At 35.0% G+C, this 144,179-nt stretch overlaps 1 protein-coding gene, 2 long non-coding RNA genes, 3 other non-coding genes and 1 pseudogene across 9 annotated transcripts; 5 read left to right on the top strand and 2 right to left on the bottom strand.

Moving 5' to 3' along the window:
- Window positions 1-21,395: 21,395 nt before the first annotated feature.
- On the bottom strand, window positions 21,396-22,476 carry LOC140181638 (uncharacterized). The gene is made up of 3 exons (XR_011876624.1): window positions 22,420-22,476; window positions 22,207-22,334; window positions 21,396-22,038 (listed from the first exon to the last, which is right to left on the bottom strand). It is a non-coding gene; the product is annotated as an uncharacterized lncRNA (long non-coding RNA).
- A 14,680-nt stretch (window positions 22,477-37,156) lies between these two features.
- On the top strand, window positions 37,157-37,881 carry LOC112772832 (uncharacterized). Its single transcript, XR_003187705.3, has 4 exons — window positions 37,157-37,309; window positions 37,392-37,513; window positions 37,594-37,661; window positions 37,741-37,881. It is a non-coding gene; the product is annotated as an uncharacterized lncRNA (long non-coding RNA).
- A 4,879-nt stretch (window positions 37,882-42,760) lies between these two features.
- On the top strand, window positions 42,761-46,496 carry LOC112771665 (ATG8-interacting protein 1). 4 transcript variants are annotated; one of them, XR_011876233.1, is made up of 6 exons: window positions 42,817-42,995; window positions 43,113-43,161; window positions 43,590-43,647; window positions 44,745-45,506; window positions 45,946-46,238; window positions 46,336-46,496. XR_011876233.1 is itself a non-coding variant. In XM_025816466.3 (5 exons), exons 4-5 carry the CDS (start codon window positions 44,745-44,747, stop codon window positions 46,048-46,050), a joined length of 867 nt encoding a protein of 288 aa, XP_025672251.1. In that variant the 5' UTR covers window positions 42,812-42,995; window positions 43,113-43,161; window positions 43,590-43,647; the 3' UTR covers window positions 46,051-46,496. The 4 variants fall into 4 exon arrangements, 2 of the variants coding, with proteins under 2 accessions (XP_025672250.1, XP_025672251.1); XR_003187168.2 differs by lacking the exon at window positions 43,113-43,161 and having other exon boundaries at window positions 42,761-42,995; XM_025816466.3 differs by having other exon boundaries at window positions 42,812-42,995; window positions 45,946-46,496.
- Window positions 46,497-48,713: 2,217 nt separating this feature from the next.
- On the top strand, window positions 48,714-50,730 carry LOC112772467 (uncharacterized). The gene is made up of 3 exons (XR_011876232.1): window positions 48,714-48,988; window positions 49,353-49,497; window positions 50,522-50,730. It is a non-coding gene; the product is annotated as an uncharacterized protein (transcript).
- A 10,010-nt stretch (window positions 50,731-60,740) lies between these two features.
- On the top strand, window positions 60,741-139,393 carry LOC112770061 (phosphoinositide phosphatase SAC2-like; annotated as a pseudogene).
- LOC112774928 (small nucleolar RNA R71) lies at window positions 71,444-71,551 on the top strand. Its single transcript, XR_003189381.1, has one exon. It is a non-coding gene; the product is annotated as a small nucleolar RNA R71 (small nucleolar RNA).
- Window positions 115,683-115,790, bottom strand: LOC112774655 (small nucleolar RNA R71). Its single transcript, XR_003189129.1, has one exon. It is a non-coding gene; the product is annotated as a small nucleolar RNA R71 (small nucleolar RNA).
- Window positions 139,394-144,179: the final 4,786 nt, after the last annotated feature.

The raw sequence follows: 144,179 nt of genomic DNA, 5'->3' as shown, positions 1-144,179 counted from the left end.
CTCTCACTCATACTTCCCCCTTTTAATGTTTTCAGGCTGAATTATTTCAAACCACTTCATTACATAAATAGCACAATCATAGCTGAAAAACAAAAAATAAATTAGCAAATTACATATAGGAAAGATTAATTTTCAGAGTGAAAGATTAATACCTTGTTTTGTGGCCTGAGATGTTAATGTATGGTGGTTCAATTTCCTGATCCTTTTTCTTGATAGGTGCCCCTCCAGCATATACCCTCATTCTTGAAATTACATATCCCTTAAAACACAAAACAAATCAAAATATATTAATAAATTAAATAAAAAAATACACCCAAGAAATCACAAACTATCCCTTATGTTGAATAGAAATACACCCAAATATTAAAATACAAAACACAGAAACAACTTACAACGAATTTGTTTAGCTTCATTCTGGCTTGAGAGGGACATGTCTTGTGATACGGGTCAAATATATAAAATTTTCTCTTTCTTACATCAGCTACCCATAGCCACCAATGCTCTGAATAGCAAACAGGTGCAAAAATCTGAAACATGTCCACATTGAACAGTGTTTTAGTTTAATTGACACATAAGTAAAGAGTTGTGATAAGAAGTTTTAGAAACGAAAAACTTACATATGGATGTGATGCTAATTTTTTGAGGTCCAAAAAGGGTATAAACATTGGGTAGTCTTCAACCCTAAATGACTTTTTGGTTTTAGGCTATAAGAATTCGCCATCTGGAAGATTTCCAATGGCCATGTTCTGCAACATTTGTGAAACACCAAATGAAATAATTAATACACCTAAATGAATACAGAAAATACACCCAAGGTTGAATTGAAGTACACCTTACCACAATATCTGAGGGGAGACAGTATATTTCTTTTTGAAATCTTTTAATGTTTTCTTGGTTTAGGATCAGGCACATGGCAGTAACAATCTAGAAAAAAAAACCAAATCAATTTACATGAATTGCAGTTACATTTCATGATAAAATCATTAATGTTATTCTAATATTACCTCAGCTTCTATATATGTATCAACTTTCAGAGATGCAAAGTAAATTTTTGACAAAATGAATCGATCTTGGGCTTTGAGGGTGCAGACCGGGTACTCATTAGTGTTTCCATCTTCGTATGTCTTCACACGTGTGGCCCAGACGTAACATTTCTCTTTCATTTCAGCCAAGATCTCATTGCTCTTCAGAGGAGTTTCAAACTTTTCAAAACTTTCTTCGCCACTCTGCTTTTGAATCTGTAGACTTTTACCTTCTGTTTTCACCCTACTATTTGCAATTTTTCCACCAGTTCCTCTAATTGTTCAATTAGTTTTGGTGTTTCAGGAGTTTCTGCCCTCTGCCCCTCTTGCGTTGTTGGTTCTTCTTGACTTGAACCATTCAAGGCAAAGCTGAATGATGGCATCGAACCTTCTTTAGGAATGTAGGATGCTATCAGTGCCATCATCATCAGTGCAACAGCCTCTTCTGGAGCTGGATTACTGCGTGATAACATATAACGTATTATAAGAATAAGAATAGACAAATGATATTGAAAACCAAATTTTACTCTACTGAACTTACATTTTGGATGGAGCTGGTGGAACCGTGGGTGTGTTTTTGTAATACTTTAAAATTTTAAAAATTAAATAATTAATTATTTATGAGTTATTATATTTATTGAGATTTCTTTTAAAAAAATTATTTATAACAAAAATAATTAAATAGAATTTATAATTACTGAAATTTAATTTAATTATGACTTATTTTATTAAGTTTAAATTATTTATTAAAAAAATATATTTTTATAGACAAAAAATTATTATTATTATTATTATTACTTAATTTTATTCTATTATTATCATTATTATATTATATTATATTATTTATTTATTTATTTTCTTTTTGGCCGAAGCCTTACAGGAACTAAAAAGAAAGAAAACCAAAGCATGACTTATATATATATATATATATGAAATTGAAACTGAAACGTGGTTATATATACATGAAACGTGGCATGTATGCATGTATATGTATATAATACAAATGACACCTAATGACGCTTTGATAACCACAAAGCTTCAATTAATATTATCAATCCATACTCATCTTCCTTTTTTCTTCACTAATCACCAATTGAACTAAAAAGAAAAAGAGAGAATAAGCCGTGAGTGAGAAGAATGAAAAATCTTGTAACCTCAATTCTTTTGTGTTTGATTTTGAGATCTGTAACTCCAATAAAAAATCTAATCTGATAAAAATGTTTGTATTTTTTTTCTACACATTGGCGTTATTTTTGTTTAGTGAAAGTTGACGGTGACGTGGCTCCCATTCCCATTAAATTCGGCTAATTCTCATCGATTAAATTTGTGTTATGAATAGTTATTGTGATTATTGACGTTGTCACCGTTATCCTAACTACTAGAGTTGTTGCATGTCGCAATTAGAGTTGCGATTATTGCTGCGGATAATGGATAAAACTATGGTTGCGGCTGCCGCTGGGTGCGAGCCAAGAGAAAAGGGTTTCTTTACGGCGTTAGTTTATGGGTTCAACAATCGAGGTATGGGATTTGTTTTTAAAATTAAATGTTTTAATTTAAGAATGCCTAGAAAGTTTATTGAATAATTGCAAATAATTCGTAAGTGTGTTGTATTACTAATTGATGAGGATTGGTTGATTTATGGTTATGAATGGTGTTTAATTGGTATTGTTTGTCAAACTGAAACATAAATTGAGTTTGGATTGAGATTGTGTTTGTTGTCGAAATTTTTATAAAATTTGAGATTTTGTTTGAAATTCTATTTTAAAAGATTTGGTTTTTGAAAAATTAAATTATTTGATATTTATTTAGTTGAGAAAAGATTTATTCTATTTTGAATTCGATTTATTAAGGAAAAGTATAATGTTTTAAATTCTATCTTTTGAGGAGGGATTTTGCTTTAAGTTATGTTTTGAGTTCAGTTGATAAGAAAGAAAAGAAGAAGAACAAAAAGTAAAGGAAAGAGAGATAATTAAAGGGGTCTCTACCACAGTAGAGTAGAGAGTAAAGATTGAAAAGAAATTGAATGCTGTTTGGGCCTTAGTGCCAAGTGTCTAGTGGGGACGGCAATACGTAGCGCTCACTTGACACTATAAGGATGGTTCAGTGAGGACGGCAATACGCAGCGCTCACTGGAGACCGAAAGGAAGGTTACGGCTCAGTAAGGACGGCGATACGTAACGCTCACTGGAGACCGAAAGGTAGTTTTCTCCATGAGGACGGCGATGCGTAACACTCATGGAAGGGACGATGGCTGAGATAAGGACGGCGGTACGAATGCTTATATCAGGACCAGTGTCGGAAATCGGACAACAAAGTGAAACATGAGCTCATGGCCTGTTTAGGACAGACATGCATCATGACGTTTGCGCATATGCATTTAGTTGTGTTTGATTGCATTACTTCTTTGTGATTGTGCTGTTTGTCTTATTGCGACTTGTTTGTGTGTTGAATTAAAACCTTTACTTGTGCTATTTATTTGTGAATGTATTGAGGTGATTAATAACTATTGTGGTGACTAAGAATTAGTTAGGTGGCTAAGAGATAGTTGGTATGACAAGTTTGTGACTGAAATCTGTTTTGAGTTTAGAAATTTAAAGAAAAGTAATTAATTATATAAAGTAATAGTAAAAATTATTTTCAAAAGGTTTGGTAAAAATATAGTTTTATTGAGTAAAGTTAATTATTTGCAATTTATTTCATTACTCTTACGGCATTTTCATTCCCTACTGAGAACGCGTGGTTTGTTCTCACCCCAAAATCTTCCACCATTTCAGTGACAGGTTCGAAGACTCAGTTTGGAGCTGCGGGCAATTATTAGTCTTATTTGTGTTAAGTTTATGTGTTGAGTCGCTTTCCTAGAATTTCCTCGCCTTTGTTAGTTAAGATTTTATTTTATACAGAGGGATAGGAGTTGTATCTGAGTTTCATTTGAATTCTTTTGTAGGATATTTATTATTCTTACTAACTATGTGACTAGTATTGCTTGGACATCTTTGATATATGATTTTAATTAATAGAAACAAAACTTTTCGGCTTTTTCTTAAAAATTGAAATGCAAAATCGAACTAAAGGCTCAGTATTAAATAGTAAATACAGAAAACAGGTCAGTAATGCCTCACTTTTGGTACGATCATGACGTGCTGAAAGTTAGGGTGTTACAGCTTTCATCAGGTTTCGGGGGTTCTGGAGTGCTGCAGGGTTAGATAAAATGAATCATATTATAAAAAAAATAATTACAGATCTTATGTGAAGATATACACCCAAGTAAGTAAAATATACACCCCAACAAGGACAATGTACACCCAAACAATAAACAAATACACCCCAATATTATTCTTTACCTTTTTGTTCTTTCTTCATTAATTTTCTCACTTGGAGACTTTGCAGGGGATGGTTCAATTTCTAGCACAGGGGTTGTCTGGGACAAAGGTACATAAACTTGAATCGAAACTCTAAACAAGACAAAATAAAAAGTTAAGAAAGCCCATGAAAATTCATGATTATAAGGTTGAAATTTACTTGTAAAACTCACATTGAAAGTGCTTTAGTTTGTGACTGTCTCTACCCACACAACCATCATGTTTTGTTCAACTGAGTCATTGGCTGATTCTTCTACCAGACTCAACCTGAAATACACCCAAAAAAATATGAAACACAGGCATTGTTTTCTGAGAACTTACGTAGTTGCAGTTTTTGTTTTTTTTTTCCTGCCTTTTTTTTTCTTGAATAAAACATTAAAGGGCTTTTTTTATAAAAAAAAAATATATATATATACAAAATTAGAAGCAGAAGGTAATAAAAGATAAAAGCAACCGATATTATAAAGGGAAATTACATGCTATCCGCCGGTTTGTTTATGCTGCTTTGATTTGTTTGTCCTTGAGACAAAGGATCATTCTCACTTCCTAAGTTCACCTCCGGTATTCTAGGCATAGAATAAATATCATTCAGTAAAAATACCATACGGTTAAATCAGGATAACAAGATTTTATCAAATAAAGGTTCTTACATTTCGGACGAGTCATAGTGACCTTCTGTCAATGGCAGCGGAGCTCCCTTCTTCCTGAGAAACCAAAAACAATTATCAGCAACCAAAAACACCTTAAAATGCATACTATACACCCAAATATAACAATACCCTGTGCAACAGCTTTTTCATTGGTTTTCTTCTTTTTTGATTCCGTTAAGAATTCTTCTAATACTTCAGTTTTAAGTTCAGATCTGGCAGTACATGCATAAAAGAACATGTTCACAAAAATAATTTTGATGATAAATGGTAATATAGCTTTACAAAGTATCTTACCCATCATAAGATTGAGTTTGTTCAGGAGATGAATCCTCAACAATGAGCTTTCTCTTTTTGGATTGTGTCCTGGAAAAAAAATAGTGAATCAGAAAAATAAAATAAAATTGATCATAAAATACTATCCAAAGCAGTGCTTACTTTTTGGCTGTAGTCTGAATTTTTTTCTTTGTTTCTTATTTTTTTAATTGTGATGATTCTTCACTTCTGAAAGTTAATGAGAAACAGTGTGTTAATACATCAAATTTTGAAAATAAACGAAAAAGAAAGTAATGACTTGTTGTAAACTTCAAGTCTTTAGTTTGCTGTAAACAAAGCAAAATTAGAGTCATTAGAATAAGATATATTTGTATTAGGAGAAATTGACTTGTTCTAAGACATATATTTGTGCTTACATTGTATTTTATTTTTCCACCTTGATTTTTGCTTGCCATTTTTACTGCAATTAAAAAGAGATGCTGTCAATAGATAAAAAATACACCCAAAAATCAGAGACATACACCCATATATCAGTCAGATACACCCAAATATCAGCTACATACACCCAAACCCAGTCCCATAAACATTTTATTTTTTCAATTAAACGAAATTAAATCAGTTCAAAATCATATTCAATTCACTCAAACATGCATAAAATGACACTACAAGGTCAAGCACAATTAGAACAGTACCAGTTAGACTTCAAAACTCCTAATATATATATATATCAGTCCCATACACCTCTACAGTTTTGGATTATATGATATTATATGAGTTCAGAAATATATTTAAGTTCAAAATGCCACTAGAAACAACAGTCGCATGCCAAGTCCGAGATATACACCCAACAATCGGCCATATACACCAAAAAATTATTTAGTGGAGGAAGAGTCTTTCATGTAAGCATGCACAAATCTACTTAAAAAACATGTAGACATCCACAAAACATGTACCAAAATAGATCAAAACACACATTAAAACATTCACTAGAAGTACGTGAAATAGCGTAAACAAAGAACAGTGTCATCAGAACAGTAATATGAGATGTAAACCAAGAACAGTGAAACAGAGAGAGAAATACTGACGATATAGTGCTTCGATTTCATATAATAAAAATGTGAAAAACTTAGAAGAACACTAAAACAGTACCTTGAATAATGTTTCTTCCTTCTTTTTGGTGATTTTTTATAGAGATTTGTATCTTTTCTTCTTGATTTCTTCTACTCTTCGCGAGGAGTTGGAACGTTTCTTCAGAATCGTAGTTTGTTTCGAATGTGGCTTGAATCTTGACGGTTTGGATTTTGATTGAGGAACAAGAGGAAGAGTCTGTCATAATGAGCGTGTTTTTGGAAAAACACAACGGGTGATTAATGCGCATGCGTTTTATGCTCGATTGTAAAGAAGTGGTGCGCGTGATTTTTTCTTGGGCTTGGGCCAACTTGTATAGCTTGTAAGCAAAAAAGGTTTGTATGTGTAGCAGGCCTGTTAATTAAATTACAATACACGGTTTACATATTTCTCTTATGTCTATTATTTATATTAAAAAAATTACATATAGAAGAGTACTACTTAATCAAATCTATACCAATATATAATGGGCTATACTAATGTACAATGGGATAGAAAAGTTTGGTATCCAATTCCCTTTCCCTATTTTACCCTTATTTCTTTTTTATTTTTGTTAAACATTGGATTCAATATAACAAACTGTTTCTACGTCCTCAATTTTTTTATTTAAAAAAAAATTATCCCACGAATATCAAATAGATTCATTTTCAACCCCACGACATATTTTGAAAACTGGTTTATTTCCAATAAACAAATTGCAACCACTACGTACTCAATTTAAAAACTGACCCACTTTCAATAAAAAAACTGATCCACCTTCAGTCGTACTTAACCACAAGAGAATTAAATTACTTTTTCACTTTTAATTTTGGTCTCGCAAACATTTTTCTTCTCTGCGTCTTGCTATCTTTCTGACAAATAGAAATTAAAACTTCACGAAATCAACAATCACGTCAACGTCAACTCACTTGGACAGAATATGGTAGGCGAAGAAGACAACATGACCTAAGAACAAAGACAGCAACACCTAGCTAGAAGATGTGCAACTTATCGGGAGATGATTTGACAAGAAAAATAAGTTGCCATATCAACTGACACAACTCCAATTCCAACTCTAATGCCAAACACAAGTGGAGGTACCCGATTAACTACAAACACAGGAGTAGCCCGATTGACTACAATTAGACAAATGGCCAAAGCTATCACCCATTATCAATTTGATACAGGTAACACGATAACTAGTTTTCTTTGTTATAAATTCAATTAGTTCTTAATAATTATATTTTACTTTTGAAACATACAGGAATGGAAGCGCATGACAATAGAACAGGCACAAGTAACAGAAATTTATAACAATATATAATGTCGATACGGAGTTTTCGTATCCAAATTTACTTTCCAATATTGCCCTTAATGATAGAGATTCTCTCGTACATGCGTCAGTTACTTTAAATAAAAGAACTTCCACCGTTAACAGTAACACATGTTCTTCTATCTCATTTTCATTATGTATTTCACTGATAGTTGTAGGAACTGTAACCACTTCTTCAATTTTTTATTCCAATAATTTATCCATTTAATTAATTTTATCCATTTTCAATTTTTATTACTTCTCTTTCCAATTCTGAATGTGCTTCTCTGTATGTAACAATTATTTGAACGAGTTTTTGTGATTTTCTGTACTAGATAATGACTATACCAAATGTTAATTTTGGAATGTATGAAAGGAGAAAAAAAATAATTAGGAATGATAAATAAATTTTATGGATCCTATTATTTTATTTTGGATATATTCTTTACGTTAGTACTTTATACCAACAGTTTGATCTTATTATTCTATTATAAAACTTTTTATCTCATTATTCAATTTTTAGTGCTTCTCCTCTCACCATTTCTGTATTATTATCGTTGTCATCATTCTCCTTTCTTCAACATCGTGATTGTATCGCCTCCATCTTTTCCTCACTTCCATTCACTACAATTGCAAATTTTATACCATTTTACTGCGGATATTAATTTCACGTATAACTTTCACCTTCATTTTCCTTTCTCTTCAGTTTACTTACCAAACTGTATTCATTCTTATAATCTGTCTTTCATATACAAAGTTTTCTCTCGTCAATTTAATTTAAAAAAATTATTTTTTTATCTGATATTTGTGTTTTATTTTTTTGACATGTATATACTTATCAATAATGAACTAAAGAACTCTCATAAATTATTTTGTTAACTCTTTTTTATTTTTTAAATAATTTTGTACAAGATAAAATTATTTTTTTAATTTTTAAAATTATTGATTATGTAGAATATTTTTTTTAAATTTGAGTGCATCAATATTTACCTTTTAGTTAAATCTTGTTTTTTTTAAACTGCTTTGTATTTAATGATATAATTTTTTTTATTTTCTAAATGATTGATTATGTAAAGTATTGTAATTAAAATTTGAGTATATAAATATTTATTTTAAATTAAATTAAATAAATTATACAAAAAAAATTTAGTAATTTTGTTTTCCACAATATTATTTGTTTGGCATATAGCCCTGACTATTTGATGAGTTTAATTTTGATGGCGTTGCATAATTAGATGCATGTGTAAAACTATTTTACACTAATAGGACATCAAAATTAAATTATTATTATTTGATTGACATAAAAATACGTAAAAAAAATTTGCAACTACCATTGATTTGTTAAAATATTGATATGTTTATTTTCTAAACTATTAACGATGTAAAATTCTAACATTTAAGTACATGCAAATTTGCTTATAATTAAATTAAAATAAAAAGTCACCAAAAAAAATTAAAATAAATAATTTATATTGAAAAAAATTTAATTAATTTAATATTATTTGTTTGGCATATAGTATTGATGATTTGATTGGCATATAAAAGATGCAAAAAAATCTATACCTATCAATAGTAAAATGAAAAAACTCTCATAGATATTTTGCTAATTATTTTTTGAATTTTTAATCAGTTCTATGTTGGTTAATATTATTTTTTTATTGAATATTAGATTGACATATAACATTAAAGATGTGGTAGGATAATAACATCTATGAATTAGTTTTTTTAAATAACTTGATAACACAATAAATATCTAAATTTTCTGTTATATATTTTTTAACAGTTTCAACTTTCACAATATTATACAGACTAATTTAGATAGCCAAAATAAAGTAAAATAAGTAACAACATGAAGATATAGAATTCTACTTTCTGTTATATGGTACAAAAATAATATATTAATATAATAAACTGTAATAAAAATAAAGTAAAATAAGTAACAAGAAGAAGATATAGAATTTTACTTTTTATTCTATAGTACAAAGATAATATAATAATCTAATAAATTGTAATATTCTAGTACAAAAGAACATAAAATTTAATCAAAAATACTATTTGTATACTAAAATCAGCCACCAATGTATTTGTGTATAAATATATGTGTAGTTTAATTTATTTTCAATGTGTATTTATATTCTAGCATGTATTTTATACTGGTAGCTGACTTTGGTGGCTGATTTTAATGTACACGCACCACGCCAGATGCGGGGGCTTGTGGCAGTAAAATAGGAGCGATTAAAAAAGACAGCCGCTAAACGGAAGGTTGTGGCGGTTGCGTATCTGGATGGTGGTGTGCAACAAAATTACTAAAATTCGCGGTTAAACAAAATGTAAAACCCGGTTAATTAATGACTAATGAACCCATAAATTAAAATATATTATAGGAAATGAGAAATGAGATTTTTATGGTTTAACGTGATAGAGAAATTTAACACGAGAATTTTGACACCAATTTTAAAGAGATCGGTGATAAACCACTATTTTATGGTTTATCTTGTGCTAAATTGAGTGGTTTTTCTCAAATCTTTGCACACTTATTCATACAATTTGCATGATTTTACAATTCCTTCCTAATTCTGTTCTATGATTGCAAAATTGCTTCCTGCGCCTTTAAATTGTGTATTTTTAATCTCCTTTTATACCATTCGATGCCGTGATCTGTGTGTTAAGTGTTTTCAGGCTTTATAGGGCATGAATGGCTTAGAGGATGGAAAGGAAGCATGCAAAAGTGGAAGAAACAAGAAACTAAGGAGCTGACCAGTGAGGAACGACGCGCTCACGTACCTGACGCGTGCGCGTGACTTGGCGCATTCCATAGCGACGCGTGCGTGTACCTGACACGTACGCGTGACACGCAAAGAAGACCATCGATGCGTGCGCGTGATTGACGCGTACGCGTGACGTGCACCACGTGCAGAAAGTGCAGAAGACGCTGGGGTGATTTTGGGCTGAGTTTGGACCCAGTTTTTAGCCCAGAAACACAGACTAGAGCCAGGGGACAAGCAAAGACTCAAGAGACATTCACTTTTACACAGTTTTTAGTTTTTAGTTTTTGAATCCCAGAGAGAAAATACTAGTTCCTCTAGGGTTCTTCACATTCATAGTTTTAGAGTTTTATGCTTTTGATTTGGATAATGCCATAGAGTTACTACCTCCATTGAAGTCTCTATCATTCTAGTTTGTTTCCTTATCTCCTTACTCTTTTAATCACCCATTTACCCTGTTCAGAGTTACATATGGATATCTATGATTTTGGAATTTATTAATGCAAAGAATTATTTTTTACCTTCAATTAATTTTTTGTTATTATTTTATTTGAATTTCTATGTCTTCTCTTCATTCCCTTTTATCGTTTATGAAAATGGCATTCACATCAATGGAGTAGACTCCCAACTTGACTTGGGAGTTGATTAAAAGGAGACCCTTGAGTTGGAATACTCAAGTGTTAAATGAAAATTGGAAGTTGTTGGCTGGCTCTCTAGTTACTAACGCTAATCCTTCCATAGGAGAGGACTAGGACTTGTGAATTGGAGCTGGTTCAGTTACTTGACTTTCCTTTATTCGGTAAAGGATAACTAAGTAGAAATAACAACCTCTTACCAGTACACTTGGGAAAATTCAACAAGGATAGAACTTCCAATTAATCTTCTCTCAGTCAAGGTTTTTTATTTCAGATATATAAAACCTCTTGTTAATTTTCATTGCTTTAATTAATAATTGTTTTAATTTCCCGTTCTCCAACTCTAAAAATTCTCAGAAAATTCTTGACCAATAACTTGCACTATTTTGTCAACTCGTTGAGAGACGACCTGGGAATTCTACTCCCTGTAATTTATTCTTAATTTGTGACAACTCTTTTTAAATTGATAAGCGGAATTTTCATCGGTTAAGAACTGTACTTGCAACGCTATTTTCTTTATAAATTCTTAATCGACAATTTTTTGCCCGTCAATCAGCCCAAGATTTGGCCAAACCGGGCCAACCGGACCCAAGTTGGGCCCAAGGCCCAGCCAAACCTAATTAATATTGAGAGTTCAGCACTCTCTCTCCCTCCAAACACAAACACACATGCTGCGTTAGAAAGGGGAAGAAGGAGAAGTTCCCAAACCCTCATTCCAAGTTCAAGTTGCCATAACTTTTGATCCGAAGCTCCGATTGACAAGCCATTTGCGGCCACACGTCGGGCTCGTCGAGCTCTTCAATTCTATCCAAATAAAACTGTAAGTAAATCGCATTTTCCTAGCTCCATTTCTGTTGGTATATTAATTTCGGGTTTAAGGCTTGAGGAACTCAATTCCTTGATGGTTTTCATGTTTTAGGGGTTCACTAGACTTGATTCCTTGTGGGTATTGCTCAAGGATCAGTGGATAAAGATAAGGAAACTCTAAACCCTTGTGGCTGTCCAATTTCATGTGTCCTAGTGTTAAAATTGTTCAATTGTATGAACTAGTTGAGTTTATGTTGAATTAGAGTTGAAATTATCAAATTGGAGCTTGATTGAAGTCTTGGAAAGGCTTGGAGTGGACTTTTGGTGCTGGAAGATCCATTTGAAAGGTTTTGGATCCTTGAAGGTTTGAGGAAAGTGAATTGAAAGTGCTTCGGGTTGATCGGAGAATCGGCCAAAGTATGGTTTCGGTTTCCTGTATCTAATATGTAATGTGGTTGTGAAAACGTAAGCTAGTGGCCCTAGGATAAGATTTGGAAATATTGATGTGGTTTATGGATGATGATGTGAGTTGTGTTAATATGTATGTATCTTGGTGGATTGTGAAATGTTGATGTAATTGTTTGGATGATTTGGATTGAGTGGAATATATGAGTAATGGTGATAATGGTTGATAAAGCATGTGATGTTGTATGGGATATGAAATATTATGTTTAATTGATGGTAAGGTTGAGGCTTGTGTTGGTGAGTAGGATTGGATGTATGACATTGATATGTGTATGTTCATGATGATTGATAACTTGAATAAATGCTTGGAAAGTTGAATTATGGAGTGTTGATTGTAAATTGAGATTATTGATTTGAAAATTGGCTAAATATGAAAAAAATTGGTGGGTTGATGATTGGATGAGATGTTAGAGATGTTTGTGCTGGGATAGTTGACTTTGGTTGGTTTGTGATGAAATTGGAAGTGTAAGTTTTGAAAGTTTGAAATTATGAACTTTGGTAAAATTGAGATTTTGACGAATTTCCACGGATCATATCTTGAGCTATTGTTTTTGGAAATTGATGATTTTTATATCAAATGAAAGATAATTTCATAAGCTTTAAAATGGTTTAAATTTTGTTGAAATCTGAATTTTGTGGAAAGAGATATGATCGTTGGAAGTTTGGGCCAAAAATCTAAATTCTGCAAATTCTGCAGAATTTATGATTTCTGGGTTGTGTGCGCACGCACACCCCGTAGATTTTTGAAGCTGTGCGTACGAATAGACCTGTACGTACGCACACGTCAGGAATGTCAATCTATTAATCGCGCTAGCACACCTTGTGCGCGCACTCAACCCTGGAAATTTAACTTTCTGTGTGTACGCACAAGCCTGTGCGCGCGCACACTTTCTAAAAATGCTTGGCGTGCGCACGCACACTCCTGTGTGTACGCACGCAACCCTGTTCTTTTCTAAAGCTTCTGTTTTCAAGTCTTTCACATTCCCAACAAGCTTGTAACCTTCTGGGATGTTGTTTCATGCTTATCAACCCCCAATTTCATCCTTTAAATCTTAGATCGATATAGAATACCTAGTAATCGAGAGGAAGCTAGGGAAGGGGGTAACTTATGGGCGAAGAAAGGGGATATTATGATGAGTTATGATTAATGTTGAGAATTATTATAGTTGTTGAGAAAGGTTAGTATTTTTTATGGCTAATAATTGTTAATGAGAATGTTATTGGTGAAGGAATGAGGAGAATTATCTGTTAGAATGGACTATGTATATGCGTATGATTGAATGAGATAGAGGTGTCGAGTAAGAGGCGGTGGGAAATAACCACTCGCTCCGGGTATGGTTTGAGAATGAATGAATGAATGAACGAATGGTAATGATAATGAAAGTGTGTTTCTGTATGTGACTCCGGGTAAGACGCAGTGGTGTTATCCACTTGCTCCGGATGAGGCTGCAGGTAAGATGCAAGGGTTGTATTTTGTTGCCGCTTGCTCCAGGCCGAAAAAGTAACACTACCTGGGTAAGAGGCAGGGTGAAGTTGTCCCCTGCTCCGGGTACGCGAATAAGATGCAAGGGTTGCGGCGTTGTCCCACTTGCTCCGTGTTTGGTGTTCTATCCAACGGTTAGTTACCAGGACATGTCAGGTTAGCTTTACAACCGACAGATGAGACTCATTAGCCACTAGGACAGGCATGCATCATATGCATCTATATGTCTTGTTTGGATTGCCTAAATGATTGCATAACTAAATGCTACTTGACTAATTGCTATATTTGAATCCTATTTGTGATTTCTCTGTTTGTAATAATTGTGTGTGTTGCACTTGGTTCCGTTGGTGGTTGGAAAGTTTGGAGGAGTTGGAAAGGAAACTTTTAGATAGCTCTGAAGACCCTAAGCTAGTTGCCTGTTTTCTCTTTATGGTTTAGTTATGTTTTAAGCTTTATTTATCTGTTGGAAGTTTTAGGATTGCCTCCGGCTTTTCCAAGATATTATATGTTAGATATGTGGGCACTGTTACCATGCTGAGAACCTCTAGTTCTCACCCATGTGGGTTTTATGGTTTTCAGATGTAGGGCAGGTGGTACCTCGCTGAAGCATGCTGGAAGCTTCTGATGATGTGAAGATCTTTACCTTTTGAGTTTATTTTGGTTATATGTATTTGTCTAGATACTTAATATCTCCACCTGTTATCTATTTTTGGGTTTTCATTTGGGTTTTCCTATATATATCTATATATGTATAACTATATGCTCGGACCGGTTTATCTTCGCCAGCCGAGTCTTGAGTTTTGTTACATGTGTTTTAGAACTCTTAGTATATAAATTCGTTAGCTTGCTCTATCCTGCTTACGTTACAGTATGCGGAGTGTTGCGCTTTTCAATTTAACGGTTTTTGCTTTATCCTTTTCTTCAAAGGCTCCTACTTATAAACCTTTTTCACTATATTGTATATATTGTAATTTTTATTTTAGAGGTCGTAGCGCCTCGCCACCTCTATTTTACATCCTAGGTGTCAGGCTCTGTGTGGTAGGGTGTTACACAAAACACATTTATCAATTGAAACCCATTCCTAGTGTTTTCTCTGAATTGAAAACCTATTGGCGCGACTCTCTTTTCTGATTCCCTCTTACACTGCAAGCTCATCCGCCGCAGCCTCATTGTGCCCTTCTTGATCCTCTATCACCCTTATTCCTCCCACCCACCACGCCCCTACCATCGTGTCCTAGTTTATCTCTGCCTCTCCATTTTTTTGCAATCGGTGCCTCTTTCCCTTCTTCCCTATTGTGAGCTGTGAGCTCTTCATCCCCCTGTACCCTCTGCCCTCCTTTCCTCTCTCTTGCCCTTTCTTGCCGACATTGATCCATTGTTGTCTTGTGTGCTGAAGATCTTACTTCGCGTAGTCATGGTCTTCCCCATAGTCACAGTCGCAATCGCCCTCCACGCAGTTTGTAGCTGCCATCATCCTCTGCGCAGTTCCCACTTGCTCACGGTACCATATCCTTGACTCTGTTTTCTGTTCCCAGAATCTTAGATATAGCATAAACTTGTTATCTTGTGAATTTTGTTGTTTTTATGGAATATGCACACAAATTATTTGCTAGTTTTCCTTAGTGAAAAGCAGAGGAGCTCAACCTTTTATTTTCATGGATTTAATAAGCAGTTGTGTGATTCTTTCTCTTTCGAGGTTTTAGTTTGATTGTTCTATTTATTTGATTGATTATGCTTGGTTTATTTATTATTATGCTTAATGCAATATTTTTTTCCTAACTCTGTTAATGTTGAAGTGATGCATTCTAGTGTTACTGGTTACTTTTGTGTTTTTGTAATAGTTTGTTCTTTTTCATAGGTGTTGTAATGGATATAAGGTGAAACCCTGCTGAAATTAGCATGAATACTATTTATTGTAACTTTCCTATTTATTGAACTATGTCATATAGTTCCTAGTTGATATTTTAGAATTTTGCATCATCTATTATAGTTGTAGTTTCATTTATAAGTATTCTAGATTTCTCATCATGTTTTCTATAACATGTGCCCCATGTAATCTTCTATCGTTGGAATTGTTGGAGGCTCTAGATCAGATGTATAATGTTGTTGCTGCATATAATGAGAAATATTAGTATACTAGTACCTTTTTTTGTTTGTATTTCTTGCCTTTCTTGTACTTTGTTCATCAGAGAAAGAAGTCATTTTTGATTCATAAAGGTGAGAACTATTTGTGTACGCAATTAGTGCAATTAACATAATTATGTTTGGTTATTTGTCCCTGATTCTATTTGGTTAGTAAATTCAATTCAATGGTTGATTGACAATTTCTTATCAATTGTTGTTTGCATTCTTTCTTTATCTTCAAAACAACTTTCTTGAATGATCAATGAGTATTAAAGTCAATGAGTATTAAGGTAAATGAGCTATTGAAGTCTTGAATTTTAGATACTTTTTGTGATTTTAATTCATTGTAAGAAGAAAGGTGAATCAAACTAAGAATGAGAGTGCAGGTTTATAGATCCATTGAGAAGAGAAGATTATCCAGTTATCATAAAGTCTCTAGTGGAAAGTAGATTATCAAAATTCTCTTCACATGAATCAAGGCTTGTAAGAGGATTATTTGATTTCATTGGTTCGAATTACTACACTTCCAACAATACTATAACTATGTTGCAAATTGACACTAGCCAATATTTTAACCCTTTCTTTTTTTTCCCTGTGACATTGTAGAATGATCATATGAAATTGTTAAGAGGCTGCAAGAGAGAAAGCATATATGTGAAATGATAGGTGATGGTGTCAATGACCCCCATGCATTAAAGAGAGCAGAAATTGGAGTTGTTGTTGCTGATGCTACATACGCTGTTAGAAGTGCTTCTAATATTGTCCTCACTGAACCTGGTCTTAGTGTCATTATTAGTGCAGTGCTCACTAGCAGGGCAATTTTCCAAAGGATGAAGGACTATATTGTTAGTTTCCTTGCATACAGAATTTAATCGCATCACTCTTACTTTTATTTTTTGATATTTTAGTATTCTAACATTGCAAAATAGCAAAATGTGTTAAAGGTCTGGTTGCACAGGTTCACATGCTGCAAAAAGAATTCAAGGAGATTGGACTATTGAAAAATGGAGGAAGTAGTTCCTACCACAAGTTGAACCCAACTTCTATAGGTATCTTTCTTAAAGCACCCTTTAATCTTTTCACTGTCAAATTATGAAAGATATTGACTTCATAATAACCATATGTTACTCTAGAGATTCATAGCTAGTTTAGATTTTTGAACTAATTTATACGATGATAGTTAATAGAGATTGGATGTCTTCAATCACGTCACATTTTGTTGGTCCAGGTCACTATCTAGGAATGGAATTCATGATTGTTCAATGGTCATCTTTGATGCTTCTCTGAAGCCAGGTGTTGTAAGTTATTTCCTTGACTATGCAATAGTTTTATCTACTACTTTGTATGCTTGCTTGATGACCAAACTTTTGAGTTCATATCAACTTATCCGCTTGATACTTACGAATATGGTTGCTTCATGATTGTCTAATATATATTCTTTTCAGCATTATCCCGCGTAAATGATTTTCTGATGTTACATTTATTTCTCTTTAAAATTTTTACATTTTTTAATTCTTTAAATAGTTATATCATTAACACAGGAGCAGGATCAGACATGGTTAGTCTCTGTTTTTTAGTTTGCAAATGTAATTTTCAAGGATCATATTTTCTGTATTCTTTTATTAAGGCATGAGGTTGAGTGTTTGATTTTCCTATATTTGGTCACTTTTTGTTTCTTTTAGGTGTTATGTATTTCTTTGCTTTCCTGATGGAGTGTTGTTATTTATTATCATTATTAATAACGGTACAAGATATCATGTAATATTACTTCTCTCTAAATTCTGATTTTTGAACTTCTACTTTATGGATGAACTGTGTAGAAAGTCTGCGGAAGCTTGAGGAACAACCTGAATGGTTGACAGGTGGAAAGCTCTGTGATTATCAGCTTGAGGGTCTGATTTTCTTGTTAACAGGTTGCAAGTTTGTAGGTTTACATAGGATATGCTTGTCCTTTTTGCATTCTGAATCTATCTATTCTATTTTGCAGTTGGAGAAATGATACAAATGTCATTTTAGCTGATGAAATGGGTCTTGGTAAAACTATTCAATCAGTTTCAATGCTTGGTTTTCTACAGGTAGAGTACCTTCTCTATTAGGCTACAAATGTGTAACACCCTACCATACTTAATCTTATGCTTAAGTCATAAGACTGAGATAGTAAGGTATTACGACCTCTAAAAATAAATATAAATATAAATATATATATATATATATATATATATATAATAATAATAATAATAATAGAGAAAGAGATACTTAACTAGGAGCCTTGAAAAATGGGTAAAACAAAATCGCAAAATTCAAAAGCGCAACCCTCAGAAAACATGGTTACTTGCGTGAGAAGAAAACTAAAGTTCAATAACATATATGTACAGATGATGTGAGTAGAGGGCCAAGAACACAGCATAACTAGCTCCTGACTCAGCCTGCGAAGCCAAGGCTGGCCGGAGAACATATACGTACATATATATACATAATAATAACCCAAAAGAACATGTTCAAAACCCTAGTTCTCCATAAAACCTCTAAGAGGTACATAAACAAAGTATTCTTACATACAAGAGGAGAAACTATACATATATATACATCAAAATAACAAAAGGAGACCCAAAGTAAACCACTTTTCCGCAGAACCTTCAGACGCCTACCGAGGAGCCACTCACCTACATCTGAAAACAACAACACAGTATGGGGTGAGAACCGGAGGTTTTCAGCATATTAAAGGTGCCACGCATGTAATATATAAGGTCTTGGGAATGCCAAAGGTAATCTTAGAACTCCAACATACAGTTATAAAACTTAATTTCTAAGCAGAAGCCATAAAAAAAGGTAGGTAATCTAAAACACTCCTAGATTACTCACTTTTAAACCTAACATCAACGCCAACCTATTTTACCCTTCCTCCGCTCCTCCGTCATCCATAAATCATGCAGAGACAAGCAACTAGACAAATTCACACACAAGAAGAAGCAGATAGAGCAAGTAGCAAGTATAGCAGGTAGCAGGATATATATTCAGTTAGGCAATCTCAGATAATACATAGCAATCAAAACAATCAAATGCGCATGATGCATGCCTGTCCTATGGCTGTTGATATCAACTGTCGGTTACGTAGCCATCCCGACATGTTCTCAAGCTCAAAATACACCATGGGAGTCTAATTAATATCATCAAGTCTCAACTCAACTCATTGATCATACATTTTTATTATTCTTGACTAATTAATATCATCAAGTCTCAATTTCTTACATTACTCTCTTCCTTCATCTTATCAAATCAAATACTATCTTCTCCAACTATTAGTTATCTTTCTTCATCTCTAAGTTACCACTGTTTAACTTTAAATGTGTCCTAGAGATAACTTACACACTTTTACTTACCTACGTTCATGCATACAGTCAAATTTGGACATACCCTTTGGATCTAAATCAAAGTTTTACCACCTTTGGATTAGAATTGAATTTTATAACAAATTCAATAAAAATCTGCTGCTGCACTTAAGAAGATTCAGAAAAATACAGCAGGCAGCACTGTTTTTGCAAAATCTATAACAAATTCAATTCTAATCTGTTACTCCTAGATTTTGGTGAGGGTACACTTTACACCCCTAAGTTTTAGGAAAAAAAATTTTCAGGTTCATAACACTTCGTTTGGTTAATTAAATGTCAATTGACATTGCTGCCCTGTTTCTAGTAATTGGTTCTGAATTTTCTGCGAGCATCCCAGCTTCCAAGAGACATAACTAACTCTACAAAGTAGCTATGGACATGAAATTGGTACTCAATTAAATTAGACTCACAGATATTCAAAATCCTTTTGGAAGCAACTCAAAATTTCATTTAAATCAAAAGTTATAGCGTCTGGAAATTGGTACTGCAGAACCAGAAAACCAGAAAATTTTGCAGCAACCACTAAACTTCAAAAATTCATATCTTCCAAACCACTTGACCAAATTCCATGAAATTTTTATGGGATAATATTGACTTATAGGAATTTGTTAGGTAAATGGGTTGGTTCAAAAATCATGCCCAGATTATTCCCAGTTTTCATTTTAAGTTGCTGTCCAAACAGTTTAGAAATTTCTGCAGCAAGACTTCTCAATTTCACTAACCAAATTTAGTCCTCTAGGTTTCCAACTTATACTAATCCACCATTCCTCTTATTCATCACCTTATCTACTTAAATTATATCACAACCCTACCCCAAAACCTCAGTTCCATGTACCTATCAGAAATCACCATGATTTAAATCATACAAGCTCACTTTAAAGCGTTAAAATTCTGCACTTCTTTTAACAATAATAAACCAACCAATCAACAGAATTTCAGCAACAACAACAATCTTATTAACTCATCACCACAACATTAATCAAAATAACCATACCAACAATTTCACATAAACACCACTCAATCTCAACCATATCATTAAATTGCCATAATCATCAATCCTTCATCCATCATCATTATACTAACATAGATTTAAATATTTGCATTCAACCCACATTATCAATTACTCAACACATGCCCACATCAACTTGTCCATCAATACCATATAGACTAATAATTTACCACAATTAATCATTTCAACTTATCCTATAGTGCTCTAGCCCAAGTTTTCACAAAACCTTACATATTAAACACGCGAAACTGGTGCACGAATTGTAAATCACACTTTTCACAACTCGTACCACTAACCAGCAAGTGCACTGGGTCGTCCAAGTAATACCTTACGTGAGTAAGGGTCGAATCCCACGGAGATTGTTGGCTTGAAGCAATCTATGGTTATCTTGTAATTCTTAGTCAGGATATCAATTATAATTATCAGTTTGGATTGCGAAAAATAAAAGAGCATGAATTAAATACTTGTTATGCAGTAATGGAGAATATGTTGGAGTTTTGGAGATGCTTTGTCTTCTGAATCTCTGCTTTCCCCCTGTCTTCTTCTTCACGCACGCAAGGTTCCTCCTATGGCAAGCTGTGTGTTGGTGGATCACCGTTGTCAATGGCTACCATCCATCCTCTCAGTGAAAATGGTCCAGGTGCGCTGTCACCGCACGGCTAATCATCTGTCGGTTCTCACTCATGCTGGAATAAGATCCATTGATCCTTTTGCGTCTGTCACTATGCCCAACCTTTGTGAGTTTGAAGCTCGTCACAGTTATTCAATCCTTGAATCCTACTCGGAATACCACAGACAAGGTTTAGACCTTCCGGATTCTCAAGAATGCTGCCAATGGATTCTAGCTTATACCACGAAGATTCTGATTAAGGAATCCAAGAGATACTCATTCAATCGAAGGTAGAACGGAGGTGTTTGTCAGGCACACGTTCATAGGTTGAGAATGGTGATGAGTGTCACGGATCATCACATCCATCATATTGAAGTGCAAATGAACATCTTAGATAGAAACAAGCGTGTTTGAATAGAAAACAGAAATAATTGCATTAATTCATCGAGACACAGCAGAGCTCCTCACCCCCAACAATGGAGTTTAGAGACTCATGCCGTCAAAGAGTACAAAGTTCAGATCTAAAAATGTCATGAGATACAAAATAAATCTCTAAAAGTTGTTTAAATACTAAACTAGTAACCTAGGTTTACAGAAAATGAGTAAACTAAGATAGATAGTGCAGAAATCCACTTCTGGGGCCCACTTGGTGTGTGCTGGGGCTGAGACTTGAGCTTTACACATGCCTAGGCTGTTTTTAGAGTTAAACGCCAGGTTGTAACCTGTTTCTGGCATTTAACTCCAACTTGTAGCCTGTTTCTGGCGTTTAACGCTAGAATGCAACATGGAACTGGCGTTGAACGCCAGTTTACGTCATTTATCCTTAAGCAAAGTATGGACTATTATATATTGCTGGAAATCTCTGGATGTCTACTTTCCAACGCAATTGAGAGCGCACCATTTGGACTTCTGTAGCTCCAGAAAATCTATTTCGAGTGCAGGGAGGTCAGAATCCAACAGCATCTGCAGTCCTTTTTCAGCCTGAATCAGATTTTTGCTCAGCTCCCTTAATTTCAGCCAGAAAATACCTGAAATCACAGAAAAACATACAAACTCATTGTAAAGTCCAGAAATATGAATTTTGCCTAGAAATTAATAAAAATATACTAAAAACTAACTAAAACATACTAAAAACTACATGAAATTACCCTCAAAAAGCGTATAAAATATCCGCTCATCAGAAATCTAAACCATACCTTGACCGATTACTATATTTAGTCCAAGGCAGCCCCCCAAGTCACCACACAGCCCCTCAAGCTTAGAGAAACCCACCAAAATCTTAGCTCCAATCACCACCAAGCCTCCAACATATACACTTATACACCTAATTTCACATATATCACCATACATACTCAAAATTCACATTTAACATACTAGAACTGAAATTGGCTAGGGTTTATGAACCTTACCTTGTATGTGTCTCAATCGAATCAAAGCCCACTCATTCCTCAACTCAATTTGATCCTATAACATCAATTTATTCAAAATCTTAACACCCAAAAATCTTACTATTCCCGAATTGAAGAAGAGATAATAGAAGCTGGGATTTTGATTTCCTCACCTTGAATGGTACTGGGCTTTGTAGAGCTTGTCACTGCAGTCGCATGGCCGCAAACGGTGCGGCGATTGGAGCTCTGGATCAAAAGTTATGTGGATTTGAATTTGTGGTGAGGGTTTGTGAGTTTGCATGTGTTCTTCCCCTTCCTTGGTGTTGCTTCAGCGTTTATGCTGAATGGAAGGAAGAAGAATGCTTCTTCTAAAGTGAATTTGGGCCGTTGGGTTAGGCTTGGGCCCATTCTGGGTCCGGTTTGACCGGTTCGGCCCATTCTGCCCAATCTTGGGCCAAATCCTTTAAAATTGGTGTCAAAATTCTCGTTTTAATTAGCTCTATACTATTTTACTATTAAATTTACATTTCTAATTTTCTTTTATTAAAATTAATTTATTGACTAATTATTCGCTAATTTAGCAGGGTTTACAAAATGCACTTGTAGAATGTTAATTAATCCACTTGTTTCTTTATTCAAAATGCCCAGCAAATCCATGGCCTTTTTCTTGTAGTTGTACCATTGTCTACTTTATCAAACTGGGCCAAAGAATTCAGGAAGTGGCTTCCTAATATGAATATCATTATATATGTTGGAACTCGTGTAAGTCGAGAGGTGAGGCATATATGTGTGAATTTTGGTTTATATGGGAATGAAGTATTATATTCTGTCAGATATGTTAGTATATTATAAGTAGATTTATCAAACTGGCTAAGTATGCTAACTGCCAAGTGAGTAATATTAAAAGGAATCTTGCACTAACTTAGTTATGAACATGAACATGTAGCTTATATTGTGAATTTTCTTAAATATGCATGCTTCTGTGTTTTCGTCCTAGTATTTCTTGTTATCTTGCTTGATGTTATAGAAGATAAGTAAGCTATCTTTTATGTTGTATTACGGTGTTATTTGTAATCAATTTTTATTTAGTGTGTGTTGTGACAGGTTTGTCAACAATATGAATTTTACAATGATAAAAAGCCTAGAAAACCTAATAAGTTTAATGTGCTGTTGACTACATATGAAGTAGTTGGTTAGTTTTTTTGTTTAAGCTTGTGTATGAATTTGTGGCGGTTCGAAACCGTCAGAATTTTTTTAAAAAACCCACATTCCGCAGATTTTTTTAAAATCCACTATCGAAATAGCGGCAGTTCTGCAACCGCCGCAAAATCCTCAACCTAATTTGCGGCGGTTGTGCCAACGGTTTATTAGAACCGCTACAAAATCATATTACAACCTCCTAATAAGCGACGCTTCTGGAATCGTTGGAATTTTGTTTTGCGGCGATTTTAAACCGCCGCAAATCCTTAAACAAACCGCCACAATTTCCCGTTTCTCTTGTAGTGACGTAGCATAACTCAAACTTAATATTATCCTTTTCAGTAGCTTTTTATCTTTTTATTTTAATTTTATTAAAAAATACTAATATCATTTACTTTTAACTTTTAACTTTTAAGATAAATATAAGGATTTGACATTTTATGTATTAGATAATTTAAAAAATTTATTATAGAAGAAGTTAAGAATATAAGAGAGAGGGAGAGTTTTTTAACCTATTAAATATGAGTTATATCAAGTGATGATTAAGAAACATATTAAAACTCTAAATTCAAAAGTTTTTTTTTACTCTCTTTATATATTTCACTTTAACTAACTATTTTTTATGGATAGTATTTAAGTGACAAATAAAATAGTAAGAAGGTTCGTATTAGATTATGAAAATTAATATCATCCTTATTGTAGGATCGCATTATTTCAAAACATGCAAAATAAAATAATAAAATATAGTTTAATTAATTTACACAATAAAACAAACGTACAACTTATATAATAGTAGTCAAATGTAAGAAGTAATGACAGTCTTTTATTCTAAGGGCTTATATTAAATTGCAACTTAACTTTATAAATATTTTTAAAAACTTACAATAATGTATTATTTTTATTATATTAGTTAAAATTATATATTTTGATATTATTTTTAAGGATTACTGACATTAAATATTGATAATTTGAGTAAAAATTTTAAATATTTTATGTCATATATTTTTTTAATAAAATAATAAGATAACTTAAAACCCACATCAAGAAAAAATTATCGTTTTTATACATTTAGATATTCAAAAGACACAAAAACCAATTCTTTTTCCAACACTTCAACGACTCATAAAAGTTAACATAATAAATTATTATAGATCAAATTAAAGTGATAGACAAGATTAAAAGTTGCGATAATGGTACTTGGTGATAATTAATTACGATCGGATGAAGAGAAGGTGCGAGGAGAAGAAGAAAATGAGAAAGGAGAATAAGGCAATAATAGTGTGCGATAGAAAATAATAGTAAGATAAAATAATAATGTGTAATACAATAAGAAGATATAATAAAAGTATACATTAATAATTAAAAAAGTATTAAAATTAAAGATAATTTAATAAATTAGATATAAAATTTAAAAAACAAAATATTTTTTTATATATTATAATTATAAATACTAGCGGCTCAACAGGCACTAACGTGCCTATTCAGCCGCTTTTCTTTTTTTTTTAAGATATTAATTTTATTTTTTTATTAATATATCATTCACTCTTCAAATTTATTATATAAGTATTTTTTATTTTAATATTAACGTGACTTTATTTATATCATATTTTGTTGAAATTAAAATTACTATAAAAAATCTTTAAAATGTTAAATTATAAAAGCACACCATAAATGAAGTATATATCTCTTTCCCATCATCATCACATTTCATCCAAATGGATTATTATTTTCTATTATGTCTCGCAAGTGCGGTATAATGATTCTATTGTCTCTTTATTAGCCATTGGTGTTTCATCCCAAATTATCACTGTTGTTTGCCTAATCAGTTTTGCGAGATCACATTGTTTACTTATGTTGCATATAGAAGATGGCTCTACATTAATTGGGATTTTAAATCTAGAATGAGTTGTTCGACCCTCGGACAGTAAAGTTGCAGCTATTCCCGATGACGCAGTTATCAAGACAATATGTGCTTTACTTCTTAAGTCTGCAATTATAGCTTTATAAAGAAATGTTTTGCATGCTCCCCCTAACCCATCAACGAAAAGTAATCCACTTTCTCTTTAATCAACTGTATTCATAATGCGCTTAAAAGCTACAGACTGGTCATAATTCAATCTTTTTATAGAGCACAAGTCTTCTTGAGGTACTTTGATAGACAACTCTTCTTGGATAATTCTAGGCATCAAGTTGCCATTTAGGGGTGCACATGACCCAGCCCGGCCCGGTCCCGAACACTTTAGGGGCTAATTTGGTGTAATTTCATCGGGTTTAGGGTCGGGAAGGGTCTCAAAAATAGACCCGGTCATTATTTCGGGTCGGGTCCAGGCCATATCTCGGGTCACCCGAAGTCGGCCTAGTGGCCCGGTCATCATGCACAATTAATATTTTGTGTTATTAGTGATGGATCATGACTATTCTTATGTGGAATTTAAGTATTGTAAACCTTAATATTTTGTGTTATTAGTCATTATAAGACTATAAGTTAATGTTTTATGTTTAGAATGCATAAGACTTTAGACTAATGTATAATATTGTGTTATTTGTATTGATTTAAATATTTGGTATAATTAGACAATATTAGTATTGATTGTGGTTATGCTTTAATTTTGAAGGGTTGGTTCTTGTTATATTTTTCTAAGTGAATTTTACCATGTTAAATAATGGTTAGAGTCTTGAAAATTTGGATATTTTTACATGCTAGCTTACAAGAAGGTATCAACATAATGTAATGTTAACGGCCCGATTTTCACCCGATTTTCACTCGGTATAATTGTGGCCCGAAAGTGTATTGGTTTTATCGGATCTAGGGCCGAGTTCGGGTCTAATAAATAGACCCGGTGTATATTTCGGGTCGGATCTGGGTCACATCAAACCCGGCTTCACCCGGCCCATGTGCACCCCTATTGCCATTGTCGTTGTCCGAAGTTAGAGCCGGTATAACGTATTGTGTAATATGTTTTCCATGTTGAAGGAATATGTCATTTAAATCCTTGAGCAGGCGATTTATCAACCCATGGCATGTTGTAGTGCTTGTTGATGGATAATCATCCACCGTATATGAAAAAAATTCATCCCACAACCTTCTTAAAGCACATGGCATTCTTAAAATAGATGCCTCAACCAAACACGCTCTTATGTTGTTGTCACTATCTAACAGTTCTCGTTGCTGAGCGGATTGCTTAAGGGACGAATATTGGACATCATTCACTGTTAGCTAGTCATCTCAACCAGTTATCCCTCTTACATTTGACAACAGAATACGCAAATATAATTTTTCTTCTTCTGTTGGTGAAACAGTATAGATCTGACCGATAGCTTTCTTTTGTGACCTGCGCCAATGCCATTCTTTTTCCTTAATGTGCCAAGTATAATATTTTGGAATTTTCCTATATAAAAGATGCCTAGATTGTTGGTCATTTGCCCAATTAAGTGCAAAGAATTTAGTGAGCATTGTTTTTGGAAAATAGTCATCATTAACTATTTCAGAAATAGTTTGGTGCTCATAAGACCTCACTTAATGTTGGTTTGGCAAATGAATTTGCAACCTTTCAACTTATGGGTATATTCGATAAAGGTTGAATTTAAATATTCTTTAGAATGCCTCTGAAGCGGCAATCCATCTTGCATCAATAAACTGTTTCACTTCATCATAATGTGAACTTCTGTGAACCTCCATTGCAACACGGTCTGGTCCCTTATAGCAATATTTATATAGATACTTTATACTCTTGATACTGCTACATATCTCTACATTGATATGGCAATCATACTTTAGTAGTAGCCAAGAATTGTACGAAACTATCTATTTGTTGTCAATTGTGACATTTTGGTTTATAGGGATTGAAGTATCAAATCGCCTCCTATATTGAGGATATGAGTCATCACCTCGTCGTGTATCTGCTACGAACTCTTTTGGGTAGTTGCATTTACATTTACCATTTTTCATGAATGGTGAAGATTGATTAAGTGTTCCGCAAGACCATGGATTATATGCCTTAGCACTGCCTCACATAAGTGTGGTTCTGCTTCTTTAGATGGTATTTCCGCTCGTACCAAACTATCATACTGGTCGGGATCACTCAACTTGTCATTATTTTCTAAGATTAGTAACATATGTACATGTGACAATCCTCTTTTCTGAAATTCAGTGACATAAATATAACTTTTCACCTTTTCTAATACATCCTTGGTAATAACTAAACCTTTAATTGTTCAAATTTAGCTCTGAAAATTGTAGTTGTTATATCTGGACGATCCTGTGGAGTTTGAATATGACTAAGTTCCTAAGTTATTTCTGACCATGATAGACTACATGTCATAGTGAGAAAAATATCCGGAATAATTACATACTTACATGTCTCAGGATTATTGATATAGTAGCATTTGTTTATAATTAGCATTCAAAATATTTATTCAATAAAATTGGTTTAATAACTCATATAAATACATAAAGCGTTATCTATGTTTTTAATTTTAGAATTTAAAAATTATTTATCCATTCACTACTTGTAACATTTAATATAGTATTTAGACTTTTTAAAAAATTGCGACACATTTTACCGTTATCAAATTTTGCCCTTTGTTAAATTTTTAATTGGACAGAGATTTTATAATAAGAATGATTAATTTTTATTTATGCCATGTATTTTTAAACATGAGATGAAATATCAATATCTTTGTACTCTTCTTCTAGCGTTGTGTTTGTATTTAAGTCAGATTTTTTTTATTTAATTTTAAAATTAAAAAAATATATATTATTAACAAAATTTTAAAATATGAAAATATAAGTTAAAATAAAAATAAAAAATTTAAATTAAATTATATTAAAAATCATTATGTTGCATTAATTTAACACAATATATAAATAACTATTTTGATAATAAAATTATTATGATAAACTTTAATATAAGAATACTATTTAATATCTTATCAAGTGTTGTGTGTGATGCTAGATTAACGAATTGAATTAGGAGTGTTTGAAAAATTTTTGTAATTATCTTATAAAATAGTATTTTTTTTTATATAAAATGAGTTCATTTATATTTTAATATAAAAATGCAAAGACATATTCTTTGATTTTTTATTTTTTATTCCAAACATCTACATTAATATGAAATATAAATACATTTTTTCGTAATATATTTATAATAAAAGTTTTAGTTAAAGAGTATTCAGTATTTCTTTTATAATATAGAGTAATAAATTTATTTTCATTTCATAGTTATTACTTTGTAAGATATATTTATTTACCCAGATTAAAAAATACACATGGCAAAAAAAAGAGATATATTTATATTTTTTCTCTTTATTCTATTTGTTATTATTAGTTTTATGAATACATTGTTTATTTTAATTTTTTTAATTATTTAATATTATATGATGATGATGAAATATTAAAAAAAAATTATTGTTTTGTCCATTAAATTTATTTTTTGAAATGGATGGTGTAAAGATACACAAAGTCTTAAAAAGTTAGACATTAAACTCTAGTAACTTTGTATATTGTTTCATTAAGAAGTATTCTGTTATATGTAAATTTTTTTTAAGTTAAACAATAAACATCAGAAATATATAAACCGTGTATATTAATTTTGTTATAGAATACCAACTAATTATGTTATTATAAAAATATATTGGTATAGATTACTATAACTATAAAAATATTACTATAAAAATATTACTCAAAATGCTTAATATTTTCTATTTTGTTCTTGTAATTTGCTTTATAAAATAGTTTATTATAAGGTTAATATAGTCCAAAAAAATTGGACACTAAAATCATAGTCAACCTTTTGTATTGGCTTTATATATTGTTATTGATAATTATTTTAAATATTTTAATTATCTTTAGAGTACTATTAATAAAATATTTTGGTAATAATTTTTATATTTATTATGTTTAATTTTTATATTATTAAAAGATAAGTATTTTAACCCTTTTTATTATTGAGAGTGAGCAGTTTGATTTGAATCCTTTTATGATTGAAAGTGGAGGAGTTACATAACTCTCTCATCGGTTAATGACAAAACATAATTGAGTAGGTAGTTTTAGTTTACAAAGATAGGGATAAAATAGGAAAATAGATTTGGATACTAAACTCTCCTATCCGCTTTATATATTGTTATAGATAAAATTAAAAATAAAATATTTTTTATCTATTAGAATCATGAATAGAGATAAAAAAAATTTTAAATATAAATTTTTATATTTATTTCAAATTAAATACGGTTTAAAAAATAAATAAATAATTACCCTATAAATATTTATCTTGATTTTATTACACATAATAATAACATAATAAATTTTTTAAAATATTATTTAATTTAAATTTATAATTTTTGAACTTCCTAAAAGTTAAATAACTTATAAAATTTTTATATTTATTTTTAAATATATTTTTTTATTTTTAAATCATTTTATCAAATCTATAATTAGTTAAATTAATTGAATTTATCCCTACTATATTAGGAAATCAATTTAATTGAATAATCTTGAAGTGTTTATATAGTTATTTTTATATTCAATAAATCTGACAGTTTTTCAAGACTCAAAAAATTATTAATAAAGATATGTATGATGAATTACGGAGATTTTTTTCAGGTACACAATTTTTATATTCTCCTATTTTGTTTATTAATTATTCTTATAGTTTGATATTTAAAAATAAAAAAAATAAATATTCTCATTTCTTCTGTTTTTTCATTATTTATAAGAAAATGAAGACCTCTTTAGATTTAGCTCCATATTTTGGCATACCACTTAAAGAATATGAAGACAAATATAACATTTAAGTAAAAATTATCTTTTGTAAATAACTAATATGTATTTTAGTTTATATATAATTTTTTTGAATCAGAATAATATTATTATCATTATCTTTTGAAATAATATTATTATCTTTTGTGTGTTTTTATAATTTAACATTTTAAAATTTTTTATAATAGTTTTAATTTTAACAAAATATGATATAAATAAGTCCATGCTAATGTTAAAATAATAAAAAAATATTTATCTAATAAATTTAAAAGATAAATAAGATATTAGCAAAAAATAAAATTAATCTTTGAAAAAATAATAGAAAAGCGGCTGTTATGAGTATTTTTTTTATTATTTAATTCACACAAAGTTATATATTTTTATTTATGATAAAAGTTAAAATTTAAAGTTAAATGATATTAGTATTTTTTTTGTTTAACAAAATTAAAATAAAATAAAAAAATAAAGATCAAAATTAAAAAAATAAATAGTTCTAAAAAAGGATAATGTCAAATTTTATGTCATTATGTATGAGAACGATGATTTATTTTATTATATTTATTTTTACACCAAATAACAAAAAAATTAAATTTTATGTTCGTTTTTTTGTTACTTATTTTACTTATCTATAGTTGTTTTAATTAGACTTTATACTTATTGAGTCATATTTTCTCCTAACAAAAAAATAGTTATGAAGTCATTTTTATGTTTTTATAGGAGGACATTCATTATATCATAATTTTAATAATTAACGTAAATTTTAAAAAATTGAATAAATTTATATTTATTTTGATTACATTCAAGAGTGAATGATATGTATCTTATAGTCGAGAAATAGTCTTAACTTCTTCTATAATAAGTAAGTTTTTCAATAATTTAATTTATAAAAAAAGTCTCATCTTTTTATTTATCCTACAAATTAAAAATTAAAATTAATATTCATAGTTTTGATTAACAGAATTAAAATAAAATAAACAAATAAACCTTGAATAAAAATAAAAATACAAAATTTTAAATCTCAAAATATAAAATAGTTTTTTTTCTCAAAGATAGATATTATTTTATTATTATAAAATAATAATATTTCCATAAGGAAGTACAAAGAAGTTGGGTATTCCCAATTATCACCAAATGTGATTGAAAGATAAATAGCTTAAGAAAGAGTAAAGTAAGAATAAAGAGAAATTATTAGCATTCATCAGGTATAGCTATTGAGTTCACGTACTAGACTGCTGGCTTCTTGCACTATCTCCGGCACTGGTCTTATTAGCTTCTCAAAGACACACCTATTCCTCGCTTTCCAAGTGGTCCAACACAACGCCGTGATGAAGAGGATCTTTTGTCTACCTTCGAGTTGAGCCGCTGCCCAAGATAAGACTCGTTGCCACCAATTGATGAAGGTCTCCTCTTCTCTCTGCCATAAGTCAGGGGTTATTAAGCTTAGACACCATATTATTGAAGATAGAGGGCATTGGAACAAGGCATGAGAAATTGATTCATCTTTCAGCATGCATCTTGGGCAAGTGGCGGGGGTGGATGCAAACCGGCTATAGATTTGTTGCAAAACCGGAAGCTTTTCATGAAGACTCTTCCATAAAAAAATCTTAATTTATGAGGTAATTTCAATTCCCAAATGTTATTCCATACTTTGTGGTTTTGTATGTTCTGAGGCATCAATGAAGTAGGAGAATGAAAGAACCCATAAGCAACTTTGTATCCTGACCCAACTCGTATATACCAGATTTTGTTCAGCACCAATTAACTTCATCCTCCTCCTCTGTTGGTTTGATGGAAAAAATTTTATTGCATATATCAACTGGAAAAATTGACTCAATCAGGTTTCTGTTCCAGCTTCTATCAAGATTTAGTAGCGCACTAACATAATACACTTGCAGATTCGGTGGGATTGTCAATACAGCTTGAGGGACATTAAAGGGCAATGGTGGTGGGAGCCAGGGATCATGGAAGATGCGGACATTAGCACCAGAGCCTATTTTCCATAACAAGCCTTTTTCAATCACCTTGCGGCCTTCAAGAACACTTCTCCAGCCCACGACGGTATGCTTCCTATCTCTGCATGTAAGAAATCTGTATATCTGAAATATTTAGCTTTGAACATTCTTGACAGTGTAGAATTAGGGTATTTCATTAGACGCCAACATTGCTTGCTCAATAAGGCCAAATTTTGTGCCCTTAGATCTTTGATCCCCAACCCTCCATCTTTCTTCGGTCTCGTCATTGTGTCCCATTTAATCCAAACCATTCTTCGTTCTGTGCCTTTTTGACCCCACCAAAATTGCGAGAGCATGCTATGAATCTCAGTTAACAGCGTGTCCAGGAGCTTGAAACAAGAGAGTGTGTAAATAGGAATCGCTTCCCCACCGCTCTCAATAGCGTGTGCCTGCCACCTGAGGACAATAAACTTCTTTTCCAACCCATAATCCTCTTCTGAACTTTATCCTTGATAGCTCCAAAGGTTGCTTTCTTTGATTTCTGAACTATGGAGGGCAGCCCCAAGTATTTGTCTTGGGCTCCGATATGTTCAATATTTAGTGTCTGCGCAATTACTAGTCTTGTGTTCTGAGGTATGTTGTGACTGAAAAAGATGGCCGACTTGTTCAAATTGACTTTTTGCCCACTGAAGCCCTCATAGATCTCTAGCAATTCCAAAATGCTTTGGCTTGTATTAGGTGAGCCCTTGCAAAAAAGGATTGAATCATCAGCAAACAAAACGTGATTAACTGTTTGGCATCTCCGGTTAACTTGAACTCCTTGAATTAATCTGTTTTGCTCTGCCTTGTGTAGCAAGAAGGAAAGCCCTTCCGCACAAAAAAGAAATAGATATGGAGATAGGGGGTCACCCTGTCGGATGCCCCTATTTGGCCTAAAGTATCCAAAAGGTTGCCCTTCCACAACAACAGAGTAAGAAACAGTCGTTACCAATTCTTTAGTCCAGTTAATCCATTTAGCATCAAAGCCCAGCTTTTCCATGATGTACCATAAGAAGTGCCATTCAACCCTATCATAAGCCTTGCTCATATCTAGTTTAATAGCCATCTCATGATCTGCTCGACTTCTCTTATTTTTCAAATAGTGCATACATTCGTGGGCAATTAGAATATTATCTGAAATGAGTCTACCTTTGAGAAAAGCACTCTGATTTGGGCTTATGATTTTATTCATAATACCTTGTAGTCGGTGCACCATAACTTTAGAAATAATTTTATACATAACTGAGGACAAACTAATCAGTCGTACTTGAGTCATGTCACTAGCATCTGGCACCTTTGGAATCAAACAAATTTGAGTATAGTTGAAGCTTTTTAGAATTCTGCCACTATGAAAGAAACTTCGCACTGCCTTAAAAATGTCACCTCCAATTATATCCCAGAAAAAGTGAAAAAACTTAGCTATAAACCCGTCATCACCAGGAGCACTCTGAGCATGAACACTGAACGTAGCTCTTTTGACCTCGTCCATAGTTACCGGCCTTTGGAGCCTACGGTTCATGGAAGCTGTAACCTTATGCTCCAAATCCTCCAAATATGGATTCGGATCAACCGAACAAGAAGAAGTAAAAATATCGCAGAAGTAGTCTTCAGCTACCTTTGCAATATCCTCCGGTTTCGATGCAATCTCATTGTTCCTCCCAACTAATCTCCAAATTCTGTTCCTTCGCACCCTTGATTGAAATTTCTAGTGAAAGAATCTGGTGTTCTGATCTCCTTCTTTTAACCATTTGACTCTAGATTTTTCTCTCCAATAGCTCTCTTCTTTCATATATGCTAGCTCTAACTTCTCTTCCAATCTAGTAATCTCCTCTCCCCCATTGATTCTAGCCACCCACAGCTCCTCTAGGCTAGCTTGAAGGTCCTCAATTTCTTTCCGAGAGTTTGCTTTGTGAGTTATCTACCATTGAACTAATCTATGTCTATATTCTTTCAACTTTTGGACCAAGGAGAACATAGCTGAGCCTACTACTTCCATTTTCCACACTTTGCTGACAATTCTTTTGATATCATCTTCTCCACACCAACGTTCCTGGTATTTAAAACGCCTTTTACTATGCCAGGATTGAGGTTCAGTTTCCATCAAGATAGGAGCATGATCCGAGCCTGATTCAGTGAGCCTGTGCACCACTGCATTCGGAAACTTCAGCTTCCATCCCATCCCTACTAAATAGCGGTCAAGCCTCTCCTTCACCAAATCCTCTCCTTGTCTTCGGTTTGTCCACGTGAAAGGCCGCCCCACCATTCCAATATCCACTAATTCATTGCTATCAATAAAATTAATGAATGTTGCAATGGTAGTTGCTGATTTTTGGCCTCCACCCTCCTTTTCCGCTTGACTTATTATAGCATTAAAATCTCCCACTATTACCACTTTTCCTTCCAGTTGTTGACTCATTGTTGTAAGCTCCTCAAATTGTAAGGCTCGAATTTGTTCTGAATAGTTCAAATGGACACCAATGAACATCCATACCCCGTTGTTTTCAAACTCCTTAACTTCAGCTGCTACAAAGAATTCCCCGCTGTTTATAATTTGAACATTGATGCTGTCCTTTCAAGCTAGCGCAAGTCCTCCTGCCATTCCTAACGGGTTAACAATATGCCAGTTTTCATAGCTACAATGCCCGGAGTTTTGCTTCCACCTGTCGAGATTGGTTTTCTGTTTCACTTATGAACACAATCTCGGGGGAGTGGGATTTACATATCCCTTTTAGGGTGTGAATTGTCAGGGGCCTCCCCAAATCCCGACAATTCCAAACTATAGTTCTCATGGCGCCTTGGGTGCCATTTGTAGGCTGGCACCCTCCACCCCCTGTTCAACTGCATTTTCATCCTCTGTTCTTGCTTTCTTTGTAGATCCTTCAACTATACCACTCATCAACCTTTTTTTGGATCCAGCTTTAGTCTCCAACCCTCCAGTACCTTGTCTTGCTAATTTTTTCTACTTCCTTCCTTCCTCTGTTGTGAGACATTGCCCAATAGTGAATTGCATAGGTTGTCCTTCATCCTCCTTAGCATTGGACTAACCAGCTATGATAACCTCCATGCATTCTGTTCTAGAGTTGGTTGATTGAGGTGACTCAGGTGCTACCTTATTGCCAGCGTTTTGTGGTTTCAAACTTTGTTCCTCCTCTTGTATTGACATCCCTGCAAATTCCTCCAATAAGCAGTTTAAGACCGGCTTTTTCTTACGTTGAGTAGCCTTATTCTGATTTTGGGCTGAGTTGTTGAATCTTCTTTCTCTTTCAGAGTTAATTCGTATTCCTACTTAGCTGTCTTGAACCCATTCGCCAATGTCATCCTCTTTTACCCTATCACTCTCTGTGTCCTTCAGCACATCATGGCAGTTTTTCACCTCGTGCCCCAATTTTGTGCAGTAGGTACAGAACTTTTCAAGTCTCTCATAGCGCAATGCCACCTCTACCTCCTTTTTATTAGGTCCTGCAACAATAACTGATCCCTCACTTTCTTGGTAGCTTCAATATTGATCTTGGCCTTTACAATCCTAGTTTCTCTACCTCTTATCTAAAATTTACCTACCTCCAACACTGTGCCCAGCCTCTCTCCCAATTTACGTCCAACTTTGAGGGTTTTAAACGATTCTGGCAAACCCCAAAATTGAACCCAAACTGGAAAATTGGAAACAATCTCTTCATCACGGTTCTGATCTTCCTTCCATCTCTTGACATGGAGCACGTAATCCTTAAATAGCCATGAAGAACCATGTAAAACCCAGAACTTTTGAAAAGTCTTATTATGATCAAGTCTCAAATCATATAATTATTTATAGCCTTAATTTCGGAAATCATTTTATTAAAGATAATTAAGGCAAGTTTTGATTTATTGAATTTGAGACGAGTTATGATTTTTATCCAATTTTATAATTATTGGGTTATTTTCTATATTCAGATTATGAATTTGGCAGTTATGAGATAAGAGGGGTTTTACATGATTTGGATTAAATAATTAATATTTTAAATATTAATACTGCTATTTTGGAAAATAGAGAAATTAATTATATTATTTCTAATTTTTAGATTTGGACCTTTTATTGAAAATAATTTGTGAAAATGATGAACAAATGGTATTTTCTATATATAATTAGTGTTGGATTTACATTGGGTTTCAATTACTATATTATTCCCAATTTTATGTGAAATTACCATAATGCCCTTAACCCTAATTTTTAAAATGAGGAAACCCTAACCCAGCGACCTGTTACCCGACCCGGTTCCATTTTTCCCCCCACACAAGCAGCAGCTGAAATCCCTTTCTTCCCCCCCAAAATAGCAGCAAACACACACAAACCCTTTCAACAAAAACTGAGCAGAGAGTGAGAGGTTGGGTTGTGGCTGAGGAAAAGAGGAGAGGAAGGAGATTTGTGCCGGCGTGCTGGGCTCCACCGCCGCCATCGCGTCATCGCCGTCGTGCCTCCTGCGATCAGCTTCGCCATCCGTTCTGCTTTCCGTCAAGCTCGTCCCGCTACTGAGGCCGCCGAACCAGGCTGAGGGAGAGAGAGATCGAAACGAGCCATGAGAGAGGGTGACGAGTGCGAGCCAGGATTGGGAAGGAGAAGGCACCGCCGCGCATCCTTGCCGCCATCGCTGGAGATCTGGGAGTCGCCGTCGATCGCCTTTGAGCCACGCCGGACCCAGAACTGCGAACATGATGGATGCGATGCAGGAGTCCGACGCGAGAAAGAGGGAGCGCGCGTGCGCGCGCAGGGAAGGGCGATGCCGCTGTCACCGCCGCTGCTGAGCTGCCGTCGCCGCCGCTGTGAAAGCTCCGCCACTGCCTTGTTGCTGCTGGGGAGAAGGAGACCGGGATGGGTAAGTAGGAGGGGTTTCTGCCACCGTTGAAGCTCAATTGCCGTTGTTGTCATGGCCGCCGCGCCTTTGGCTGCCGGGAGCAGTATCGTGGCCGCCAGAACCAGTCTTTCTTGGTAAGCATATTTGCTTCTGAAACCCCTTCAATTGAGTACTCTGTTATAATTCGTTAGAAATTCTGTGACGTTGGTTACACAGGGTTGAGTCCCGGTATTTGCGCGTCGGAATTAAAGCTGCTGTTGGGCCACCGGAACTTCTGGCCGCTCACGGATCTTTTGTCGGGGCAATTCGAAGTGGTAGCTGCTTCGCTTGTTAGTATAGTAAGTATTTCGCGTTTCGAAAACCCCTGCTTTAGCGTTCGGTTATATTTGGCTAAAGACATTGAGGCTTGGTAATGTAGGTTTGAGTTCCGGTGATTTTGTGTCGCATAAGTGTTGCGGAGGCTGCCGTGTCATTCCTTTTATTTCAGTAAGTGTTTTATCTCGAAAATCCTTGCCATTTGTTTTCAGTCATGAGTTTTAAGATTTCCGCGATATTGATGTGTTAGGAAGTAGTAGCTGAGCTTATACGTGGCGCTGAGGCTGTTTCTTATATTGAGAAAAAAAACACGCGGAGTCGGGATTTTGATTGTGATTTCGAGCTGAGGCGAAAAGGACTCTGAGAGACGTTTGGGTTATAGAATTACGTTTTGAGGTAGGGACGCTTTCCGAAAACTACAGTTTATTATCGAAATTATTACATATGGATACTGATGTGAGATATGGTGTAATTAGTGATTGTATCTGCCTTATGTATTATTTGATTGACTCGAACGATTATGGATGTTGGCTTGGCTGAATTGTTGTGTGGCTTGTGAAATGCAATGTTTGAAGTTGATTCTTTAAATATTTGAAATGAGTTTAATCCGTTGAGGATTGGTTTGAATTGAGTCAATTATTTTGATGATGTGAAAGATAGAATGCTCTTGAAATCCAGCCTGGGTTGCTTTAATTGCTCTGGTTTTGATAAATGATTTATTGCTGAACCGATTCTTTAAAGCTTTATAAATGAGTTAAATCGGTTGATATTGAGTCGATTTTGAAATGGTTTCCTTGAGGTATGCCATTGAGGCGACTGTTGGATTTAGCTTGCTTTTGAATTGATTTATGGTTTTGAGCTGTTGAAAAGGAATGAGAAACGGTTTAGTTGGGACCCGAACCGGGTGGCAAAAGTCCAAGTTTTAGGGGAGGTGCTGCCGAAATTTCTATAAAATCCGAGTCTTTATTGAAATGTTGTCTGGAAAATGATGAGTTAAAGACTTCTGCTATTTTATTTGAATTATCAAGAAAAGGATGATTCATGCTTTCGAAATGAGTTAGTAAAGAGGAAATTGTGATTTAGTCTTGCTTCTTAAGAAAGGCATTGTATCTCTTTCAAGAGAAAGTTATTTAGATGAAACTTGTGTTTTAAAGCTGTTTGAATGCGAAAAGGGTTTATGCCTTTGAATTTGACTTGGGGGTTTCAATTAAAGAAGTTTCAATGACTTTGAAAGAACCTGAATGTCTATTGACAAGTGTTATTTTGAAATGTTTTGAGAAAGGTTTTAAGTACTCTTTGAACTCTGAATTTTTGCAAGACTAAAACAATTTTGAACAGTTGAAACGCTTTAGAATTTATCATGGGGGTTGAGGCTGGTTTTGCCTAAGTAAAGGAAACGGCTTTGAAAGAAGTAAATGATTACGTGACTCGGTTTGGCTTAGATCATATTTTATTACTCAAGTCGGAAAGCCAATGTTTTAATAATTTTAAATGAATTTGGCGAAATGAGTTATGTTATTCTCCCCTAAAGACTTGGGACTCTGTCGAAAAACTTTTGTTATAAAATCCCATTGTTGGATGGGTGATTTTGAATATCTCAAAGAGGCTTTTAACTTGCCATGATTATGGAAGTTTTGGAAAGAGGATGCCGAGAGTGGCATTGTTTTGAAAGAATTTACCTTGAGTAAAAGTGGCTTATGAGACTGAGATGATTTGAGAAATGAGATCTTTAAAGCCAAGGCTGAAAAGAGTTGAAACTTGATTTCAAAGTGAAATGAGTTGAGAAAATGATTTATGGCTTAAATGCCGATTTCATGAATTTGATGATTTTGAATGTGGAAGTGCTGTTTTGTTGAGAGCCGGAATGGCTGTGTATGTTTATACATATTGATTGGTTCCGGATTGAACCGTGAGCCGGAATGGCTGTGTATGATATGAATATTGGCTGGTTCTGGAATGAACCGTGAGCCAGATGGCTGAGATGGATGTTAATCCATGGATGAGATTGATTGCATGTTTATGCTGAATCATTGATAAATGTGAATGTTGCACTTCCACTATCTGAGATACGAGTTTCCCTGGGTAGTAGCAGTGGCTAGCCACCACGTGCTCCAGGTTGAGACTTGATACTCTGTTGACCCTATGTCGTAAGTGTGGCCGAGCACTGTGAAAGTCCCGGATGAGCTCGCCCCTGTAAATATTCACCAATGAAGGTGATGGATATGGATCATGATTATGATCAAGTTTATGATGAGTATAACTCGAGTTGGGGATGCGCGACAGAGGGACAGTCCAATGGTTAGCTACCAGGACTTGTCGGGTTGGCTCTATAACCGACAGATGATATCATCAGCCACTAGGGACAGGCATTCATCATATGCATCTATGTGACATTGCTTGGGTGTGCATATTGTACTTGGCTTGCCTTTGTGATTAATTGCTAATTGTCCTACTTGCAATAACTGTTTGTTTGTGCCTGCATCTTCCTATTTGTGTTTGCATCTGGGACTCTGTTGGATTGTGGTGATTGGTTGTTGGTTGGATTGTTTGGGCCTAGGGCTGTGGTTGGAAAGAGATGAACTGATGGTTGATTTCGGTTTTGTGTTTCTGGTTTGGAATAAAATTATGAAAGGCTATTTTGGTTCCGCATAGATAAACCGTTTTGAAAGGCTTTTGAGTTTTTGAGAATTGAACCGTTCTTCTTTCCGAAAAGATTTCCGACTTTACTTTCATTGTAAACCGTTGTTTTTGAAAGGAGGCATAAGACGGTTATGAATCACTGGTGCGGTTATCTTCATGTATCCTATTACAGTAATTCCCAAAAACCCTCTACTGAGAACCCTTTCGAGGATGATGTTCTCACCCCCTACATTTTTCCCCTTTCAGGATATGGGCACAGAAGCTACGGAGAGCTTATCTAATTGTTGTTGTGATGCTCTGTATTGTTTTAGTTATGGCTTATTGTACCCTCGCCTTTATTTTGATATAATCTGTAAGAGGGATAGGAATTGTATTGGTTAATGCTTGTAAAGTTATTTATATATAATTATGTATATATATATATATATATATATATATATATATATATATATATATATATATATATATATATATATATATATATATATATATATATATATATGGATGTACTCTTTATGAATTGTTGTAAGTTGTATGGTATTTATGGATGTACGTTATCGCACGAAAGTATTTTTGGGAGCGGTATTGCGGTTTAAAGTTTTAAACAGGCTCATATTTTAGTATTAAATAATATAAGTGTCGTCGTAATGTCCGAACTATCAGAGTCGCGCAGCCGGAAGTGCGAGCTTTGGTAGTTAGGGTATTACAAACCACGTTCAACACGCAAGACATCCACCTCTTTATTAAAAAAGAATTGGAAGTAATTGTCCTCTTTGTCACTCACGCTAAATCCCTCCGAATTTTCCCATATAGCCTTTAAAGCATTCCCCATGGTTTCAACTGAGAAGATTTTGGAAGCAAAGAGTCTGCCATAGAGACTATTGGAGCAAGCGTTAATACCTTCTAATATGTCTGTCTCTTCTAGCAGAATCACATTCCTACCTCCTTTTCGGTTGTCTTCCTCGATCTTCATCTCTCTTGCCTCAACCATACAGATTACGTAGATTATCTTTGTCAAACTAGTAGTCAGAGATTTGTGTTGAAATTTAATTGACGTTGACAGTGTAGCCTTGATGGCAGCAAAGACTCTGTCTAACAGAGCATGAAATAGTTAAAAGATAAAAAAATTTCTTAAATATAATTTTTTTAGCCACTCCATGAATTTAGATGAATAAATATTACATGCAAAATGAATCATGATATATTAACACAAAAATTATTGTGTATAAATTTAAAAAAAAATAAAAACCTCTCATTAATAACAATATTGGAACTTAAATTTGAACACTAATTGATATTATATATTGTGTAGGTACTTATAGTATATTAGAAGAGTACGCTAATAATTTGAAGAGAAAAATTATTCTATGTAAATTTATTTTTAAGAAAGATTATCCTTGTTGAACTATTTTACTTTTATTCCTTAAAAGCATATCCTAATAAAATAAATCTGTAACAATAATTTACATCTAATAGGAATATCTTAATGAGGTTACTGTAAAAAAAATTGGTAGAAATTTTTTTATTTAACGTAATTAACGAAAGAATTTTTTAATAATAAATCTCTCTTTAAGAGTAATATTGGAACTTAAATTAAGACACCAATTATCATTATATATTGTATAAGTATCAAGAGTATATTAAACTAAAATAGTATGATAATAATTTAAAAAGAAAAACTATTCGTTCTACATTTAATAAAAAAAATTGCCTTATTTAAACTATTGTGTAATTGGAGCCATTTTCATAATTTTACCATTGAGGGTGAGCAATTTTTTTAAATTTCTTTGAAGGTGGAAAGTGAAGCAGTTACATAATTTAGAGAACGTTAAATTATAAAAACGAGGGTAGAATAGAAAAAAAAGAATTAGATACTAAACCTTCCGTATTTCCATTATATATTGTTATAGATTATTCGTTCTACATTTAATAAAAAAAATTACCTTATTTAAATTATTGTACAATTGGAGTCATTTTCATAATTTTACGATTGAGGGTGAGCAATTTTTTTAAATTTCTTTAAAGGTGGAAAGTGAAGTAATTACATAATTTAGAAAAAGTGAGTACGTGTTTGAGTCTGTAGTTTTAAATTATAAAAATGAGGGTAGAATAGAAAAAAAAAATTGGATACTAAACCTTTAGTATTCCCATTATATATTTTTATATTATAGATTATTCGTTCTACATTTAATAAAAAAAATTACCTTATTTAAATTATTGTACAATTGGAGCCATTTTCATAATTTTACTATTGAGGATGAACAATTTTTTTAAATTTTTTTTAAAGGTGGAAAGTGAAGCAGTTACATAATTTAGAGAAAGTGAGTACGTGTTTGAGTCTGTAGTTTTAAATTATAAAAACGAGGGTAGAATAGGAAAAAAGAATTGGATACCAGACCTTTCGTATTCCCATTATATATTTTTATAGATAATTTTACGATTGAGGGTGAGCAATTTTTTTAAATTTCTTTAAAGGTGGAAAGTGAAGCAGTTACATAATTTAGAGAATATGAGTACGTATTTGAGTATGTAGTTTTAAATTATAAAAACGAGAGTAAAATAGGAAAAAAGAATTGGATACTAGACCTTTCGTATTCCCATTATATATTTTTATAGATTTATAGATAGATAGAAAAACATGTTTACATTGTTGCAAATATAAAGGAAAAAAAAAAAGCATAAAAATGAGATTTATGAAGTTGGTAACTGGTAACACACACAACACAACACCAAACTCTCACAAGTCACACGTCTCTTCACTCCAAAACTTCTTCCCCACTTCACTTCCTTATTCTTCTTTCTTCTCTTCTCTTTGTCTTTTCTACCTTCGTTAGAGTTTCTGGGCACGCAAGCCATGCTTCTTTGGTACGCTCCTATACATAACATCTTAATTTATTTGTTTTTTGTTCTGTTATGTATCTTTGCTTTTGATTTAACTATAGAATGCTTAGGATTTTGAAGGTTGTAATTTGTGAATTTTAGATTATTCTGTTCCATTCAATATCAGCTAATAAGGGATCATTTTAACAAGGTAAGCAAAAATGTGTGTGTGTGTTTGTAGTGGTGCTAGCAGGTTGTAGCTTTTCTGTGATCATTAGTTCATATCTTGCTCAAGTGATTCTGGGGTTATATTCTAAAGGTTAGTTAATTCAGGGATAGAAAGAAAATTATACATGCTTGTCAATTCAAGTTTCATAAGGTAACTTAGGAGTAAAGATAATTATTGCAGGGTATAATTTGGTAAGAATGATTTTTAGGGTTTATTAGAGACGGCGAATTTGAATGGAAATTGAAAAATGACTAAGGTTTTGTAAGTATTTGGCTGCACCTATATTTTTGGGTATGAAGAGGAATAATTGTGTGTATATTTGAGTGACAAGTGTTATTTATGCATGCTTTGAGATAAGAAATGGAATGTTGTACATATGTTTATAAGTGATTTTGTGATATATGGTGCAGATCAACCAGTAGCCAAGTAATTCCGAAGAGCTAAGTGTTCTTCCACAAATCAAGAACTGTGAGTGACTAATCCTTTTATGATAGTGTTACAAAAAAAATTTCTTTTATGTACCTCATGACAAAACTGTGGGAATGGAAAGTGCTCTGTTACCATGTATGTTGCTTTGGAGTTTGATATGTGCTATGATTTTAGTGTATGATATCATGTAAGGGAGAGATTTAAAGAATGGTTTTTCAAAGGGAGTCTTCAAAGGAAATTAGATTATTTTAGGTCAAGAACTGATTGGGATAATATAAGTAACAATGATAACAATAAAGCCTTATCCTAATAGGTGGGTTTGGATACATGTATGTTACACTAGGTGGGATAATATAAATAAATGTAAATAATATTTGAATATTTTGCAAACACATATTTTTGTAATTTGAGCTATCAATGTGGTTACATAGCCTTGTGATTAAGTAGGTGCTCCTTAAGCACTATTTGTGTTTGTGAATAGATATGCTATTTTTTTTTTTTTTTTTAACTTTTTTATTTCAATAGGATTAATGGGTTGATGGAGGAATATGTGCTAGTTATTGAGTTGTGTTGAATTTTCACAACAAAAAGAGAAATAGTAATAATAACTGAAGGAATAGAATGAAATTTATGATTGGTGGTGATTCAAATCGATTGGAATGGATAAAGGAGAACGTAGAAAAAAAGAGTCTTGATTGCATCTTATGGTGTTTTTAACTTTGTTATGAAGGAAATGAAATTAAATATAAAATTGCAAGATGCATGGAATTGTTTGCAAGAAATTTCAGCTTGGTTTAGTTCTGTTCTTTCTATGCACTTGCATCTAGCTTTCTAAATTTGCTTCTTTGAAGAAATAAAGCTGATTAATAGTTTTGGTGATGATATGTGTGCCTGTTGCCTGTTGCCTGTTGGTTTTAAACAATCCTACATTAATAAAAAACTAATAAAACTTCAAAAGCTTCTTTCTTAATAGCTAATCTCTTATCAAACATTTAGCAACATGTAGTTTTCTGCTAGGTTTTCATATATGTCTGTCATGTATTCATGTATGCTTGCATTTGTGTTTAATTGTTTGTTGTCTATATTTACTGAGTAGAACCAGATTTCTGACATTATTTTTCTGATGGATACAAAAGATGACTGACAATGAGAATGTAGAGGAAAAGACTTCCCGTGGGGCTGATTGGGAGGTTGTATCTCTCATGGCATCAACATATGCAGCTGCTCCTGGTCCTGAGGAAGTTAAGTTGAAGGAGGATGTGTATACCCAGGATGAAGGAGAAACGTCACATGCATTGTTCATGTCTGGCCACTTTGTCTTTCCACCAAGTCAACATGAGAACTTGCTGGTGGAGCCTGACTATAGCGAGATTCTTGACGAATCTGGAAGCAAAGATGTTCCTGTTGGAAAGGATGAAGAAAACTTGACATTCACAGGATTGAATGCTTCAGAGGAGTTTGAGGGTATGCCATATTTTGATGAGACAATCAGCAGGTTGTCTGTTCATGGGAAACAATTTGAGGAAGGTGCAACTCTACACGGTTTTGGTTTGACTGGAGAAGAAGAAACTATGTATGACTCTGCAAAGTACACTTCTTTCCACAGTGGAACTGATATTGGTTGTGTAGTAGCATGCGGAGAAAGCATAATTGAGGCCAAAACACCTGAACTAGTAGAGCAAGGGTCAAATGTCTGTCCCGATTTATCGCTGTCAACGACGACACCTACCAAAGATGATAGATACAGCCCTTTAGATCTTCCATGTGGAGCTTGGTGGAAAAGAAGAGCATTTCGTTCTGTATGTGTTGCAGCTACGGTGATGGGCGTTGTGATGGTTGGACACCACTGGCAGCAAGAAAGATTTTTGCAACTCAAGTGGCTGAATGTAAATGGCGAGGTATTTCCATTTTCATTCAATTGGTACAAAGATTGTATTTTAGTTTATTCAGTAAAAGATTTAGTTTTCATCAATTATTCATGTAAAAGTATCTTTTACACAGTCGTCTAACAAGATATAACTGCTAGACCAATAGATGTGTTTGGTTTTTATCTTAACCATTTTATATGTCACATATAGAAGTTCATATTCTATGATAATTCAAAAACTTTTCTACACTGACTATGTATAAATAAATTCTTATTTGATAGATAGTGTGATGTTGAAAAGAATTTCTAGAAATGGAGAAGTTTATAGCATTGCATTTACATGTTATATAGAAGTATGCCTGATTTTGTCACACTTATTTCGGACTAGTATCTTCAACTGTAATTGTACATAGCATATTTATTTTTTATTTAGCATCGCAGTATATGCACTTATTTTGTTGTTTCCACAGCCAAGAAGCAGGGTACTTGTTACCATATATCGACTCAAAGATATGATTGTCGGCAGCCACCGTCCAGTTTCCTTGATCAGAGGAGGCTCCTCTGGTGAAAGTTAAGATAAAGGCTGCTGTGAAAAGCTAAAGATAATAACAAAAACTGCTTATACATGAAGCTGAGCGAGAAGTGCTACAGGTTTCCAAAATACTAGGATTGGCCGTTTGAAATTTATGAACGACGTTGCGCTGGCTTGGTATTAGGATTGGTTGAGCTTCCTATTTGTGATTGTTGTTGAAATATTTATCTGGTGAGTTCTTTATCTTTGCCTTGATTTGCATTGTATATAGCTCTGAAATGTTCTTTAAGTAAATTCGTATTTCATTCTATTTTTGTGGAATTCACAGTTTAGACACCAAAGATAAGATGTAAATGAAGTGGCTATTTCCCAATGAGTTGTAGCTCAAATGCATATGCCTCCCTCTCTGAATGGGAGGTTTCAGGTTCAAATCTTTCTTTAATGTAACCTGACCCAAAAAAAATGAAGTGACCATTTGAATTGTTGGTAGATTCTTCTATTACTTTTCATCTAACCACTATGGATTCTGGTCAAAACTATGATCATATATAAGACAGAAGGAATAATACTATTTGAAAATGCATTAGTAAAATGTGGTCTATTCTCCCTAATCAATGTATATTCTGAAATGGTACTGGAGAATGAGATATTTTCTCTATTAAATCTTTTTACTCTCTACTATCTCTACTAAGAAACGGTTTGGTTCCTTAAGCACAGAAGCAAACTGAACCAGCATCAATTCGTGTAATTCTGTTATGTTTTTTGGTCCTGTTTCAAAGATTTAATAATAACGTGCTCTAACAAAAAAAAAATATATATATATATTTAATAATGTGCAATTAACATGTGAGGACATTACATAACTATTTAAGGGTAAAGTGACAAATAAATTTATGAAAATTTACATCTCAGACAGATTCACAAATTAGTTCCAGAAAATAAGTATCAATAAAAATCTTTTAGAATAATAAATATGGACAAATTAGTTCAAAATTTCAAATTAAAAATTTTTACTTTAATTATAGGGCCTAATTTAAAGGTAATATGTCTACATCTACTATTCTAAAAGATTTTATTCATACTATTTTTTAGAGACTAATTTATCCAAAGTATAAATCATTAAGATTTATTTATCACTTTACTCACAATTTAATAACGAATGATTAACTAATAGTGACAAAACCAAAAAAAAGGTCAGGATGAGAAATATGTAGCAATCTTATCACAATCATGGAATGTATATAGACTTTTTAATGAGTATTGAGTCTGATTTATTGTCAAATTTGGTCGGACTTAAAACCTGTCAATAGGCATTTTTTTAATAAATAATTAAATTTAAGGTATAATTTAATTTTTAAAATTATAAAATATAATTTAATAAATAAAAATACATATATATAATTAAAGAAACAAATGACTTAGTAAAAAAAATATTTTAATATTATAAAAGACCTAAGTTTAAATCTTTTTATTGCATTTTTTTTAATATAATAAAATTTTATATATATTTTTGCAGGTCCAAACCAATACCTAACAGACTATTTCAAAAACCTAGGTTTAGCCTTTTAAAGAATTTAGGCTTTTTAAATAACTTGAATTTGGGTATATTTTCTATCAGATTAAGGCTAAATAGATGTCAAGTTGCAGGTGCTCGTAACTCGCGTGACTTCTTTCCACTCCTAAATATCAGGTCTAATTTTCTTTTTCTTTTTTATTTATATAATTTAGCTGTCATTAGCGCTAAAAATAAAAATTTAAGTTATCAATTAAGAACCTTCTTTATATTGGAAATGATACAAAGTTTACTTTTTAAAGTATATATTTATTATGTATTTATTAAGATGAAAGGTTTAAAAATTTGTTAGTACTTAGTAGGAATCTTAACATGTGTCCTATGCTAAACCCTTATTTATAAATGGAAAATACAATTTGCATATCCATTTTTTTTATGAAGAAATTTTGATGGTGGCTGCACAGTCATATATATATATATAGAACATTAAAAACCTTTGATTCTCCGAATTTTAATAAGTATGCAAATTCATCAACCTAGAAGCTTTTGATTATTCCAGCTGATTACATTAGAAGTCATATGCATGATTTATTTTTAAAAATATTATTTGTATACTAAAATCAGTCATGTGTATAAATATATATTATTTAATTTATATATATATATATATATATATATATTATTTTATTATATATTTGATACTAATAATTTGTTTTAATGACTAATTTTAGTGTATACATAACACAATTGATGATTTTATTCATTGAGTGTAACAGAATATCAAAATCAATTTCATTAAAATCTTTGTAAACAAAATTCAACTGAGGTTTTAAAAAGAAAATCAAAAATGATTTTTTCAACGAAGACTATTAATAATCTAGAAGCAGAGACAGTGTTTACGGGATATTTCAATTTTAGTACCTGGGAATGGATACAATAATAAAAAAAATAAAAAACTCCAAAAATGAGTGGAAAAACAAAGTTGAAGTAAAAAATAGACGTATATTTTGCATCATATACTAAATCGACTCTCCTATATTGTCATATACGGGAATTCAAATTATACGTGTATTCAATAATGATAAAAATTTGAGTTAGCATTATATAGCTATAAAATGCATTATTAAAACATTATTAATTTACACTTGCGTGCAGAGACTAACTAATTAAACACGTTGTGTGACGCTGACATTACGAAAGCAAGGAGAGAAAAAAGAAAGATGAAAAAAAAAGGAAAGAAGAAAGAAGAAGAAAGACTTAAAAGACATTAATTGAGGAATTTGCACATCTTCTTCTTCTCTACCTAAAACGCGCTTTAGCTTATCCTATTTATTTATTTATATACATGTAAATGTAAATAACCCATCATTGCTTCTCAAAGAAAAAAATAATACCAATAGCAACAACTTCTTTATCCTAAGTTCATAACTAACCATGAGTCTCAGTATCAATCACCAACAAACTCCTGGTAAATTGTTTAGTCCACTATTATATTTTTTATGTTTTTTTCTGTTGAAGATTGATGGTAAAATTATTATTCATTCATCAAAATTGACCTCCCAACCTTGAGAAAAAAGCTTTTGATCTCTCTGTCTTTCTGAATTATTGAACAAAATAGGCACGTCTCTTGTCTGAAGCCATCAAATTCTTGAGTCTACAAATTTAGATCCTAAAAACCGAGTTTATAATCGAGGTTTACAGTTTAAACATACCTAAAGCTGTGCTGATTGAAACAAAATATATATTGAGGTGCTTGAGTAAAAAAAAGGTACATGTCATATATTCTGGTGACATATAGATAGTGATGTTTGATTATTGTTTTTATTGAGCAGTGACTGCATATCCAGCAGTAAGTAATGAGGGGAAGCATGCACCACCACCACCAGTGGGTTATCCAACCAAGGATGCCCCTGCAACCCAACAAAAAACTCTTCCTGTGGTAACCACTGCCAGGGGTGATGGCTTCTGGAAGGGATGGTATTACTTCATTCCCTTTCTTTCTATCATCTATTTAATTTTTAATTACTTTAGTTTTTTTTTTTGGATTTAATTACTTTATTTCTCAATAATTTTTTTGTTTTATTATAAAATAATGATAATATTTATATTAGAGCAATACTCAATACTCTAAATCAGTATTTAATCCATTTTTGGTCGAACATTTTGGGTCTTAACAAATTTTAATCACTAAATCAATTCTAAACTTTTACTTTATTAGATAAATCAGTCTCTATATGTTTTTATTTTTGTAGAAAGATTGATTTAAAAATTTAAAATTTTTAAAAAAATTGTTATATTTTTATTAAATGATGAGACTAAAATTTAGTGATTATCTGATTTAATAATTAAAATTTGTTAATAATTAAATTATCCAACTGAAAGTTCTTTACGAAGCAATTTGGTATATTGCTCTATATTATCATCCTTTAAAGTGTTGATATATAAAAGTAAAGATATAATATCTCTCTTAATCAGGTCAGATATGATAGTGTCTATTTTAAGAGAGAACATTCTGAATACAATAGAACATAGATTAGTCTCTATTCTTGATCATTGAAAAACAATATACTATTGAGATATAAGAAAAAATAAAATGACTAAACTATGTATATATTCTTAATAATAGTGAAAAATAAATACTCTGAAGAAATATAGAAGTAATACTATACCTATTATATATGATATGATTTTTTGTGGATAATTTAAGTTTTTGACTGAAAAAAGGTTAAGATAAGGATAAAATTGAAATTTATAAAAAAAATTAAGAATAATATTAATAATATTGAAACAAATTAAATATTAAAAGTATTTTTTAAATTTTTTTAAATAAATTAAATATTAAGAATATTTTTAATTTTTTTTAAAATATTAAAAATAAAAAATATACTTTAACTTTAATTTCATAATGTAGAATTAAACTCAATTCTCATGTTTTCATTCCAACATATTGATCTCTCAGTAAATTTTATTTTATTTTTGACTCTGCTGTATTTTTCTGCAGTTGTGCTGGATTATGTTGCTGCTGTGCCCTGGACTGTTGCCTCTGATGATTGAAATTTCACTGCACTATTGCAGATATAGAAGATTTATGTTTCTGTTTTCTTTTTTATGTGATTTTCGGCTCTTTGCCAAACGATTCTTGTCAATCTTGTGCCTTGTCTAACAAGTATCTATTATATATAAATGGGCAGCACCTGTAATTGTTGATAATTTGCTTTATGCTTCTAAAGAAATATCATTAACAGCAGAACAACACATGAAAAAAAGAAAGAAAATGAATACAATAATAACGACAATGGTCTTCTCAATTATAGCAATTAAACTACTAAGGATAAATGGAAAGAAAAAACACTGCACGAGTCAATCATAGATATACCACGAAAATGAATTGTTGAAAACTTCGCTAAATATTACATGGATCACTCTGCTGTACAAATCTATTTGTACAAATTTTGTCCAAATTTTTTATTTTTTATTTTTTATTTTTTATGGTTAAAATAAGTGACGCATAAAATGTCACTCCCTTGAAAATTAATCACAACTTAAAAGGGAAAGGTATAATTCATGGGCACATCAGAGCTTTCCATGCGCCTTTAAGACCTTAACATTAGAAGTTGTTAAAAGATCATGATAAGAATTTAAATATGCATGCGCTCAATAGATCTTTTAAAAATGTTAAATTTTATATTTCGTATTTGTTTATATATATATTTTAAATTATTTAAAAATTAAAAAATATTTATATTTTTCCGTATACACTATATAGGCATTTTTGAAATGCAATATATAGATTAATTTAAAAAATAAAATCAATATAATTTATTACAATTTTAATTATATTGATTTTATTTTATTTTTTAATTTAATAAAATTTGATTCAAATTATAGGAATTTGCATTGTATTAATTTAAATTTATTTTTTTTATCCATTCTGATTCTAATAATTTTTATTTGGATTGGATTAATTTATTTTGATTTGGTAAATCAAAAAACTTAATAATTTAAAAATTTTAATTACAATAATTTTAAAATTTAAAATCTGGATAAAAAAATTAATATTCAAAATTTGGATGGACATAATGATAAAGATTCAAAGATAAATAGAAAATAGAATGATAGATTGAAATTGAATATAAGAAAAACTATTCTATTTTTTATCTAATTTTTTAATGTAACAAAAAATAATATGACTAATCTAATAGTGTATTACAAATATTTACTCTACTGTCCAATTATTTGATTGAATTTTAAATCCGTCAATTATAGTGATCAATTATCAAAATTTGTATTGACAAGTAAAAAAAAAAGTGAAATAGAGAAAGAACAACGAATAATAAAAGTTGTAATAATTGACAAAGAAATAAGAAAAATTTTCCAAAATTTTAAAACTAAAAAATACAATTAAATTAACGATCACTTTCTTAACAACTGAATTAGTAACCAACTATTTTTCAACTTATGTTTATGTTGGTTACAAAATCAATTGTTAAATTAAAAATAACAACTAATTTTGTGATCAACCAACACTAAAGTAGAATAACTTTTTTGTTTTAACTGTTAATTTGATCTTTAAATTAGAAACTAACAACCAATTTTAGCAACCAACTTTATTTTTGGTCTAAGTTAAGTTGCATTGATGTAAATATTCTGGTGTCAATGAGAGACATATAGAAGGAATATTATTATATATTCATGAATTGGCATCCAATGTCTATAATTTACCTTTATGTATTGATATGTTCTACATTTTATTTTTTATTTTTATTTTTTTGAACAAAAAAAGCTCAATATAATTAAGTGGAGTATGAAAGAATTAAAAATTACAACACAAATCAAGAAAAAGGGATATAATCCGTTGTCATTTTTAGCATTATCATCAACAACCAAACGAATCAACACCACACCATTCTCTATAACTCAAAAATGACCTATTCTTAATACCATCAACACCCGTCTCTGATTTCTAGAATACTCTACTATTTCGTTCCAACAAGATGTTTCAAATAACCACAAAGAATCTTACTGCCACTTTTTCTGCTCAGAGTCACGATGAGGCACTCTAATCTAACTCTCAAAAAGTCCTTTGATAGTTCCTGGAACAACCCAAATTTTACTAGCACACATCAACCAAGTGCACTACACCTGCCACATAAACTCACAGCCAAAAAACAAATGATGCACAAATATATTGTATAGATAAATATTATATAGATAAATATATTTATTAATTTATGCACTAATATATAGAATATTTGTATTTATTAAAGTTTATCAGTATATTTATTTTATTTTTATTTAATAAAATCTAATAGTTTATAAAAATATTAAATCCCATATGTTTATATGCACAAAGTTATATAACTTCAGTTTAGATATGCTTCACAGTTATGATTTTGGGTAGGTTTTATGGTTTCAGTAGTTTAAAAGAATAATATATAGCATTGTTAATCAAATATTTAATATTTAAATATTTATATGTGTTTTATCTTAATATGTATTTCATTTATTTATGAAAAAAAGAAAGTAATATCCCAAATAGTTTTGTAATATTTTTTCCGGAAAAATTAGGCTCTAAAAATGATAAATTAGCTTTTAATATTTTAGAATATTATTAGTATCTAATAAAATAATAGGATAAATTAGTTTGTAATTTTGTTTAAAAAGTGCCAATTTAATTCACTTTTTATAAAAATAATATGATAAAGGAATTAAATTATCTAAAATTTGAGGATAGAAGAAATTAATTTGTCCTCTTATATTATTTGAAACTGATTTATCCAATTTTATAAAATAGCATGAACTATTATGTCAATATTTATTTATTAAGTACTAATTTATATTTGAAACAAAATTATTAAAAATTAATATGGAGTATTATTGTTATTGTATGCTCATCCATTAGTTAAAATAAAATAAATTCAGTTAATATTGAATAAATATTATTTTGTTAATTAATTTTTTAAGTTGTTCAAACCAATTTAACAATGTCTTAATTATTTTTTAAAAAGATATATTAAATTTATGTGTGCAATACTTTATTCTAAAAATACAATAAATAATATTCTAGTAATAAATCTCATTTTTTAAATAAAATGAAAAAGGAATTTAACATTAAAAGAATTAAAAAAATATGAAAAGTGTATTCACTTTTCCCCTTCCACGTACACATATTCATTCTTAAGAATGAATTTCATGTTGTTTCGTATTCCCTTTTGCCTTTTCCTTAATAAAAATAACATCCCGTAATTACAGTATATTAATTATAATTCCACTTTTTCTTTCTTACATTATCTTGCAGACTTGTAGTAACCACTCAGGCTACGTATTGCTTTGCTTGTGAATAAAACAGAATATCTATAAATTTGCATCTACACCTTATGATTCATCATATTACATTCATAGTAATCCCCTAGCTCATGTGTCCGTGATTCTCAAGTCTCAACTCTAACATATGGTTCCACATCCAAGCATAACCTAAAGGTGGGTAACAACTCCCTTGCTATCAACGACAATTTTTAACGATATAAAAATAACCATGAGCGAGAGAGGGAGAGAGAGAGGAAGAGAGGGGGGAAACACTGAGTGGGGTAGATCTAGGAATTTATAAAAAAAGGATTCTCGGAGTTGGAATCAGGAAGAGTAGCAACGTTTGAAAAACAATTCTTTCTCTGTTTTTGTCAACAATCTGTCGTAAGATATTTCAAAGAAGGAATTATTTCACTTGTTTCATTGGACAGGATGAATCAACGACATCTATTTGGCTCGAAAGTTGAAAAATAGAATGCTCATATGTTTGCGTTTATTCGCTATACCACGAAGGGGGAGGGGGGGCGATAAAGGCCATAACTGAAATGCATCGTATGAGTGTAAGGGGAAAGATTATCTACGTAGGTGAGGCGAAGTACAGAAGGGTTACGGGAGGAAAGATTGATGGGGTACGTAAGGGAGACTTGGGAAGAACTGAGGCGGAGAGCAGTCAACCTCGGAGGGACGAAAGTCCTACAAGAGTGGAGGAATCTAAGAAGGCTAAGCCTATCAAGGACCTCCAGGGGAATGGCTGGACGAAGAAGGTTGAAGTACCAGTAGTGAAGGAGAATTTTGATTGGCTGTTGAGGAGTTTAGTAGGAGGTACAACGAAAGCCATCGACTTCCATATGTTACGGAGAACTATCGTTAAGAACTTCCCTCAGGTTGTTGAAATTAGAGAGCTTGGAGCGTATAAAGCCCTATTAGTGTTTGATACTGTGAAGAATGCAGAGGAGATGTTTACCTTCAAAATGAATAGCTTCCTACAGTTCTTTTACCATGTGTGGAGATGGGAGGAATCCAAACGTAGTGAGACCAAAAGAGTTTGACTAGAATGTTACGGAGTATCTTTACATGTTTGGTCAGTGGAAACATTCAATACGATAAGTGGTCTATGGAGGGAAGTAGTCAAATGTGATGAAGTGATGAAGTCTGCCTTATTCTTCAGTGTTGGCCGAGTACTTATCGATACTTGTGTTCTTGACATTATCAAGGAATGGATTCATATCACGGTAAGCACAAGTGGCTTCGATGTTTTTGTAAAGGAAATAGGACATGAAATATATGGATATGATTGCATGTTAGAAGGTGCAAGCGCTATGTCAGCGTGTGAAAACACTAGTCCACATGCCGACGGAAGGTTGTCGAAGGCGGTGGTTTGGGATCTGGCGGCTGAGCTAATCCTGTCACAAGCGCATGACGGAGATGAAGATAAGGGTAGAATGGTAACAACAGATATTTTTTAAATGAGTGCAATCAAGAGAATTTAAGTCCATATCATGTGCACGGGATACGGTTCCTTTCAATATTAAAGGTTTTAATGAGGAGGCTGATTGTCAGTGACGGATCTAGAAAATTTTGATAGTGGGAGCGAAATATATATAACATAATAATAATTTTTATAATAAAAATATTACGTTTACATAAAAAATTAGCTATCAAATTATCTACTATAAATTTGTGTATAAATACATATATTATTTAACTTATTTTTAATGTGTATTTTGTATTTCAAAATTTATATTTTAAAATTTATTCTATACAAGTGATTATTTTATGTATACATAGCATAATTGTTGTTATAATTATATTTTGTTATTGTAAAATATGATTAGGTTTCAAAATATTTAACTACAAATTAAAATACTAAAATAGTAATTTAAATAATAACATATAATTTAAAATTTAATTTTTTATATTTCATATTTTAATTTGAAATCTTGACAATATAATCAAAATGTCTTTTTTTTTGTATATGTCGTTAAACAATCATTTAAAACTCAACTTTTATACAATTAGCTTTTGATGATATTAATAATTGAAAAAGTTCATTCAATTGGTGTAGTTATTATGAAAAAAACTAAAGCTAATTTCAAAAGAAGAAACACAAATGGATAGATAATATTCTTTTGAGTCGATTTCTAAGAAAGAATACCAATCTTATTTAAATTTGAAAATTGATCATTATAATAGACATCTAATATGAAGTTTTCAAATTGACGATCAAGTGTCAAAAGTTGAATAAAAAATTATTATGGGGTTAAATTTAATAATTTAGTGGGGCAAATAAATATTATTATTATATACTACTAAATAAAATTCCAAATTGTAGTGGGGGCGCTTGCCCCCACACTCATAAGAGTAGATCCGTCCCTGCTGATTGTGTGGGATTTGATGATTGTCTAGAGTGCGAATCGAAGAGAACTCTTACGGAGGTATATTTTGATAAAGGAAGTGGGACCGGAAAATTAAAAATGAAAGCTCAAGGTGAGCGTGGGAGGGGTTTGATTTTTAAAAGGATGGAGGCCTACAGAAGTTGTAACCGAGCTGATGTTCTAGAGGGCAATCTATCTGGTGGGCCGGTGCAAGCAATTGGGCCAGAGGGGCTACTGGTTGGAGCGCAGCCGCAACACTCACACGCACAGGAAGCTGGGCCGGGTCAGGAGCGTTCAAGTGTTTCCGGGTCGGGCATCATATCTCTCGTTCCAGCAACGCAGTGCAACACGGTAAAGGCTACGCGATCTCTCTTTCAGGGGTCGATGAAGCCAACTAGGATGCACAGAATGAGTGCAACGAGCGTCCCTTTGCGCTGAAGAGAAGCGTGGAGCATAGGCCTGGCTGGGAATCGAAGAATGGAAGCCAAGCTCCGGCACAATGCAGCGTGGAAGGAGAGAGCATGGTGGCACGGAATATGGTAGAGGACCTCGATGACGAACCAGAAGTGGAGGGGTTCTTTGGGGAAGCAAGCGACCGGGCTAAACATGGAGGTCAACACATGATTTGCTAGGGCAAGGAGGGCAAGTTGGCAGAGGTAGGAAGCAAAGATGATGTTGTGGGTCATGTCAATGTAAACGAACGGGGTACAGAGGATGCTGGTTCTGAGACAGAAATTGAAGGCTCAAAATCGAACTCTGTTTAGAGGCCTACGCAGGAAGGACAGTTAACAGAAAATAAGGAAACATTAAAGTTAGCATTGGAGTCTGGTGCAGTTTTTTATGATGATGAAGAAGATATTATGGAAATTTTACAAAGTCGAAATGAAGCTATCACAACAAAAGGAAGGATGGAAAAACAAAAGGAGAAAGCTAAAAGGAGCAGGCCCAAACAACATAACAAGGTGTGTAGAAATTCTTTTAAATGATTTATAATTGTTGGAATATTAGAGGACTAGGAGGGAATGGAAAGTTGTGTATGGTGAAAGAGTTGAAGAAAACATATAGGTTGAATATGTTAGGGCTGATTGAAACTAAGAGGGAGGTAGTGACTAAGTTTTATGTAGCACTGATAAACCACTATTTTATGGTTTATCTTGTGCTAATTTGAGTGGTTTTTATCAACTCTTTACTCACTTATTCATACTAATTGCATGGTTTTACATTTTTCTTCCTAATCTTGTGCTATGATTGAAACATGTTTCCTGAACCTTTAAATTACCAAATATTAATTCTCTTTTATACCATTCGATGCCTTGAAATGTATGTTAAGTGATTTCAGAGATTATAGGGCAGGAATGGCTTAGATAATTGAAAGGAAGCATGCAAAAGTAGAAGGAATACAAGAAGTTGAAGAAATTGCTAAGCTGTCCAGCCTGACCTCTTCGCACTCAAACTGTCATAACCTGAGCTACAAAGATCCAAATGAGGCAGTTCCAGTTGCGTTGGAAAGCTAACATTCGGAGCTTCAAAATGATATATAATTTTCTATAGTTTCTCTGAGAATAAATGACGCGGACGCGTGCATCACGCGCACGCATCGCATCTGCGAAAATCAGCGTGACAGAAATCGCTGGGGGTAATTTCAGGGCTGTTTTTGACCCAGTTTTCGGCCCAAAAAATACAGATTAGAGGCTATAAAGTGGGATAATCAATCCATTTATTAAGACAACATATACAACATTCATAATTTTAGGTTTAGATATAGCTTTTAGAGAGAGAGAGGCTCTCTCCTCTCTCTTAGGATTTAGGATTAGGATTAGGATTTAGGATTTCTATTATGATTAGGCTACTTCTCTTCAATCACAGGTTCAATGTTCTTTAATTTATGTTTCTCTTTTACTTTTAGATACTCTAATGCTTTTACTTGTTAATTATTTATTTTGCCAAATTGGCTTATGAATCTTTTCATGTTAAGATTTGAATATTCTATTTAATATAATTTGAGGTATTTCAGATTTATAATTGTTTTATTCAGTTATTAATGCTTTTAATTTAATTTAAGATTTTTATTCCCTTTTTGCTTTGGTTAAGTAATTGGTAACACTTGAGTTATCAGACTCAGCAGTTGATTGGAATTTGGAATTCTCGCTGATTGATTTGGATCGCTCTAAAGCTAGTCTTTCCACAGGAGTTGACTAGGACTTGAGGATCAAATTGATTGTTCCACTTGACTTTCCTTTATTTAGTAAGGGTTAACTAGGTGGGAGCAAAATCCAATTCTCATCACACCTGATAAGGATAACTAGGATAGGATTTTCAGTTCTTATACCTTGTAAGAAATTTTTATAATTATTAATTTATTTTTCTTGCCATTTAAATTACTTGTTCCTTATTTCAAAAACCCAAAAATATACAATTTCATAACCAATAATAAATCATACTTCCTTGCAATTCCTTGAGATACGACCCGAGGTTTAAATACTTCGGTTATAAATTTATTGGGTTTTGTTACTTGTGACAACCAAAGTTTTTGTTCGAAAGGATTCTCTGTTGGTTTAGAAACTATAATTACAACGCGATTATTTTTATAAAAATTCTTTACTAGCAAGAGTCCGTTCGTCAAGCACGTTTGTGGGGTTGTAACCCGGTGGATTGGGAATACGTGGAATCAGTTGGAGCCTCGGCCGGTTTATTGTTAATATGGGATAATTTATTATTTGTGCGGTCGAATTGTTATAAAGGGGATGGTTGACTATTCATCAAAGATTTGCTGACAAAAAATAATTTTAACTGTGCTTTCTGTCTGGTGTATGGTGCACATGGGCGAAGTGAGAAACTGGTGATGTGGGAAGAGTTAAGCTATGTTTATGTCAGGTTCTGTTTTGCTTCATGGGAGACTTCAACGAGATACTACGACTGGAGGAAAGGAAAGGCGCTGTTAGCTTACCAGCATCTGCTGAGGATTTTAAGGAGTGGGTGCAAGATTTACAGCTTGTAGATTTACCGCTAACTGATCGGAAGTTCACATGGTTTCGAGGTCAATCTTATAGCCGCGTTGATAGAATTCTGGTAAGTTTGGAGTGGCTTGAGGAGTTTCCAGATACTCGATTGAAAGGGGGTCCGAGAGGCCTATTAGATCATTGCCTGTTAATTCTAGAAGATACAAGACTTTGGGCGGGTCCAAGGCCTTTTCGTAGTTTCAATTCATCGTTTACACATGAAGGATTTCTAAGGATGCTAAAGGATGAGTGGAGGAATTTGGGTGATGACCAGTCCACAAGTAAGCTGAAGGCTTTGACAATACCGCTAAGGAGATGGCATAAAGACAATTTTGGGGACATGGACAATAGGATAAAGAAGTTTGAGGAAGAGATTAAGAAGATTGATGATATGGTTAGTGCTGGTAGTTATGACGGAACAATGGAGGCTAGAAAGAAGGCTCTTGTTACTTGCTGTGCGAAGTGGTATGCTAGAAAGGAGATTCATTGGAAGCAGATGTCTCGATCTCAACATGCTAGAGATATGGACAAGAACACCAGGTACTTTCATAACCTAGCGTTGGCTAGAAGGAGGAACAACAGGATTGATTCTTTAGTAATTAATAGAAGATTGGTGCGGAATCAGGCAAGATTAAAGATTGTGATAACAGGTTTTTATAAAGATCTGTATCAGCAGGAACATGCTCTTTTTATTGGGATCCATGATGGGTTGGTAAAATGGATTGATGACGGGGAGGCAGCAGTGCTAGAGGAAATGCCATCACTGGAGGAGATACGAAAGGCAGTATGGGATTGTGATTCCAGTACAGCTTCAGGTAGTGATGGTTATAATATGAACTTAATAAAGAAATGTTGGGGTGAGATTGGCCAGGAACTTACTGTAGCGGTGTTGGGATTCTTTCAAAGTGCGAAGCTACCAACAGAGGCAAATGTGACGTGGGTGGCGCTAGCTCCAAAATTTATGGGGGCCAAGGAAATCAAAGATCTAAGATCGATTAGTATGGTTGGTTGTGTTTATAAGGTGATATCCAAAGTGTTGGTAAGAAGAATAAGCTTAATGATGCCACATTTAGTAGGGGAGACTCAGTCTGTATTTGTAAAGGGCCGCAAAATACATGATGGTGTCTTCATTGCTTGTGAAACGGTCCAATGGCTGAAGTTACGAAGGAAGCAGGCGGCAATTGTCAAACTCGACTTTCAAAAAGCATATGACAGGGTGAGATAGAGCTTTGTAGATATTGTGCTACAGAAGATGGGCTTTGGTCTTAGATGGAGAGCACGGTGAAGGAATGTGTGACCACAGCGTCTATGTCGGTGTTGATTAATGGGTCACCGTCCAAGCCATTCAAGATGGAGGGAGGACTCAGAGAAGGAGATCCTCTCTCTCCTTTTTTGTTTCTCCTTGTCGTTGACGTTTTGCACAGGATGGTGGATGAGGCAGTAAGGAATGGACGTATTTCTCCACTGGCTGGGACGGGACAACATAGAGTTGTCGCACCTCCAATTCGCAGATGATACGATCTTATTTTGCCCTTAGGAAATGGAGACAGTTGTGAATTACACGAGACTCCTGTGTTGTTTTGAGTTAATGTCTGGCCTAAGTATTAACTTCGATAAGTCAAGCTTGATTTCAGTCAACTGTGAGAAGGAATGGGTGACGAATATGTGTGGTTTGTTGGGATGCATCGAAGCTGCATTACCTGTCAGATACTTGGGGATTCCTCTAGGCGCTAATCCACGTTTGGTGAAGACATGGAAACCGGTCATAGACAAGATGGAAGATAAGCTGAGCTTATGGAAAGCTAAATATCTCAACAAAGCTGGTAAGTTGGTTCTCATCAAGTTTGTTCTTAATAGCCTGCCGGTTTACTACTTGAGCTTGTATAAGATGCCAAAAGAGGTTGTAGAAAAGATAATTGGCTTATAGAGAAGGTTTTTGTGGAGTAAAGAAGATGGGAATAATGGTATACCACTTGTGAAATGGGAGGTGGTTCAAGCTTCGAAGAAGCTAGGTGAGTTGGGGGTGGGGGATGCATTACTCAGAAATGTGTCGCTTTTGTTCAAGTGGTGGTGGCGCTTTTCAAAGGAGGATTGCCCTTTGTGGAAGAAGGTTGTATGTTCGTGTAATCATTTGAACCCAACTTTAATGTCGTAAAAACAACCTTTACCATCAATAACAGTCAATCCCCGACAACGGCGCCAAAAATTTGGTGCGGAATTTATAACCCACAAACTAACCGTCAAGTGCACCGGGTCGTACCAAGTAGTACCTCAAGTGAATGAGGGTCGATCCCACAAGGATTGATAGATTAAGCAACAATAGTTAAGTGATGTACTTAGTTAGACAAACAGAAAATGGTTTTTTGAGAGTTTAAAAGCATAAAATAGTTAATTCAAAAAATCAGAAAGCAAGCAGTAAACGGTTTGTGAAATATACAGAGAAAACAGTTAAGGCTTCAGAGATATTTATTTTCTGGATTAACTTTTCTTACCAACTATTTTAATCATGAAAGATTGAATTCATGGCAAACTATATGTGACTAAACCCTAAACCCTAAACCCTAGACGCGGGGACCACTTCTTTTTAATGAATTTGCAGCTTACTTGATGAGCATGGCGTTGGACTTGACTCCACCCGAATGGTTTGGAGAGGAGCTTCTTCATCCGATGCCTAACTTGGAAATTCCAAGTTAGGCACCTCCAAGTCCGTACAAAATGGAGAAAACCGGTATACTATTATATATCGTTGGAAAGTTCTGGAAGTTAGATCTCCAATGCCGCCGGAATCACGTGACTTGGATCTCTGTAGCTCAAGTTATGTCTATTAGAGTGCAAGGAGGTCAGGGTTGACAGCTGACAAACCCCATTTGTAGGGTTTATCTTGTGCTTAATTTAGAGGGTTTTGTCAACCTTTCTCCCATTTATCCAATGAAATAGCATGGTTTTATAACTTCTCCTTTAATTGTGCTTAAGTGTGAAAACATGCTTTTTAGGTCCTTAATTGTTTAATCTTGATTTACCTTTGATTCCATTAGATGCCTTGATATGTTTGTTAAGCGATTTCAGATTTAGGAGGCAAATATTGGATCAAGGGAATGAAGGAAAAGCATGTATAAATGGAGAACTCATGAAGAAATGAAGGAATCGCAAAAGCTGTCAAGCCGACCTCTTCGCACTTAAACGACCATAACTTGAGCTACAGAGGTCCAAATGATGTGGTTCCAGTTGCATCGGAAAGCTAACATCTGGGGCTTCGAAATGATATAATATCTGCCATGGTTTCATTTTTTATAAGGACGCACACGCGCACGGTACGCGTACGCATCCATGGGCGCACACAATTCACTTAGTCAAACACGTGGCTAGCGATTTTAGAAGCCTTGTGGGCCCAATCTAACTTATTTCTGATGCTATTTAAGCCAAGGATTGAATGGAAATTAACATACTTTCACACATTAGTTTAGTTTAGTTTAATTTTTGGAGGGAAAGTTAGTTTTAGAGAGAGAAGCTCTCACTTCTCTCTAGGATTAGGAATTAGGATTAGGATTAGTTCTTAGATCTAGGTTTCAATTCATGTATTCTTCTACTTTTGATTCTCAATTCTTGTTGTTACATTCATCTTCCTCCATTCTTTTGTTGTAATTTCCTTTATGTTGTTTTTATGCTTTATTGTAGATCTACTTTTGTTCCTTCTCTTCTCTTTCAATTCAATTAGAGGTAATTCATAATAATTGTGTTCCTTTTGATTGTTGTTATTGATTTCTTACAATAATTGTTGTTAGATTCTATTGTTTTTATCCATTTACTATGCTTTTCTTTAATGCCTTCCAAGTGTTTAATGAAATGCTTGGTTGGATTTTAGTGTAGATTTTGTTTCTCTTGGCCTAGGTAGAGTAATTAGTGACGCTTGAGTTATCTAATTCCTTTGTAGATTGATAATTAGAAGTTGCTAATTGATTTGGATACCACTAAAGCTAGTCTTTCCCTTGGAAGTTGGCTAGGACTTGTGGAATCAAGTTGATTCATCCACTTGACTTTCCTCCATGATTAGAGGTTAACTAAGTGGTAGCAATGGATAATTGTGGTCACAATTGAGGAGGATAACTAGGATAAGACTTCTAATTCTCACAACCTTGCCAAGAGCTTTCTAGTTGTTAGTTTATTTTCATTGCCATTTACCTTTCATGTCTAATATCTCAAAAACCCCAAACATAGCTCCATAACCAATAACAAGGCACTTTATTGTAATTCCTAGGGAGAACGACCCGAGGTTCAATACTTCGGTTTATAGATTTTAGGGGGTTGTACTAGTGACAAACAAAATTTTTGTATGAAAGAACTATTGTTGGTTTAGAAACTATATTGCAACGAGAATTTATTGTGAATTCTAAACCACACAAAAGTTCTTCTCATCAAAATGGCGCCGTTGCCGGGGAATTGCAATGGTGTGATGTTATTGGTTATTGTATATATGTAAATATTGTGAATAGCCTAATTTTTGGATTGTTTGCTAGTCTTTGCTAGTTTAGGACTTTGTTTCATTATTTTGCTATTAGCTTTTGAATTTTATTTTCTCTTTTCACCATGAATTCTCACTTTGGCTATGAGTGTGATTACAACTATGTTGTAGGAAATGGGAGCTACAATGAAGATATGCATCAAGGATGGGATAACCAAAGGTGGGAGGAGTCATATGCATATGATCAATCTTCATGGCAACAACCTCCACCAATGCACTATGAACAAGAGCCATTCTATGATGCATACCAGTCCAATGGCTATGGTGAATCCCCTTGTGACTTTCAAGAACCACCACCATATGCCTTTGAGCCATACCCTCAACATAACCCTCAACCATACTCACAAGCCACTTTTCACCAACCATCTTCATATGACCCTAATCCATATCCATCCTACCAACAACCATATGAGCCATATGAACCACATATAGAGCCACCACCATCCCAACATCAATACTTTCAAGAGCCACCCCCTCCATGCTATTACCAAGATGAACCACCTCCAATGTGTACAAATTTGCAACCACAAGATGAATACCACTTCCCACCATAACCTCCCATGGAAAAATATTCATGTCCATCAATCCAAGAGCCATGTGATCCTACTCATGATATCCAAGAGGAACAAGAGTCAAGGGATCGTCTCAAGGAAGCATTGGATCAATTTCAAGCAACCATGGAGTGTGTTGTGCAACAAGTGGAAAGGATGGAAAACATTGGACCACCACAACTCTACCAAGAAGAACCACCTTCCTACTATGAATCCTTCCCCTAAATTGATGAACCCTTCCATCCACCCCAACCTCCAATGGATGATATCCTTGATGTTCTTGTTCAAGGACAAGAGGAAATGAAAAGGGATGTAGAACAATTCACGGCCGCCTTGGATGAGGTGGTAAACCGGTTAGCATCCCAATGCTTGAACACTCAAGGAACTCCCATGGCTACATGTGGGGAATCAAATGAAGAGCATAACATGAAGAAGAGATTGGTGGAGAATGAGGGAAGTTGCTTTGTGTTGGAACAATTGGAGGAAGCTATAATTGTTGAAGAAGAGGAAGAAGTGGTTGAAGACTTAGGAGATGTGGAGCCTCCATGGGAACATAGAATTGAAGAAAACCCCTCCAAGATGATTGAATTTGATGCTAAGGAGGAATGTGCACAACCTCCAAGGCATATTCCATATGAAGACTTGGATGGGATAGAGCAAGAAGTGAGTTCCCTTGGTGATGAAGATTAAGCATCAAACCTTAGTGGTGAAGAATCCTTTGAGCATGAAGAATCTTCTCCCAACAAGATGGAAAGCAATGTGGAGGTAAATTTTTCTCATCCTCCCATTTATGAATTGAGTAGGAGAAAATGTTTAGATAAAATTGTTGAACAAAGGATTATAATTGAGAAGTCTTGCGAAGAGGTGGAAATCCCTAGAAAAAGGAGGAGGGGAATTGAATACGCTTTGTCAAGACCCTTGGAATCACCTTTGCCTAGGTTGCCATCTACACCTTCATTTGAGTGGGTGAAACTCATTTCTATTAGCTTTATTATCCCACTTGAATATGGTTTGCTTGAAACGGATGGCCAACTTAGGATACTTTGTGGGATGAAGCATAAAAGAAAGATGTTTCGTGGTTGGCGTTGCAAGTCAAGGCTCATTATAGTTGATGCATCAAACATGAAATATAAAGGTTGGAGTAGCGCTCACCTAGATGGGTCTAGAAGGATTGTCAGTCAATTTCTAGAGAATTCACCTTGTTCACCACCCGTTTGGACTAATAATGATGATCAACTTCAAGACGGATGTGAAAATAAAGTGTGGGATCCCAGATCACAAAAAGAGGATCAACTTTAGGAGCCCCAAGCTTGTGAAGAACTCTATCAACACTTGGTGTAACAAATAAGAAATCTTGGGACACAATGGAGAACCAAGAATTGGTGGGAGTTCAAGGATAGCTTCAAACACAAGCCACCTTGAGAGGAGCTCCCCATAAGTCCAACTTAAGGACAATAAACAAAAGTGCTAGGTGGGAGACACCCCACCATGGTAACATCTTTTCATTTTCTCTTTTGTACATATTGATAGAATTAGTTTAAATTCATGTTTAGTTTAGTTAATTGAGTATATTTGGTAGTATCATATGTTAAATAAGATTTTAGGGTGTTTTGGTAGCTATTTGGAGGTTTGGAATGCTTGGATTGGTGCGAAAACATAGAAAAAATTTTAAAAAACAGAGCACTGGTGCGCAGAAATCATGATGGTTCCATTCCTTGGTAACGGCGCTGAAAACTTTATACGCACGTTCATAATCTTAATTCTTTGTCACAACTTCGCACAACTGACCAGCAAGTGCACTGGGTCGTCCAAGTAATAAACTTTACGTAAGTAAGGGTCGATCCCACGGAGATTATCGGCTTGAAGCAAGCTATGGTCACCTTGTAAATCTCAGTCAGGCAGATTCAAATGGTTATAGAGTTTTAATAATTAAATAGATAATTAAAATATGAACTAGGATAGAGATACTTATGTAATTCATTGGTGAGAATTTAAGATAAGAGTATAGAGATGCTTTCGTTCCTCTGAACCTCTGCTTTCCTGCTGTCTTCATCCAACCATTCCTACTCCTTTCCATGGCAAGCTTTATGTAGGGCATCACCGTTTTCAATGGCTATATCCCATCCTCTCTGTGAAAATGGTCCAATGCGCTGTCACTGCATGGCTAATCATCTGTCTGTTCTCGATCATACTAGAATAGGATTTACTATCCTTTTGCGTCTGTCACTACGCCCAGCACTCGCGAGTTTGAAGCTCGTCACAGCCATCCCTTCCCAGATCCTACTCGGAATACCACAGACAAGGTTTAGACTTTCTGGATCTCAAGAATGGCCATCCATGGGTTCTAACTTATACCACAAAGATTCTAATATCTCGGACTTGGTCCTCTATATTAGATATCTAAGAGATATTCATTCTAGCTTGTTTGCATGTAGAACAGAAGTGTTTGTCAGGCACGCGTTCATAAGTGAGAATGATGATGAGCGTCACATAATCATCACATTCATCATGTTCTTGGGTGTGAATGGATATCTTAGAATAGGAATAAGCTTGAATTGAATAGAAAAACAGTAGTACTTTGTATTAATTCATGAGGAACAGCAGAGCTCCACACCTTAATCTATGGTGTGTAGAAAGTCTACCGTTTGAAAATACATAAGTGATAATGATCCAGGCATGGCCGAATGGTTAGCCCCTATGAAAGTCTAAGATAGCATAAAACTGATCAAAGATCTTTTCTACAAAGATAGTAAAAAGTCCTATTTATATTAAACTAGTTACTAGGGTTTACAGAAATGAGTAAATGATGCAGAAATCCACTTCCGGGGCCCACTTGGTGTGTGCTTGGGCTGAGCATTGAGCTTTACACGTGTAGAGGTCTTTCTTGGAGTTGAACGCCAGTTTGTAACCTGTTTCTGGTGTTTAACTCCACTTTGCAACCTGTTTCTGGCGTTTGACTCCAGAATGCAGCATGGAACTGGGGTTCAACGCCAGTTTACGTCATCTATCCTTAATCAAAGTATGGACTATTATATATTGCTGGAAAGCCCTGGATGGATACTTTCCAAAGCAATTGAGAGCGCACCATTTGGAGTTCTGTAGCTCCAGAAAATTCACTTTGAGTGCAGGGAGGTCAGAATCCAACAGCATCTGCAGTCCTTCTTCAACCTCTGAATCTGATTTTTGCTCAAGTCCCTCAATTTCAGCCAGAAAATATCTGAAATCACAGAAAAACACACAAACTCATAGTAAAGTCCAGAAATGTGAATTTTAATTAAAAACTAATAAAAATATACTAAAAACTAACTAAATCATACTGAAAACTATGTAAAAACAATGCCAAAAAGCGTATAAATTATTCGCTCATCACAACACCAAACTTAAATTGTTGCTTGTCCCCAAGCAATTGAAAATCAAGTAGGATAAAAAGAAGAGAATATACTATAAATTCCAAAATATCAATGAAACTTAGCTCCAATCAAATGAGCGGGACTTGTAGCTCTTTGCCTCTTGAATAGTTTTGGCATCTCGCTTTATCCATTGAGGTTCAGAATGATTGGCATCTATAGGAACTTAGAATTCAGATAGTGTTATTGATTCTCCTAGTTCAGTATGTTGATTCTTGAACACAGCTACTTTATGAGTCTTGGCCGTGGCCCTAAGTACTTTGTTTTCCAGTATTACCACCGGATACATAAATGCCACAGACACATAACTGGGTGAACCTTTTCAGATTGTGACTCAGCTTTGCTAAAGTCTCCAATTAGAGGTGTCCAGGGTTCTTAAGCACACTCTTCTTTTTGCTTTAGACCTTGACTTTAACCGCTCAGTCTCAAGTTTTCACTTGACACCTTCACGCCACAAGCACATGGTTAGGGACAGCTTGGTTTAGCCGCTTAGGCCATGATTTTGTTCCTTTAGGCCCTCCTATCCACTGATGCTCAAAGCCTTGGATCCTTTTTATTACCTTTGCCTCTTGGTTTTAAGGGCTATTGGCTTTTTGCTCTTGCCTTTTGGTTTTAAGAGCTTTTGGCTTTTTCTGCTTGCTTTTTCTTTTTCTTTCCCCTTTTTTTCTTTTTCGCTATTTTTTTCTCTTTTTTTTTCTGCAAGCTTTTGTATTCACTGCTTTTTCTTGCTTCAAGAATCATTTTTATGATTTTTCAGATTATCAAATAACTTGTCTCCTTTTTCCTTATTCTTCAAGAGCCAACATATTTAACATTCATAAACATCAACTTCAAAAGATATATGCACTATTCAAGCATTCATTCAGAAAACAAAAAGTATTGTCACCACATCAAAATAATTAAACTAGTTTCAAGGATGAATTCGAAACCCTGTACTTCTTGTTCTTTTGTTTTTAAAACAGTTTTCATTTAATAGAGGTGGTGGATTCATATTCATAGCTTTAAGGCATAGACTCTTAGACACTAATGATCATGTAATAAGACACAAATATAAATAAACATAAAGCTAAAAGAAAATCAAAAAACAGGAAAATAAATAAACAAGGAGATTAAGGAATGAGTCCACCTTGGTGAGGGTGGCGTCTTCCTCTTCTTGAAGAACCAATGGTGCTCTTGAGCTCCTCTTTGTCTCTTCCTTGTCTTTCTTGCTCTTCCCTCATAGCTCTTTGATATTCTCTAATTTCATGGAGGATGATGGAGTGCTCTTGGTGCTCCACCCTTAGTTGTCCCATGTTGGAACTTAATTCTCCTAGGAAAGTGTTGATTTGTTTCCAATAGTTTTGTGGAGGGAAGTGCATCCCTTGAGGCATCTCAGGGATTTCATGGTGAGGAATCTCCTCATGCTCATGTTGAGGTTCATGATCTCTTGTTTGCTCCATCCTTTTCTTAGTGATGGGCTTATCCTCTTCAATGAGGATACCTCTGGCCTTAGGTGCCATAAATGGTTATGAAAAAAAAAGAAATGCTTTTACCACACCAAACTTAGAAGGTTTGCTCATCCTCGAGCAAAAGAAGAAAGAAAGGATGAGAAGAAGAAGAGATAGAGGAGATGGAGGTGTGTGAATGGTTCGACTACTGGGGGTTTAAGGTGGTTATGATGTGTGAAAAGGAAGGAGTGATGGTTTGAATTTGAGTGGGTGGGTGTAGGTGGGTGTATGATGGTTTTGGAGGGGAATTGGTGGAGGTTATTTTGGGAAAGAGAGTTATGAAAAGGTGTGAAGAGGAGAGAAGAAGTGGTGGGGATTCTGTGGGTATCCTGTGGGGTCCACAGATCAAGTGGGGTCAAGGACTTAACATCCCTGCTCCAATTAGGCATGTAAAACGCCATTGCTGTGCAATCCTGGCGTTTAACGCCAGGCAGATGCTTGTTTCTGGCGTTAAACGCCAGCTTGGTGCCTGTTTCTGGCGTTAAACGGCAGACAGATGCTTGTTTCCGGCGTTTAAACGCTAGACTGCTCTCCTCCAGGGTGTGCTATTTTCAATGCTATTTTTCATTCTGTTTTTGATTTTTCAGTAGTTTTTGTGACTTCACATGATCATCAACCTATTAAAACATGAAATAAAAAAAGAATAAAATAGATATGATTAAATAACATTGGGTTGCCTCCCAACAAGCGCTTCTTTAATGTCAATAGCTTGACAGTGAGCTCTCATGGAGCCTCACAGATAATCAGAGCAAGGTTGGAACCTCCCAACACCAAACTTAGAGTTTGAATGTGGGGGTTCAACACCAAACTTAGAGTTTGGTTGTGGCCTCCCAACACCAAACTTAGTGTTTGACTGTGGGGGCTTTGGTTGACTCTGCAGTGAGAGAAGCTTTTCATGCTTCCTCTCCATGGTTACAGAAGGAGATCCTTGGGTTTCAAACACAAGGTTGTCCTCATTCAGTTGAAGGACTAACTCTCCTCTGTCTACATCAATCACAGCTCTTGCTGTGGCTAGGAAGGGTCTTCCAAGGATGATGAATTCATCCTCATCCTTCCCTGTGTCTAGGATTATGAAATCAGCAGGGATGTAAAGGCCTTCAACCTTTACTAACACGTCCTCTACCTGTCCATAAGCCTGTTTTCTTGAGTTGTCTGCCATCTCTAATGAGATTCTGGCAGCTTGCACCTCAAAGATTCTCAGTTTCTCCATTACAGAGAGTGGCATGAGGTTTATCCCTGATCCAAGGTCACATAGAGCCTTCTCAAAGGTCATGGTGCCTATGATACAAGGTATTAAGAACTTTCCAGGATCCTATTTCTTCTGAGGCAATCTCAGTTGATCCAGATCACTTAGTTCATTGATGAGCAAGGGAGGTTCATCTTCCCAAGTCTCATTACCAAATAATTTGGTATTCAGCTTCATGATTGCACCAAGGTACTTGGCAATTCAGTGACATCTTCATTCTCTTCAGAAGAAGAATACTCATCAGAGCTCATGAATGGCATAAGGAGGTTCAATGGAACCTCTATGGTCTCTAGATGAGTCTCAGATTCCTTTGGTTCCTCAGAGGGAAACTCCTTGTTGATCACTGGACGTCCCAGGAGGTCTTCCTCACTGGGATTCACGTCCTTTCCCTCCCTTGTAGGTTCGGCCATGATGGTTAAATCAATGGCCTTGCACTCTCTTTTTGGATTCTCTTCTGTATTGCTTGGAAGAGTACTAGGAGGAGTTTCAGTGACCCTTTTACTCAGCTGGCCTACTTGTGCCTCCAAATTTCTAATAGAGGACCTTGTTTCATTCATGAAACTCACAGTGGCCTTAGATAGATCAGAGACTATATTTGCTAAGCTAGATGGATTCTACTTAGAATTCTCTATCTGTTGCTGAGTGGATGATGGAAAAGGTTTGCTATTACAGGGTTCTCAGGATCATAAGCTTCTTCTTCAGAAGATGCCTCTTTAATACTGTTGGATGATTCCTTCAATCCATTCAGACTCTAAGAGATCATATTGACTTGCTGAGTCAATATTTTATTCTGAGCCAATATGGCATTCAGAGTATCAATTTCGAGAACTCCCTTCCTCATAGGCATCCCATTACTCACAGGATTCCTTTTAGAAGTGTACATAAACTGGTTATTTGCAACCATGTCAATGAGTTCTTGAGCTTCTGCAGGAGTTTTCTTTAGGTGGATGGATCCACCTGCAGAATGGTCCAGTGACATCTTTGATAACTCAGACAGACCATCATAGAATATATCCAGGATGGTCCATTCTGAAAGCATGTCAGAAGGACACTTTTTGGTCAGATCCTTGTATCTCTCCCAAGCTTCATAGAGGGATTCTCTTTCTTTCTGTCTGAATGTTTGAACATCCACTCTAAGCTTGCTAAGCTTTTGAGGAGGAAAGAACTTGGCTAAGAAAGTCGTGACCAGCTTATCCCAAGAGTTCAGGCTGTCTTTAGGTTGAGAGTCCAACCATACTCTAGCTCTGTCTCTGGAAAAGCATAAGCCTGTAGACCTCGGGATCAACCCCATTGGTCTTAACAGTATCACAGATCTGCAAGAATACAGTTAAGAACTGAAAAGGATCTTCTGATGGAAGTCCATGAAACTTGCAATTCTGTTGCATCAGAGAAACTAATTGGGGCTTAAGCTCAAAATTGTTTACTCCAATGGCAGGGATTAAGATGCTTCTTCCATGTAAATTGGAATTTGGTGCAGTAAAGTCACCAAGCATCTTCCTTGCATTGTTATTATTTTTGGCCATGTCTCCTTCTTTTTCAAAAATTTCTGTTAGATTTTTTCCAGAGAGTTGTGCTTTAGCTTCCCTTAGCTTCCTCTTCAGAGTCCTTTCAGGTTCAAGATCAGCCTCAAGAAGAATGTTCTTATCCTTGTTCCTGCTCAAAGATTGAACCTTTCTTACTAAGCAAGTAACAAACTAAAAATTTTTGAATCAATCACATTAATTGTTAGCATTAATTTTGAAAATTTGAAATAGAAATAAGAAAAAGATTTTTGAAAATCATTTTGGAATTTTCAAAAATTATGAAAGGAAAAATGAGAAAGATTTGATTTTTGAAAAAGATTTGAAAAAGATAGAATTTTTAAATTGAAAATTGGATTTGACTCATAAGAAACAACTTGATTTTAAAAATTTTTTAAAAAGTCAACTCAAATTTTCGAAAATTTTATGAGAGAAAAAAAAGGAAAGATAATTTTTTGATTTTTGAATTTTAATGATGAAAGAGAAAAAAAACACAAAAATGACACATAACATAAAAATTATGAATCAAAACACACAATGCATGCAAGAACACTTTGAATGTCAAGATGAACACCAAGAACACTTTGAAGATCAAGATGAACATCAAGACTTATTTTTGATAATTTTCAAGAAAAGAAAAACATACAAGACACCAAGCTTAGAAATTATCAAACTTTAGACACTAACAAATTGAAAATGCATATGAAAAACAAGAAAAGACACAAAACAAGAAAATATGAAGATCAAACAAGAAGACTGGCCAAGAACAACTTGAAGATCATGAAGAATGCAATGTATGAAATTTTCGAAAATAATTTTTTGAAAATTAAAATGATGCAATTGACACCAAACTTAAAACTTGACTCTAGACTCAAACAAGAAACATCAAATATTTTTGGTTTTATTATTTTATTAAACTTTTTTGATTTTTTTTTCAAAATTTAATTGGGAAAAATGAAAAAGAAGAAATTTTTTTTGTATTTTTCGAAAATAAGAAAAAAAAAGCTCAAAATTAAAATAAAATTACCTAATCTGAGCAACAAGATGAACCGTCAGTTGTCCAAACTCGAACAATCCCCGGCAACGGTGCCAAAAACTTGGTGCGCAGAAATCGTGACGGTTCCATTCCTTGGTAACGGCGCTGAAAACTTTATACGCACATTCATAATCTTAATTCTTTGTCACAACTTCACACAACTGACCAGCAAGTGCACTGGGTCGTCCAAGTAATAAACCTTACGTGAGTAAGGGTTGATCCCACGGAGATTGTCGGCTTGAAGCAAGCTATGATCACCTTGTAAAACTCAGTCAGGCGGATTCAAATGGTTATAGAGTTTTAATGATTAAATAGATAATTAAAATATGAACTAGGATAGAGATACTTATGTAATTCATTGGTGAGAATTTCAGATAAGAATATAGAGATGCTTTCGTTCCTCTGAACCTATGCTTTCCTGCTATCTTCATCCAACCATTCCTACTCCTTTCCATGGCAAGCTTTATGTAGGGCATCACCGTTGTCAATGGCTATATCCCATCCTCTCTGTGAAAATGGTTCAATGTGCTCTCATTGCATGGCTAATCATCTGTCGGTTCTCGATCATACTGGAATAGGATTTACTATCCTTTTGCGTCTGTCACTACATCCAGCACTCGCGAGTTTGAAGCTCGTCATAGCCATCCCTTCCCAGATCCTACTCGGAATACCACAGACAAGGTTTAGTCTTTCTGGATCTCAAGAATGGCCATCCATGGGTTCTAACTTATACCACGAAGATTCTAATATCTCGGACTCGGTCCTCTGTATTAGATATCTAAGAGATATTCATTCTAGCTTGTTTGCATGTAGAACGGAAGTGTTTGTCAGGCACGCGTTCATAAGTGAGAATGATAATGAGCGTCACATAATCATCACATTCATCATGTTCTTGGGTGCGAATGGATATCTTAGAATAGGAATAAGCTGAAATTGAATAGAAAAACAGTAGTACTTTGTATTAATTCATGAGGAACAGCAGAGCTCCACACCTTAATCTATGGTGTGTAGAAACTCTACCGTTTGAAAATACATAAGTGATAATGGTCCAGGCATGGCCGAATGGCCAGCCCCCATGAAAGTCTAAGATAGCATAAAACTGATCAAAGATCTTTTCTACAAAGATAGTAAAAAGTCCTATGTATATTAAACTAGTTACTAGGGTTTACAGAAATGAGTAAATGATGCAGAAATCCACTTCCGGGGCCCACTTGGTGTGTGCTTGGGTTGAGAATTGAGCTTTACACGTGTAGAGGTCTTTCTTGGAGTTGAACGCCAGTTTGTAACCTGTTTCTGGCATTTAACTCCACTTTGCAACCTGTTTCTGGCGTTTGACTCCAGAATGCAGCATGGAACTGGCGTTCAATGCCGGTTTACATCGTCTATCCTTAATCAAAGTATGGACTATTATATATTGCTGGAAATCCCTAGATGTCTACTTTCCAACGCAATTGAGAGTGCGCCAATTGGAGTTCTGTAGCTCCAGAAAATCCACTTTGAGTGCAGGGAGGTCAAAATCCAACAGCATCTGCAGTCCTTCTTCAACCTCTGAATCTGATTTTTGCTCAAGTCCCTCAATTTCAGCCAGAAAATACCTGAAATCACAGAAAAACACACAAACTCATAGTAAGTCCCAGAAATATGAATTTTAATTAAAAACTAATAAAAATATACTAAAAACTAACTAAATCATACTGAAAACTATGTAAAAACAATGCCAAAAAGCGTATAAATTATCCGCTCATCAAGCACCATCCACGCGTACGCGTACTGTGCGTGTATGCGCACCTGAGCATTTTCGACCATCCACGCAGACGCGCCATGTACGCGTATGCGTGGATGCAAAAATTTCACCCCCAGCCAAAAACCCGAGAGTTAGGCCTGCACTGTGCGAAAATTGGGCCTAAGGCACAAACCAACCCGCGCGTGCGCGCACCTGGCGCGTACGCGTCCATGATCCCAAATGCACAATGCACGCGTACGTGCACAAGCCGCGTGCGCGCCGATGCATTGAAATGGTTTCTAGGCTACCCACCCGAGAGTTGTGCTGAGCTTGGGCCAGCACTATGCCTTTGGCCCAACCTCGCCCACGCGTGCGCGCACCTGGCACGTACGCGCCCTTCGGCCAGAATGCACATCGGTGCGTAAGCGTACATGCTGTGAGCGCGCCGGTAAAAAAAAAAAGAGTTTTTTTCCCCTCTTCCATTTTCTTTTGTCTATCGCATTTGTATACTTCTATTCTTTGCATTTCCATTTTGTTTTTATAGCCTGTTTTTACTTTATTATTTTTTTTCGAGTTTCTTATTTTGATAATGGTGTTGCATTCTTACACTCAATCGTTGAGAATTTCTTGCATTGGTTTGGTGCCTCTTGACTTGTTTGTTATTTGTTGGGTGATGAAACTTTAAAATCAATGCTTCATCTTGTATGACTCTTGTGTCTTTGTGCATTGATATGACCTAATATTGTTTTTCATGACCCATTTTTTCTTATTTGAACTTGATGCTCAATATGTTCTTCATGCTTTGATTTTACTCTTGCATCAAGTATTAGTTGATATGCCATTAGCTCATATTGTTTTCTCCCTCACATGCTTAGCTACCATGTAGTGAGAACCTTACCCTTATTTGGCATTAGCCCCCGCCTATGTTCTATTTCCTTCAATATCTTTGTTGTAGGCTTAATTTTCTTTCTTTTTCTTTCCTTTCAGGTTGGCCACCAAGAAGGAAGAAAATGAAAAGTTTCTAAATGGGCAACGAACAAGTCATCCACACAACCTTTTGCAGGAGCTCATCAATTGTAGCAACCCGTCCTCATTGCTCTCCTTTGCATGCACCGAGGACGGTGCAATCTTCAAGTGTGGGGAGGTCGTCCGACCGATCTCCATGGGTACCAATTCCTTTTTCAACACCAATATTAGTTAGTTATTGCATTCCATTCTAGGTTTTTAGGATTTTTGTTGCATTTTCTTAATTTTGCATATATATGCACAATAAGCATAGTCAAAATAATGAAATTTTTCAAGATTTCTATCTATAGGGCACCAATTGATTTGAGTGAAAACTTTTCATAGGACTTGCTTGAATTATACACATATTGTGGAACATGGTTTTTGAGTTAAGAATACAAGCTTGTGAGATTTGAACCTAATGGTGTGGTTACATTTTATAACCACTTATTTTCCCTTCTTGTGTGCATTATTCTCTTTCTATGATTGTAATCTTTGATTTGTTTGATTCTTTATGTCTATTATTTTGTGTATTCATGAATTTATATGATTGAGGCCATCATTTCATTTAGCTCACTTACCCAAATAGCCTTACCTCTTATCATCCATTGTTAGCCAATTTGAGCCTACGCTTAACCCACTTGTTCATAATTTTAGCACATTACAAGCCTTGAAGCGAAAAATAATAAATGTCCTTATTTGGATCTTTGATTAGCTTAGGCTAGTTTGTGTGTATCATTCAAGTATGGGAACCTTGGGACATTGGGTGAATAAAAGGGTAGTTTTGTATTTTTGTTGTAAATATTGGGAATTGGGTACATGCTCATATGTAATGAATGTAAAACCTTATGCATTGATGATCTTGTATATAGAAAGAAAAATGAGAAAAAGGAAAAGAAAAGAAAAAAAATAATATGGAAAAGAAAAGAAAAAAAATATAGAAAAAGAAAGAAACAAAGAAAAATAAAGAAATAAAAGGGGACAAAATGCCCCAAAGCAAAGCTCAATAAGGGTCAATGCATAAGTGTTGTGAAATGAAAAGAAAATGCATGAGTATGTTAAAAAGTGAAAAATGGGTAGTTAGGTTAGTTTTGAATTGTATAGGATGTCATAGGTTAGGTGGAAAGTTTAAGCTTATCAAAGATTCAAATTTTAAGCTCACTTGACCATATATGCATCCTACCTTGACCCTAGCCCCATTACAACCTATGAAAAGACCTCATGATACTTGTATGCATGCATGAAATAAATGTTGATTGTTAGAAGAAAAACAAATCTTGGAAAGCATGATTAGGGGAGAATTGAGTGAATCAATCCTAAACACTTGAGCGATTAGAGTGCAAACACATCCGGTGAGGGTTTGATGCTCAATTACATGCTTTTACCTATAATCATCACTTTTCTTGCAAGTTTGTAAAAATATTTAATAGCTCAATTCAATTGTAGTTTGGCATGGTTGTTAATACCTTTGGCCCTTGTGCTTATATATATATATATATATATATATATATATATATATATATATATATATATATATATATATTCTTGGAAATTGATTTATTTTGACCAAGAAATAGCATTCATGTAGATAATTGCATATAGTTTAGGTTGCATTTAATTAGATTTCATTGAATAAATGTTGATACCCTTTGCTTTCTCTTGGTTTAAGCATGAGGACATGCTTGGTTTAAGTGTGGGGAGGTTGATAAACTCCATTTGTAGGGTTTATCTTGTGCTTAATTTAGAGGGTTTTGTCAACCTTTCTCCCATTTATCCAATGAAATAGCATGGTTTTATAACTTCTCCTTTAATTGTGCTTAAGTGTGAAAACATGCTTTTAGGTCCTTAATTGTTTAATCTTGATTTACCTTTGATTCCATTAGATGCCTTGATATGTTTGTTAAGTGATTTCGGATTTAGGAGGCAAATATTGGATCAAGGGAATGAAGGAAAAGCATGTATAAATGGAGAACTTATGAAGAAATGAAGGAATCGCAAAAGCTGTCAAGCCGACCTCTTTGCACTTAAACGACCATAACTTGAGCTACAGAGGTCCAAATGATACGGTTCTAGTTGCATCGGAAAGCTAACATCCGGAGCTTCGAAATGATATAAGATTTGCCATGGTTGCATTTCGCATAGGGACGCGCACGTGCACGGTACGCGTACGCGTCCATGGGCGCACACAATTCACTTAGTCAAACACGTGGCCAGCGATTTTAGAAGCCTTGTGGGCCCAATCCAACTTATTTTTGATGCTATTTAAGCCAAGGATTGAAGGGGAATTAACATACTTTCACACATTAGTTTAGTTTAGTTTAATTTTTGGAGTGAAAGTTAGTTTTAGAGAGAGAAGCTCTCACTTCTCTCTAGGATTAGGAATTAGGATTAGGATTAGTTCTTAGATCTAGGTTTCAATTCATGCCTTCTTCTACTTTTGATTCTAAATTCTTGTTGTTACATTCATCTTCCTCTATTCTTTTGTTGTAATTTTCTTTACGTTGTTTCTTAACTTTATTGTAGATCTACTTTTGTTCCTTCTCTTCTCTTTCAATTCAATTAGAGGTAATTCATAATAATTGTGTTCCTTTTGATTGTTGTTATTGATTTCTTACAATAATTGTTGTTAGATTCTATTGTTTTTATCCATTTACTATACTTTTCTTTAATGCCTTCCAAGTGTTTAATGAAATACTTGGTTGGATTTTAGTGTAGATTTTGTTTCTCTTGGCCTAGGTGGAGTAATTAGTGACGCTTGAGTTATCTAATTCCTTTGTAGATTGATAACTAGAAGTTGCTAATTGATTTGGATACCACTAAAGCTAGTCTTTCCCTTGGGAGTTGGCTAGGACTTGTGGAATCAAGTTGATTCATCCATTTGACTTTCCTCCATGATTAGAGGTTAACTAAGTGGTAGCAATGGATAATTGTGGTCACAATTGAGGAGGATAACTAGGATAAGACTTCTAATTCTCACAACCTTGCCAAGAGCTTTCTAGTTGTTAGTTTATTTTCATTGCCATTTACCTTTCATGTCTAATATCTCAAAAACCCCAAACATAGCTCCATAACCAATAACAAGGCACTTTATTGTAATTCCTAGGGAGAACGACCCGAGGTTCAATACTTCGGTTTATAGATTTTAGGGGTTTGTACTAGTGACAAACAAAATTTTTGTATGAAAGAACTATTGTTGGTTTAGAAACTATATTGCAACGAGAATTTATTGTGAATTCAAAACCACACAAAAGTTCTTCTCATCAAAATGTGGTTTGGCATGGTTGCTAATACCTTTAGCCCTTGTGCATATATGCTTCTTGGACATTGATTTATTTTGACCAAGCAATTGCATTCATGTAGATAGTTGCATATAGTTTAGGTTGCATTTAGTTAGATTTCATTGAATAAATGTTGATATCCTGTGCTTTCTCTTGGTTTAAGCATGAGGACATGCTTGGTTTAAGTGTAGGGAGGTTGATAAACCCCATATTTAGGGTTTATCTTGTGTTGAATTTAGAGGGTTTTGTCAACCTTTCTCCCATTTACCCAATGAAATAGCATGATTTTGTAAATTCTCCTTTAATTGTGCTTAAGAGTGAAAACATGCTTTTTAGGTCCTTAATTGTTTAATCTTGATTTACCTTTGATTCCATTAGATGCCTTGATATGTTTGTTAAGTGATTTCCGATTTAGGAGGCAAAGATTAGTTTAAGGGAATGAAGGAAAAGCATGTAAAAATAGAGAACTCATGAAGAAATGAAGGAATCGCAAAAGCTATCAAGCCGACCTCTTCGCACTTAATCGATCATAACTTGAGCTACAGAGGTCCAAATGATGCAGTTCCAGTTGTGTTGGAAAGATAACATTCGGGGCTTTGAAACGATATAAGATTTGATATGATTGCTACACGTATGGTGACGCTTACACGCACTGTACGTGCACACGTCGTTGCTGCCATATGATCCACTTAAAGCAATACATGGCCAGCGAATTCTAAATCCTTGTGGGCCCAATCCAACTCATTTCTGATGCTATTTGACCCAAAGATTGAAGAGAGATAAGACATCTAGTCATTAGTTTAGTTTTATTGGAGTTTTCACATGCTTTTAGTTAGTTTCTAGAGAGAGAAGCTCTCTCTTCTCTCTAGAATTAGGAGTAGGTTAGATCTAGCTTAGGGATTCTTAGATCTAGTTTAATTTCATGCTTTGATTTACTTTTCCTTTACAATTTCTATTTCCTCTTCTTCTCCTCTCTCTAATTTTATATTTCATTCTTGTGATTCTCTACTTTTATATTCATGCACTTTTATTTCTTCTATTTTCATTTCAATGCAATTTATGTTTTCATGTTCCTTTATTGTTCATTTGATTTGTTGTTGTTTAATTTCTTGCAATTGAGTAGTGTAGATTTACTTTCCTTGCACTCTTTACTATGCTTTTCTTTTGTGCCTTTCAAGTGTTTGATAAAATGCTTGGTTGGATTTTAGAGTAGAATTTTATGTTCTTGGCTTGGGAAGGTAACTTAGGAACTCTTGAGTTACTAATGTCCAAGTGATTGACGATTGGAAGCCATTAATGCTAGATCTCACTAATTGATTTGGTGGAGAACTAGGACTTATAGTCTTAGATTGACATAGCTCACTTGACTTTCTTTATTAGTTAGAGGATGACTTAGTGGGGTTGGTCCTTGCCGATTCTCATGTTGTGGTTAGTGATAAGGATAGAGATCCTTGACCACCAAACCTTGCCAAGACCTCTTTAGTTGTTAGTTTATTTTCATTGCCATTTACATTTCATGTCTCTTATCCCAAAAACCCCAAAATACAACCCATAACCAATAACAAGACACTTTGTTGCAATTCCTAGGGAGAACGACCCGAGGTTCAATATTTCGGTTTATAGATTTTAGGGGTTTGTTACTTGTGACAAACAATCTTTTGTATGAAAGGACTATTGTTGGTTTAGAAACTATACTTGCAACGAGATTTCATTATTTGTGAATTCTAAACCACACAAAAGTCCAATCATCAACAGCATCATCTACTTTCTTCCTCTTCTTCTATAAGACTTCGTCAAATCCATCTGAATGCCACCTGAAATAAACAAAATTGCACACAACTCAAAGTAACATTCATAGTGGCTAAAAAGTATTTAAATCTTGATTAAACTTAATAATTCAAATGCAAATTCACTAGGAAAAGATAGAAAAGATGCTTACGCATCACTTTGTTCCTCCTAGAGTTAAACTTTTTACATGGTTCGTCTTAGTTGGCAGGGTCAATACGAAAGAGAGGCTGAGTAGACTCAGGATTATTAATCATAATGATAATATCTATGTTTTATATAAAAAGGATATAGAATTTGTGCATCATTTGTTCTTTGGCTGTGAGTTTACGTGGCAGGTGTGGTGCGCTTGGTTGACGTGTGCTGATAGAGCTTAGACCATGCCTGGGTCTGTTAAAGAGTTTTTTCAGAGTTGGATTGGAGTGCCAGGTTGTACGTCTGAGCAAAAGAAGTGGATGATAGGATTCTTTGTGGTTATTTGGAATATCTGGTTGGAACGGAAGAGCAGAGTATTCCAGAGTTCAGAGACAGGTGTTGAAGATATTAAGACTAGGTCGTTTTTGAGTTACTGGGACTGGTGTGGGGTTGATCCATTTGGTTGTTGATGGCGATGCCAAAGATGACAACTAATTATACCTATTTTTATTTGTGTGTAGTGTCTTGTGTTTTATTGTGCTCTTTTCCTATATGCTCCACTTCAGTGTGTTGAGCTCCTTTTAAAAAAAAAACTCCCTTGCTATCATATCTTGGTTCACCACACTAACTACAAACCTATCATTACCTACATACTACACTTTTAGTTAGAGTGACAAACAGATTAGCCTTCTTCGTTCGTCAATACCTATCATAAATAAAAGTTAGATTGAGCCCAAGTGGCGGAACTTGAAACAAAATTTTGAGGGGCAAAAATTTAATAATAATATTTATATTAAAATAAAATTTATAAATATAATTATTCTTTAAGTTTGTTACTAATAAGATAATAAATAAATAATTCTACTGATAAAAAAATATAAAATAGTTTATAATGGTACTCTTCGAGTCTTTAATGACTTAAAATCTTTCATACTTAAATCAGAACTAAACTTTTCAGCAATTTATAATATTTATTAAATTTTTTTATCAATTTATATAATACAATAATATCAATACTTATTGAATATTCTAATATTTTTTATCATATAAAAAATTAAATTAAATAAACAGTAAAATATAAAATAATATTAAATTAAATTAAATAAAAATATCTAATTTTTTATATTTGAACTCAAAAGTAGAGGGAGTGTTAGTTGTTATAGAGAGTTACGAAATACGAATAGAGAAGCTATTTTTTTTATTTGATTTGATTGTTAGATGATCTTTGTAAGAACTGGCTTAAATGCTTTAATAAAAATAATAATTTTAAGTGCCTGAGATAGATTCAAAATTTAGAAGTTTTAATTTGAAAATATAAAGGTGAAATTTGAATTCAATAGATTTTTCTGAGTTGAAAAATGTATCTTTTTCGAAAAGTTTTGTAAAAATGCGTACTGGCGCTTAAGCCAGTAGTACCGGGTCTAGTCTGTCTAGTACCGTATATTTTGAAAAATAAGATTATGAAAATTGATTTATTGTTTTGAAAGGATAAAAATAATTTGAAAATCGACAACTGAGCACTAATCTTGAAGGTTTTGGCCCAAAGTGGGCCAAACGGACCAAAAACACTTAGCGGGTTGGACCAGGCCCAAGTAGGCCCAATTACAACATATATATGCCCTAACTAATGAGCTTTGAGCTCATTTTCCATCATAGAGAGAGAGAGAGAGAGAGAGAGAGAGAGAGAGAGAGAGAGAGAGAGAGAGAGAGAGAGAGAGAGAGAGAGAGAGAGAGAGAGACGCTGATGAGAAGAGAAAAGAGAAGGGTTGGGGTTTCACTATTCACCCCAAACTTGTTTTGATCATAACTTGAGCTACGGAACTCCGATTGATGAGCCGTTTGTGGCCACGCGAAGCTCTTGTCGAGCTCTTCATTTATATCTAAGAAAATTTGGTAAGATCTCTCAACTCATGCCCCAGTTTCCTGCCCTAACTTTCTGTGTTTTTGGGGTTTGGTTTTTGAGTAGATTTTGTGGTTTACTTGTTTAGGTAATCTCTAGTAGCGGGTAATTATTGGATCTTGCCCCAATCACTATTGGATAAGTTAAGGAACCTCTATATCCTTGTGCTTTAGTGTAGTGTGAGCTTTATTTGTTGATGCATGGTTATGTTGTATGTATGAAGCTTGTTTTTGGAGTTGGTTGTGGCTTTTGGTTTGGCTTTGGTGGTTTGGAGCTTGATGGAAGCTTGTTGGAGCTAAGCTTTCGGTGTTTGCGCATATTGGAAATCGACCAAGGTATGGTTTCGGTTTCCTTTATGTAATATGTAATGTTTCTGGACACTTAGGCTAGTTGACCCTAAGATAGGATTGAATGTTATTGGCATATGAATAATTATATGTGAATTGACATTAATTGTTGGTTGTATTAGATTATTGTGGTTGAAGATGATTGTTGGGAATTATTGGTGTTGATGAGTATTTATGGTCATTAGTTATTTTGATGAATAATGAGGATGGTGAGAATTTAAGGTAATGAGTTAATGTAAAATGTTTTTGGTGGTTTGGAATAAAGGATATTGATGATTATGATGTGTGATGATGTATGTTGATGATGATTTTGGATTTTAAGTCTTGTGGTTGATGTTGTGTTAAGGTTGGTGGATTATTGATGAGTTGTGTTGGTATGTGTTGAGATTTAAATATGGATATTGATGATGACTTTGATTATTGGTTATTGGTGTTGATGAGTTCTCTGATGGATTTGGTTAATGTTAGATATTGTTTGGTAATGATTACTGGAATTGATGAGGTTTTGTTTTGGTTGTTGAGGTTGTTGTTGGTTGATGATGATTATGAGTGTGGATTTATGATTGAATTGGGAATTATGGATTGGTAGTGATATATGGTGTAATGGTTGAGCAATTTAGGTGTGAAATTGAGGAGAATGATATGAAATAGTAAGATGTTGGGTGTGGTAGTGTTTTATGATGATTGAGCAGGTTTAATTTGGTTTTGAGTTGAGAGTTGGTTAAAATTGAGGTTTTTGGTAAAAATGGATTTTTGGTGAACTTTGACAGATCATAACTTGAGCCTCAGTTTTCAAAATTTGTTGGAAATTACTTTAAATTAAATTTCATGGAAAAATCTTTAAATTGATATAAAGTTTGCAAAATTTGGATTTTTGTAGAGGAAGTTACGATCATTCAAAGTTTGGTTCAAAAATCCAAATTCTGTGCATGCTACAGAATTTGTGATTTCTGGTTTGTGTGCGCACGCACAGGGGAAGGCTTACTGATGGGAGCGCTAGCATGCCCTATGTGCACACATAACCAAAAAAGTTCTGCAAGCTGTGTGCGCGCACAACCCTGTGCACACGCACACGTTGGAAGGTGCACTCTGTTGAGGGCGTTCGCACGCCTTGTGCGGATGAACAGAGTTGAAAATTTTACTACCTGTGCGTACGCACACCTCTATGCATAAGCATACATTGAAAACTTTCCTGGGCATGCGCATGCACACCCATGTGCATACGCACATGCTCTGTTTTTCAACTAAAATCTTGTTTTTAACTGTTTCACCTTCCCAACAAGCTTGTAAACTTCTGTGACACCTATTTAAGACTTTTTGGCTTGTTTTCGAGTGTTAACCATATAGAAGGTCTTGGGTGGAATTATTTGGGTATTACTTTGAAAAGTTAGAGAATGGAGGTTTAGGTTTCTTGTGTATTGAGGATGAGTTTGGTTGAGAGAGAAGGAAGAGTGTGAACTTAGTGATTACTAACAACGAATTGAAAAGCTGATGAACTAACGAGTTCGGAATGGAATTAAGAACTAATGATGGTTATTATGAGCCTGATGGATGTTGGATGTGGAAAGTGTGCCAGGCACTATATCCTTGGAATGTTGAGTAATGATAATTGCAAGTGGATTGAGATGAGAAATGGTGATGAGCGGTGATGATTTGAGGTTGATGGACTTGTTGCATGTTGAGAGTGTGCCATGCACTATATCCTTGGGTTAAGTGTGGTGGTAACTCAAAGAGGAATGATGACCTTGATGAATGTTAAGAGTGTGCCAGGTACTATATCCTTGGGTTAAGTATGATAGTGTGCCAGGTACTATATCCTTGGAATGATTGATAATGAAAGAGATGTTGTTGTTGTTTTCCTTCTCTGCCGCAAGAGTGTGTCAGGCACTATATCCTTGGGTTAAGCATGCGAGCGTGCCCAGCACTATATCCGTGGGTGAATAGAGTGTGATCGACACTATATCCGTGGGCGTGGCAGAAAAGGCTACATCTGGAAGGGTGTGTCGGATTGGCATTTATAGACCGACAAGTGATATCACGAGCCAATAGGACAGGCATTCATCATATGCATCTGCTTGTTTGCTTTGATTACTTGAGTTTTCCTAATTGTATAATATGCCTACTTGCTTCTTGAATTACTTGTTATATATGATTATTATCTGTGTATTACTTGCTTGCATTATTTGTGATTGTCTTGTACTGAGGAGGTTAGGTAGGTGGTGGCGATGGGATCGCATGGAGGTTAGGTTGGCGAAGGCTGTGGGATACAGTGGTGTGATTAGTATTAGTTAGAATTCCCCTAAGTTTAGATAACCCGGTTTATGGTTTATGTTCTTTATTTATTTAATTTATTCTAAGCTTGAATATACGTATGCGATGTGAAGTTCTAAGATTGCCTTCGGCGTCCCAGAGCCTTACATCTTACATTATTGGGCACTGTTACCATACTGAGAACCTCCGGTTCTCATTTCATACTTCGTTATTATTTTTCAGATGCAGGTCGTAATTCACCTCGGTGAAATTGCGGACATGGTGGCAGAGCGGAGTATGGTTTCTTCCTGGCTTATTTCTGTTTTATTTTGTTGTAGTACTTTCTCTCACCCTTTTTGTTTTAGACTTTATAGCCTTAGAGGCTTACTTGAGAGATAAGTTGTATAAGTTTTTTTAATTCCAAAAACTCTGTATTTTCTGTTTATAACTAGTCGGCTTAAACTCCGCAAGTTGCGGCTAGTTCCCTATGATTATTATACTCTTATATCTATGTATGCTCTATTCTCTTGTATCTATACCTTGTATCTTGTGCGTTAGCTTCGTGTGAATGTTTCGCGCTTTTGTAATTCTGTTTTTGAGCTTAATTCTTCATCAGGCTTCTAGAATATATTATTTTCTTCTATATACATATGTATAAGCCTTAGAATTGTCGTAACCTTTGATTAACCTTTGCTTTACGGCTAGAGGTAAGGCTTAGGGTAATTGATGACATGCCATCATGTCATGTTTTTCTATACTTTTTCATACAAGAAATTTATAATTAGTGCTTAAATATTGCATTCTCTTGTGCTTAAATGTTATATTTCCTTGATCTTTTGATTTTATAAATTTTGTAGGAAATAAGTGGAAAAAGAAGCAAAAGAGCACAAAATAAGCCAAAAGGAAGAAAAGAGGAATTTTGAGCACGCTTTAAAGATTGAGCACACTTTGGAGTCCTAGGCCACGCTTTTAAAAGCGTGGCCCATGACCATGGAGCCGTGGCATTTAATGATGCCTCATGCATGCACTATTATTAATTAAAGCATGCATCCATGAAAGTTTCATTATTATTACCCATTTGGCAAATCAAGTTACGTTAATGCTCATGCATGCATTTAATTATTAATGATGAATGAATGAAATGCATGCATTATTAATTAAAGACAATGGCCGAATGAATGAAATGGATGTATTATTAATTAAAAGCCAATGGAAGAATGCATGAAGTACATTATTAAAGCAAATTGCTTTAACGTAATGCATTGGCATTAATTAATGAATGCATGCATGATTATTAAAGGCCAATGAAAAGCATGATTAGTAATGACCAATTGGAAAAACCATACCCTGGAGAAGCCCAAGTTGGCGCTAACGTTTGCCTCATACTTGGAGGCAAACGTTGGCACAATTTCTATACCCAGGGGAGGCCAACGTTTGCGCCAACGTTTGCCTCAAACTTGGAGGCAAACGTTGGCACAACTTCTATACCCAGGGGAGGCCAACGTTTGCGCCAATGTTTGCCTCAAACTTGGAGGCAAACGTTGGCACAATTTCTAATACCCAGGGGAGGCCAACGTTTGTGCCAAAGTTTGCCTCAAACTTGAGTGCAAACGCTGGCACCAAAATGTTCTTGGAAGGAAAACGTTTGAGTTCACGTTTGACCTCAAACGTGAGTGACAGATAATTACCGTTCTGCATAATTTTAACACTCCAACGTTTGGGTTAAAGTTTGCCTCAAACTTTGACTCAAACTTAAAGGCTCCAAAGTCCATTATGCAACCGTGTTTCTTCTCAAGACCAAGAACAATCAACAGAGGCCATCTTCAACCCAAATCCAAAGCAAGCAAAGCCCATTATCATCACTCAAAGGCACAAGAGATAGATAAAATAGGAATTTTATTTAATTGTAATTTGTCTTTAATTTCACTTTTATTTATCATTTTCATTTTGTAAAAAGCCTATATAAGGCATCATTTTATTTTAGAAAAGGGAGGCGGGCTCTAATAGAGAGCATTGAAGGCTGGCTTCACTAAGGAGCATTAGGATTTGAGAGCTCTCTCTTAGTTTTCATTTCTGTTTTGAATCTTAGGTTGAGAATTGAAAAAATTCTGTTTCAATCTCACCTTGAGAATTCTCTCTGTTTTCTTCTTCTTCAAACTTTCAAGTGAATTGTGATTTGAATCAAAGTTCTTTTCATTGCTTTTATCTTTAATTTTCCTGCATCTTGTTTGCTATTGGATCAAGGAAGGAATTGAGATATAGACTTGTTTTCTAGTCTCATTGATTTCCTGAGAACTTCAACCTTAAATTTTGATTTTAAAATTGAGTTGAATTTACTTTCTGTTTGCTTCTTCAAGCAATTTTGCTTTCTGTTTAAGATCTGTTGCAAGTTACTTCTCTGTTTGAGTGCTACTTATATTCTCTTGCTTAATTTCTGAATTTCCAGCACCCAATTCCTTTTACTTTTCATGCAATTTAATTCGTATGTAATTGTTCCAAGTTCTGCTTGCTGCTTTCTTTAAATTTCCAGCACCCACCCCATTTACATTTGATGCAATTTATATTTCTTGTCATTTAAGATTTTTCCAATTTACATTCCTTTCCCTTTACGTTTATTGTCATTTACTTTCTGCAATTTATATTTCACTGCAATTTACTTTCTGTTGATCAACGTCACACAATTCACTCAATGTTAGCTTGACTAAACTAATCACCCACTAAAGTTGCTTGATCCATCAATTTCTGTGGGATCGACCTCACTCTAAGTGAGTTTTACTACTTGATGCGACCTGGTACACTTGCCGGTGAGTTGTGTTGGATCGTTTTCCATCCATCAAGTTTTTGGCGCCGTTGCCGGGGATTGATTTAGATCAACAATGATTAAGTGGGTCAGAAGTCTAGATCAAGCATTTTCTTTATTTTTGTTTTCTGTTTCAAAGTGACACCAAGGTGTTTGAGTTATTGCCTTACTAAAAAATTCTTCTCTGAGACATGAATTTCAATTTTCTTTGGTGTTGTGTTTTACAAAATTCAAATGGAGTTCAACTCATATTATGATCAAACAAATTTTATGGGATATTACCCACCATCACCAATCTCTAATGGTGGTTAGGAATATCACCAGGAAATACAAATTCTGAGCACCCCAATTCATAGAGATTTGCTTCAGAGATACAAGATGAACAAGAGAATCATATGGGATACTTCCCACCACCACAAAATGATCTAAGTCATTATTCTAATGGTGGATGGAAGTATCACCAAGGAATGAAAGAGCATCCACCTCCACTTTCCAGTTTCTCAATTGAAAGTTCTTCATCACTTAATTATGCCTCAACACAAAGTTTCCTCCAAAATCCATACAAGTCATCCCATCAATCACACAACTCATTCCATACCCCTCAACACAACTTCACCACAACACATCCATGTCACCAAAATTACTCTCAACCTTCATCTCTTAAATCAGCAGATGAGAATTACCTTCAATGGTCCAACGAACCCTTAGAAAGCCAATGCCAAGCCATTGAGATACACAGAAAACTCGTGGAAAGATACACACAATCCCAATCCTGGAAAGAAATCATCCTCAAGAAGATGAATGGGCCCTTAGAGCAAATAAGGAGGAAATTAGAACCATCAAACAGTGAGGATGAAGACAAATTTGTGGGTGAGGAAGTGGAAAAATAAGAACAAAAGGCCCCTGTGTCAAGTGAAATTGCAATGAAGGATAAGGAACATGAGCCAAGGATTTTACATTCACAAAAGCTACTTGAGGTGACAATGAAACATAAAGATTTCCTCCCAAAGGAATTAGTGGAAAATCATGAAGAAGAAATGGAGGATGATACTCAAGAGAAGTCACACTCAATTGAAGTGGAGAAGTGCACAGATGAAGAGCTCACGGAACCACCATTGCAAGGGACTCTTGATGAAGATAAAACTCTAGTAATCACACAGCAACCAAGTCTTGAATTCAAAGAAGTTAAGGCAATTAACAAAAGCACCGAGAAGAGGATTGTGACCAAGCTACAAAGGACAATATTCATGAAGAAGAGAAGGTCAACTACAAACAATCCTCCCCCTGATCCAGCAAGCAAGCTCAATCAAGTCATTAACAAAAGAAAGCTTGCTAAGGAGAGACCAAGACAGGGGGCAATAGCTGAATCTTCTCCTCCTTTGAGGTCATTCCTTTTAACAAACTGGAAGAAGAGGAAGAAAGTGAAGAACAACATGCCAACAGTAGGTATAATTTCTCTTCTCTGCTTTGTTTTCTTTCTTTAAATTCAATAAATTAGCATATGGTTACATTCTAAGTTTGGTGTTGCCATGCAACACTTTGTTTTCAATCCCCCTGGATGATTGCATCAATTTTAAAGTGTCACACTAAGATTCTAAGTTTGGTGTGCCACTTAATTTTATATGCAAGTCATCCAGCAGCACCACTTGTTTGCATAATCACAATGCCTCTGCAGTTTTATTTTTCTCTTTTGATTTAACACTTTTTCATTATACTTGCTTTAGTTATTTTTCTGTTTTTAAATGCTTTCCTCTAGTTTGCTTATTAACTGTCTTTGTTAGTACATCACCAAGAGATCCTTATTTATGACAGATTCTTGGCTTGGTGATTGTACTTAACAAATAACAGTTTCATTTGCTTAGTTTTAATTCAAATAAATTGACATATGATTGCATTCTAAGTTTGGTGTTGCTATGCAACAAAATTTGGTTCCAATCATTACTAGATACTTGCATCAATTCCAAGTGAAAGTGTCACACTACGTTTGGTGTTTCTATTTCTCTGTGTCTTGATGGTTACTCTTAATTTCTCTTACTTAAAACACATGTGCCACTAATGTTTTATTGTGTAAGACCATCATGATCCATCTTAGCCCATAGCCATTGTTCTAAATTGTTGCTTGAGGATGAGCAAGCATTCTGAGTTTGACAAGGAAAAGAGGAAGAATAGAGGAAAAAGGACAACAATAGAGAAGATGAACTACAAGGTTGTAAAGTTCCTTTTCCTCTCATTTGTTTCCAGTACTCTAAATTGCATGACTGTCTTTATCTCTCTGTTTGCATGTGTGTATGAATAAGCATAGTTTGATTACTGATTTCTAACATGCTGCTGTGACATTATAACTACCAACTTGAGTTTTGTGAATTCAAAGCAGTAAAGTATCATGATCATAAACAAACAAGACATTAAAGAAGAACTTAGCATGTGCATATAAGTTTTGGAAAGCTAGTATGATTAATTGTTGCTCAATTACATTGGATTTTATTTAATTGAAGTCTTCATCTAGTACATTTTGTGAAATTTTTTGAAATCATGAAAACCTTGAAGGAAGCAAATACAAATTAAGGCAAGAAAAGAAAAAGGGAAAGAATGAGAAAGCTGAAGGCTCTGAGTACCAATGACAATTCAATTGTTAAGTACTTGTGGTGTTTATGTATCAAGCCAAATGCTTGAAAACAAAACACTTAGAGTCAAGGTTAGGCTCAAGTGCAAAAGCACTCCCTCAAAGCTCAAGGTTCTGAGCATCAATGATTAGAGAGTTAAGAAAAGAAACAAATGAGCTTAATGAAGTCCTCTAATTCAAATGCTTGTGGTGCTTATGTATCAAGTGGTAATACTTGAAAACAAAGCATTTAGGGTCGTAGCTTTGTTATTAACTCATGGGGCAAAGCACCCAAAAGGAGAAGCTAATAAGACAATCAAAAGCCTGTTTCAAGGAAGAAATATAAGAAAAAGATTTCATAAATTGAGCTAGATGGAAGCATCAATCATTTATATTTCTTTTGTGATTGTGGCATGCAAAGAAAACTAGCCTACCATGAACATTGAGTTGCTATTCTTCTTACCTTGGATTGTCAATCTTTATTGCATAATTCTTTTCTTGCTTGGGGACAAGCAAGGTTTAAGTTTGGTGTTGTGATGACATGCCATCATGTCATGTTTTTCTATGCTTTTTCATACAAGAAATTTATAATTAGTGCTTAAATATTGCATTCTCTTGTGCTTAAATATTATATTTCCTTGATCTTTTGATTTTATAAATTTTGTAGGAAATAAGTGGAAAAAGAAGCAAAAGAGCACAAAATAAGCCAAAAGAAAGAAAAGAGGAATTTTGAGCACGCTTTAAAGATTGAGCACACTTTGGAGCCTTAGGCCACGCTTTTAAAAGCGTGGCCTATGACCATGGAGCCGTGGCATTTAATGATGCCTCATGCATGCACTATTAATAATTAAAGCATGCATGCATGAAAGTTTCATTATTATTGCCCATTTGGCAAATCAAGTTACGTTAATGCTCATGCATGCATTATTAATTAAAGACAATGGCCGAATGAATGAAATGGATGTATTATTAATTAAAAGCCAATGGAAGAATGCATGAAGTACATTATTAAAGCAAATTGCTTTAACGTAATGCATTGGCATTAATTAATGAATGCATGCATGATTATTAAAGGCCAATGAAAAGCATGATTAGTAATGACCAATTGGCAAAACCATACCCTGGAGAAGCCCAAGTTTGCGCCAACGTTTGCCTCAAACTTGGAAGAAAACGTTGGCACAATTTCTATACCCAGGGGAGGCAAACGTTTGCGCCAACATTTGCCTCAAACTTGGAGGCAAACGTTGGCACAACTTCTATACCCAGGGGAGGCCTACGTTTGCCTCAAACTTGGAGGCAAACGTTGGCACAATTTCTAATACCCAGGGGAGGCCAACGTTTGCGCCAAAGTTTTCCTCAAACTTGAGCGCAAACATTGGCACCAAAATGTTCTTGGAGGGAGAACGCTTGAGTTCACGTTTGATCTCAAACGTGAACTCAAACGTGAGTGATAGATAATTACCGTTCTGCATAATTTTAACACTCAAACATTTGGGTTAAAGTTCGCCTCAAACTTTGACTCAAACTTAAAGGCTCCAAAGTCCATTATGCAAACGGGTTTCTTCTCAAGACCAAGAACAATCAACAGAGGCCATCTTCAACCCAAATCCAAAGCAAGCAAAGTCCATTATCATCACTCAAAGGCACAAGAGATAGATAAAATAGAAATTTCATTTAATTGTAATTTGTCTTTAATTTCACTTTTATTTTTCATTTTCATTTTGTAAAAAGCCTATATAAGGCATCATTTTATTTTAGAAAAGGGAGGCGGGCTCTAATAGAGAGCATTGAAGGCTGGCTTCACTAAGGAGCATTAGAATTTGAGAGCTCTCTCTTAGTTTTCATTTCTGTTTTGAATCTTGGGTTGAGAATTGAAGAAATTCTGTTTCAATCTCACCTTGAGAATTCCTCAGTTTTCTTCTTCTGCAAACTTTCAAGTGAATTGTGATTTGAATCAAAGTTCATTTCATTGCTTTTATCTTTAATTTTCCTGCATCTTGTTTGCTATTGGATCAAGGAAGGAATTGAGATCTAGACTTGTTTTCTAGTCTCATTGATTTCCTGAGATCTTCAACCTTAAATTTTGATTTTGAAATTGAGTTGAATTTACTTTCTGTTTGCTTCTCCAAGCAATTCTTCTTTCTGTTTAAGATCTGTTGCAAGTTACTTCTCTGTTTGAGTGTTACTTATATTCTCTTGCTTAATTTCTGAATTTCCAGCACCCAATTCCTTTTACTTTTCATGCAATTTAATTCGTATGCAATTGTTCCAAGTTCTGCTTGCTGCTTTCTTTAAATTTCCAGCACCCACCCCATTTACATTTGATGCAATTTACATTTCTTGTCATTTAAGATTTTGCCAATTTACATTCCTTGCCCTTTACGTTTATTGTCATTTACTTTCTGCCATTTATATTTCACTGCAATTTACTTTCTGTTGATCAACGTCACACAATTCACTCAATGTTAGCTTGACTAAACTAATCACCCACTAAAGTTGCTTGATCCATCAATTTCTGTGGGATCGACCTCACTCTAAGTGAATTTTACTACTTGATGTGACCCGGTACACTTGCCAGTGAGTTTTGTGTTGGATCGTTTTCCTCAAATAATAACCAAAATACATACAGAAAACCACAAAACACGTACCCCAACCCTAACCATCATCCATCCAATAAGCAAACCACCAACCAAAACACTTACCATCAACCCTCAACACCCCACAACCAACCAATCTCACAAGACTCTCAAAGGATCACCAATTTGGAGCTCTTAATGGAGAAAATGATGAAGCACCAAGAGATGACAACAAAAAACCAAGAAGCTTCAATCAAAAACCAAGAGGCTTCAATCAGAAATCTTGAGAGGAATATGGAACAAATGGCTAAATGAATCATAGAGATGGGTGAGAAGCAATCAAATGCATCCCCTATTGCCACTCAAGACCACCCAAGGGACAAAGAAAAAGCTACAAAGTGGGAGGAGTGCAAAGCAATCATAGTGGGAAGTGAGAAGGAAGCCATCAATCAGGAAGAATACAACAGACAAGTTCCACAAGAAGAGACAGAAGAGAGAAGTGAAGAGGAGAGAAGGACCAAGAATGCAAAAATCTCAAAGAGAGATAAGGACATCATTGAAACACAATTACAAGAGACGAAGGAAGGGGTGAAGCCATATATCTCCAAACTTCTATATCCTCAGAGGTTCAAAAAAGAAAACGAGGATAAGCAATACTCAAAGTTCCTGGACATATTCAAGACACTCAGCATCAATATTCCTTTCTTAGAAGCACTTGAACAGATGCCATTATATGCCAAATTTATGAAAGAAGTGCTAACAAAGAAAAGACCCTTGAAGGAAGGACAGATTGTTGAAATGACAATGGAGTGTAGTGCTATTCTCCAAAGAAGTCTACCAGAAAAGAAGGATGATCCTGGAAGGTTTTATATACCTTGTACCATAGGAAACATAACTATTGAGAAATCATTCTGTGACCTTGGTGCAAGCATAAACTTGATGCCTCTATCTCTTATGAGGAAGCTTCAAATTTTTGAGATGAAACCCACTCGAATAGCTCTTCAAATGGCTGACAAGTCCATTCAGCAAGCACTTGGAGTTGTAGAGAATGTGCTGGTAAAAGTGGGGAAATTCCTTCTCCCAGCTGATTTTGTCATCCTGGATATGGAGGAAGACCCTAACGCGCCCATCATCCTGGGGAGGCCTTTCCTGGCTACGGGCAGAGCATTGATAGATGTTGAAAAAGGGGAATTATTATTGAGAGTGCATGATGAGCACCTAGCATTCCATGTTTTTAAAACCCTGCATGAGCCCATTCAGAAAGAAGATTTTATGAAGGATAAGGCCAGAGATCAAAGCCTGAAGGAGGCAGTCAATGAGTTAATTCCAAGACTTCTAAATCTATGCTTTAAAGAAGTAGAAATGGTGCAACAGACCAAAGAAATCAAGGAGGAACTAGATCCAAAACCCCCAGATGAGAAACTCAACATCCCAGATAAAGAGCCACTAAGGCATGAATTATCTCCTGAGAAAGAAGAGAAGAAGAAGAGGCTAAAAGGGTGGAGAAACGAGAAAATCCCACTGAAGGCTTCTCACCAAGGGATAAAGTGGTGTTGAACACCCAACCAATGAAGGTGTCTCCACAATTATCTGAGTACTATACTGTGAACCGAATCCTCTCACTTGAACACCTAGAAATCATCAAAGAGGAGATCGGAAGAAAGTTCACAGTAAGAGGAGAAAAGTTAAGGCACTATGCTTTTCATCCTCCATGATCAAAGAACAAGATGTCAAGCTTGACAATAAAGAAGCGCTTGTTGGGAGGCAACTCAACTTGAGGTAATTTTCTCTTCATAGCTAATTTAATAAAAAGGTTGAGTGATTTATTTGTATTGCAAGAAGCTAAGTTTGGTGTTGCACACCAAAACAATTTAAGGGAGAATGAAGAATTCTAAGTTTGGTGTTCCTCCAAAATCTCAATTAAAAGCACATTCTCACTTTCTGCATAAAAAGTTGCTAGCTCCAAGCAATCAGAGAAGTTACTTAACCAGTGTCCATTTTCTAGTCTTTAGTTTTATTGTCTTTAACAAAGATAGGAGGATTTCACATATAGTTATTTTGATGCATGAGAAAGGTGGCAAGGAACTAAGTTCGGTGTTCACACACCAAAGTAAGTTCAAAAGCCTACAAGAAAATCCTGCACACTAACCAGTTACCTAAGGGCTTGAGAGACAAGCAACTTCCATGAACTTTGCAGGAATTCAATCATTCTCTTGGAATGGCTACATACCATCAGCTGAGAGTAAGAAGAAGGAGCCACCAAGAGGTTGTATTGTCACTTAATTCCATTAGCATTAAACTGTTTTAATTTGGAAGTTTGAATGTAACCATCGTAACAGTAACTGTTAGTTCAGTCATTTTGCATCTTGAGTGTTCTAGTAGAAATAAGTATGCTAGCTTAAGTGTGTGCTTGTGTGTTCACTTTCACTTGACTAAATGCATGCTTTGTCTCCTGTTTTCTTTAATTCAATAAAAGAGAAATGTTTGAACTAAGAAGTAAATATCCAATGTTGCAAAAGTAAGAATGAAAGTCAGTGGTGGTATTTTTTGAGTTAATGTATGGTTCATAAAATAAATGCTGCATAATGATATGTTCTTTGAAGTGTGAACTAGTTGGCTGTTATAAAGGCTTGTACCATTTAAGATCCCTTAAGAATGAAATAAACTAGAAGGAAAAAGAAATAGAAAAAGCCAAGAGTGGCAAAGAAAATAAACAATAAAGGCTAGGCACCAATAGCTTGGACCCTAGGACACATGCCTGTGGTGTTTTTGTACTAGGATATGCTTGGACAAGTAAGTTCTGAGGAGTATTTCAAAACTTGGCCACTTAGATCAACTGATTTGGGATGGCCAACTGAAAGTCCACAATAAAGAGCAACTTAGCTACAAAACACTTAGTTATCCAAAGAGATGCTTGGCATCAATGATCCTAGGAAGAAAAGGGTGAGCCATGTGTTTGTGGTGAAGAAATGTTGAGCAAAAATAAAGCCAAAGGCTGCTGCAACATTTGCCACCAAGCCTTCAAAGAACAATAAGCTCTCTGAGCAAAACAAAAAAGGAAAAGTTAGCAAGGGAACAAGCCAAAGTAAAGCCTTATAGCAGCAAGCCTAGCAAACCTTAGAGGAAACATCTCTTATGTAACAGCAAGCAATAAATGAACCACCATTGTATGCATACAAACTCCATGAACTCAGTTCAACTATATGCTCAATAAGGATATGCACACTTCTCTCTTTCATGTCATTTTCTCTTATGTTTGATGCTTGCTTGGGGACAAGCAAGATTTAAGTTTGGTGTTGTGATGCCAAGGCATCTTAGCCTAGTTTTACTAGTCTTTTTCTTTGTTTTTAATAGTTTTTATACACTTTCTTGAGTAACAAGTAAGCCATTTGGGTAGAAATTCATATGTATTTGAATTCAATCAACCATGAGTAAATTGATGCACTTTCATGAAGTTTTGGGCTATAATTGCTTATATGTCAAGGATGATAATAAATCTCATGATTTGAGCATAGCTTTGATGCATTTGTTGATTGATGACAGGTGACTAAAAGTGCTGGAGGAAGGTTGAAGAAAGGGGATGGCAGAAGACAGCAAAACCAACCTGGGAAGAGTTCAAAATTATACCCTGGAGAAGCCCAAGTTTGCGCCCAAGTTTGCTGCAAACTTGGAGGCAAATGTTGGTGAAACGTATGCATCCAATAATGAATTAGTACATCAATTTAAATAGAAAAGTAATAATCTCAATCCACAGAAATAAACAGAGCTCCTAACCTTAACCAAAGAGGTTTAGTGGCTCATGACTTACAGAGAAAACAAGGGTTCTGAAAAGTGTAAAAGTGCGGAAGTGAGAAGATTCCCTTAAAGGGTGAATCTTTTCCCTTTTATATCTAATCTAATTTGATTTGTAAATAAATTAAAAATAATAAATCCTAGAACTAAAATATATTGTTTGTAAATAAAGATTACAAAAATAAAAGATAAGATAACTAATAAAAGCTAAATCCACTTGAAGATACTCTCTTGATGGGCTTTTATTTCAAACTGCCTGGCACTAAACGCCAGTTGGGTGTTTAGCCCCCAAAGTGGACAGCAACGTTCCTGGTTAGTGAGCCTTGCTGGTGCTAAACGCCCAACTGGCATTTTGCGCCCATAGTGTCAACCTCAAATCTTCTCCTTTTAGCTCAAAACTCTGCTAGCTTGCTCCGAATTTCACCTGAAATCAATAAAAATACTAAAATACTCAAAGTAGCATCCAAAGAGGATTTTACACTAAAATAATATAAAACTTAATAAATTCTAAGTAAAAATGACTGAAAAGTAAAGGAAAAATAGGTACAAGATGTTCATGCATCATCAAGCTATATCAAGACTTTATCAAAAGAAAAGAGTATAAATAAAGAGGCTAATTTGACTATACAAAAGAAAAGGGTTTAGGCTAATTGAAAGCTAATATGAAATTTAATGATGATATCTTTGCACATCTTGACGTCATCATTGACCTTAGCAACTCATGTAAATCTAAAACATGTGATTTTGGTGGCCTAAGTGAAGCTCCTCATCTGGATGAAGCAAATTTTTTTAGAATAACATTAATTAAAATTTTATCTTTTTTTTCTTAGTTTGTTTCAAAATTTTTTTCTTTGGTTGTAATTTTCATTTTTCTTGAAACTTTTGAATTTTTTTCTTTAATAGTAATTTTTTATTTTCTTAACGAAGATAGATATTTTCTACATTTCACTCAAATTCAACAATGAAAAAGTATGTCTCGTTGACAGTGCTTCAATGCATACAATACTTAGACAAAAAAATATTTTGTCTCACTTGTTATAAAGAAAATAAATCTAAGTATGATTCTTGGTAGTGCAAAAATGATTGAAGGCTCTAGAAGAGCTACTATATTATTACTTAAAGGAACTAAGTTTTTCATAAATAATGCATTACTATTAAGTATGTCTCATATAAATTTGCTATGTTTTAAAGATATCTACCAAAAATAGATACCATGTAGAAATCACAAGAGAAGAAATTAATGAATATCTCTATATTGTAATTATATATCAGGTGAAAAATGTAGGTTAGAGAAACTATCTGCTCTTTCTTTTTGAGTTGTATATACCAATTAGCAATGTGGAATTACATGCCATAATAAACCAGAAGTTTACAAATACAAATATATTTATAATTTGGCATGACCCATTAGGACATTCAGATTCTATCATGATGAGAAGAATCATCGCGAATTCATCTGATCATCTTCTAAAGAAACATAAAATTATTTAATTTAATGAACTCTCATGTACTACTTGTTTTGAAGGAAAATTAATTATAAGACCATCACAAGAAAAAATTCGAATCGAATCACCATATTTTCTGGAATGTATTTAGGGTGATATATGTGGGACCATTTATCCACCATGTGAACGATTTAAATATTTCATGATTTTAATAGATGCATCTTCACGATGATCCCATGTTTATTTACTATCAACTCGTAACATAGTATTTGTGAGATTGATAGTTCAAATAATTAAATTAAAAACTCATTTTTTAGATTATGTTAGAAAGACAATACGTCTTGATAATGCCGACGAATTTTGGACCCAATTATTTAATGATTAATGTGTATTAACTGGAATTACGATAGAAAAACTTTTTGCTCATCATGTATACACTCAAAATGGCCTAGCAGAATCATTGATCAAATGCTTCCAATTAATAGCTATATCATTACTTATGAAAACAAAATTGCATATTTTAGCATGGGACATGCTATTTTGCATGCTGCAGCATTTATATGCATCAGACCGACAAGTTATGTTAAATCCTTTCCATTATAACTGGATTAAGGTTGAGAGTCAAGCATTTCTCATCTTAGGATATTTGGATGTGTCGTTTATGTCCCAATTGCTCCACCACAATGCACAAAGATGGGATCCCAAAGAAGATTGAGATATATGTTGGTTATAAATCTCCATCAATTATAAAATATCTTGAATCCATGACAGGTGATTTATTTAAGGAAAGATTTTTTTTATTGTCACTTTTATGAAACATTTTTTTCAAAATTAGGGAGAAAAAAATAATCAACGGAAATAAGAAATTACTTTTAATACATTATTATCGTTATCCCATTTAGATCCTTGCACTAGATAATGTGAGCTAGTAGTACAAAAGTTAATTTATATGCAAAATATTGCAAATCAATTACAAGACGCATTTTCTGACCTAAAGAAAGTAATAAAATCTCACATTTCAGTTGCAAATGCACCAATAAGAATAAATATCTCAAAAGAACAAGTTGTTAGTACAAATGAAAGTAATCCACCCCTAAAGTGTGAAAGGCCAATCGGTTTTAAGAATAAGCACTCTCGAAAAAAGAGAGAAATAATTAATCATGATGGTCACAATATGGAGGCAAGTACTCAAAAGAGATCTGAAGACATAAATATTGATAAAACTTCGAAAGAGGTTCAGGTACCTGAAAATAAAAACATCTTGATAAGTTTTGTCACTACCGAAAAAAGATCAAACTGAAAAAATACTATTGTCGATAATATTTTTGCTTATAATATTGCTGTTGAACTAGTAAATCAAAATGAGGATCACAAACTAAAATCTATCAAAGAATATAGACAGAGAAATGGTTGGCTAAAATAAAAAAAATACAATTCAAGCTAAATTAACTTTTCTTAGAAAAACGCAAAATTTTTTGTCCTATAGTCAAACATCTGAATGTATAAAACCAGTGGGATGCAAGTGAATTTTTGTGCGCAAGCAAAATACAAAAATGAAGTAGAAAGATACAAAGCACGGCTAATAGCACAAGGGTTCTCACAAAAATCTGGTTTTGACTATATGAAAACATATTCTTCTGAGGTGGATTCAATTACATTAAGATATCTTACTAGGTTGGTTGTGCATGAAAAGTATGACATGTGTCTAATGGATGTTGTTACAGCTTATTTATACAGCTTAATTGATAAAAAAACTTATATGAAAATCTCTGAGGGATTCAAAGTGACTGAGGCATACAATAATTCTTCAGAGATTTGTTTAGTAAGACTTCAAAAATTCTTGTATAGATTAAAATAATCTGAACTTATGTTATATAAATATCTCAGTGAATACTTATTGAAAAATGGATACAAAAATAATCGTGTATTTCCATGTGTATTCATAAAAAGGTTTGAATCTAAAATTGTTATTATTGCAGTATATATTGATGATATAAACATAATTGGATCACTCGAAGAGATTTCAAAAACTGTGGATTATTAAAAAGAGAATTTGAAATGAAAGATCTTCGTAAGACAAAATTTTATCTTGGTTTACAAATTGAACATTTGAAAGATGGTATATTCATCCATGAGTCAACTTATACTGAGAAGTTTTTAAAAAGATTTTACATGGACAAGGGACATTTATTGAGTACACCAATGGTAGTGAGATCACTAGATGTGGATAAAAATCCATTTCGATCTTGTGAAAGTCATGAGGAGCTCCTTGATCCTTAAGTACCTTGTCTTAGTGCTATTGGTATACTAATGTATTTCTCTAATGATATAAGACCATATATAGCATTTTTAGTGAATTTGTTATTGAGATTTAGCTTCTATCCAACTAGAAGACATTAAAATAGTATTAAACATATGTTAAGATATCTCTAAGGATCTATTGATAAGGATTTATTTTACTCTAATGAATTAACATTTTAATTAGTTGGATATGCAGATGCAGGTTTTCTTTCTAATTCTCATAAATGCAGGTCACAAACAGATTATCTATTCACAAGTGGAGGAACAACTCTATCTTAGCGCTCAAGAAAGAAAACTATAGCTGCAACATTCTCAAATTATGCAGAAATATTGACAATTTATGAAGCAACTCGAGAATGTGTTTAGCTTAGGTCAATCACCCAATATATTCAAGATATATGCGGCTTACCCATAAAAGAAATACCAATAGTCATATACAAAGATAACTCTCTTTGCATACGTCAACTAAAAGAGGGATATACATCAAAAGAGATAGAACAAAGCATATTTCACTAAAGCTTTTCTACTCTCATGATCTTAAACAAAATAGTGATATAAATATTCAACAAATTCGTTTCACTAATAATTTAGCAGATTTGTTCACCAAAATACTACCTATTTCAATATTTGAGAACACTACTAGAAAACTAGTTATTACAGACGGATATTTTTGACGAATTTTGTCCCACGGAAATACAGACGAAATTTCAAAGGGATTTTTTGTCAGAAAACAAAAAAAATGAATTAGCATAAATTACAGACGGAAAAGAGAATCCGTCGATAATTCTGTCGAAAAAATTAATTTTTTCCGTGGGAAATGGTTACAGACAAAAAATCCGTCTGTAATTAAATAGACAAAAATGCTGCGTTTTATTAAATTATTACAGACAGAAAATCCGTCTGTAATTTAAAATTTTCTGTTGGAAATAATAAACTAAACCTACCATTGCCCGAGCTACATTCATAGCACACAAATCAAACGAGATAAACCAGCATTCCTCACCCTTCTTCTCCGTCAACACTAATAAACCAGCTACCTCTTCTTCTCCTTTCCTCACCCACAGCGGCACCGCCGGCCACCCTAACCGCCGCAGCTACCTTCTCCTTCTTCTCCTCTTTTTTAAACACTAAACCAGTAGAACAAAGCAAGCTCAAGCTCCACCACTACCGCGCCTCTCTCTCTCTTCTTTTATCCCCCTCAGTTCTGGCTATAGCCATCATCTCTTCCAATGCTACAGCCATCATCTCTTCTAGTCAATGCCGCGGCTACCTTCGCGCAAGCCCTAGCTCTGTGGCGACCAAAATCGGTTACACCGTCAGCCGCGGTTCCACCTCTCTCTTTCCCCCTGTTCGAATCGTAGAGACCTGGGCATCCTTCTTTCCAGGTTTTGGTTGTCTCTGCTTCCAGGTTTTGGTTTCAAAATTCTTTTAATTTCTGCTGAGTTCAATTAATTTTGTTTAGTTAGTTTGATTTTAGTAATTATTTTAGTTAGATTTGTTTTCTGATTAGTGGATTTTTAGGTTGTTAAAATAGGATTAGATTAGGTTTTGATTCTGAATAGCTGAGAAATATTTAGATTGTTAATCTGGATTGCTGAACATTGTTAATATGAGCTTGATGAATGTTGTCTAGAACAGAAATTTAATTTAGTTAATGGCTTCTTCTCTGGTAATGCTTCTTCTCAGTAGTTTTGTATTTGGAGTATTAGCAGAATTGTTTTTCTGCTTATTTATTCAACCTATTTTGTTTAATTTATAGATAGATAGATATTATGAGTTCTCTGTTGTTCATGAGATATGTTAAGTTGAGCATTAAAAAAAATAAAATGGAATAATAGGTAAAATTCCTTTGCGTTATGATTTTAGTTTGTAGATTTGTTCCATAATTGATACTTTTGCTTGAACAACATTTTGTATTGTAGAAAATTCTCTATTGTTCATGCTATTTTTGCATCTGTTATATCTTTTTACCTCCTCATGAGATCAGATATTAAGTTACTCAACTTCGCTTCATCGGATGCTGCATTAGGTAAGAATATCTGTATTTTGATCTCGCCTTCATCATCTACTGGTTGTATTACCATTGTTGTAAAATCTGGAATTATGATTGATGATGCTGAGAACTGATGTTGAGGTATTGAAGAAGATCATTGAATTCTTGAAGTTGTAATTTCTATATCCATATGATGTAATTTTCGTTAATCTATAATTTCTATTGATCCTTCTTGGTGCTGTGGTGGTTGTGATTGAGATCTGGAATTTGATTCTTCTTCTTCTAATTCTTCTCTGCTAAGTTGTTCAATTTCTATTTTGTGCTTAATTTCTTCTTCTTCCTCTTTTCTTTCTTGAATTTTATAAAAAGTAGGAGGAGGTGAGCATTTACAAGCTTTGTTGTGTATGTGAAATCTGAGAATTTTCACATGACATTGATATGGATTTTTATGCTTCTGATTGGTTTCCATAATTGTGATTTGTTTTTTCATTCATGATTTTCATGATGTATGTCATTGATGCTATATGATTGTCAAATGATTCTGTAGCAAATAGCTTATGGCTTGTGAATTCGTGTATTCTATTTGACCTTGTTCGCTAGCTTCCTGTTCATTTTCGCTGAATATGTCCTTTTCAATTTTGTGTGATGGATGATTAAATATATTAACATAATTGTCACTTTGATTTTATTAGCACTAAATTCGATTGGCTTCGCAATGAAAGCTTCCTGTGATATCTAGTGATTGTGATTATGCCAATACTTGACTTTTTACTATGCTCTTCTTAAAAGGGAAACTAGGGTTCTTTCTTTCTGTTCTTTCATCAATTGCATGAATCTGGTCATTTATAGTAATGTTTTCTTGCTAATAAAAATAGTAATTTTTGCTAATTTTGGAATTTGATATTGCTGACCTTTGTTATTAGAAGGATTACCACTACTTGTCCTTTTCAGGAAAAAAATGAGTAGTCATGCGAATATTATTTGGAAATTTTGATGAAGTTGGGGCAAAATCCAAAAAAAGGCCCAAAACAGTTGAATTAAACCCACACATCATTCCTTCTTTAGAAAGTGAAACCTAAAAGGCAAAAATTGATAGTCACATCCTTAAATTTGACTTTACCTTAATCTTCAGCATTTGTCACCTTCATCTATCTCTCTTACTTTTTATGTTTGTTTTTTCCTCACGTATTCTATGCTTAGGGGCAGAATTCATAGTGTTCTAGATAGATATCAAGCATTCTTTCTCTCATCAGCTAACATAATGATAAGTTGTTGGTTTGTTTCTTGCAAGACAAGCAATTGTAGCTTCTTTACAAAATCATCTGGTATAATTTTTGTACTTATATGTTTAAATTCTTAGAAAAGTTGGTGAACTGCAACAATTATTGTTGTAATTTAAAGTTTGTTTCAACTTTTTTACTGTTACTTTTAACGCTATTCACTCACATTAGAAAAACCACTTGTAATATAAATTTTTGCGTTAATATGGAGTGATATTTATAGCAAAGCTATATCTTTCCATTTCTTTAATACATTAATAGTTGTGATGTACTTTTACCTTTTAAGAATATCATCCTTCTTAATTTGTCTATGACTCTATGCACATTATACATGTATAGGGCAATGTTGCAATGTTCTTATTATTATTATTATTATTATTCTTTTTTACATGCAGAACTTTTATATGATCGGAAGAGACAAAAGCATAACCTCATGAAGGGTCTTAAAGATTGACAGATTGGATCCAACGGAACTAAACATCACTGAAGATTTGACAATGTACTCAGAAATAGAGTGTTGTGACCTTCTAAGGCACATACACGAAGGAAACAAGTCAACAGGGGGACTGAAGTTTGTTACAACTTGTTATGGAATCATTGGTAATTGAATCTTCTATCATCTTCTTCATATGAACAAAATTGTTATAATGGTCTTGTTTTCCAAAATACTGGATGTAATAATTAAGGGTTCTGTCATCTTATTATATTTTTTTATCTAGGATTTGTCAAGTTTCTTAAGCCAAACTACATGCTTCTCATAACAAAGCGAAGGAAAATTGGCACAATATGTGGGCACACTATATATGGTATCGCAAAGAGCGAAATGGTTCCAATCCTATATCCTACTGTGTGATCCAAAATGGCATATTCTAAGGATGAAAACAGGTCTTTAGTCAATTTTGCATGTAATTGTAATACGTCTATAGCACATATAAAGAGACATCTGAGTGTAGCATTGAGAATTATACCCTGTGGTTTGTACATAGTTGAGAGTTACGTTATAAATTGTGGGTTTTCATTTGTGTTCATTATGTTGTGTAGTGAAAACATTTTGTTAGAACATCATATTTTAGCTTTGTTGAATTCTACAGTTTGGTTTCCTTTTTCTGTTCCTTAATTTTTGTTTTTGTTTTATTTTTTTATTGTACCATATATGTTGATTGTCTCTCTTTAGTGTGTATGCACAATGTGGGCTTCCTCAGGTCAACCCTATCATCTTTTTGTGGTACTCCCTAATTGTCTCTTTTGAAATAGAAATGATAATACTTCTTCAAGATTTCTAAGTCGTGTAGTATGTTTAGTGTATACCTCCATCATCCATTTCATGTTATACATTTATTGTTAGTTCATTTCCTGCAAATGTACAGGGGCAATCTTCATTGCTGTTATGATGTAAATGTAACTTTTTGAGTGAGACAAGGTATTGCCAGGGTTTCACTCAGGAGATGGCTTTCATTTTCTTTTGTATCTTTTTTCAATATTGTTGGTTATAGTTAATTGCTTAACAATTTTATTTTATAACTATTTGTTTTCATTTTTATTTAGTCATATAATAATCCATCTTATTAATGGGCTTTACTTTTCTTCTTTTGTGACTTAGATACAAGAAGCTTCTGTGCAGTGTGGATCTTACGAAGGACTTCTTTTTCATCTACTCATTCAATGTCATGTTTAGTCTTCAAAGGAACTTAACCAATCATAATACAACAGAACAATCACTTTACGAAACACTGTTTGTTTGGAATGAGTTTTTGACTCGTGGAGTCAGTAATAATCTCCAGAATGCTTCCTGGATAGTTTCCTTAGTTTATGGCTTTTTTAAACAGGTACATAACACACTCCCCTTTTGGCTAATGGATATCTTTAGTTTTTATCTTCTATATATTAATTTCGTTGTACTTTATCAGCAATATTAATTTCATTTGAAATGTCTAGTTTTTACCATATGTAACTTTGTATATGCTATTGCTGGCATTTTATGTGATAGAGTTAATGCTGCAATCATTAAACCATGGATTAGTAGTATTCACACAAAATGATAATTTAACGTAGGCAGTATTTTTTATCGCTGTATTGGTGTCATCAAGCCTCTCCTATAAGTGCTAGAAAGAAATGCTAGAAATATCTATTCCTCATAAAAGGTTATGCATTTTCTTGTTGACAGTTCATTTATGGCATGCTATGTGATGAGCGGATAATTTATACGCTTTTTGGCATTGTTTTTAGGTAGTTTTTAATATGTTTTAGTCACTTTTTATTATATTTTTATTAGTTTTTAAATAAAAATCATATTTATGGACTTTACTATGGGTTTGTGTGTTTTTCTGTGATTTCAGGTAATTTCTGGCTGAAATTGAGGGACCTGAGCAAAAATCTGATTCAAAGGCTGAAAAAGGACTGCAGATGCTGTTGGCTTCTGACCTCCCTACACTCGAAATGGATTTTCTGGAGCTACAGAAGCCCAATTGGTGGCTCTCAATTGCTTTGGAAAGTAGACATCCAGGGCTTTCCAGCAATATATAACAATCCATATTTTGCTCAAAGATAAACGACGTAAACGCCAGTTCCATGTTCCATTCTGGCGTTAAACGCCAGAAACAGGTTACAAGTTGGATTTAAACGCCCAAACCAAGTTACAACCTGGCGTTCAACTCCAGAAACAGCCTAGGCACGTGTAAAGCTCAAGTCTCAGCCCCAGCACACACCAAGTGGGCCATGAAAGTGGATTTCTGCACTATCTATCGTAGTTTACTCCTTTTCTGTAAACCTAGGTTACTAAGTTAGTATTTAAACAACTTTTAGAGATTTATTTTGTACCTCATGATATTTTCACGTTTTACATTGTATCTCTACGGCATGAGTCTCTAAACTCCATGATTGGGGGTGAGGAGCTCTGTTGTGTCTCAATGAATCAATGTAATTACTTCTGTTTTCTATTCAAACACGCTTGTCTCTGTTCTAAGATATTCACTCGCACTTAACCATGATGAATGTGATGATCCGTGACACTCATCACCATCCTCAACCCATGAACGCGTGCTTGACAACCACTTCCATTCTACCTTAGATTGAGTGTGTATCTCTTTGATTCCTGGTTCACGTATTTGATTGCATCTTCTGACAACAGAGCATTCGAATCCATGAGATCAGAGTCTTCGTGGTATAGGCTAGAATTATTGGCGGCCATTCCTGAGATCCGAAAAGTATAAACCTTGTCTGTGGTATTCCGAGTAGGATCTGGGATGGGATGACTGTGACGAGCTTCAAACTCATGAGTGTTGGGCGTAGTGACAGACGCAAAAGGATCAATGGATCCTATTCCAACATGAGTGAGAACCGACAGATGAGTAGTCGTGCGGTGACAGTGCATTTGGACCATTTTCACTGAGAGGACGGATGGTAGCCATTGACAACGGTGATCCACCAACATACAACTTACCATGGAAGGAGTCTTGCGTGCGTGAAGAAGAAGACAGTAGGAAAGCGGAGATTCAGAAGACAGAGCATCTCCAAAACCTCAATCTGTTCTCCATTACTGCACAACAAGTAACCTTTATTTCATGTTATTTAGTTTTCATAAACAAAAGTAATTTTTATCATTAATCTCCTGACTAAGATTTACAAGATAACTATAGATTGCTTCAAGCCAACAATTTCCGTGGGATCGACCCTTACTCACGTTAGGTATTACTTGGATGACCCAGTGCACTTGCTGGTTAGTTATGCGGAGTTGTGAAAAGTGTGAATCACAATTTCGTGCACCAATTTCGTGAATCACAATTTATCATTTTGTTTTAGAGTCTTTTATTTTCTCTTCAAAAATCTTTCAAAAAATTTTTTATTTTTCTTTATTAATTTTTAATTTTTCTTTGAGTCTTCTGTTTAAGTTTAGATTCATATTTTAAGTTTGGTGTCAATTGCATGTTTTTATTTTCCTTTAAATTTTCGAATTTGTGTTCATTGTTCTTTCTTGATCTTCAAGTTGTTCTTGCTATTTTTCTTGTTTGATCTGTAGTTTTTCCTGTTCTGTGTCTTTTCTTGTTTTTCTTGTGCGTTTTCAAATTATCAGTATTCAAAAAATTTTATATACATTAAATACCTTTTTTTTAAAAACACGTTAAATTTATAGCTCAGTTGGCTAGAGCGTTGTGCTTATGTTCTTGGTAATTGGGTATCTTCCTTTTAAAACTTTTTCAAAAATAATTTTTCTTTGATTAAATCTTGTGTCAAATTTTTAAGTTTGGTATTCTCTTGTTATTTTTCTTTAATTTTTGAAAATTTATTCTTAGTTTTCTAAAAGTTTTAAGTTTGGTGTTCTTTTTATGTTCTTGAGTCTTTGAATTTTATTCTTGTTGTTCTTGTGAGTCTTCAAGGTGTTCTTGAGTCTCCTTTGTATTTTGATCTTAAAATTTTTAAGTTTGGTGTTCCTTGGTGTTTCCCGTCCAAAATTTTCGAAAAACAAGGAGCATTAGATCTAAAAATTTTGAGTCTGGTGTCTTTTTATTGTTTTTCTCTTTCCTCATTAAATTCAAAAATATCTTTTCTCTTTATTTTAAAATTGAATTTTCGAAAATTACTTTTAAAAATTCAGATTTTTATTTTAAAAATCAAATCTTTTCAAAATTCAAAATCTTTTTCAAAAATTATATCCAAAGTTTTTCAAATCTTCTTAATTAAGCAATTATTTTCATTTTCAAATTTATTCTTTCTCTTGGTTTTTGAATTTTACATTTTAATTCCTAAATATTTTATTTTATTTTATCTTATTATTTTAATTATCTTAATAATTTGGTTTGTCATACTTAAATAAAATAAAAACAAAAATATATTTTCTCTGTAATTCATATCAATTCCAATTTTATCCATCATGGATCTAAGTGGAAATAAACAGTCCAGAAGGACTCTGGGGTCATATGCGAATCCCACTACTGCTGCATATGGGAGTAGTATCTGTATACCTCCCATCAAAGTAGGCAGTTTTGAGCTAAATCCTCAGCTCATTGTCATGGTGCAGCAAAACTGTCAGTATTCCGGTCTTCCACAGGAAGAACCTACTGAGTTTCTGGCACAATTCTTGCAAATTTCTGACACAGTACGTGACAACGAGGTAGATCAGGATATATACAAGCTGTTACTATTTCCGTTTGCTGTAAAAGGTCAAGCTAAAAGGTGGTTAAATAACCAACCCACAACAAGCATAAGAACATGGAAATAGTTATCAGACAAATTCCTGAATCAATATTTCCCTCCAAAAAGGATGACACAACTAAGGCTGGACATCCAAGGCTTTCAACAAGAGGATGATGAATCCCTTTATAATGCCTGGGAGAGGTACAGAGGGATGATAAGGAAATGCCCCTCTGAAATGTTTTTAGAGTGGGTGCAATTAGACATCTTCTACTACGGGCTTACAGAAAGAGCTCAGATATCTCTAGACCACTCAGCTGGTGGATCTATACATATGAGAAAAACTACTGAAGAGGCTCAAGAGCTTATTGATATAGTTGCTAGAAATCAGCATCTGTACATAAGTAGTGGGTCCTCCATAAAAGAAGAAGCCAAAGCAATGTCTACTGAACTTGGTCCTCCAGAACAAGTTGCTGAACTCAATCAACAATTGTGTTTTCTAACAAAACAGCTAGCAGAATTCAAGGAGATGCTACAAGACACTAAAAATTCTAATAAAAATATGGAGACACAATTGAATCAGACAAAACAGCAGTTATCAAAGCAGATAATAGAAGAGTGCCAAGCAGTTCAATTAAAAAGTGGGAAAACATTAAATACCTCACTTCAGAGTAGCAAAAAGCCAAGGAAAGAACAACTGATAGAGGATGAGCAAAATATTATCCAAAATCCCTCTGAGGACAGTAAGAGCCCAGAGAGGAGTAACTGTAGCGTTCAAACGCCAGAAAAGGATGCAAAGCTGGCGTTAAATGCCCAACCCACGCGCAGTTCTAGCGTTCAAACGCCAGAAACAGGCAAGGAGCTGGCGTCAAACGCCCAATGGAGGCTCAGTTCTGGCGTTCAAACGCCAGTGAGGGATCAGACACACACAAGTGCTGATGGCAACCCCTCTAAAAAGGCTTTTCCAACCACCCCTGTAGGAAATAAACCTACAGCAACTAAGGTTGAGGAATACAAAGCCAAGATGCCTTATCCTAAAAAACTCCACCAAGAGGAGCAGGATAAGCAATTTGCCCGCTTTGCAGACTATCTCAGGACTCTTGAAATAAAGATTCCGTTTGCAGAGGCACTTGAGCAAATACCCTCTTATGCCAAGTTCATGAAAGAGATCTTGAGTCATAAGAAGGATTGGAGAGAAACTGAAAGAGTTCTCCTCACTGAATAATGCAGTGCAGTCATTCTAAAAAGCTTCCCAAAAAAGCTTAAAGATCCCGGGAGCTTTATGATACCATGCATATCAGAGGGTAATTGCACCAAGACAGCTTTATGTGATCTTGGGGCAAGCATCAACCTAATACCTGCATCCACTATTAGAAAACTTGGTTTAACTGAAGAAGTCAAACCAACCCGGATATGTCTCCAACTTGCTGATGGCTCCATTAAATACCCATCAGGCGTGATTGAAGACATGATTGTCAGAGTTGGGCCATTCGCTTTTCCCACTGACTTTGTGGTGCTGGAATGGAGGAGCACAAGAGTGCTACTCTCATTCTAGGAAGACCTTTCCTAGCAACTGGACGAACTCTCATTGATGTCCAAAAGGGGGAAGTAACCTTGAGAGTCAATGAGGATGAGTTTAAGTTAAATGCTGTCAAAGCCATGCAGCATCCAGACACACCAAAAGAGTGCATGAAAGTTGATCTTGTTGACTCTTTGGTAGAGGAGATCAACATGGCTGAGAGTCTCGAATCAGAGCTAGAAAACATCTTTAAAGATGTCCAGCCTGATCTGGAGGATTTAGAGGACATAAAAGAGCCCTTGAAAATTCCTCAGGAAGAGGAAAAACCTCCTAAACCCGAGCTCAAACCACTACCACCATCCCTGAAGTATGTATTTCTGGGAGAAGGTGACACTTTTCCGGTGATCATAAGCGCTGCTTTAAATCCAGAGGAAGAGGAAGCACTACTTCAAGTGCTAAGGACACACAAGACAGCTCTTGGGTGGTCCATAAGTGATCTTAAGGGCATTAGCCCAGCCAGATGCATGCACAAGATCCTATTGGAGGATGATGCTAAGCCAGTGGTTCAACCACAGAGGCGGCTAAATCCAGCCATGAAGGAAGTGGTGCAGAAAGAGGTCACTAAGTTACTGGAGGCTGGGATTATTTATTCTATTTCTGATAGCCCTTGGGTGAGCCCTGTCCAAGTTGTCCCCAAGAAGGGAGGCATGACAGTGGTTCATAATGAAAAAATGAATTGGTTCCTACAAGAATAGTTACAGGGTGGCTGATGAGCAGATAATTTATACGCTTTTTGGCATTGTTTTTAGTATGTTTTTAGTAGGATCTAGTTACTTTTAGGGATATTTTTATTAGTTTTTATGTTAAATTCACATTTCTGGACTTTACTATGAGTTTGTATGTTTTTCTATGATTTCAGGTATTTTTTGGCTGAAATTGAGGGACTTGAGTAAAAATCAGATTCAGAGGTTGAAGAAGGACTGCTGATGCTGTTGGATTTTGACCTCTCTGCACTCAAAGTGGATTTTCTGGAGCTACAGAAATCAAAATGGCGCGCTTCTAATTGCGTTGGAAAGTAGATATCCAGGGCTTTCCATCAATATATAATAGTCCATACTTTGGCCGAGTTTAGATGACGCAAAAGGGCGTTGAACGCCAGTTCTACGCTGCAGTCTGGAGTTAAACGCCAGAAACACGTCACGAACCAGAGTTGAACGCCAAAAACACGTTACAACTTGGCGTTCAACTCCAAAAGAAGCCTTTGCACGTGTAAACTTCAAGCTCACCCTAAGCACACACCAAGTGGGCCCCGGAAGTGGATTTATGCATCAATTACTTACTTCTGTAAACCCTAGTAACTAGTTTAGTATAAATAGGACTTTTTACTATTGTATTTGACATATAGGGACATCTAGTTCTTAGATCATGGGGGCTGGCCATTCGGCCATGCCTGAACCTTTCACTTATGTATTTTTCAACGGTAGAGTTTCTGCACTCCATATATTAAGGTGTGGAGCTCTGCTGTTCCTCATGATTTAATGCAAAGTACTACTGTTTTATATTCAATTCAACTTATTCCACTTCTAAGATATCCATTCGCACCTAAGAACATGATGAATGTGATGATTATGTGACGCTCATCATCATTCTCACTTATGAAGGCGTGCCTAACAAACACTTCCATTCTACATGCAAATAAGCTAGAATGAGTATCTCCTAGATATCTAATACAGAGGACCGAGTCCAAGATATTAGAATCTTCGTGGTATAAGTTAGAACCCATGGATGGCCATTCCTGAGATTCGGAAAGTCTAAACCTTGTCTGTGGTATTCCGAGTAGGATCTGGGAAGGGATGGTTGTGACGAACTTCAAACTCGCGAGTGCTGGGCGTAGTGACAGACGCAAAAGGAGGGTGAACCCTATTCCAGTATGATCGAGAACCTCCAGATGATTAGCCGTGCCGTGACAGAGCATTTGGACCTTTTTCACAGAGAGGATGGGATGTAGCCATTGACAATGGTGATGCCCTATATAAAGCTTGCCATGGAAAGGAGTAGGAAGGATTGGATGAAGACAGCAGGAAAGCAGAGGTTCAGAGGAACGAAAGCATCTCTATACACTTATCTGAAATTCTCACCAATGAATTACATAAGTATTTCTATCTTTATTTTCTGTTTATTTATTATTATTATTCGAAAACTCGATAACCATTTGATATCCGCCTGACTGAGATTTACAAGGTGACCATAGCTTGCTTCAAGCCGACAATCTCCGTGGGATCGACCCTTACTCACGTAAGGTTTTATTACTTGGACGACTCAGTGCACTTGCTGGTTAGTTGTATCGAAGTTGTGACAAATCATGAATTAAGATTAGAGCACCAAGTTTTTGGCGCCGTTGCCGGGGAATGGAATGATCACAATTTTGCACACCAAGTTTTTGGCGCCGTTGCTGGCGATTGTTTGAGTTTGGACAACTGACGGTTCATCTTGTTGCTCAGATTTGGTACTTTTCTTTTTGTTTTATTTTCAAAAATATTTCTTCAAAAATCTTTCAAAAAAATTTTTCCTTTTGTTTTCGAAAATTATTCAAAATTTTTAAGAATGAATTCTAGAGTTTCATGGTAACATGTAGAAGCCTGGCTGGCTGTAGAGCCACGTCTAAATTCATTTGGACTAAGGCTCCCAAGTCATCATTACAAGAGCAAGCTAGTTGTTGCAAATCAAATTTGTTATTGTATGACTGATTTGTATCTTCTAAAGCTTGGCTAGCTATTAAGCCATGTCTAACCCTCAGATTGGAGCTTTAGACTAAGAGTGCAAGATTCCTGAAATTCATATTAAAAATTTTGGAATCTTTATTTTTCTTTTTCACATTAATTTTCGAAAAAATAAAAAAAATTAATAAAATCATAAAATCAAAAATATTTTGTGTTTCCTGTTTGAGTCTTGAGTCAATTTTTAAGTTTGGTGTCAATTGAATTTGTTCTAAAAATTCTTTATGCATTTTTTTCGAAAATTCATGCATTCATAGTGTTCTTCATGATCTTCAAGTTGTTCTTGGCCAGTCTTCTTATTTGATCTTCATATTTTCTTGTTGTGTCTTTTCTTGTTTTTCATATGCATTCTTGCATTCATAGTGTCTATACATGAAAAATTTCTAAGTTTGGTGTCTTGCATGTTTTCTTTTCTTGAAAATTTTTCAAAAAAAAAAAAAAAGTTCTTGATGTTCATCTTCACATTCATGGCGTTCTTGCATGCATCACATGTTTAGATCCAAAATTTTCATGCATTGCATCATTTTCATGTTTTTTCCTTCTTCATAAAAAATTCAAAATTCAAAAAATATCTTTCCCTTTTTCACTCATAAATTTAGAAAATTTGGATTGACTTTCTCAAAAATTTTTAAAATCTAGTTGTTTTTATGAGTCAAATCAAATTTTCAATTTAAAAATCTTATCTTTTTCAAAATCTTTATCAAAAATCAAATCTTTTTCATTTCTCTTATTTATTTTCAAAAATTTTAAAAATATTTTTCAAAAATCTTTTTCTTAATTTTATTTCATAATTTTCGAAAATATCATCAAAAATTAATGTTTTGATTCAAAAATTTCAAGTTTGTTACTTGCTTGTTAAGAAAGATTCAAACTTTAAGTTCTAGAATCATATTTTGTGATTACTTGTGAGTCAATTCATTAATTTTGATTTTTAAAATCAAATCTTTTTCAAAACTAATTTCAATCATATCTTTCTATCATATCTTTTTAAATCATATCTTTTTCAAAAAAAATTTGATTCTAAAATATCTTTTCTAACTTCTTATCTTCTTATATTTTCAAAATTGATTTTCAAATCTTTTTCAACTAACTAATTGACTTTTTGTTTGTTTCTTATCTTTTTCAAAACCACCTGACTACTCTTCCCTCTCTAATTTTCGAAAATACCTCCCTCTTTTTCAAAAAAAATTCTTTTTAACTAATTAATTATTTCAATCTTTAATTTTAATTTTAATTTTATCTTAATTTTCGAAAATCATTAACTCTTTTTCAAAAATTATTTTCAAAAAACTATTTTCGAAATTTAACTTTAAATTTTAATTTTTAATTTTCGAAAATCCTCTTCCTCTCATCTCCTTCTATTTATTTAATTACTTATTAACACTTCTCTTCATCACATATCTCTGCTCTCCTCACCCTTGTGTTTGGATTCTCCTCCCTTCTCTTTCCTTACATTACATTCTTTTCTTCTTCTACTCACACAAAGGAATCTCTATACTGTGACATAGATGATTCCATATTTTCTTTGTTATTCCCTTCTTTGTCATATGAGCAGGAGCAAGGATAAGAACATTCTTGTTGAAGCAGATCCTGAACCTGAAAGGACTCTAAAAAGGAAACTAAGAGAAGCTAAAATACAACAATCCAGAGACAACCTTACAGGAATTTTCGAACAAGAAGAGGATATGGCAGCCGAAAATAATAATAATGCAAGGAGGATGCTTGGTGACTTTACTACACCTAATTCCAATTTACATGGAAGAAGCATCTCCATTCCTGCTATTGGAGCAAACAATTTTGAGCTGAAACCTCAATTAGTTTCTTTGATGCAACAAAACTGCAAGTTTCATGGACTTCCATCTGAAAATCCTTTTCAGTTCTTAACTGAATTCTTGTAGATCTGTGATACTATTAAGACTAATGGAGTAGATCCTGAAGTCGACAGGCTCATGCTTTTCCCTTTTGCTATAAGAGACAGAGCTAGAATATGGTTGGACTCTCAACCTAAGGATAGCCTGAACTCTTGGGATAAGCTGGTCAAGGCTTTCTTAGCCAAGTTCTTTCCTCCTCAAAAGCTGAGTAAGCTTAGAGTGGATGTTCAAACCTTCAGACAGAAAGAAGGTGAATCCCTCTATGAAGCTTGGGAGAGATACAAGGAACTGACCAAAAAGTGTCCTTCTGACATGCTTTTAGAATGGACCATCGTGGATATATTCTATGATGGTCTGTCTGAATTAGCTAAGATGTCCTTGGATACTTCTGCAGGTGGATCCATTCACCTAAAGAAAACACCTGCAGAAGCTCAATAACTCATTGACATGGTTGCTAATAACCAGTTCATGTACACTTCTGAAAGGAATCCTGTGAGTAATGGGACGCCTCAGAAGAAGGAAGTTCTTGAAATTGATACTCTGAATGCCATATTGGCTCAGAATAAAATATTGACTCAGCAAGTCAATATGATTTCTCATAGTCTGAATGGAATGCAAGCTGCATCCAACAGTACTCAAGAGGCATCTTCTGAAGAAGAAGCTTATGATCCTGAGAATCCTGCAATAGCAGAGGTGAATTACATGGGTGAACCATATGGAAACACTTATAATCCCTCATGGAGAAATCACCCAAATCTCTCATGGAAGGATCAACAAAAGCCTCAACAAGGCTTTAATAATGGTGGAAGAAACAGGTTTAGCAATAGCAAGCCTTTTCCATCATCCACTCAGCAACAGACAGAGAACTCTGAACAAAATACCTCTAATTTAGCAAACTTAGTTTCTGATCTATCTAAGGCCACTCTGAGTTTCATGAATGAAACAAGGTCCTCCATTAGAAATTTGGAGGCACAAGTGGGCCAGTGACAAACCCCAATTTGACGGTTTATCTTGTATTGAATTTAGGGGATTTTATCACCTTTTACCCACATTTATTCAAGAAATAGCATGGTTTTGTATATTCTCCTTTAATTGTGCTTAAGAGTGAAAACATGCTTTTTAGGACTCAAAATAGCTAAATTTAATTCACCTTGATTCTATTAGATGCCTTGATATGTTTGTTAAGTGATTTAAGGTTTAGGAGGCAAATGATTGGATCAAGGGAATGAAGAAAGAAAGCATGAAAAGTTGGAGAACTCATGAAGAAATGGAAGAACCGGAAAGCTGTCAAGCCGACCTCTTCACACTTAATCAACCATAACTTGAGCTACAGAGGTCCAAATGATGCGGTTCTAGTTGAGTTGGAAAGCTAACATCCGGGGCTTCGAAACGATATAAGATTTGCCATAGTTGCTACACGTATGGTGGCGCGCACGCGCAAAGTACGCGCACGCGCCGTTGCTGCCACCTGGTTCACTTAAAACAAAACGTGGCCAGCGATTTTAGAAGCCTTGTGGGCCCAATCCAACTCATTTCTGATGCTATTTAAGCCAAGGATTGAAAGGGAATCAACATACTTTTACATACTTTTCATACTTTAGATGTTAGTTACCAATTAGTTTAGTTTTAGCTTAGTTTAGTAGTGAGAGTTAGTTTCTAGAGAGAGAAGCTCTCACTTCTCTCTAGAATTAGGATTAGGTTTAGTTCTTAGATCTAGATTTTAATTCATCTTCTTCTACTTCTATCTTCTCAATTCCTTGTTGTTACATTCATTCTTCTTCCATCCTTTTGTTGTAATTTCCTTTATGTTGTTCTTGCATTTTGTTGTAGATCTACTTTTGTTCCTTCCTTTCTCTTTCAATTCAATTCAAGGTAAATCATAATAATTGTGTTCATTTGATTTGTTGTTGTTTAATTCCTTACAAATTGAGTAGTGTAGATTTACTCTTCTTGCAATTTTACCATGCTTTCCTTTCATGCCTTCCAAGTGTTTGATGAAATGCTTGGTTGGATTTTAGAGTAGAGTTTTATGTTCTTGGCTTGGAAAGGTAACTTAGGAACTCTTGAGTTACTAATGTCCAAGTAATTGATGATTGGGATTCATTGACTCTAGTTCTCACTAATTGAATTAGTGGAGAGTTAGGACTTATGGACTAGGATTGATATAGCTCATTTGACTTTCCTTTACTACTAGTTAGAGGATGATTTAATGAGATTAATCCTTGCCAATTCTCGTATTGTGGTTAGTGATTAGGATAGAGATCTTTGACCACCAACCCTTGCCAAGACCTTTTTAGCCATTAGTTTACTTTCTTACCATTTATCTTTCATGCTTCATATCAAAACCCCAAATATAACTCACAACCGATAACAAGACACTCCATTACAATTCCTAGGGAGAACGACCCGAGGTCCAATACTTCGGTTTATAAATTTTAGGGGTTTGTACTAGTGACAAACAACTTTTTGTATGAAAGGATTAGTGATTGGTTTAGAAACTATACTTACAACGAGAATTCATTTGTGAAATTCTATACCATCAAAAATCCATTCATCAAAATGGCGCCATTGCCGGGGAATTGCAATGGTGTTATGTTATTGGTTATTGTACATATGTGAATAGTGTGAATATCTTGCTTTTTGCTTTATTTGCTAGTTGTAGAATTTTGTTTCTTTTGTTTTCTATTAGCTTTTGTTTTTATTTTATCTTTTCACCATGAATTCTCATTTTGGCTATGAGTGTGATTACAACTATGTTGTAGGTGATGGGAGCTACAATGAAGATGTGTGTCAAGGATGGGATAACCAAAGGTGGGAGGAGCCATATGCTTATGATCAATCCTCTTGGCAACAACCTCCACCAATGCACTATGAAGAAGAGCCATTCTATGATGCATATCAATCCAATGGCTATGGTGAATCTCCTTGTGACTTTCAAGAACCACCACCATATGCCTATGAGTCATATCCTCAACATGAACCTCAACCACACTCACAAGCCTATTTTCAACAAACACCTCCATATGACCATGATCCTTACCTACCATACCAACCTCCTTTTGAACCATATGAGCCATACATGGAACCACAATTCCAAGATTACTACTCCCAAGAACCACTCCAATACACACCACCACCTCACCAAGAAGAACCACCTTCCTATAATGAACCCTTTCTCCAAGACAATGAACCTTCTTATCCACTCCAACCTCTAATGGATGGAACCCTTGGTGTTCTTCTTCAAGGACATGAGGAGATGACAAGGGATGTGCAACAATTCATGACCACCTTGGATGCGGTGGTAAACCGGTTAGCATCCCAACTTTTGGACACTCAAGGAACTCCCATGGCTCAAGAAGAGCATAGCATGAAGGAGAGATTGGAAACTCCGGTGGAAAGGGAGGAAGGCTACTTTGTGTTAGAACAATTGGAGGAACCTATGACCATTGAAGGAGAGGAAGAAGTGGTTGAAGACTTAGGAGATGCGGAACTTCCATAGGAAGCTAAAATCAAAGAAAATCCCTCCAAGAAGAGTAAATTTGATGTTGAGGAGGAATGTGCACAACCTCCAAGGCATATTCTATATGAAGACTTGGAGAGAATGAAGCAAGAATTGAGTTCCCTTGGTGATGAAGATCATGCATCCAACTATCTTGGTGGTGAATCCTTTGAATTTGAAGAACCTTCTCCCAATGAGATAGAAAGCAATGTGGAGGTAGATTTCTCTCAACCTCCCATTTATGATTTGAGTGATGAGGAAGAGTTAGATGAAATTGATGAACAAAGGATTGGAGGTGAAGAAGCTTATGAAGAGGTGGAGATTAATAAGGAAGAACACAAGGGAGTAAAGCTTGCTAGCACGTTGGAGATACCTCTCCCCAAGCCAACACCATCCATTCTTTCATTCAAGTGGGTAAATTCCTTATACTCAAGCTTTATTATTCCCCTTGAATATGGTTTGCTTGAGACGGATGGTCAACTTAGACATATTTGTGGCTTTAAAAGCAAAAAGGAAATGGCTAGTGGTTGGAAACATTATTCTAGGCTCATTATGGTTGCATGTTCAAAGCTTAATTGCACGGTTTGGTATAGAGCTAGATTGTTTGGGTCTAGGAGAATGTTTGGTCACTTTATTGAGAATTCTAAGGTCATGCCACCCAAATGGAATAATGATAATCAACTTGAAGATGGGTGTGGAAATAAGATATGGGATCCGGGAATATATGAGGATCAATTTTGGGAGCCCATGGTTTGTGAAGAACTCCATCAAGGCTTGAAGATATTAAAATTGAAGAATGGAGCTTATTGGAGATTCAAGCATTGGTGGATGTTCAAGGATAGCTTCAAGCACAAGCCACCTTGAGAGGAGCTCCCCATAAGTCCAACTTAAGGACAATAAACAAAAGTGCTAGGTGGGAGACAACCCACCATGGTAAAATCCTTTCATTTTCTCTTTTGTATATATTGGTAGAATTAGTTTAATCTCATATTTTGTTTAGTTAGTTAAGTATGTTTGGTAGTTTAAATATGTTAAATAAGGTTTTATGGTGTTTTGGTAGCTGTTTGGAGGTTTGGAATGCTTGGATTGGTGCAAAAACATAGAAAAATTTTTGAAAAACAGAGCACCATCCACGCGTACGCGTACATGGCGCGTACGCGCACTTCCAGCATTTTCGACCATTCACGCGCGCGCGCCATGCGTGCGTACGCGCGGATTGAGAAGTTCCAACCTCCATACATTTTCCAGAGAGTTGTGCCTGCGCCGCGCCAACGTTGTGCCTCTGGCACAAACCTACTTGCGCACACGCGCACATGACGCGTACGCGCCACTCTCGAAATAAGCCATCCGCGCGCGCGCGGCATGCGCGCGTACGCGCGGCATGCGCGCGTACGCGCGGATTTCCTTTCTTCACCACATTTCTTTTCTTCTCCTCTTTCTATTTCTTTCCTTCTCCTTTCTCCTACCCCTCATCCAACACTTCCAAACACCATGGATAACCATTTATTTTAGTTAGTTAATTAGTTAGTTAGTTAGTTGATTAGTTAGTTTTAGTTTAGTTTTCATTTTATTTTCTCTCTTTTCATCATAAGTGTTGGAGTATTGACTTTGTTTACTATACATTGCTATATCCCTTATTGCCTAAATGCTATTTTAGCATGACTTTTTTTAGATAATCTTTGTTGGATTCTATGATTGAGGTTATATTTTGTTACTTGGTTTTGAGTTCTTCATGCTTACCTTTTGAAAAAATACCAAGTGATGAGAATTGTCTTCGAGCTTATAACTCTTTTGAATTGCATGTTGTAGCTAGCCACCATGTGATTTGAACCGTATTCTTTGATTAGGCAATCTCTTGATGGATAATGTTGAGCATTTACCTTAATGCATTGTATTTCATGATTATATCCATCCATATGTTTGACTTGAATGCTTTCATGCTTCTCTAATGCTTGTCTTACCTTACAAGCTTACTTAAAGCATCTCAAGCACACTAGGATAAGTGAAGTGCATGCTTCTTTTGTGACATAGCTTTTATGCTAATGTGTATTCTAAACCGCGCAATTTAGAATTCACACACCTAATATTTCTTAATGTCACACTAATTCACTCACCTCATTCTAGTGATTTACCTCATTCCAACAATGTATGCTTCCTTGCTTTTATATCTTCTCATCTTATGGTGTTATATTTTTGTTTTTCATAACGAATGCACCACAAGCAACCATGGAGGCGGAAGAAAGAACACATAGCAATCCGGAGAGTCGCCGTACCCCCTTGCTCAACTTTGAGTGCACCGAGGACGGTGCAAACTTTTAAGTGTGGGGAGGTCGTCCGACCGGTCGGCGATTTTGGGTGACAAATTTCTAATCCCAACACTTTTGCATTTCATTTTAGGTTTTTTGGATTTTTGTTGCATTTTCTTATTTTTGCATATATATACACAATAAGCTTAGTCAAAATAATGAAATTTTCCAAGGATTTATATCTATAGGGCACCAATTGATTTGAGTGGAAAACTTTTCATAGCTTGAATTATATATTTTGTGGAACATGATTTATGAGCTAAGAACACAAGCTTGTGAGATTTGAGCCTAATGGTGTGGTTACATCTTATAACCACTTATTTTTCCTTCTTGTGTGCATTATTCTCTTCCTATGATTGTGATCTTTGATTTGTTTGATTCTTTATGTCCATTATTTGGTGTATTCATGCATTTATATGATTGAGGCCATCATTTCATTAGCTCACTCACCCAAATGGCCTTACCTTCTATCTTCCTTTGTTAGCCAAATTTGAGCCTACGCTTAACCCACTTATTCTTATTTTAGCACATTACAAGCCTTAAAGCGAAAAACAATAATTGTCCCTTAATTTGGATCTTTGATTAGCTTAGGCTAGTGTGTGTGAGTATCATTCAAGTGTGGGAACCTTGGGACATTGGGTGAATAAAAGGGTATTTTGTATTGTTATTGAAAATATTGGGAATTGGGTACATACTCATGTATTGATCAAATGTAAAACCTTATGCATTGAGGTTCTTGTATATAAAAAGAAAAAAAATAAGAAAAACAAATAAAAGTGAAAAAGAAAAACAATATGGAAAAAAAGAAAAAAAAATATAGAAAAAGAAAGAAAAAAAGAATAAAAATAATAAAAAGGGGACAAAATGCCCCAAAGTGAAGCTCAATAAGATCAATGCATAAGTGCTGTGAAATGAAAAGAAAATGCATGAGTATGTGAAAAAGTGAGAAAATGGGTAGTTAGGTTAGAACTTAATTGTATAGGATGTCATAGGTTAGGTGGGAAGTTTAAGCTTATCAAAGATTCAAATTTCAAGCTCACTTGACCAAATATGCATCCTACCTTGACCCTAGCCCCATTACAACCAATGAAAAGACCTCATGATACTTGTATGCATGCATGAAATAAATGTTGATTGTTAGAAGAAAAACAAATCTTGGAAAGCATGAAATAGAGGAGAATTGAGTGAATCAACCCTAAACACTTGAGCGAATAGAGTGTAAACACTACCGGTGAGGGTTTGATGCTCAATTACATGTTTTCACCTATGATCATCATTCTTCATGCAAGTTTGTAAAAATACTTAATAACTCAATTCAATTGTGGATTAGACTTGCTAGTCCTTAGCCCTTGTGCATATATGTTTCTTGGGGATTGATTTATTTTGACCAAGCACTTGCATTCATTTAGATAGTTGCATATAGGTAGATTGCATTTAGTTAGTTTCCATTGAATAAATGCCATACCCTTACTTCATTCTTGGTTTAAGCATGAGGACATGCTTGGTTTAAGTGTGGGGAGGTTGACAAACCCCAATTTGACGGTTTATCTTGTATTGAATTTAGGGGATTTTATCACCTTTTACCCACATTTATTCAAGAAATAGCATGGTTTTGTATATTCTCCTTTAATTGTGCTTAAGAGTGAAAACATGCTTTTTAGGACTCAAAATAGCTAAATTTAATTCACCTTGATTCTATTAGATGCCTTGATATGTTTGTTAAGTGATTTAAGGTTTAGGAGGCAAATGATTGGATCAAGGGAATGAAGAAAGAAAGCATGAAAAGTTGGAGAACTCATGAAGAAATGGAAGAACCGGAAAGCTGTCAAGCCGACCTCTTCGCACTTAATCAACCATAACTTGAGCTACAGAGGTCCAAATGATGCGGTTCTAGTTGAGTTGGAAAGCTAACATCCGGGGCTTCGAAACGATATAAGATTTGCCATAGTTGCTACACGTATGGTGGCGCGCACGCGCAAAGTACGCACACGCGCCGTTGCTGCCACCTGGTTCACTTAAAACAAAACGTGGCCAGCGATTTTAGAAGCCTTGTGGGCCCAATCCAACTCATTTCTGATGCTATTTAAGCCAAGGATTGAAAGGGAATCAACATACTTTTACATACTTTTCATACTTTAGATGTTAGTTACCAATTAGTTTAGTTTTAGCTTAGTTTAGTAGTGAGAGTTAGTTTCTAGAGAGAGAAGCTCTCACTTCTCTCTAGAATTAGGATTAGGTTTAGTTCTTAGATCTAGATTTTAATTCATCTTCTTCTACTTCTATCTTCTCAATTCCTTGTTGTTACATTCATTCTTCTTCCATCCTTTTGTTGTAATTTCCTTTATGTTGTTCTTGCATTTTGTTGTAGATCTACTTTTGTTCCTTCCTTTCTCTTTCAATTCAATTCAAGGTAAATCATAATAATTGTGTTCATTTGATTTGTTGTTGTTTAATTCCTTACAAATTGAGTAGTGTAGATTTACTCTTCTTGCAATTTTACTATGCTTTCCTTTCATGCCTTCCAAGTGTTTGATGAAATGCTTGGTTGGATTTTAGAGTAGAGTTTTATGTTCTTGGCTTGGAAAGGTAACTTAGGAACTCTTGAGTTACTAATGTCCAAGTAATTGATGATTGGGATTCATTGACTCTAGTTCTCACTAATTGAATTAGTGGAGAGTTAGGACTTATGGACTAGGATTGATATAGCTCATTTGACTTTCCTTTACTACTAGTTAGAGGATGATTTAATGAGATTAATCCTTGCCAATTCTCGTATTGTGGTTAGTGATTAGGATAGAGATCTTTGACCACCAACCCTTGCCAAGACCTTTTTAGCCATTAGTTTACTTTCTTACCATTTATCTTTCATGCTTCATATCAAAACCCCAAATATAACTCACAACCGATAACAAGACACTCCATTACAATTCCTAGGGAGAACGACCCGAGGTCCAATACTTCGGTTTATAAATTTTAGGGGTTTGTACTAGTGACAAACAACTTTTTGTATGAAAGGATTAGTGATTGGTTTAGAAACTATACTTACAACGAGAATTCATTTGTGAAATTCTATACCATCAAAAATCCATTCATCAGCCAGCTGAGTAAGAAGATCACTGAAATCCCTCCTAATGCTCTCCCAAGCAATACAGAAGAAAATCCAAAAGGAGAGTGCAAGGCCATTGATATAACCATCATGGCCGAATCCAAGAAGGAAGGGGAGGACGTGAATCCCAAGGAGGAAGACCTCCTGGGACGTCCAGTGATCAACAAGGAGTTTCCCTTTGAGGAACCAAAGGACTCTGAGGCTCATCTAGAGACCATAGAGATTCCATTAAACCTCCTTACGCCCTTCATGAGCTCTGATGAGTATTCTTCTTCTGAAGAGAATGAGGATGTTACTGAAGAGCAAGTTGCCAAGTTCCTTGGTGCAATCATGAAGTTGAATGCCAGCTTAATTGGTAAAGAGACTTGGGGAGATGAACCTCCCCTGTTCACCAATGAACTAAATGCATTGGATCAACTGAGATTGCCTCAGAAGAAACAGGATCCTGGAAAGTTCCTAATACCTTGTACCATAGGCACCATGACCTTTGAGAAGACTCTATGTGACTTTGGGTCAGGAATAAACCTCATGCCACTCTCTGTAATGGAGAAACTGGGAATCTTTGAGGTGCAAGCTGCTAGAATCTCATTAGAGATGGCAGACAATTCAAGAAAAGAGGCTTATGGACAGGTAGAGGACGTGTTAGTAAAGGTTGAAGGCCTTTACATCCCTGCTGATTTCATAATCCTAGATACTGGGAAGGATGAGGATGAATCCATCATCCTTGGAAGACCCTTCCTAGCCACAGCAAGAGCTGTGATTAATGTTGACAGAGGTGAACTAGTCCTTCAATTGAATGAGGACTCCCTTGTGTTTAAAACTCAAGGACATCCTTCTGTAAACATAGAAAAGAGGCACAGTAAGCTTCTCTCAGTACAGAGTCAACTAAAGCCCCCACAGTCAAACTCTAAGTTTGGTGTTGGGAGGCCTCAGCCAAACTCTAAGTTTGGTGTTGAACTCCCATATCCAAACTCTAAGTTTGGTGTTGGGAGTCTATAAAATTGACCTGATCACCTGTGTGGCTCCATGAGAGCCCACTGTCAAGCTATTGACATTAAAGAAGCGCTTGTTGGGAGGCAACCCAATTTTTATTTATCTAATTTTTTTTTATTTTATTGTTCTTTCATTATTTATTAGGTTCATGATCATGTGGAGTCACAAAATAAATAGAAAAATCAAAAACAGAATCAAAAACAGCAGAAGAAAAATCACACCCTGGAGGAAGGGCTTACTGGCGTTTAAACGCCAGTAAGGAGCATCTGGCTGGCGTTCAACACCAGAACAGAGCATGGATCTGGCGTTGAACGCCCAAAACAAGTAGCATCCTGGCGTTCAGACGCCAGGAATGCACACTGAGGAAAGCTGGCGTTGAACGCCAGTTCATGCTGCATCTGGGCGCTGAACGCCCAGAACAAGCATCAATTCGGCGTTTAAACGCCAGAATTGCATGCAAAGGCATTTTACATGCCTAATTGGTGCAGGGATGTAAATCCTTGACACCTCAGGATCTGTGGATCCCCCAAAATCATCTCAGTATCTGTGGACCCCACAGGATTCCTACCTACCTCCACTCATACTCTTCCCTCTTCTCAATGTTCATCTTCTCTTCCCAATAAACACCTTTCCCCAAAACCCTTCACCACTCACATCCATCCACTCTTCCCCATAAACCTACCTCATAAACCCTACCTACCTTCAAAATTCAAAATCACTTTCCCACCCAAACCCACCCTAAATGGCCGAACCTAACCCCTCTCCCTTCACTATATAAACCACTCCATTCTTCTTCATTTTTCACATAACAAAACCCTCTCATCCTCTTCTTGGCCGAGACACAACCCTCTCTCCCTCTCTTCTATTTTTTCTTCTTCTTCTTCTTTTCTTTCTTCTCTTGCTCAAGGTGAGCAATATTCTAAGTTTGGTGTCGTAAAAGCATAAAGCTTTTTATTTTTCCATTACCATTGATGGCACCTAAGACCGGAGAAACCTCTAGAAAAGGGAAAGGGAAGACAAAAGCTTCCACCTCCGAGTCATGGGAGATGGAAAGATTCATCTTCAAAGCCCATCAAGACTACTTCTATGATGTTGTGGCCAAGAAGAAGGTGATCCCCGAGGTCCCTTTCAAACTCAAGAAAAATGAGTATCTGGAGATCCAACATGAGATCCATAGAAGAGGTTGGGAAGTTCTAACAAACCCCATCCAACAAGTCGGAATTCTAATGGTTCAAGAGTTCTATGTTAATGCATAGATCACTAGGAACCATGATCAAAGTAAGAATCCGAACCCAAAGAATTATCTCACTATGGTTCGGGGGAATTACTTAGATTTTAGTCCGGAAAATGTGAGGTTGGCGTTTAACTTGCCAATGATGGAAGAGAACGCACGCCCCTACACAAGGAGGGTCAACTTTGATCAAAGGTTGGACCAAGTCCTCATGGACATATGTGTGGAAGGAGCTCAATGGAAGATTGACTCAAAAGGCAAACCGGTTCAACTAAGAAGATTGGACCTTAAGCCTGTAGCTAGAGGATGGTTGGAGTTTATTCAACGCTCAATCATTCCTACTAGCAACCGGTCTGAAGTTACTATAGACTGGGCCATCATGATCCATAGCATCATGATTGGAGAAGAGGTGGAGGTCCATGAGATTATACCTCAAGAACTCTACAAAGTGGCTGACAAGTCCTCCACTATGGCAAGGTTAGCTTTTCCCCACCTCATTTGCCATCTATGCAATTCAGCTGGGATTGACATAGAGGGAGATATCCTCATTGATGAGGACAAGCCCATCACTAAGAAAAGGATGGAGCAAACAAGAGAGCCTATTCATGGATCTCAAGAGACGCATGAAGAAGCTCATCACCAAGAAATCCCTGAGATGCCTCAAGGGATGCACTTTCCTCCACAGAATTTTTGGGAGCAAATCAACACCTCCCTAGGAGAATTAAGTTCCAACATGGGACAATTAAGGGTGGAACATCAAGAGCACTCCATCATCCTTCACGAAATTAGAGAAGATCAAAAAGCTATGAGGGAGGAGCAACAGAGACAAGGAAAAGACATAGAAGAGCTCAAAGACATCATTGGTTCCTCAAGAAGGAAACGCCACCATCACTAAGGTGGACTCATTCCTTGTTCTCAAATTTTCTGTTTTTCATTTTCTTTATGTTAAATGCTTATCTATGTTAGTGTCTTATTACATGATCATTAGTATTTAGTAGCTTTGTCTTAAAGTTATGAATATCCTATGAATCCATCACCTCTCTTAAAGGAAAAATATTTTTAATTCAAAAGAACAAGAAGTACATGAGTTTCGAATTTATCCTTGAACTTAGTTTAATTATATTGATGTGGAGACAATACTTTTTGTTTTCTGAATGAATGCTTGAACAGTGCATATGTCTTTTGAAGTTGTTGTTTATGAATGTTAAATATGTTGGCTCTTGAAAGAATGATGACAAGGAGACATGTTATTTGATAATATAAAAAATCATAAAAATGATTCTTGAAGCAAGAAAAAGTAGTGAATACAAAAGCTTGCAGAAAAAAAAAGAAAAAAAAATAGAAAAAGAAAAAGCAAGCAGAAAAAGCCAAAAGCTCTTAAAACCAAAAGACAAGAGCAAAAAGCCAATAACCCTTAAAACCAAAAGGCAAGGGTAAATAAAAAGGATCCCAAGGCTTTGAGCATTAGTGGATAGGAGGGCCTAAAGGAATAAAATCCTGGCCTAAGCGGCTAAACCAAGCTGTCCCTAACCATGTGCTTGTGGCGTGAAGGTGTCAAGTGAAAACTTGAGACTGAGCGGTTAAAGTCAAGGTCCAAAGCAAAAGAAGAGTGTGCTTAAGAACCTTGGACACCTCTAATTGGGGACTTTAGCAAAGCTGAGTCACAATCTGAAAAGGTTCACCCAATTATGTGTCTGTGGCATTTATGTATCCGGTGGTAATACTAGAAAACAAAGTGCTTAGGGCCACGGCCAAGACTCATAAACTAGCTGTGTTCAAGAATCAACATACTGAACTAGGAGAATCACTAACACTATCTGAACTCTGAGTTCCTATAGATGCCAATCATTCTGAACGTCAATGGATAAAGTGAGATGCCAAAACTATTCAAGAGGCAAAAAGCTACAAGTCCCGCTCATCTGATTGGAGCTATGTTTCATTGATAGTTTGGAATTTATAGTATATTCTCTTCTTTTTATCCTATTTGATTTTCAGTTGCTTGGGGACAAGCAACAATTTAAGTTTGGTGTTGTGATGAGCGGATAATTTATACGCTTTTTGGCATTATTTTTAGTAGGATCTAGTTACTTTTAGGGATGTTTTTATTAGTTTTTATGTTAAATTCACATTTCTGGACTTTACTATGAGTTTGTGTATTTTTCTGTGATTTTAGGTATTTTCTGGCTGAAATTGAGGGACTTGAGCAAAAATCAGATTCAGAGGTTGAAAAAGGACTGCTGATGCTGTTGGATTCTGACCTCCCTGCACTCAAAGTGGATTTTCTGGAGCTACAGAAATCAAAATGGCGCGCTTCCAATTGTGTTGGAAAGTAGACATCCAGGGATTTCGAGCAATATATAATAGTCCATACTTTGGCCGAGTTTAGACGACGCAAAAGGGCGTTGAACGCCAGTTCTACGCTGCAGTCTGGAGTTAAACGCCAGAAACACGTCACGAACCAGAGTTGAACGCCAAAAACACGTTACAACTTGGCGTTCAACTCCAAAAGAAGCCTCTGCACGTGTAAACTTCAAGCTCAGCCCAAGCACACACCATGTGGGCCCCGAAAGTGGATTTATGCATCAATTACTTACTTCTGTAAACCCTAGTAACTAGTTTAGTATAAATAGGACTTTTTACTATTGTATTTGACATCTGGGGACGTCTAGTTCTTAGATCATGGGGGCTGGCCATTCGGCCATGCCTAAACCTTTCACTTATGTTTTTTTCAACGGTAGAGTTTCTGCACTCCATAGATTAAGGTATGGAGCTCTGCTGTTCCTCATGATTTAATGCAAAGTACTACTGTTTTATATTCAATTCAACTTATTCCGCTTCTAAGATATACATTTGCACCCAAGAACATGATGAATGTGATGATTATGTGACACTCATCATCATTCTCACTTATGAACGCGTGCCTGACAAACACTTCCGTTCTACATGCAAATAAGCTATAATGAGTTTCTCTTAGATATCTAATACAGAGGACCGAGTCTGAGATATTAGAATCTTCGTGGTATAAGTTAGAACCCATGGATGGCCATTCCTACGATCTGGAAAGTCTAAACCTTGTCTGTGGTATTTCGAGTAGGATCTGGGAAGGGATGGCTGTGACGAACTTCAAACTCGCGAGTGCTGGGCATAGTGACAGACGCAAAAGGAGGGTGAACCCTATTCCAGTATGATCGAGAACCTCCAGATGATTAGCCGTGCCGTGACAGAGCATTTGGACCTTTTTCACAGAGAGGATGGGATGTAGCCATTGACAATGGTGATGCCCTATATAAAGCTTTCCATGGAAAGGAGTAGGAAGGATTGGATGAAGACAACAGGAAAGCAGAGGTTCAGAGGAACGAAAGCATCTCTATACACTTATCTGAAATTCTCACCAATGAATTACATAAGTATTTCTATCTTTATTTTCTGTTTATTTATTATTATTATTATTCGAAAACTCCATAACCATTTGATATCCGCCTGACTGAGATTTACGAGGTGACCATAGCTTGCTTCAAGCCGACAATCTCCGTGGGATCGACCCTTACTCACGTAAGGTTTTATTACTTGGACGACCCAGTGCACTTGCTGGTTAGTTGTATCTAAGTTATGACAAATCATGAATTAAGATTAGAGCACCATGTTTTTGAAGCCGTTACCAGGGATCACAATTTCGTGCACCAGTGGCGTATGTGTATTGATTACAGAAGGCTCAATACAGCCACCAGGAAGGATCATTTTCCTTTACCATTCATAGACCATATGCTAGAAAGACTAGCAGGTCATGAATACTACTGTTTTTTGGATGGCTATTCAGGTTACAACCAAATTGCAGTAGATCCTCAGGTCCAAGAGAAAATAGCATTCACATGTCCTTCAGGAGTGTTTGCCTACAGAAGGATGCCTTTTGGTCTGTGCAATGCACCTGCAACCTTTCAGAGGTGCATGCTCTCTATCTTCTCTGATATGGTAGAGAAATTCTTGGAAGTCTTCATGGATGACTTTTCAGTATTTGGAGACTCATTCAGCTCCTGCCTTGACCATTTAGCACTTGTTTTGAAAAGATGCCAAGAGACCAACCTGGTTTTAAAATGGGAAAAATGTCACTTTATGGTGACTGAAGGAATTGTCCTTGGGCATAAAATTTCAAACAAGGGAATAGAAGTGGATCAAGCTAAAGTGGAAGTGATTGAAAAACTACCACCACCTGGCAATGTTAAGGCAATTAGAAGCTTTCTGGGGCATGCAGGATTCTATAGGAGGTTTATAAAGGATTTTTCGAAAATTGCAAAACCTCTGAGTAACCTGCTAGCTGCTGACACGCCATTTGTGTTTGACACAGAGTGTCTGCAGGCGTTTGAAACTCTGAAAGCTAAGCTGGTCACAACACCAGTTATTTCTGCACCAGACTGGACATTACCATTCGAACTAATGTGTGATGCCAGTGACCATGCCATTGGTGCAGTATTGGGGCAGAAGCATGACAAGCTTTTGCATGTCATTTATTATGCTAGCCGTGTTTTAAATGATGCCCAAAAGAATTACACAACCACAGAAAAATAATTACTTGCAGTGGTTTATGCCATTGACAAGTTTAGTTCATACTTAGTAGGATCAAAAGTGATTGTGTACACTGACCATGCTGCTCTTAAATATCTACTCACAAAGCAGGATTCAAAACCCAGGCTCATAAGATGGGTGTTGCTTCTGCAAGAGTTTGATATAGAAATAAGAGACAGAAAAGGGACAGAGAACCAAGTGACTGATCATCTGTCCCGGATAGAACCAGTAGAAGGGGCGTTTCCCCCCTCTATTGAGATCTCTGAAACCTTTCCAGATGAGCAATTATTCGCCATTCAGGAAACACCTTGGTTTGCAGACATTGCAAACTATAAAAGCTGCAAGATTTATACCCAAGGAGTACAGCAAGTAGCAAAAGAAAAAATTAATTAGTGATGCAAAGTACTACTTGTGGGATGAACCCTATCTCTTTAAGAGATGTGCAGACGGAATAATCCGTAGGTGTGTGCCTGGAGGAGAAGCACAGAAGATCTTATGGCATTGTCATGGATCACAATATGGAGGCCATTTCGGAGGTGAGCGAACAGCTACCAAGGTCCTCCAATGTGGCTTCTACTGGCCTACCCTCTATAGAGATTCCCGAGAGTTTGTACGTAACTGTGACAGTTGCTAGAGAGCTGGTAATCTGCCTCATGGTTATGCCATGCCTCAACAAGGAATCTTGAAGATTGAGTTGTTTGATGTATGGGGTATTGACTTCATGGGGCCTTTCCCACCATCATACTCAAACACTTATATTCTGGTGGCAGTCGACTATGTATCCAAATGGGTAGAGGCCGTTGCCACACCCACTAATGATACTAAGACAGTGCTGAAGTTCCTCCAGAAACATATCTTCAGCAGGTTTGGTGTCCCTAGAGCACTAATCAGTGATGGGGAACTCACTTCTGCAACAAACAGCTTTACTCTGCTATGGTCCGGTATGGAATTAGCCACAAGGTGGAAACTCCATATCATCCACAGACAAACGGGCAAGCTGAAGTCTCTAATAGAGAACTAAAAAGAATCCTGGAATGGACTGTAAGTACCCGTAGAAAGGACTGGGCGAGAAGCTTAGATGATGCTCTGTGGGCTTACAGAACAGCATTCAAGACTCCTATAGGGACCTCTCCATACCAGCTTGTGTATGGTAAGGCCTGTCATCTACCCGTGGAACTGGAGCATAAGGCCTACTGGGCAACCAGATTCCTAAACTTTGATGCCAAATTAGCTGGAGAAAAAAGATTGCTCCAACTGAATGAGCTAGAGGAATTCAGACTCACTGCTTTCGAAAATGCCAAGCTTTACAAAGAGAAAGCAAAAAGGTGGCATGACAGAAAGCTATCATCTAGAGTCTTTGAACCAGGACAGAAGGTTCTGCTATTTTACTCTAGGTTCAGGCTATTCCCCAGGAAATTGAAATCCCAGTAGAGGGGACCATATGTGATTACAAGTGTGTCACCATATGGCTATGTGGAGCTTCAAGACATTGATTCTAATAAGAAGTTCATTGTTAATGGACAGAGAATCAAGCATTATCTTGAAGGCAATGTTGAGCAAGAGTGCTCAAGGCTGAGGCTAGATTAAAAGCTCAGCAAGGTCCAGCTAAAGACAATAAAGAAGCGCTTGCTGGGAGGTAACCCAGCCATTAGCAAAACTTTTTTTTTCTTTTCTTCTATTTATTTTTAATTATACAAGTTTAATATAAATAATCTTCAAGGTAAAGAATCCATTGCATAAGTTCACAAGGTTACAGAAGGATTCAGAGTACAAAACAGGGAAAAGGAGCTCACTGGCAAGAAAACGCCAGTAAGAGGTACAACTCTATTGGGCGTTAAACGCCATACTTGCAGCATCCTGGGCGTTCAAAAAAATGCCCAGTGACGAAAGATTTCTGGTGTTTAACGCCAGCCATAAGCAACAGCTGGGCGTTAAACGCCCAAAAGAGGCTACAAATGGGCGTTAAACGCCCAAAACATGCAGCAGTTGGGCGTTTAACGCCAGGATTGTGGAGGGGAGGAAGTTTTTGTTCCAACTTGATTTTTTTCAAATTTTCATAGTTCCATCCATACTTTCTTGCATAAACATGTTTTCATACTTTCATTTTTCAAACTCTTTTCCAAAAATATTGAACATATCTTAATCCTAAAATTAAATCTTTCTCAATTCTTCTTCAACCTCTTTTCAAATCTTTTTCAAAACAAATCTATCTTTTTCAAATCTTTTTAACTCATGAATATCTTTTTCAAATCTTCACAATAACCTTAAAAAAAAAACAAATCTATTTTTTTTCAAATATCTTTCATATCTTTTCAATTTTAAATTACATCTTTTTCCTATCATACTTATCTTTTACAAATCACATGTTCTATCATATCTTTTTCAAAAAAATTTTCGAAAACCCACCCCCCTTCCCTTTAAATCCTCGTTCGGCCTCCCTCCTCTCCTCCAAAATTCGAACATGGGTCTCCCTATATCCCTCTTCTTTCCTTTCTTTTCCTTGAGGATAAGCAACCCTCTAAGTTTGGTGTGTTTATTCGTGATCACTAAGCCAATACCCACCAAGATCATGGTTCCTAAGGGAAAACAAACCACCTCAAGAGGCAAGAAAGAGAATATTCCAAAACCACTTTGGAATCAAGGGAAGTTCTTAACCAAAGAACATTCAGACCATTACTACAAAATAATGGGTCTAAGGTCAGTGATCCCGGAAGTTAAATTTGATTTGAAAGAAGACAAATATCCGGAGATCCAAGAGCAAATTCGAAACAGGAGCTGGGAAATCCTAGCTAATCCTGAGACAAAGGTGGGAAGAAACATGGTTCAGGAATTCTACTCTAATCTGTGGCAGACAGACAGGCAGAGAATAGCTGGAACCGCATTTTATGACTATCAAACTCTGGTCAGAGGGAAGATTGTTCACCTTCACCCTGACAAAATAAGAGAGATCTTCAACCTGCCTCAACTGCAAGATGACCCAGACTCCTTTAATAGGAGAATGATGAGACCAAATCAGAGCTTGGACAAAATTCTAGAGGACATATGCCTCCCTAGAGCCAAATGGACAACCAACACAAAGGGTGTCCCAAACCAACTCAAGAGAAGAGATCTCAAACCAGTCGCCAGAGACTGGCTGGACTTCATTGGGCGCTCTATACTGCCCACTAGCAACCGCTCTGAAGTCACCATTAGAAGAGCAGTGATGATTCATTGCATTATGCTGGAAAAAGAAGTTGAAGTTCATCAGTTGATTTCTTGTGAGCTTTACAAAATTGTAAACAAGAACTCCAAAGATGCCAAATTGGCCTATCCAAGCTTAATCTCTCTGTTATGTAAGGATGCTGGGGTAAAAATAGGAGTAGATGAGTATATCTCAGTTGAGCAACCAATCACCAAAAAGTCAATGGAAGGACAAGTGCAGGACGACCCCATCAAGAGGAGAGGACAGGAGTTTCTCCCGGAAATTCCTCAATTTGAATACTGGGGGCGCCTAGTAGCATCTATCACCAAGTTACAAGAAGCTATGGATCAACTGAAGGAAGAACAGCAAAATCAAAACAACATGCTCTACAAACTGCTTAGGGAACAAGAAGAGCAAGGGCGTGAACTGAAGGAACTAAAGCGCCAGAAGCTATCTCTTGAAGGACCAAGCACCCCACAGACTAAAGAGGCATCTACCTCCCAAAATAAAGGTTGTTGAGTCCTAACTCTATGATAACCTTTTATCTATTTTAAAAGTACATGAGTATTAGAATTAGAGTCATTTGTCTTTATGTCTTTAATTTCCTTTCTTTTATTATTAATTGTTTGCTTTTTATGCCTATTTTAGATTATTTCTATTAAATAATAAATAAAGATTAGAGTCTATGCCTTAGAGTTATGAATGTCCTATGAATCCATCACCTTTTTTAAATGAAAAATGTTTTCTAAAAAAGAAAAAGAAGTACATGAATTTCAAATTTTAAAATAGTTTAATTATTTTGATGTGGTGGCAATACTTTTTGTTTTCTGAATGAATGCTTGAACAGTGCATATTTTTGAATTTGTTGTTTATGAATATTAAAATTGTTGGCTCTTGAAAGAATAATGGAAAAGGAGAAATGTTATTGATAATCTGAAAAATAAAAAAAATGATTCTTGAAGCAAGAAAAAGCAATGAATAGAAAGCTTGAAAAAAAAAAAGAAAGAAAAAGAAAAAAAGCAAGAAGAAAAAGCCAATAGCCCTTTAAACCAAAAGGCAAGGTTAAAATAAAAAGGATCCAAGGCTTTGAGCATCAGTGGATAGGAGGGCCCACAGGAATAAAATCCTGGCTTAAGCGGCTACACCAAGCTATCCCTAACCATGTGCTTGTGGCGTGAAGGTGTCAAGCGAGAAGCTTGAGACTGAGCGGTTAAAGTCATGGTCCAAAGCAAAAAGAGTGTGCTTAAGAGCTCTAGACACCTCTAACTGGGGACTTTAGCAAAGCTGAGTCACAATCTGAAAAGTTTCACCCAGTTATATGTCTGTGGCATTTATGTATCTAGTGGTAATACTGGAAAACAAAATGCTTAGGGTCACGGCCAAGACTCATAAAGTAACTGTGTTCAAGAATCAACATACTGAACTAGGAGAATCAATAACACTATCTGAATTCTGAGTTCCTATAGATGCCAATCATTCTGAACTTCAAAGGATAAAGTGAGATGCCAAAACTGTTCAGAAGCAAAAAGCTAATAGCCCCGCTCATCTAATTAAGACTGATCTTCATAGATGTTTTTGGAATTCATTGTATATTCTCTTCTTTTTATCCTACTTTGTTTTTAGTTGCTTGGGGACAAGCAACAATTTAAGTTTGGTGTTGTGATGAGCGGATAATTTATACGCTTTTTGGCATTATTTTTAGGTAGTTTTTAATATATTTTAGTCACTTTTTATTATATTTTTATTAGTTTTTAAATAAAAATCACATTTCTGGACTTTACTATGAGTTTGTGTGTTTTTCTGGGATTTCAGGTAATTTCTGGCTGAAATTGAGGGACCTGAGCAAAAGTCTGATTCAGAGGCTGAAAAAGGACTGCAGATGCTGTTGGATTCTGACCTCCCTACACTCGAAATGGATTTTCTAGAGCTACAGAAGCCCAATTGGTGGCTCTCAATTGTTTTGGAAAGTAGACATCCAGGGCTTTCCAGTAATATATAATAGTCCATACTTTGCTCAAAGATAAACGACGTAAACTGGCGTTATCCATTATGGCGTTAAACGCCAGAAACAGGTTACAAGTTGGAGTTAAATGCCCAAACCAAGTTACAACCTAGCGTTCAACTCTAGAAACAGCCTAGGCACGTGTAAAGCTCAAGTCTCAGTCCCAACACACACCAAGTGGGCCCTGGAAGTGGATTTCTGCACTATCTATCGTAGTTTACTCATTTTCTATAAACCTAGGTTACTAAGTTAGTATTTAAACAACTTTTAGAGATTTATTTTGTATCTCATGACATTTTCACGTTTTACATTGTATCTCAACGGCATGAGTCTCTAAACTCCATGATTGGGGGTGAGGAGCTCTGCTGTGTCTCGATGAATTAATGCAATTACTTCTGTTTTCTATTCAAACACACTTGTCTCTATTCTAAGATATTCACTCACACTTAACCATGATGAATGTGATGATCCGTGACACTCATCACCATCCTCAACCCATGAACGCGTGCCTGACAACCACTTCCGTTCTACCTTAGATTGAGTGTGTATCTCTTTGATTCCTGGTTCACGTATTTGATTGCATCTCCTGACAACAGAGCATTCGAATTCGTGAGATCAGAGTCTTCGTGGTATAGGCTAGAATTATTGGCGGCCATTCCTGAGATCTGAAAATTCTAAACCTTATCTGTGATATTCCGAGTAGGATCTGGGATGGGATGACTGTGACGAGCTTCAAACTCACGAGTTTTGGGCGTAGTGACAGACGCAAAAGGATCAATGGATCCTATTCCAACATGAGTGAGAACCGACAGATGAGTAGCCGTGCGGTGACAGTGCATTTGGACCATTTTCACTGAGAGGACGGATGGTAGCCATTGACACCGGTGATCCACCAACATACAGCTTGCCATGGAATGGAAGGAGTCTTGCGTGCGTGAAGAAGAAGACAGTAGGAAAGCGGAGATTCAGAAGACAGAGCATCTCCAAAACCTCAATCTGTTCTCCATTACTGCACAACAAGTAACCTTTATTTCATGTTATTTAGTTTTCATAAACAAAAGTAATTTTTATCATTAATCTCCTGACTAAGATTTACAAGATAACCATAGATTGCTTCAAGCCGACATTCTTCGTGGGATCGACCCTTACTCACGTAAGGTATTACTTGGATGACCCAGTGCACTTGCTAGTTAGTTGTGCGGAGTTGTGAAAAGTGTGAATCACAATTTCGTGCACCACTATGTAGATCAAACTTTCTATTTCTAGCAGGGATTTTCACTTGACTATCATTGTTAGGCACTCGTGGCACTATGCCGGGACAAGGTTTGTACTTTTCCAATCCTTTATATGAGTTTGTCACATGATAAAGCTACATTCTGTTTCAATTCTTTACACTTGCAGTCATTGAAGATATACATCTGCTTCTGTTTACATTTTAATTTTTCTAATTGAGGTTTTTTTTACTGGTTTCTACCAAGTACTTCAATCCATGAAATGCATGTAAACGGGTGATTTATCACCCAGAAACTTGGCATTTTCCTGCAAATTTTGGCATTTTTATCTTACTTATTTCTTCACATTTTCCTTGCTTGTTGTATCTTGTGATGCAGATATCTGAAACGAGGAGTGAATGAAAAGGGAAGAGTAGCTAATGATGTTGAGACAGAGCAGATAGTCTTTGCAGATGCTCGTGATGGAAGCCCGATGAAAATAAGTTCCGTGGTGCAGATCCGAGATTCAATCCCTCTATTCTGGTCTCAAGAAGCCTTTCCATTGAACAAAAAACCTGACATTATATGTATGATATGGAAGCAACTATTCTTTGCTTGTTATGGCTTGCTTGTTGTGTAATTTTTTCTGGGAGCTTTTTTGCTTCTTTTTTCTTTTTCTAGTATCAAAGAAGGACAACACCTTTGAAGCCACAAGGCTTCATTTTGAAAATCTTGTTAAGAGATATGGAAATCCAATTATCATATTGAACTTGATTAAGGTAGGCAGTTTCCCATTTCTAATGAACAATTAGGAATATTGAATTTCTCGGTTGTGTCTAACCTCTAAACTAGAATGTTTTCTGATTTTCATTTTTTTGTTCAAGACACATGAGAAGAAACCACGAGAAACTATTCTTTGAGCTGAGTTTGCTAATGCTGTTAGGTCTATAAACAAAAATATGAAAGGGGAAAATCATCTGAGGTTCCTCCATTGGGTTTTTCATCGACACTCAAGACGGTAACTTGCTCTTCCCTCCAACCGTTTCAGTTTTTTATTCTTGGGTATTATTTTGACTTTATTGGATCAATTACTTCAGCAGCAAAGCTACTAATGTGTTGACCCAACTAGGGAAAGGGGCTGCATATGCGTTGAAGCTGACTGGTGTCTTCTACTGTTCCCTGACACCAAACTTGACACCAGAGGGACTGTTCCAATATTCCTTCACACGGTATGTTCTATAACAGCACTTTGGATGCTGTTTGCTGATGTATTTTCCCATTGAATTACTTTTTATATATTTTGATAATTTATTAGATGATCTTTTTATTAAGCAATAACCAGGAATTTTTCTGCTTGTCTCTACAGCAATTAATAATTGCTTTTTGTTTGAAGCACTAGTTAATAATTTTATTGGTGATTTTATTTAATATAATGCATGAATAAGAATTCCATTGGTAACTCTTTGACAAAATAAGCTAGCATGGACAAGGATGTTGATAGGGGAGCAGAAGTTAATAATTGTTACTATAGTGGTGATGAGAACAAAGAGTACAGTGTCAGACCCGAGATGCTTCAAGCTGGGGTCTTAAGAACAAATTGCATAGACTGCTTGGATCGTACTAATGTTGCTCAATATGCTTATGGACTAACTGCACTTGGACGCCAGCTGTAAGTTTTAGAATTCAGTGAATCCCCATATATTGATCTTGATAACTCTTTGGAGAAGGAATTAATGGCAGTCTATGAGTCCATGGGTGACACATTAGCTTTTCAATATGGGGGCTCTGTAGCGCATAATAAGGTAACCTTTGCAACCTTTGGGCTTCATGAATTATGAGTCCAGTATGGGATCAATTGGAACGGGCAATTGGAAAGGCCAAGAAGGAAAAGCTGAAACAGAAGAGATGGAATGAGGCTTATGTTAGCTATTATGAGAAGGTTAGAGCGTCAAGTAGTTCTAGTGCAGTTCCACTACCACCGCCACCGCCGCCACCCTCAATCTCTTCAGATGGGGACTATGATGATGATGAAGATGAAGATGACACTGAAGACTATAGCTGATAGTTTTAGTATGGTTGAACAATATACTAGGAGTTATAGTTGATGATCAATACACTTTGTTTATGTTTTGAATTATATTGACTTGCTTGTTTATAGTACTTTTCTTTTAGTTTGATAATACGATGAATTTGTTTATTTTTTTTTTGAAATATTATAAATATTCGAATACAAATTAGATAAAAATTTGTATTAAATTTATATTTATTTTGTATAAAAATAAGTTTATTTTGTAATTAGAAAAATCTAAAAAATATTCTATTTTACCTTATTGACGGATTTACAGACGGATTTTCTGTCTGTATTCAGAGTGTGAGATGATTTTCCAAGGTTCAAATTACAGACGGAAAATCCATCAGAAAATTCGTCTGTAATTACCGACGAAAAATCCGTCGGAAAGTTCAACGTTTCAGGGAAATGGATGGAGAATTTACAGAGGAAAAATTCGTCAGTAACTGGTAAAAATCCGTCGGTAATTTTTTGACGGAAAAAAATCCGTCGGTAAATAATTTCCGACAAGGCTTTTATAGAGGGACAAAATCCATCGGTAATTTCGTCGGTAACCAAAAATCCGTCTGTAATAAAGACTAAATATGTCTAAATCTGTCTGTATTAATCCATTTTCTAGTTGTGGAAGCTAGTATACAACATTGGAATGTGCCGACTAAGAGATGTCAAGTGATGTAATTATCAGGAAGAGTAATACGGGTTGTGCTCTTTTTTTAACTTCGATTTTTGTCCCACCCTGGATTTTTTTTGTAAGATTTTTAACGAGACAAATACCTATCATAATCATTTTTATGTACTCTTTTTCCTTAATTAAATTCTTTTTAGGATTTTTAATTAGTAATATTTTAATGAGGTATTAGTCTACTACTACTACTGGGTCATCTAAGGAGGAGTGTTCTAAATGTAATTGTTATGGATGCCTTAGTTTATAACTGTATTTTAATATTTGAATAGATAGAGTCAATTATAAATATAACCTAGTTAAGTCAATTAGAAATTAGATCTTTGACTTTAAATAGCTTCCTTTTTAATGTTTTTTAAAAACCACAATTATTAATAAGGTCATCTATTATTCTTCTTATTCTCTTTCGTCTTTCTTCTTTTCTCAAATCCTAACTATTATTTTCATAATAAGTCTCATTTAATTTTTATTTTAAATTTACAAAAATTTAAATAACACAAATTGTTAGTCACTCTCGTTTTCATTTTTTAAATTTAAAAATATTTAAATTAACCAAAACATTATTAATGAGTTTCATTTAAAAAAAATTAAAATTTTAGAATATGAAATTTTTAATAACGATTTTTATTTTTTATATTATAAATATTTTTTATCCAAAACGTTAGTAATAATTTATTTTATACTCTAACGGATTTTATATTTACCGAGAAAGTCTAGGGGACTAGCACTTTTATTAAAATCTGGCCAGCATTTAACCAACAAAAGAAAAGTGAGTAATTCCACACCATTGGATGAAATCTCACACCATTAAAAATATCAATGATGACTAATTCCCCTAACACTCTTCTTTACTATATTTGTCAAAGAACTCTTATATTTTGTAAAAATACACATCTGACCCTAAAAATTTGCCAGCGATATACAAAACAATAAAAAGTAAAAAAAAAATAAAAAAAATATAAACACATCACTTATATTATGAATTTTTTTTGTCTTCGTGGACAAAAAACAGATTATTTATAACTGAGATTTTTTTTCCATCAAATGAAAGCATATGAAAAACTTACAACAAAAAATAAAAATATAATACTTAAAAAAAACAGAGAAAGGTTATAATACTATCAATTTGATAGGTCTCTACCAAAATCTACGAGTTAAACGAGACAGGATCGATGGATTGATCACTTTGGACATGCATAATTTTTCATCTCAACTCGCCGTATTTATCATATCCACTTGTATAGTTTAGCAGTTATCTTTCTCAAAAGTAATCTCTATCTCATAGCAAATGAAATCGATAGAAAAGAATTTGTCAAAAAGTTAATTCTTGTATATTTGAAAAAACTATGTGTTAGTCGAAAATAATTAATTTCGAAGAAGGGAGTTATTCAAGAATTAGTGGGCATGTATTCTCAGAAGGTAGTTTACATCAGGAAGGCATTTTGACAATGAGTCGAAGTTTGATTATCATAGTTGGTCGATGAGTTGATCGATGAAGTAAATCGAAGACTTCAAGATTCGAAGATTACTTTTTGGACGTTACGTTACAAAGTAGAGCATGTTTTCATCAACATGGGAGTTACATTTTAATTTGATTGGCTGGAGATGGCTCTAAATAGGAGAAGGCTCGAAGACACAAGGGTTGGAACTTTGTTTCAAAAATTAAATTTCAGCGAATTTCTGATTTTGCTTCGAGTCAATTTTCTGTAAGGTTCCTTCCACTTGTTTTTTACTTTTCATTCACATTTTATGCAAACTTTACTTTTTCGTGCAAATTTATTATATCAGCATTTTTTTATTTCGAATTCAAAGTCCTTTGATCCGATCGAAGGCATTTTATTGTTTTGTTCAAATTCAATGCAACTCATTTCAAATTCAGTTAATTTATTTTCAAAGTCTTTATTTATTATTTTCAGATTTCCTTAAATTTTTGTCCAATCGAAAGGTTTTTGATACGCTTTGAAAAATTGGTACTCGCAAAGAGGAGTAGGTTTCTGTAACACCCTAATATTCAAATCCTTATGCTCGAGTCATAAGTCAATGATAATAAGGTGGTACGACCCTCAAGGTGGATTTTTAATACATAGATATAGGTAAAATTGAAAGGAGTATAAATCAAGAAGCCTGAAGAGAGTAAAAATAAAATCTCGAAGTCGTAACACTCACGTATCACCAATAAAATGAAGATAAAGCGTGAGCTGAAACAATATAAAGATAAAGCCGTAGGAAAGAATAAGATAAAACAAAATATAGATATATATAATATCAATAAATAGTCTCTAGTCTGACCCGCGAAGTTTAGGCTGACTAGATTACAGAATAAAAGCAGTTTGACAACATTAAGTCCTATCTCTCCCAAAATATACATAAGGCCTCTATAGGCAAGTTCCAAAAGAGATTAAGACAAAATATAAGTTTTTCAAAATAAAAGGGGAGAGATTCTAAACAAAATGTAAATCAGAGAATACGAAGGTCTTCGCCATCTCTCAAATGAACCAGAGCTCACTGCTGAGCCCCTGGACTTTCATCTGAAAAACAAGAGATATATACAGAATGAGAACCCCCGACCCATGGGTTCCCAGTACAGTAAAAGTGTCAAATAAATATAATGCACTATAATAAAAATTCACTAAGCATCCTAAACTTCCTTCCATCAAATATTCATCTTATGTTCTCACTAGCCCATAAATAGGCAACTGTCATAAGGGAATACTAGATCTAATTCAGCTTTCTCATCCTCCCCAACCTTCTAACTCTTCAATATAATGGACCAGAATCATAAACAGAACCATCACCAGCTATCTTGTCTCAGCAATTCTATATCAATACCTCATATCTTCACCTGGAGCAAGTGAAATCACTTCACTGCGTCTACCCAGGGAGCTCAAATCATCTTATTTAATATTCATCATTATTAATCAATCATCTCATCATTTCACTTCAACAAGGACAACCCTCAGCGTCAACGACACCAGCATGAAGGACCTCTCAGTTGTACAAACACAAGCAATGCAGACAAATAATACACAAGTGGATTCAAGTAAGGCAATTAGTAAATAATCACATAGTATGGCATATTCAATTAGGAAAACCAGAATACAAATAAGCAAACCCAAACAAATCAATCATATGCGAATGATGTATGCCTGCCCTATGGCTGATGATATCATCTGTCGATTATACAGCCAACTCGACGTGTCCGGTAGCTAACTCGAACATAGTCCTCTCTACTGTCTACTCGCTATATAGCATAGCCTTGTAGGGGTGTTCCCTGTACACCTCGCAAAGTTAATAATCTGTATATCTCACAGGGTTAGTGCCCTGTGCACCTCGTAGACAGAGGGAAAAATCTCGTAGGGTTGAGTGCCTTACACACCTCGCAGAGTTAAGTGCTCTGTACACCTAGCAAGCTTTAGACCTGTATCTCTTCTTAGACTCATTATTCATCTCGCAGGGTGAGTGCCCTGTACACCTCGTAGGCTTTAAACCTGTATCTCTTTATTTATAACCATAATAACTAGGAGAAGTTCTCAACCTTGACTCTTCTATTCATCCCGTGATATAGTGCCCGTCACACTTCTCAAACCTCATCTCATCAGAATCTCCACTTATGCCATTCTCATCATAATTTCAACCCACACTTAGTATGTTCATCAATAGTTCAAACCACACTTAGTTCCCTTTCACTTCAATTCATTAATGCACTCTTTATGTCTTGTTCTTAGCTCCTTTATACCTAATTTTACCGGCTCTATAATCTTATCAACGTTTATAAGGGTTTGGGAGGCTAGAAGAATAGTTGAAATACATAAAAATACACTTTTCAAAAATTTGTGGAGTTCGCGTACGCATGCAGGTAGCTCGCATA

Source organism: Arachis hypogaea, chromosome 18 (genome assembly GCF_003086295.3).
Source record: "Arachis hypogaea cultivar Tifrunner chromosome 18, arahy.Tifrunner.gnm2.J5K5, whole genome shotgun sequence".
Taxonomy (NCBI): Eukaryota; Viridiplantae; Streptophyta; class Magnoliopsida; order Fabales; family Fabaceae; genus Arachis; species Arachis hypogaea.
This window is presented reverse-complemented; position numbering and strand designations above follow the sequence as displayed.

Bases quoted from the DNA above. Each gene is read 5' to 3' on its own strand.
- LOC112771665 (XM_025816465.2), top strand. From the start codon at position 44,745: ATGACTGACAATGAGAATGTAGAGGAAAAGACTTCCCGTGGGGCTGAT. The intron at 45,507-45,945 runs GTATTTCCATTT...TTGTTTCCACAG, and splicing joins GGCTGAATGTAAATGGCGAG to CCAAGAAGCAGGGTACTTGT.